At 40.4% G+C, this 144179-nt stretch overlaps 3 protein-coding genes and 1 long non-coding RNA gene across 10 annotated transcripts; all 4 read right to left on the bottom strand.

The window, feature by feature from the left end:
* Nucleotides 1-29053: 29053 nt before the first annotated feature.
* LOC309503323 (NACHT, LRR and PYD domains-containing protein 1 homolog) lies at nt 29054-136044 on the bottom strand. 7 transcript variants are annotated; one of them, XM_082176100.1, is made up of 11 exons: nt 135759-136044; nt 127572-127643; nt 127148-127396; nt 126312-126356; nt 124469-126158; nt 124272-124355; nt 124052-124126; nt 31077-31340; nt 30085-30171; nt 29666-29785; nt 29054-29466 (listed from the first exon to the last, which is right to left on the bottom strand). In XM_082176100.1, the coding sequence occupies exons 2-11, from the start codon at nt 127588-127590 to the stop codon at nt 29448-29450; spliced, it is 2652 nt and encodes an 883-aa protein (XP_082032226.1). In that variant the 5' UTR covers nt 127591-127643; nt 135759-136044; the 3' UTR covers nt 29054-29447. The 7 variants fall into 7 exon arrangements, 6 of the variants coding, with proteins under 6 accessions (XP_082032226.1, XP_082032224.1, XP_082032227.1 ...); XM_082176098.1 differs by lacking the exons at nt 29666-29785; nt 30085-30171; nt 31077-31340 and adding exons at nt 119318-119437; nt 119801-119887; nt 120614-120874 and having other exon boundaries at nt 29054-29522; nt 135759-136040; XM_082176099.1 differs by lacking the exons at nt 29054-29466; nt 29666-29785; nt 30085-30171; nt 31077-31340 and adding exons at nt 119056-119113; nt 119318-119437; nt 119801-119887; nt 120614-120874 and having other exon boundaries at nt 135759-136039.
* Nucleotides 32144-74371, bottom strand: LOC309502548 (NACHT, LRR and PYD domains-containing protein 1 homolog; the record flags this gene model as incomplete). The annotated part of the gene is made up of 5 exons (XM_082174952.1): nt 74180-74371; nt 63500-63566; nt 63072-63320; nt 33995-34039; nt 32144-33843 (listed from the first exon to the last, which is right to left on the bottom strand). Exons 2-5 carry the CDS (start codon nt 63516-63518, stop codon nt 32144-32146), a joined length of 2013 nt encoding a protein of 670 aa, XP_082031078.1. The 5' UTR covers nt 63519-63566; nt 74180-74371.
* LOC309502547 (uncharacterized protein) lies at nt 87246-104248 on the bottom strand (the record flags this gene model as incomplete). Its single annotated transcript, XM_082174951.1, has 11 exons — nt 87246-87586; nt 87903-88093; nt 92793-92880; nt 93336-93526; nt 93686-93924; nt 97475-97761; nt 97904-98108; nt 99077-99224; nt 99925-100118; nt 103725-103853; nt 104030-104248. 11 exons carry the CDS (start codon nt 104246-104248, stop codon nt 87408-87410), a joined length of 2070 nt encoding a protein of 689 aa, XP_082031077.1. The 3' UTR covers nt 87246-87407.
* Nucleotides 109937-112070, bottom strand: LOC309503520. The gene is made up of 3 exons (XR_014207685.1): nt 111676-112070; nt 110067-110269; nt 109937-110036 (listed from the first exon to the last, which is right to left on the bottom strand). It is a non-coding gene; the product is annotated as an uncharacterized lncRNA (long non-coding RNA).
* Nucleotides 136045-144179: the final 8135 nt, after the last annotated feature.

Here is a 144179-nt window from a genome sequence, read left to right as displayed (position 1 = left end):
AGTCTGTCTAGCTTTGCCTAGTTCCATATTGAAAGCATGCAGGCTGTCTTTGTAGATGTTATAATGGACTACAAGTTTTGTCTTCCGCCACATGCGCTCTGCTTTTCTGCATTGTCTTTTCATATGTTGCACTGCTGTTGAGTTTCTCCAAGGTGCTTTTTGTCTGCCACTCTTCTTCCTGACTTTAACAGGAGCAATATCATCAATTATATTTTTAACTTTTGAGTTAAAAGAATCAAGGAGAAAATCAACAGAGTCAGCAGATATGCTTGGTGTTAAGGATATAGCCTTCATAAATAGTACACTAGTGTTCTCATTTAAGCATCTCTTCTTGACAGACACAGATCTAGCTTCAATGGCAGGAGAGATCAATATATCAAAGAAAATACAGAAATGATCAGACAGTGCTACATCCTTAATAAAAATCGATGAAATGTTTAGACCCTTACTGATAAGTAAATCTAGAGTGTGTCCATGATTGTGTGTGGGTCCATGTACATGCTGAGTCAGATCAAAAGTTTTTAAAACAGTTTTGATTTCTTTTGCCATATTGTTTTCTGCATTATCTATGTGAATGTTAAAATCTCCAGCAATGGCAAAACAGTCAAACTCTGAGGTAATTGTTGATAACAGTTCTGTAAAGTCCTCAGCAAAGGCTGGAGAATATTTTGGAGGCCTGTAAATAATGATAAGTAAAATGCGAGGAGCACCTTTTAACACAGTACCCAGATATTCGAAAGACGGGTAATTCCCAAATGATATTTGCTTACATTGATAGATATCTTTAAAAAGAGCAGCTAGACCCCCACCTCTCTTAACAGCTCTGCAGACACTCATAAAAGTAAAGTTAGGAGGGGCTGTTTCATTGAGGATTGTTGCACTGCAGCTGTCTTCTAGCCAGGTTTCATTTAGAAACATAAAGTCCAGGTTGTTTGTGGTTATTAAGTCGTTGACTAGAAGTGATTTATTTTTAAGTGAGCGAATGTTTAAAAGTGCTAACTTAACAGTCTTACTTTTTGTCCCCACAGCAATCTTAGTTTGACATGTAATAGGCACCAGATTAGTTGGGTTTGCTGTACGGCTATTGAAGGCCTTAGACTTTCTATCTTGTAATAGAACAGCAATAGAGAAAGATACAGGCACACTGGGTTCCCGCTTGTTCTGTAAACATTTGAGAAAGTTACTGTTATCATAACAGGAACCCAAAACACATCACTGAGAGCTGGTATCAGTTGTTTTTGGTTCACCTCGAGCAGATGGAGGAGGGTGTGGGCCCTGGCGTTTTGGCCGAAGAGGCCGAAGAGCTCTCACAGGAGGAGGGGGCGGGCGAGCTCGGCGCGCAGGCTTCGGTGTTTGAGGTGCCTGACGTTTTTTGGTTGGTATCTGGGGGCTTGCAGCAAAAGAGTGGGATAGTCTGGTTCCAGCATGCACTAATTCTTCCATTTTCTGTGAGAAGCACAGGAGTGGAGTCGCTGGCGAGAGTGAGAAAGTATCTGGTGAAAGGGGCTGTTGCTCAGGTGTTATAGGAGGCTGTGATATGCTGTCCTGGCTTCCCTGGCTGTTTTCCAGGAAGTCGTCCTTGGGTGCTGAATCTTGGAGCAGTTCTAATATGTCTGTCTGTGGTGAGCTCTGTGGGCATGGCTCAGCTGAGATTGTGTCCGTGAGCAGAGGTTGTTGTGGCTCAGTGGTGTTATCATTGTCCTTGTGTGATATGTCAACCGCATGTCCATCTTGTTGCTGAAGTGAAGTCCCGTGTTCATTCATACTGTTTCCAGGTGTGTGTGTGTCGTTCAGATTGACACACACTGCAGAAGGATGATTGAGGGAGAAGTCGATATTGTCCTTTAACACTCTTGAACCAAGTTTGTTTGGGTGATGGCCATCCCGATGAAATAGTTGTCTCTGACTCCAGAAAAGATTGAAGTTGTCAATGAAGTTTACTCCTTTTATATTGCAGGTTTTTTGCAGCCATGTATTAATCCCAAGCAGCCGAGAAAACCTGTTTGTTCCTCTTGCTGGGAGTGGTCCACTGATGAATGTTTGAACTTTCAGTCTTTTAAGTGTTTCAAAAAGTTCATTGAAATCCTTCTTAAGGAGTTCTGACTGCTCTTTATGAATATCATTCTTCCCCACATGAATTATGAGTCGATTTGCAGTCTTATGTTTCATCAGAATGTTCTGAAGTTCCCTGTTTATATCAGAAGTTGTTGCTTTTGGAAGGCAGCATGTAGTTGTATCCCTGCTGCTAATGTTTCTGATTATGGAGTCCCCCACTATCAGAGTCCTGGGCTCGGCTGTTCTCTGAGCTGAGTGCCGCTGTCTGCTCGACCTTGAGCGCCAGTTAGCATCAGTGTTAGCTACTGGCTGATACAGTCTGTGTTCGATCACATTCATCACGTTTGGGGATTCCTCATTTACATTCATTAGTACTTCAAATCTGTTCTCAAGATGTATAGGTGTTGGTGGGAGACCAGTGTTTGCCATCCTTGTCAGAGCTGTATCTGGGGTAGAGGATGCTACTGCGGCAATATGTGGGGCTCGTGACAATCTGATGTCTCGAGTGCCTTTGGGTCTCGCTCCCTGTTTGTGCCATCGATTTGTAAGTCGATCGGCTTGTTTCTCTACCTGTCGAGGAGCACTAGTTTCATGGGACTCACCGGCTATATGCTGAGGGTGTCCATGACGAAGCTCTATTGTGTGTTCCGTCTGGTTTGGTGGTCCCGTAAATAACTTTGTTTCAAGAACTGCAATCCTTTGTAAAAGTCTGTGGCAGTTAGTGCAGCAAGTAGATTCCAGAAGAGGCATTTTCTCTCTTATCCTTGTAGGCAGTTGTGTTTTCCTTTCCCCGGAATGTAAGCTGGTCGGGTAGAAGAATTCTGCGTTTTTGTGGTAATCCAAACTTTGTCGTTTGAGCACTGTGCTGATTTGCTGAAGTTAAAATTAGGTGATAAAAGGAGCTAAAATATAAAAATATAGAAGATAAAATATAAAAGCGATAGAGCAAAGCGCGGAGCAGTAAGCAAGAGCGTCCGAACGGTAGCTGAGCTGAGCAGGAAGGCGCGCGAGCCGCTCTGCCTAGGTCTGCTTATGCAGCAAGTAAGGGATAATCCACGGCTAGCCATGCATTAAAGGATTTTAATGCACGACGTAGAGGCGAAGAACCACCCGACGCGAAGCGGAGGGTGGTTGCCTCTACGAAGTGCATTAAAATTCGCCAGCCATAACCTCCATCGTTGTTCTGACGCTTAACGTCACATTCATGAAGTCTAATGACGGGTATACTGTAAAATCCAAATTTAACTGAACCTCCGGCACGATTTGAACATCCATTGACCCAGCAGGAGATGACCATTTTCACTTTTTATCACGAAATTAACTCTTTTCAGCTTCTTCTTCTAATGTTCTGCCCACAGCATGCCCACAGAAATGGCGCCGGGTCGGCAAATACCCGTATGTTGTGACGTCATGTGGGAACTATGTATATATATATGTATGTATATATATATATATATATATAATATAATTTTTTTTTTTTTTTATAAGGAATGGCCAAAGCACAGGCTTGTCATGTATTTGGCTTTTTATTCTTGGATAAGAATTGTGAACACCCCCATACTGAGATATAATTAAATTTTCACATTAAATTAAATAAAGTTTTCTTATTGTGGAAAAAGCATATTCTGTCATTGACCCGATTTTAGCAACAACAAAGATAACTGATGGATCCTTTATGATATGGTACAACTACAGTGCAATGAAAATAGTAAATATAAGATAAAGTGATAAGTAGGCTAATAGTAAATAGTTTAGTCAATAAAATAAACAAACAGTATACAGCAAATAAAATAGTAATGAAAAGTATAATTATATAATATCATAAGTACTATAATATAATAATAATATATTGATAATAGCATATAGTTTATGTATAATACTATAATAATAGCAATAGAATATGAAACATCAATTACAATAGTACAATAATTTAACAGCATAACTATAATAGATTGATAATCGCAAGTGGTATATTATTATAATAACAATAATAAATAATGTAAATTTATATATTTTAAAATATTCTTACATAGGCTAAAATAAAATGACTCAACCCTGTCTCTTTTTGTTAAATTTCAGTTTTTAAAAGGTATAAGAATCTATACAAGTCAAGAAATAAAGTAAACGATTCAGTCAAACATACAGCAGGCTACAGCGTTAAAGTTAAATAGCCTAAATAAAGTTATGAAACTTCACTTTGCCCTCAGCCAAAACGATTTGCCAAGGAACAAATTATAGATTATTGAGACCAAAGATCGCCCATTAGATATACACAAGACGAATTATTCTCATGTTTAACCACTAGACTAAAGACATCAGATCCAGCGGCGAACGTCAGAAGCACTAGCCGAGGTAAGGCTGTTCTCGGCGGGGTACATGAGCGCTGAGCGCCCGGTGATCGCTGGATCTCACAACTCCGAAACCGTCAGATAACATTTTTAAATAGGCGCTATCTTTATAAATAAACCACAGATTTGAGCTTTAAACAACTACATTGTCGACTGAAAAACTCTTAAAACTACATTTCGTGACACAATAACAGTAGTATTTTTAAATTTCGCGGCCTTTCTCCTCTGAAAATAAAAATAGTAAATGAAATACAACCAGAAACACATTTTCAGTTTTGCTTGTGGAAGGTAATTCCCTGAGACCTGTTTTCAATTATGTGGCGATTTGTAAAGCCCCAAGCAGCACACGAAATAGGCATTTTTCTCAATTCGTTATGAGAGGTATGGGAAAGTTGCCCTCCGCAGTATGGCAGCGCCGTTGACGTACGATCCAGCGGCCAATAGTAGCCTATGGCATAGCAAAATCTATGTATGTATTATGTCTATGGTTCAAACGAAGAAAAAATAAGGATGATGGAGCTTGGACGGAGTTGGCTAGCTGGATGCGATGTATACGTGACTCATGCCTTTTATTGTTTTAGCTGTTTGCTGTTTCAAAGTCCTGTCACTTAAGCGTTGTGGGCAATGACACAGAAGGTAAATGAAACAATGTAATTTAACTTGAGGCGATCGTCGGTGTTCAAGCACAATGGCTTGTGTTGATGATATATAGTTATACAGGACATTCTCTTTTCAAATAAAATATGAGTTTTTAGGTGTCTCTTTATGGAAGTATTAATCCATAAGAACCCGTGGTGACGCGGGTGTCACAAACACTGGTGATTATATCTAGAAAGGTATTTTTAAAGCATTATCCCTTATTTTCAACTCAGGAAGTCCCTTAGTGACATATAAGGAACATCCAGGTTCAGTCATGTGATAATGTGTGCATTTTTGTTGCCATGGCAACATTTCCAAAATGATGGCCTGTCTGGTTAGCACATGTTGCAGTGTCAGCAATTTAAAAAAAACACTTGTTTTTGTTACTAAAGATATGTTTCAACCCATGCAACAATTCTAATGTTTTAATAACATATCCTAGATTACACTTAACCTGATTTTAATACATTTCTTGAACAAATTTATATAAAACCAGTTGTGAAAATATTGTGGTGACATAAATGTCACATCGGGCTGTTAACTTTAAAACAGTAGGTGGAATTTTGAAGAGACGTATATGTCACATTAAGAAAAATGGTAATGAGCTGCTCAATTAATTTATCTGATTCAATTATTTTAGTGTAATATATTTTCTGCTGCTCATTTCAAAGCATATTTTAACTAATGTAAACATAAAAATAATGTAAAAATGTAAAAATGTATTACATTGTTAATTAAATGTATTTTGAAACTGTTTTGCATACCTGTAACTAAAACAAGATGTTGATATCATATGTTGGTCCTATTTTAGGTTATTTTAACTTTTTTTGTAGTAGGAATAACGGCTGCAACACATTCACATTCTCACCCCAAAACGTCACATACTGACGGGTCTTGACCAAACGGCAACATACGACGAAAAGGGTACCCCTTTAACGTCCATGTGTGACGATTCGGGTTATGGGTAGGTTTAGGTATGTGTTAGGGTACCGCTAGGAGGCGCTGCTGGTGCGCTTATGTCTTCGTCTCATATTGACGTTATAGGGGTACCCTTTTCGTCGTATGTTGCCGTATGGTCAAGACCCGTCAGTATGTGACGTTTTGGGGTGAGACCGGGCTGGAATAACATGAATAGATTCAGGAAACAACTTGATGTTCAGAATATGCTGAAAATGATCCAGGGAGATAACAGTGAGTATGAGGGATATGACTCAGGAAGACTAGGATGAAGACATTGATGACCCTGATTACACCCTTAGCAAGAAAGACATGGAGGAAGATGAATCAAGTGGGTCTGATTCAGACATTAGCATCAAGTGGTTTAGATTTAGAAGCTGCACAACCAAACATAAACTCTGGGAAGCAAAATACAACCAGCCAGGGTAAAAAAAAAAAATCTTAGAGAAACAAACATTTTGAAATCCCTGAGTGCACATTCAAAGGGCCGAGTATCACACCTCCAGAAAATCTTCTAACGCCCCTGGAGTATTTCAGAAAGTCCATAACACCAGAAATGCTTGAGCTCCTAGAGAGGAACAAACTAATTTGTACAGTGTGCAAAAATCTGGACCTCAGAAGAATGTTAACACCACTGTTAAAGAAATGGAAATACTGATTGGTATCCATCTGCGCATGGGTCTTCACCTAATGCCAGGAAATCGTGCATACTGGGAAAATGACACAAGGTGTCCCATGGTGACTGACAACATGTCACGCAACCGTTTTCAGACCCTGCTAGCAAGTCTAAATTTCACTGACAACAATGATTCGTCAAATCGGCAAGAAGGGGATAAGTGTTGGAAGATCCTTCCATGGCTTGATAGGGGAGAACGGGGTAATGTGAGACATCGGGTAATGTGAGACACCCCCTATATCTAGGCAATGGAACACAATTGTGGTCATATGACCATTATGTTTTCAAGCCCCTTCCATTTCCCCTTGGCCATGAAGGAGAGGACCTCATGGTGCTGTCGTAAGCATGTTTTTTTCACAAAAATATTTTTTTTGCATGTAAAAGTAAATTTTCTTGCTGTCAACTTAATCAACTGTTGTGCCAAAGCAAATTGATTCAGGTAAAAAAAACGTATATCATACATGTTGATGAACTACCAACATATAAAACCATGTGATGATGCTAGCTGAAGATAAGCCTGAATTGCTAAGAGAGATCGTTTTTTTCTAAAATGTGGCGGTGGGGTAAAGTGAGACAAATGCTGTGGGGTAAAGTGAGACATGAGGCACAAGTTAAGTTTAGTCTTAAACATATTTTAATGTAATATTACATGACATATGTTTTATTTTTAATGTCATAAACATAATAGAAAAGCCATCATGCCAAGGCAATACACCAGGAAGAAAACCTGGGGCAAAACTGCCCTCGAGGAGATGGAGAGTGCAGCCGCTAAGGTCAAGGAAGGAAAGAAGTCTATAAGAGCAGCTGCAAGAGAGAGTAATATTGACAAGTCAAGCCTCCTAAGATTCATAAAGAAAAAAAAGAAGGGGGGAAGTAAAATCAGTAGCCTGGGGTGCAGTAGCTTAGGCAAAGAGGTGGAGCACCTTCTCCGTCTCACCTTGTCCGAATGGAGCTTTTGTCCCCTCCTCGACAAAACCCCCAAGGTCCGTTTTAGGACCGAGGTCGCTCTGACAGGAGCTTCGCACTCTCCCTGGGAGCCTGCTAGGGAGTAAAGTCAGCATGGGAATCTCGTCCATCTGCAACCTCACGGACACTGTCCATTTTGTTTTCGGAGGAGGACCTTCCTCCACCGCTTTTTCTCCAGGGGTGTCTCAACCCCCTGGAGTCGCTTCGCCGTTTACCCAGACCGACTGTTCGACATGCATATGTTTTACCTTTGGGATCAACCGAGAAGCCCCGGACAGTGAACCGCGATGCGCAGGCTCCCTACACACGGGTCTCGCTCCACTCGGGCCTAGGCTCGAGACAACACGGCCACTCATAGGGCGCATGAGGAACCATCCACCGGGGGCAGGGGCAGGAGGCATCTGGATCGAGGCCGTAACCGGGAAGGGTGCTTTCAAAGCGGGGGGAGGCGCAGAGCAAAGTTTGGCTCTTAAGACATGCCAGGGGGGCCCCAACTAATCCAAGCCTCCCGACGCGCCCGCTGCCATCTTTGCGGACATCCGTTTCAGATGGGCCATCTTAGTCTCCCGAGGTCAACGCGCAAATCGGGGAGGAGCAAGCTGCTCCATCCCCGGGTGCGTCCGAAGCCCCAACCGACCGGGCACCCCGACTTGACGGCCCGAAGGAGAGGGTGTGCTCCCCTGGGCCCCAGGCAACCCGGAGGCGCCTGTTTTCCATTACCTAGTCCGATAAGAGTGTCGTCTCCCTCCTCTACAACACCCCGAGCGTCCGTGGTTGCCAGCAGGTGTACGGATCTGACTTTGACCGGAGATGACCCACCCTCCCTGGGGCTGGCCCGGGAGGTCTGCGAGCATGGAGCTCTTCTTCAAATACAAGATATTTTTGGACATTTTTACAAGGAGGAATATCCTCCAGTGTGTCTTTCACCCCTAGCTCACCCAGGACGGTGCACATTCACCGGTGTGCACGCCCTGGCACCGAGGGACTGGGTGTCCAAACCAGACCCTATTTACTGGAAGTTTCGCCCGCACAAAGTGCACTTTCCCTGGGCTGGGTCAGGCTGTTTCCCCATCCGGTCTGACCACCACGTCTAGTCCATGTTCCTTGTCTGAGCGGAGCATTGTCCCTCCTCCACAAAGACCCAAAGGTCCGTTTTAGGACCGACTTTGCTCAAGACGGAGCTCCAGTGGTGGCGGACAAATCCGAATCTGGCTCAGGACGGGCCACCCTTCCTGGGCTGGCCAGGGGAGGTCTGACTGCATTGAGTTTTCCAAATGTATCTCAATAATTTGGACATTTTTTAGGAGGAATTTCCTCCAGTGTGCCTTTCACCCTTAGCACGCCAAGGGCGTTGCACCTTCACTTGGATGCGCACCGGTGGGTCATGATTCTGTTACTAGTCCGACATTAGTTCTGGAATGTGTGGTTGTCAAGCTAGCTGTCAAGATTCTTACTGTTACAACATGTGTTGTTATGGAAGTTTCAGAGTGGAAAAAGTAAGTGGATCAGTTTACCCCCAGCTGGTTCACTTTACCCCCTTGATTTCTCTGGTCTGTCTCAGTTTACCCCTAAGCTGGGGTAAAGTGAGACACAAGACCACTTTTTTAAAAACAATCATATTTTCACTGCCCTTCGTCCTGAATACATTCTAATAATTTCCATTGCTAGGAAACATCCTGAATTAATGGGAAATGTGTAAATTTGACTGATATATCATTTTAGCTCGCTTAGAGGGGAACAAATGTAAAAAATGTCTCACTTTACCCCACTCTCCCCTATGTTTCGCAAACAATGCCTGGCTATCACCCGGCTATCTTCCCAGAAAAGTAATCACTGTGATATATGTTGAGAAAAAAAACAAAACAAAAACTTGTATTAAGCAAATAAAATGAACAAAAATATTTTTTCCAACAGAGAAATAAACGCCCAATGTGACATATATGTAACATTACAGATCTTTCACAAGGAGGGGTTGTATTTCAAAAACAACTGCAGAAATATGTTATAAGTGGTCCATTTGTTCTGTTTTATATGCCCCATAATTTTCCTATAAGGAGAAATTGGTCCGGGTTCTTATGGGTTAATATATGTACTATATAAAAGTAGACAATTAATACAGTGCCTCTTCTTCAATTGGACATTCGTTCTGTCATGTCTGCAGCTTGACAAATATGTTGTCAATATCATTAAAATTAAAGAAAAATCATGGTCTGTAAGTTTTTGCAAACTCATTATTGGGCTTTATTCAACTTTATGAAAGTATAATGAATTTATATGCTATTTTGACTACAAGTTATTGAACAATTTTCATAGTTCCCTTTCAAGGGAACTCCCGTTGCGTCGAGAAATGACGCTGTGGGAACGCTTTGCGTGATGACGTCTTGAAGCACATGTAAAATCAGTCCAATGGTGTGGCGGAACGTCAGAGGCGGGTGACGTCACGTACCAGGAAGCTATAAAAGCCGGCCCGAAACAGAAAACGAAAGCTTTCTGAGTCTTCAGTTGCGCTCTGTGTTGAAATCTGTCCTTGTTATTTGGTGTTGTCTGTCTCTATATATATATATTGATTCAGTTATGGCGAGCAAGCAGCAGTATCGAGTGTGTGTCCATCCCTGCCCGCGTTATTTAACGGGAGGTGACACACACACTCTTTGTGTTGTTTGTTTGGGAGAGGAGCATGCCCAGTCAGCACTCGAGGGTGGTGACTGTGAGCATTGCTGTGCGCTTCCATTGCGTACGCTCCGATCCCGTTTGGCTCGGTTCAATCCCGACCACGTTCCCCAGGGCTCGGGTCCCGCCGCGGCTGAGGCTCGGCGGCGATCTCAGACCTGGGGTTCGCAAATGGATCTGTCAGTGGATGTTGAGACGGGCTCTGCCTTATCTCAGCATCAATCTGACAGATCCAGTGCCTCTCATCAGGGTGCGGAAGCACGCGCTGCGGTTTCTTCCCCCCTGATAGAGGCACCAATGCTGCAATTGTCCAGCTCTGAGGAGTTGGATGTTGTGAGTGTTGAAGCTGAGTCTGAGGATTCGCCACCTCAGTCTCACGCGTTTGAGGAACTGCTCGATGTTATTACTAGAGCAGTTGACAGACTTTCCATTGAGTGGCCAGAGGATAGGCAGGACGTTCGCTCAAAAAGCAAGCTTGACGAACGCTTCCTGCCATCTCGTGCGCAGCCCCAGCGCAGGAGTCTTCCGTTTTTCCCCGATCTCCACACCGAGGTGTCGAGATCGTGGGAAAAACCAGTGTCGTACAGAGTATTTTCACCACACACATCCCACTACTCTTCCATTTATAAATATAAAGAGCATGGTTATGGGGAGATGCCGAAGGTGGAAGAGACGCTTGCGAGCTATCTCTCTCCAGCAACGGCATCTTCCCTGAAGACTCCTACACTTCCATCTAAGCCAGTAAAAAAGCAATTGGGCGGTCTATGGCAGCCCTGGTGGCCACTGAGAGGCATCTGTGGCTCAATCTGAGCGACATTAAAGATAAAGAAAAAAATGTTCTCTTAGATGCTCCGGTCTCCACGGTTGGTCTATTTGGCGATGCAGTTAATAGTGCAGTAGCAAAATCACAGGAAGCTGCCAAACAAGCAGCTGCTCTCCAAAGACTTCTCCCCCGCCGTTCTTTCTATGAGGCTGCTGAGCGGGAGCAGCCTCACTCCTCTAAAAAGAGCGCTGAGCACCGTGCCACTCAGAAACAGAGCGTTTCCTCCCGTGCTCCCCCACAAAAACCTCGGGGACACGGAGGGCGCGCTCAAACCCAGCAGTCTTCGAGGGGTAGAACGGATCTGCGGACCGTTCTTACCGCCAAGAAGGCTGCTGGGAAAAAGTCCTGACGTCCGAGGACCCAGGACAAATGAGGGTAGTCCCCCCCGAAGCAGAGCGGTTAACACCTCATTTTACGGTGCCCGTCTCTCTTCGGTACCCTCAGGGGACCGTTCTGCCAACCCTGCCGCCTCCGGTGTTACAGGGCGCAGCGGTCTCCGGCGAGCACATATCTCAAGGTCCACCCGGAAACGTAGTGGCCTCGGGATGCCCGCCCCCTCTGAGGAGGGTGCTAGAGCAGTCTGTTCGGTCGTTCCCTGCCGGTTCGCCGTTACAGGGCGTCGAACAGGCTACTCAACAGCAACAAAATCCAGAAACCAGTCTCGAGAGGCTGGTACCTCTAGTAGAATCTTTGACAGCGTGGAAGCTACTGTCAAATGTTTCTCGTTGGGTCCTGCAGACCGTGGAAAAAGGGTATCAGATACAATTCAAGAAACGCCCACCTCGGTTTATGGGGGTCCTGCCCACAGTGGTGGGCCCCGAGCAGGTTCTGGTTATGGAACAGGAAGTAAACACTCTGTTAGAGAAAGGGGCCATAGAATATGTACCTCCCTCCAGCAGGGAAACCGGGTTTTACAGCCGGTACTTCATAGTTCCAAAAAAGGACGGGGGATTGCGTCCCATTTTAGATCTTCGAGTTCTGAACGAGTCAGTCATGCAGCTCAAGTTCAAAATGTTAACATTGAGGCAGATCGTGCCACAGATCAGGTCCGAGGACTGGTTTGTCACGATAGACCTCAAGGACGCATATTTCCATATATCCATCCGTCCGTGTCATTGGAAGTTCCTGAGGTTTGCTTTCGGGGGCAAAGCATACCAATATCGAGTTCTTCCATTCGGCCTAGCTTTATCACCCCGCACTTTCACCAAATGCATGGATGCAGCTCTGGCGCCACTGCGCCTCCAGGGTATTCGCATTATGAACTACATCGACGATTGGTTGATTTTAGCTCATTCGCATCAGATGGCGGTTCAACATCGAGATGTTGTTCTCGCCCACATGAAAGAGTTGGGGTTACGGCTGAACGCCAAGAAGAGTGTGCTTTCTCCACTACAGAGGACCACTTTTCTAGGCGTGGTTTGGGATTCTGTGTCGATGCAGGCGCGCCTGTCACCGCCACGGATAGATTCCATCCTTGCAGCTGTGAAAAGTGTAAAGCTAGGTCAGCTACTCACTGTCAAACAGTTCCAGAGACTGTTGGGTCTCATGGCAGCAGCTTCCAACGTGATACCTTTTGGACTGCTACACATGAGGCCCCTGCAGTGGTGGCTCAGGACCAGGGGGTTTTCCCCGAGGGGCAACCCATTTCGCACAATCAAGGTCACGCGGCGATGCCTACGTGCCTTGGTTATGTGGAAGAAGCCTTGGTTCCTGTCCCAGGGCCCAGTGTTGGGAGCTCCTTGTCGTCGCAAATTGCTAACGACGGATGCTTCCCTCACGGGCTGGGGAGCGATCCTGGAGGGTCGCTCGGCTCAAGGTCTGTGGGAAGACCATCATCGTTCCTGGCATATCAATCGCCTAGAGATGTTAGCTGTCTTCCGGGCTCTGAGGAGCTTTATCACAGATCTCAGGGGGCACCATGTGCTAGTACATACGGACAACACATCGGTAGTCGCCTATATCAACCACCAAGGGGGTTTGCGCTCGCGCCCGTTATCCAACTTGGCACGCCATATCCTCTTGTGGTCCCAGGGGAAGTTACTGTCACTCAGGGCAGCTTACATCCCCGGGGTACAGAATATAGGAGCAGACACTCTGTCGAGGCAGGGGCCGAGGCCCGGGGAATGGAGGCTCCACCCCGAGGTGGTGGAGCTGATATGGAGGGAGTTTGGCCAAGCACAAGTGGATCTGTTTGCGTCTCGAGAGACGTCTCACTGTCCACTTTGGTTCTCCCTCACGCATCCAGCTCCTCTGGGACTGGATGCTATGGTACAGACGTGGCCGAGGCTACGTCTGTACGCCTTTCCCCCAGTTGCTCTGCTCCCGGGAGTTCTGGAAAGAGTTCGCAGGGACCGGGTCCATCTACTTCTTATAGCCCCGCGCTGGCCGGGCAGAGTATGGTTTCCCGATCTTGTGTCCCTCCTCGACGGGCATCCTCTGGAGTTACCCGTCAGGAGGGACCTTCTGTCCCAGGCAGAGGGCTCGATATTTCACCCTCGGCCAGAACTGTGGAACCTGTGGGCTTGGCCTCTGAGGGGGCCCAGCTCATAGAGTCAGGTCTCTCAACCGAGGTTGTTGAGACCATTCTACAGTCCAGAGCTCCCTCCACGAGGAAACTTTATGCCCTGAAGTGGAGAGTTTTCACTTCCTGGTGTAGTGACCGTCGGTTGGACCCAGTCCACTGCCCAATTGGTACAGTGCTGGAGTTCCTGCAGGACCGGTTCACTGCAGGTCTGACCCCGTCCACTTTAAAGGTTTATGTGGCGGCCATAGGTGCTTACCACATTCCTTTGGGTGGAATGTCTGTGGGGAAAGACCCTCTGGTATCTCGTTTCCTTCGTGGCACTTGGAGGCTGAGGCCTGCAGTTCGCTCTAGGGTGCCACCTTGGGATTTGTCCTTTGTGCTACAAGGCTTATCCCAGGCCCCCTTTGAGCCTATTGAGGAGGTTCCTGAGAAGTTTCTTACTCTGAAAGCTCTTTTCCTTCTGGCTATTTCTTCTCTTAAGAGAATAGGGGATCTTCAAGCATTGTCGGTGGCTCCGTCATGCTTAGAGTTTGCTCCGGGTATGGTTAAAGCGTTCCTTCATCCGAGACCGGGTTATATCCCCAAGGTCCCCACTAATGTGGCTAGACCTATTGTTCTGCAGGCCTTCTGTCCTCCTCCCTTTCAAAATGCTGACCAGGAGGCTAATAATTTGCTTTGCCCTGTGCGGGCGTTAGACGCTTACGTCCACAGAGCTGCCCTGTGGCGTAAAAGTGATCAATTATTTGTGTGCTTTGGGTCCCCTAACAAAGGGGGCCCGGTGTCTAAGCAAAGGATGAGCAAGTGGGTGGTCGAGGCTATCTCACTTGCTTATGAGGCGGCTGGGCAGCCTTCTCCTTTGGCTGTCCGGTCGCACTCGACGAGGAGTATGGCGGCCTCTAAGGCCCTTATTTCAGGAGTTTCTTTACAGGACGTCTGTGATGCGGCAGGCTGGTCCTCACCGCACACTTTCGTCAGGTTTTACTCTCTGGATCTAGACTCTGCTCCAGGGTCTCATGTTTTGTCTTCCTAGTGCTGCTCTACGGATTTCACACAGGACAGACATTTGTAGCTATGGAGGCGTTGGTATAGACGTTCCCACAGCGTCATTTCTCGACGCAACGGGAGTTCCCTTGAAAGGGAACGCCTCGGTTACGACTGTAACCTCGGTTCCCTGAAGAGGGAACGAGCGTTGCGTCGCCCTGCCATATCTCCTTCATGCCTGTCAGCTCGACTTCAGACTTTTACGAAGCTTTCGTTTTCTGTTTCGGGCCGGCTTTTATAGCTTCCTGGTACGTGACGTCACCCGCCTCTGACGTTCCGCCACACCATTGGACTGATTTTACATGTGCTTCAAGACGTCATCACGCAAAGCGTTCCCACAGCGTCATTTCTCGACGCAACGCTCGTTCCCTCTTCAGGGAACCGAGGTTACAGTCGTAACCGAGGCGTTTTTTAACTTGCTATTCTGTGGCTCCCTCTGGTGGACAACATTAGTATTCGTCTCTGAATCGCATTGACATAATTTTTATATAAATTATATATATATATATATATATATATATATATATATATATATATATATATATATATATATTACTGATATAATAATATACCCACATCAAACTCAAATTCACCTTATTTCATGCTTTAACATATAAAACTTTTAGCTAAGCAGTTATGATACATTATTATATCACTTGTTAAATGGTTATTTAACAATAACATTCAGTCCTGCATTCCTGATTCAGTTTGTGTGCAGATTCGAATATTTTGCTGAATATTTTCTGTGCTGATCTTGCGATTTTGAAGCTGTTCGGAGGTGTTCACAGAGTAAACGCAACAACGTATCTGACTTGCAACACACACACAGCAGCAGCTGTGCTCACTCAAGGTGATTTTTATTAATTAAACAACCAATCACAAATATACACGCTCTCATTACTCATCACGTGACATTTCATTCAACTCAATCAACTCAGACATAAATATCAATCAATAAAGAGACAAAAAAAAAAAACATAGGCTACACTTTGAGAGCACACGGTTAACACCCCCACTTGCTCTCACATTGTTAACAGAGAGTTTTCCAAAAATCAATGCATCAAACTTCATCAACTTATACTTGGTTACAGGCTTTGTCAACACATCTGCTATCATCTCATTAGTGGGACAATACACTAATGTAATGTCACCATTATTTACAGAAGACCTAATAAAATGGTACTTGATGTCTACATGTTTGCATCTTTGCCTGCTCACGGGATTTTTCGCTAAGGCGATTGTACCTTGATTATCTTCATATACCTTAGGTTGCGAGTACTGACATGTATCAAGATTTTCCAACAGTTGTTTAAGATAGAGACACTCCTGTATGGTTGTGGCTAGGGCTATATACTCTGCCTCACAGGTGGACAGTGCGACAGTTGGCTGTTTCTTTGTTTTCCATGAAATCAAAGCACCACATTCAGTTAGACTTACACAATAGCCTGTTGTACTACGTCTGTCATTACTAGCCGCCCAGTCTGCATCACTGTATGCTCTTATTCCCAGTGTCTCATTACATTTTCTGTAACACAGTTCTTTGTCAAGTGTACCTTTAAGATACCTCAATACATGTTTAACTGTGGACCATTGCTCAAAAGTTGGCTCTGTGAAATATTGTGACAGTTTGCTTAAAACAAAACTTATATCAGCTCTAGTACAGATGGACAAATAAATGAGGCTTCCCACTGCCTCTCTATATTTTTTCACATCAATCATCTTTTCGGCATCATTAGTGTAGTCAAGTTTTTGTTCACAAGGAGTCGATCTAGGTTTGCAATCCTGCATGTTAAACCTTTGCAATATTTTTGTCACATATTTTGCTTGTGACATTCTCACACAGTTGTCACTCTGGTTAAAATCAACACCTAAAAAATGCCTTAATTTGCCCAAGTCTTTCATTTGGAATCTTTCAGTAAGCATGTCCTTCACACGTCTAAGAACATTTTCATCACTTGCCACAATCAACAAATCATCAACCCATATTACAATGATCACTTTTTCATTGGCTGTTTCCCATGTATACACACAATAGTCAGCTTGATTCTGCACAAAGTGGTTTTTGGTCAAGTACTCATGTAGTACCTTGTTCCAGTTTCTGCCCGATTGTTTTAACCCATACAATGACCTTTCCAATTTACAAACCAATTTTTCATTTGTACCAGATTTTACTTCATAACCCTCTGGCTGTTCCATGTAAATTCCGTGATCTATTGGTGCGTTCAGTTAGGCAGTTTTTACATCCATATGGTGCAAAATCAAATTTTCTTGTACTGCTTTATGTATTATCACACGGATACTTGTCAAGTTAGCTGTAGGGGAAAAAGTATCTTCATAATCGACACCTCTCTTCTGGCTGTATCCCTTGGCTACATAACGTGCTTTGCACTTTTCAGATCCATCTATGTTATTCTTAATCGCATAAACCCATCTACCCCCCACTGCTTTCTTACCTTCAGGCAAACTACTTTGGGTAAATGTGTGGTTTTCTCTAAGTGACTGCATCTCCTCATCCATTGCAGTAACCCACTCTTTTGATCTGTCCGAGGTTACAGCTTCTGTGAAAGTTACAGGTATATTACATGTCACTCTATAACAGTAATCTATGTTGATCTGCACCTGATCAGTTTCCTCATCAGATACCTGTTGAGAAACATAGTCATGGAGATAGTCTGGCTTCTTCCTCACTCTAGAAGGGTATCTTTGAGGCTCAGGCATAGCTTCAACTGTTTGGGTCTGAGGAATACTACTCAGTTCCTCCTCTTTGACTGAAACCTGGTCACTTGCTAGACTTGAATTTACATCCTGCCTAGTTCTATTGGCTTTCTGCTTCAGAACATCATCATCATCATCATCATCATCATCATCAGCAATGCTAGTCTGAGTCTGTTGCTCAACACGGGTCTTAGAAAGAAACTTAACTAACCTGTGCTTTCGTACTTTCCTGCTGTCAGGGAAATAGACAATGTATGCTGGACTGCTTTTATCATAACCAATAAAAACACCCTTTTCACTTCTTGGATCCAGCTTTCTTTTATCTTGTTTATAAACAAAACACTCTGAACCAAACTTTTGCATCCTGGCAAGATTGGGCCGTCTCCCTGTTAGCATCTGAACTGGTGTATGTTTGGTGCGTCTGTTAAAGCACCTGTTCCTGATTATGGCTGCGGTCTGCACTGCATAAGGCCATAAATATTTAGGTAACTCACTCTCTATTAGCATGCACCGTGCCATGTCAAAAAGTGTACGCCAATTTCGCTCTGCCGTACCATTTTGGTGGGGAGAATATGGCGCAGAAGTCTCGTGTCTAATACCATTCTTAACCAACAGGGTTTTGTATTGCTTTGCAGTAAACTCAGTGCCATTGTCTGATCGAAGACGCTGAATTTTACCATATGGGGCCATATCAGCAAGAAACCTCTCCGTTGCTTGTAGTGTGTCACTTTTACATTTAAGACTATATACAAACACGGCACTGGTAAAATCATCAGTGAATGACAAAACATATTTATACCCCTCTCTGGACTCTGGGTGAATTGGACCGGCCAAATCTGTGTGCACTAGCTCTAGAGGCCTTTTAGCTCTTACATCAGGCTTTCTGTTTCTGGTTTGTGTAAACTTGCCTCGGGTGCACACTTCACAAGTTATAGGTTTGTTTGTTGAACCTTCAATTTTCATACCATCAACAACACCTTCTAATCTCTGCACATCATCAAAATTACAGTGTCCCAGTATCTCATGCCATGTTTTTAAATCATAACATCCATTCACTTGGTCATCACATCCATCAGGTACTGTATGCAAATAATATAATCTATCATGTAAACGAATGGGAAATTTTGTACCGTCTTTGTGCACCAGAATGTCCTCATCTTTCCTGAACGTCACGCTTGCTCCACTGGAAGCCGCTGCTTGCACCGAAAATATGTCCTGTGGGTATGAGGGAATGTACAGCGCCCGTCTCAGCATTGTTTTTAGGTGGCGTCCGCGAATGTCCACCAAGCATACCTCAGCATCACCTCTGCGCTCTGCTACTCCCTTACACCTTGTGCCGTCAGCTAGCTCCATGTAATGAGTCCCTGCCTGGAACTCATTATCGAACCTCTTGAACTTGGAGATGTCGGTGACGATATGCGAGGTTGCCCCGCAGTCGACCATCAGGCCCCTCACGTCGACACCCTGGTTGCTTGGCTGGGATCCTGCCGCTCCATCGGTCACCCTGAAAACATACTCGTCGGTCGCTTCCTCGGTGACCCTGCATGTTGCGTCCTGGCGCCGTCTCCTCCTGCAGGTTACGTCGCGATGAGTATTACTCTTGCAGTGGCTGCACCACAGTTTGCGCCGGCAAGCGCGGGCAATGTGTCCCTTCAGACCGCATCTGTAGCACACCACATCCGCTGCAGCCCGTTCAGTTGAGTCAGCACTGGTGGGTCTCGCAGGCCACTGTTTTGTCCGCACAGCCATTACATTATCCTCTGCAGCTGGAGCACGCATCTTTTCGATGTCCTCGTAGCTCCGAAGTTTTGTTTTAAATTCAGCAAACGTTATCCTGTCATCCGATTGCGTTATATGGATGGCGAACTGTTTAAAAGTCTCAGGAAGCCCCTTTAGAACCATAGCCACCAGCAGTCCGTCACTCAAAGTCTCTCCAGCATTTCGTAAAGCCGTGATAGCAGTTTCAGCACGAATAACATATTCAGTCACACTCTCGCTGCTTGATTTTTGAAGCGAGGTTAGCTCAGTATACAGGCTTATTACTCGTGGCTTTCCTTTACCTGCATAGTAGTCTCTCAAAATCTTTAACGCTGCGCGCCCATCGTCGGCTGCTTCTCGCATTACAAGCGACAAACTTTTATCGTCCAAGAACTGGATTAACTCTGCATATGCCTCGGCATTTGAAGCCGCTTCTTCCGGTGTCTCCACACCCGCTGATTCCGTAGTAATTATCTCTTTCAGGCCTTGCAGCCGGAGGTGGCCCAAAAACGTAACCTCCCAAAGTTCATAATTCTTTTCATCCCCATCGAACAGTAGCCGCGACCAGCGACCGCTATGTTCCGTTTTTCTGGCATTAGGCCTACTCATGGCTCTACTTAGACAAACGCTTGACTTCTTGACTTTCTGGGCCCATAACCTGTTCACAGAGTAAACGCAACAACGTATCTGACTTGCAACACACACACAGCAGCAGCTGTGCTCACTCAAGGGGATTTTTATTAATTAAACAACCAATCACAAATATACACACTCTCATTACTCATCACGTGACATTTCATTCAACTCAATCAACTCAGACATAAATATCAATCAATAAAGAGACAAAAAAAAAAAAAACATACACATTGAGAGCACACGGTTAACAGGAGGATTTCAGAGAGAAGACTTTAATTCTAGAAGGAGATCAGAGGATATTATCATTTAAATTGTTTTATTTATAGTTTTATCATATTATTTCTGAGGACACTTCTATTTGATTGTTCTTTTCAAATTTTAGAGGGAGTTTGGAGTTTTATTTAATTATTTTGTATTTTTTTGGTAGGGTTATTTCTGAGGAGAATTGTAGTTTATTGTATTGTATTGTTTTTATTGCAGTTTGAAGGAGGATGCCAGGCCCGACCCAGGCACAGAGCCAGGAGCTTATTCCTGGATATTTAACATCTCTGTCTTGTGAGTTTGTTTCTGTGTCCACAGGTCCGGCTCACAGGGAGAGAGAGTGGCCGAGAGACAGCCAGCAGAGCCCAGATGATGGACGTCCGTCCAATTCATCCAAACGCTCTCGCAGAGGTCAGAATAGGCTTTTATTAAAGTTAATAAATTATTAGGGGTTCAAGCATGAAATGCTGAAACCCTATTGTAATTGTAAGGATTCGTAAAACGCATCGTGCAGGACAAACCGTAAGGCCTAGAGACTTGAAACCTGGCCAGATGGTAGGCCTCAATTTGGGGACAACCTATCAGAGTATGACACCGATTGGCCCATAGGTGGCGCTACAGCAACCAAAAGTTCAAAATTGCTCATAACTCTTAGACCGTTTGTCCCAGGATCAAGTGTCTTATATCGTTGGAATCCTTGGCTCAAGGCGGACAAAATGGCTATCTCCGCCCTTCAGGCGCCAATTTCGAGTAAATTGCATTTTTTTTAAAAACCTATTTTTGCAAACTTCTCCTAGGTTTTTGGCCCGATCGGAACCAAACCACTGCAAGAATATTCTCTGGAGTCTGACAATCAATAATCATCCAAAAAATTCAAAATTTCAATTAACGGTCGATAAGGGGAACCAAAATATTTGATGGTCTTTTACTAAAACGGTTATAAATTGTGATTGGAAAGAGATTTTTTTGCTAAACTTGGCATACATCTTCCTGAGCTCAATCTGAGACCACTTGAAAAAAATCGCAACAATTGGCCACTAGGTGGCACTATAAAACGGTTTTAACTTGTGAACGGAAAGAGATATTTTCACAAAACTTGGGACACATGTTCATGAGCTCATTCTGAGGTCACGTGGAAAAAAATCACGGCAATTGGCCACTTGGTGGCACTATAAAATGGTTATAACTTGTGAGCGGAAAGAGATATTTTCGCTAAACTTGGGACACATGTTCATAAGCTCAATCTGAGTTGACATGAAAAAAAATCGTGACAATTGGCCATTTGGTGGCGCTATAACAGTGAAAAAATCATGAAAATAGCTATAAGCGCACCCAACCGTTAGTCTACTGGAAATTGGCACGCAGTGTCTTTGTCCAGGGTGCCATGATAGTCTATGAGAACATTGGTGTATCTCAAAAAACTCAGTATACGTCATTGGCACAATGCCTTGAAGGAGCCTTAGAAGTTTCAAGCCCGTGTTTTATTCACAGGAGTGACCTCCTAAGACTCCTGAATCCTTGCCGAGTCCAACAATACCAAACATGCCAGGTTTCGCCTTATGGCTTTTGTAAGTGTCATTTAGAGCTTTAAAAAATTTTGGTTATCTTCAAAGCCGTTAGTCCGATCGAGACAACAACAAAACAACAAAGGAAATTTGAAGACATAGGTAAATAGCTAAACAATAACGCCAAAATGTTAAAATTATGATAGGAACTGACAAAAAAATAAATGAAATCCAATCAATTTCACCCATGGATCATTTTGATGCTCTCACATGTTTGAAACGAACAATGATGGATTGTGATGAAATTTGTTTTGAATTGGGACTGGCGAATCCCCGTCCATACTATCAATGACCGTTCGCAAAGACCCGCCCACTTTAGTTACTGTTGCTATGTCTGACAAGCGACGCCACTCTCACACCACACCAAGTTCTCACGCAGTGAAAAATACATTGCGGATCAGAGAAAAGACTGCGCGCTGACAGACAAGTACTTTTGATATGAAACAAAGTCTCACCTTTCAAATGTAGTCATTTTTTAGAGACATTTAAACAATAAATACCGTTTTGTGACTCTTTAATGTGTCTGACAGATCGCTGTAGACTCGAGGCTCAGTTAAAGCTGCGTGTGAACTGATCATCTCTTCCTTCTAGTTAATTTATAGCATTAAAATAAACATGAATGAACATAAAACGAATGTTGTTTTAAAGTGCTAAGACGTCAGTACACTTTGTTTTTCAAATTTAAATCCTCCAATGTTATTCTACTAACTCTCCTGACTGCTTTGTTGGACAAAATGGCAGATTATGATTAGTCAGATCGCCTGTCAATCAAACTCTCTGCGAAGGGTCAATTGAGAATGCCTGTGCGCACAATCTTGATCTAATCGACAACTTTGCAGTTGCACAAAGGAAAGCTCGGAAAATCCCGCTATAATGTAAGAGAGCATCTTTTTAATGTATTTGGACCTAGGCCTAACAATGTGTTATGGTGTGCTGTCACCAGTGTTTTTTTTGTTGTTTTTTTTTGTTTTGTTTTTGGTGAGCGTAGGCTACACCTGATTTTGTTAGTCATCTCATCTCTTATATGCTGTGTATGATCATATCCTGCCCTATTCATGGTAGCTTACTCGCGGACATTGCGTCATCAATGTCATCAATTGCGTCATCAAGCGTCCCGCCTTGATAATCCTACTTAAGGGCCCGGTGTTGGCTCGTTACGCCACTGAATATAATTGTCTAAACTCCTTATCAAAATTACATATTTACAACAAATCTGACACATATATATGGGTACACTTTGAGTACTACTAATATAAGTGGTGGAGATCAGGCAAGACTATAAGAAGACTCAGGCTAAAAGGTGCTATAACTGTAAAAACGCTTTAAAACCATATATTTCCTATGGTAAACTGCCTGTATTGGCTGTAAATGGACTTTTTCATCTATGATGGCAGTTGTTAAATGCTTGTTAAATAAAACTTAATGTCTTTTGATGCTTGTGTGCTTAAAGGCCTTAAAGGCCTTAACTGCTTGAACCCCGATAAATGCTGCTTGCAGCTTTAATTATCATTCTTTTTTCTTTTTTTTTTCTTTCTCTTTTTTTTTGAACAGACTTCCAAGGAAAACAAATAAGGGATTCAGATGGAGGTTTCATGTTTTGTTTGCATGTTTGACTTGTGATGTGTTCCTCCCTTTGTTCTTTTCTATTTATATGTTTTGAAAATCCCTGTAACGCCTGAAACAGCAATAAAAAAAATAAAAATAAAAAAGAGAGCTTTGGGAGTACAGTGTTGTATCCGGTCAGATCAGTTCAAGTTCCACGTGCACATAGAGCAGAAGCCTCTCACCAGGAGAGGAATCCTGTCTACGATGAGTTCAGTCTACGACCCACTGGGAATGTTGTCGCCAGTCATATTGCCTGCTAGAAACATCCTGCAAGAATTGTGTAGACTAAGAACAGGCTGGGATGACACTGTGCCAGAACATTTCACATAACAATGGTCAGAGTGGACTGAAGAACTTTAACAGCTCACTGACTTTGGAGTGGATCGGTGCTTAAAGTCACTGACTTTGGAGTGGATCGGTGCTTTAAGCCACCGGAGTTTGGGAAAACAGTGCAAGCTCGGCTGCATCACTTTTGTGACGCGTGCGAAACAGGCTACGGTACTGTTACTTACTTAGTCCAGAAGAACAGTAGCAACCAAATACTCTGCTCATTTGTCTTGGGAAAGGCAAGGGTTGCCCCTCTCAAACCACCAACTATCCCGCGGATGGAGCTGACGGCGACTGCCTTAGCTGTGAAGGTGGATGTCATGCTGAAGAAAGAACTACAGTTGCCACTGTCAGATTCCAGGTTTTGGACAGACAGTACTGCCGTACTCAAGTACTTAGCAAATGAGAACATCAGATTTAAGACATTTGTGGCAAACAGGATTGCCATATTCTTGCGAGCATCAAAAGTGCAGCAATGGAGCTACGTCAACACTCAGTTGAATCCTGCTGATTGTGCCTCCAGGGGACAAAAGGTTAGTGTCTTCATGAAGAACGAAGTTTGGATTGCAGGGCCTGTCTTCCTCAGTAAACCTGAAAGGGAATGGCCAGACAAGCACGATCACCTAGACGAGCTCACGGCTGAAGATCCTGAGGTCAAGAAAGGCATACTTGTCAATGCTACAACAGCGGAAGAAAGCACTGATGCAATGCAACAACTAATTCGATACTATTCTTCATGGATACACCTCAAGAAGGCTGTGGCGTGGCTCACACGACTCAAGGGAACCCTGGTAAACCTGTCAAGGAAGAGAAAGGAGATGAATGGATTGTACAGTGATCAACAACGGGTGAACAGGGAGATGTTGAGCTACAAAAAGAGTCTCAAACAGACTTACCTGACCATGGACAATCTGCGACAAGCTGAGATGGATATCATCAGCCATTGTCAGCAAAGTAGGTTCCAGGAAGAGATATCTGCTCTTCGGAGAAAGGACTCCATCAAGAAGAGCAGTAGAATCTTCAGACTGAATCCACAACTTGAGGAGGGAATCCTTTGTGTTGGAGGGAGGCTCAGTCGAGCATCCATGCCAGCCGAAGCCAAGCACCCGATGATCCTGCCTAAGAACCATCGTGTGGCTGATCTGATTCTCCAGGATTCACATTAGTGGCTGGGACACAGTGGACGTAATCATGTCTTGTCTCATGTACGTCAAAATTACTGGATTATCGATGCTCCCTCGTCAATCAGAAGAATGCTGTCACGGTGTACTATCTGTCGAAGACAACATGGTGCATCAGGCACACAAATGATGGCGGACTTACCAAGAAACAGAGTTGTACCAGACGAACCACCCTTCACCAGAACTGGAGTGGATCTATTTGGGCCATTCAACATTAAATGTGGAAGATCATCTGTAAAAAGATATGGGGTGATATTTACCTGCCTTGCATGTCGTGCGGTCCACATAGAAATGGCAACATCATTGGAAACAGACTCCTTTATTCAAGCTCTGTGTCGCTTCATTGCAAGAAGAGGTCAGGTGTAGGAGATGAGATCTGATAATGGGAACAACTTTGTTGGAACTGATCATGAGCTCAGAAAGGCAATAAAAGAGTGGAATACTTCACAAATCGAGAACAGTTTGCTCCATCGTGACATCAGATGGTTATTCAATCCACCATCTGGATCCCACCATGGAGGGGTGTGGGAGAGAATCATCCACTCCATCAGGAAAATCATGGGTGCTACACTGAGAGAACAAAACTTGGATGAGGAAGGTCTTCAGACGTTCTTCTGTGAATGTGAAGCCATTCTGAATAGTAGGCCTATTACCATGCCCTCCAATGATATTAATGATCTGGAAGCTCTTACCCCACAGCACTTACTCCTTCTCAAGACTAACCCCAACTTACCACCAGGACTCTTCCAAAAGGATGAAACTTATACGCGTAAAAGATGGAAGCAAATCCAGTATATGAGCGATCTATTCTGGAAGTGCTGGACCAAGGAAAATCTGCCTCAACTCCAGAAGAGACAGAAATGGAACCATCCATCATGGAACTTCATCCCGGGAGATGTAGTCTTGATTGTCGACGAATCAGCCCCCAGGGGATCATGGCTGATGGGAAGAATCGTTAAGACTATGTAGGACGAGCATGGAGTGGTCCGCAAAGTTCGAGTCAAGACAAAGACGAATGAACTTGAGAGGCCGATAACTAAACTCTGCTTACTTCAGGAAGCAGTATGAGAAGGAATGTTACTGAGTTTTACTCAAAAGAAAGACATTTAAAGCTGTAATTGCTTCAAGGATAGAAGGCAATTAGGGGCCGGGTATGTAGAGGCCAAAGTACAATTCATAGTAATGTGAATAAGAATTAAAGTTAAAAAGGTAAATAATTTCATTTAGAAGTTCATGTAATGGTTAAAATGTTAAATAATACTTAAAAGGTTAAAAGCATACTAGAATTCATGTGTTTATAGGATTTGGTACATATTGGTAAAATAGTGTACTGCCTCTTTAAGAACAGGCAACTCCGGCTACATTACATTGATTCTCATTATGTGATTCAGATCTTGAGAGCTGTGGAAGCGAACGGTTTTCTTACCAGATAACTGCTAACTTCTAGCTACTTCTATTAGGAATCTTTTATTTTATTAGCAACTAGAATAAGTGTATTAGTCAGCTCACATTCTCTTTTGTAAATCGGAAACCAAGGAATAAAACCGGAGATTTTCATCTTTTATTTCAAGTTCTTATGTTGCTGGGCTGGCAATGGACACTGCAAATGGGACTAGCTGCTTGGAATGATGTTAGATAGTTATTAGTGTAAGCCATTGCATATCTCAAGATTTTAAACCTCTATAGAGAGCTTTTGTGACACATGGTTACAGATTACACTATTGGTATGCAGTAAATTAAGTGGCATGTAGAAAAATGTATCGTACATGCACAACCCAAATTTGGTCTTTACTGAATATACAGTAGCAAAGCAAAATGGTACAGATATATGAGGGTGATTAATTTTCTCTGATCAATAAATGTATCAGTCAACTTCTGATTTTGAGCCCAGTGACGGCTTCAGCCCCTGATCAGAGCCCAGTGTCCCAGAGTTCAGCCGAGTGCCCGTTCTTGTCCAAGAGTTCAGCCCAGTACCTACTATTTTCTAACCTCAGATTATTTGCAGTCAAGACAATGGCCCATATGCTATAAAGACCATGTTTGGGAGGGCAGTTAATGGTCTAGTTAAAAAACATGAAGAGAATGCTGTTGAGGACCATCCTCGCATGACTTAATAGGACCACTGTTATAAAACTGGCTGTGATGTGGGAGCAACAGTTAAAGGGCGGACTTTCCTTAATGTGTTTAAGAGGAACAGCAAGGATTGTCAAGGGAAGATCATCATTTTATGGATTTTGTGTCACAAACTGATCAATTGGCATTATTACATTGGTCTTCCACTTAAAAAAAAAAAGGTAGTCATGCCGACGAATAGAGTGATCTTAGAACAATGTGCTCTGAATCTCCAAAGAAGGCATAGAAGAAACACTTCTTTTCATGCTGATTATACTTCCTTATGGAGAGTGTCATCGCTAAAGGTCATGCTGAAAAGGTTCCCACAGCTGAACTGGAAAGGCTTCGATGGATGCTGCTTATGGTACATCCCACACCATGGTGTATATCAAAAGAGTTGTGTTTGATTGCGGAGCATCCAACCAAGGAACATCATTGAATGAACATCTTCTGGTCCAGATTTAACAAGTCCGCTGGTGAGTGTTCTTGTGTGATTCAGAATGGTGAGGTGAACATACACCCAGCTTTGGTGCCAATCCTGAACGTCATCATTGTAGTATTGTTTTCATTATTTTCTGGTTTATTAATTTAAATGTTATTATTAGTTTTTTTGTAATTTGTCCCTGTTGTATGTTGAGATCAGTGTGATAATTTTGCTTTCTTTACAGGAGCCGAGGCTTCAAGGCAGGCCGCTAGTACGCCCTCACGTGCGGTGGTGGAGGTTTTGTCACGGAGTGCTGTGCATTCATGTTTGACCTTATTGGAGTGCGTGTGTTGATACCTGTGCACAGGGTGGTAAGAGTGATTATAGGAGCCTTGTGCTCTTGTTAAATACCTGCCATTGTTAAGCCTCGGCCTCGGCCTTTTTGGTTTCGTTAGAGTTGTGAATGTTGAATGATGAATGTTGACCCAGTCTTTTAATGTTGTCTTTTAAGATTGTTTTTGACTACTTCAATAAAGCTTTTGTATTTTTTGGTATCCACGTCACTGCCCTCCTTTCGAAAACCATGCTCTTGTGTGTCCCTCATAGGTCCCGCTACACATGGAAACGTTGTGGAAGAAGGAGCTGAAGATGCAATTTCAGGATTCTGTTTTTTGAACAGACAGCACATTAGTGCTTAAGTACATTAGAAAAGGGACTTCAAGATTCAAATGCTTTATAGCAAACAGAGTTGCTGAAATTCAGAAAGTTTCTGATGTCACACAATGGAGGTAAATTAATTCAACAATCCAGCTGAGCTAGCATCCAGAGGTTTAAAGGTGGATTTATTCTTGAAAAAACAGGTATTGCTTTCTGGTCCTCCATTTCTTGTTCTTCACAAGATAAGTGGCCAATAGAGCCTACTGATGTAATTAAAGGTGAATACTGTACAAGTTCATCAAGATTATGATTTTACACCATACTTTAATTACTACTCTTCATGGATTCGACTGAATAAAGGCGTGGCTTGGATCCTTCGATTTAGAAACCTTCTAAATGACCTCAGCAAGGAAAGGGGAAGACTGATGACTGCCTGTTCTGACATGGTCAAGTTGCAACAAGAGATATACTGCAAAATATAATGTGACATATTACATAATACATTTCCATATAGGGGTGTGCGATATCACGATTTTTTATCAATAATGAGTAGTATTACATTTTTGAGTAATGAGCCCATGATACTACTAAGAGTTTATACTCAATATGCTACTGTAGGCTGTTGTCTGAATGGGGCATTTCTAGACTCACATCTGCAAGTAAATGAGGGGTTTTAATTCATTAACAAATTTAACTGTCCTTACCACTCAGAGTTATTTTTATTTTTTTTCATATTTTATTTTTACACATGGAGGAATAATACAGACTTTTCGTCTCTCAGCCGACAAACTATATAAAACCATTACATTTATAGAAGACATAAGATTACACCAAACACATCAATGAGAAGCTTAACATTCCAGCAATCAAAAAATTTAAGGATTTAGTTTTTCATTCCTTGCCACAGTCATCTTTATCTGGCACATTGGGGGACTAAAGACTTTTAGTATTATGTATTATGTATATATTTCTTAAACTGATGTTTATTACTGCTAACACACACACACACACACACACACACACACACACACACACACACACACGTGTGTGTGTGTGTGTGTGTGTGTGTGTGTGTGTGTGTGTGTGTGTGTGTGTTAGCAGTAATCATCAATTATCAAATCGGCAGTATACACCAAAATGTTATAAATTGTACAAAACCTTACAGATTTATAATCGCAGCATAAATGAACAACCCCAACAACTATATACAATTTAATTTAATACAATCACTGTCACATGATCTATATGAAGCAAATCTCAAATGCAAATAAACCATACATTCTAAAAAATCATTCTGCTCTAAAGTATTACATTTAGACAAAGCATCAACATCGTAAAACTCTGTAAAGCTGCTTAGAAAAACAATATACAAACAAATTGACACACAGCTATTATGATTACAATGCATGTAAATGAGTTTAGAGTTGTTTGGTGTCTTTATTCACTTCCACAGCTCCAGGTAAAGATGCTGCTTTTGCAGTTTTCTCCAAGCTGTAATGCTGTATCATTAATCCCAAAACAAGGGGCTTAGAAATAGAGAGACAAGAGATAAATCATGACAGAGAAATATGAACAAGCTGACCTGTGGGATAGGATCAACATTTAGTATGCAATGTTCAAACTGAAATTGTATAAATCATAAGAAAATAATACTGGCTCGTGTCATATTACAGATCAATTTTTTTATTGGTGCATTTGTTAGTGTTAATCTCAGTCTTAACTCACTTTCTGAAAGGCTCCATGGAAAAGTCCTTATCATTCAGAAGAATCATCACCGTCTGGTTGCAGCGAGACCGAGTATCACGATTATCTGCGCATTTTTGAGATGGTTTATTGCATATGTACCTTCATAATCAGAAAGCACAAAGCACAGCATCGTTACAGAGTCTTTAACAAACCTGATATTTGCTTTTAATTATTGTTATAACAATAATTTTGTTATTGAATTGTTAATGATGTACGAGATCTAGGGTGGATGTAAAGAAAACTTAATTTATGAAACAAAATTCTTTTGGTTTGTTCCTTATAAAAAGGTATTATGTGACTTCAGAAAACATGGAATATGCCTCAAAAGTCGTTCTTTTATGGTGTTTGTGTCTCCTTTTTAAAGTTTGTAATCTATATAATGATAAACCAATACAAACCCCACAAATGTAATCATACAACTTGGTCTTGTGTTTGAGCTCTGCAAGATCTTGATTCCATCCTTCAGGAATAAGCCAGCATCTACCCTAGATGTGGAAACACATTATATAGATAAAATGATTAAGATTGATAATGCCATTATTCACATTTGCACATTTGACAACATTCAAAAGACAACTGAAAACTCATCTCTTCCGTGAGCACTTAACCTCATAAAAAGAACCTCACAAAAGAAAAAAGCTACTTTGTATTTTGATTACTTCTTGCGTTATTTTTGCCTCTTCACGATGACTCGCTTACTTTAGTCCTAAATTGTAAGTTGCTTTGGACAAAATAATCTGCTAAATGACTAAATGTAAATGCTTTTTGCACATTCATTTAAACAATTCCATAACAGTTTAAATTGATGAAGGCCATGAACTACAGATGGGAGGTTTCATTTGCTTTGTAAGAGCATTGCAAAATTGCTAAACTGCCTAAATAAATAAATAAATAAATAAATACATATAAATAATAAAATAAAATAAATGAATAAAATAATAATAATAATAATAATATGTTAATATAATAATAAGAAAAAAGGTTTTCAATTCCTCAAAGGTGTGTGTGTGTGTGTGTGTGTGATCAGTGTCATTAATTCATAGCCTTTTAATGTTTTAAAAGGGTAGTTCACTAAAAATTGTTTACTTTGTCTTTCTTTCTTCTGCAGAACACAGAAGAAGATATTTTAAATAATGCTGGTAATAAAACAGTTTAGATTCATTGCATTTCTTGTCCAAACAATGGAAGTCCATGGGATCTGAAACTGTGTGTTACACAAGCATTCTTTAAAATAACTTTATTTTGTGTTCCTCAGAGGAAAACAGGTTTGGAACAACATGAGGGCGAGTAAATGATGACAGGATTTCCCTTTGAATATTAGATATTCAGTTCTTATCAACAGACAAATTCACATAGAAACAGGACAGAGGTGATTCCAGATGTTTCTCACGTGAGTTTGGTTAGACTGGGGCAGTTCTGGGTCATCTGGAGGGTCTGAACAGACCACATCTCAGTTAGACACCTCACGCTCATATCCATCTTTTTCAGGTTAGAGAAGGAAGAGAGAAATGGCAGTAATGCTTCTGAATCCCTTCCGTGAATTATCTGAAAAAGTCTGGTCCAGTCGATGTTGATTATCGATGTTGAGTGTGGAAAGGTGAGACTGAATGATCGCAAATCCGGATGGTGACGCAGTTGAATCATTATGCAGATACTATTAAAAAAAAGAATTAAAAAAAATATTCAAGTTGTTGTTTTGTCTATGAGTCAATAATTTCTTGCTTAGAATATCTTTTTGTGATAAAAAAAAAAAAAAAAGTATTATTAATTGGTGGTTTGTTGGGCACCAGACAATATTTGCATCATTAGCAATAGTAAAAAAAAATATTTTTATTTTTGAGAAATACTTATTTTTTTAACAGTTTTGGGTGACCAATTTAGTTGCATTATTACTATTAGAATTATAATCTATTTGATTGCGGAGACCAAGTATGCCAGATAAACGGGAGAAAAAGATGATGATATAATTGGTTATACAAAACATATTAATCATAGAATTATTTCTGTTTAGCATGAGAAAAAACGATTTGATGAAAATATAAAAATCACTTGTTCTTCACCTGGACGGCTCTTTGATGAATGACAGCTCAAGTGACAGGGCAGTATAATCCCTATACTTCATGTCTACATAAACACTGCAAATCAAAGCACAGAAAAAATATACATGAACTTAAAGTTCATGTGAAAGCACATTAAAGGATGATAGCACATGTGCATAAAACACATCAAATGTATAAAATATATATTAAAACATTACTGCTGTGAGCTCAGGGTCTGTCCTCTCGCGAGAGCGTAGATCAGTTCACCGAGATCAGAGTCTGATGGATCCATTATAGTCAAGCTTCAAAATCAAATACAGAACATTACTGTACAGATTAATTAAGTTTAACTTGCAATAGCAAATTAGAGATTAGATATTAATTACAACCACCAAATATCTGTTTTAGACCAACGTATTTACCTTGCTCTTTTAAACTTGTGAAGTTCAGGCAAAATAATAGACAAATCTTCCGATGCTAAACTTAATTCAGAAATTTCTTCAAAGCTCTGACAGCACTGAGAGCAGTACAGCAGGGCACAGACGTCTGTTCTACTGAGGAATGTAGTATGTCGATTAATATATGTCCAGGATTCCATTTCTTCTTTCACAAAGTCTTCTTCATGAAGTTCATAGAGACAGTGAAGAAAAAAACATTCTGCTTCCGAATAATTTTCTCCGTAAAAATCACCTTTAACCTCTTTCAAAATCCATTTCAGATGAGCCTGTGTTTTTGGACGAATGAACAGACCATATTTTTTAAGTGTGAGTCTCACATCCTTATTCAACAAACCAAATACAAATTGCACCACAGCTGGTAAACGTTGTTTTGAGAAACTATCCATTAAAAGTGACCTTGTAAGTTTCCTCTGGGACTCTTCTTCATCCAGAAGGACATAGTACAGAGCAGTGAAGAACTCCTGAAAGCTGAGATGCATGAAACTGAACATTGTCTCCTGGTGGATTCTTCTCTTAAACAGGAACTTGCACAAGAATGGATTTCCAGCAGGGTCTGAAATGGTTACATTCACACTTTTCTCATCCAGCAGGACTTGCTGTTCCTGCATCACTCTCTCTGCCAGCTGACCCAGACTCCTCAGCAGGGTCGGGACGGACTGACTCAAACCCTGGCAGTGATGCTCCAGAAGAGTGCACACAAAGTCCACGTAGATGGAGGTGGTGGTTTCCAGTCCGCTTGTCGCACCTGCACCAGATGTGAATCTCTCCTGGATAGTTGTGCAGATGATCCAGCAGACGACAGGGATTGAGCAGGCAGTGATGAGGGTTTCATTTGCCTTCACATATGCATAAGCCTCCCTGGAAAGTTCCTCATTTTGAAAAAACTTCTGGAAGTACTCCTCCATCCCCTTTTCTGAAAATCCCACAATCTCAGAGAAACGCTGAGGTCCTTTGAGCATTTTACTGAGTGTGTCCGTAGCTGTAGATCTGGAGGAGACCAGCAGGAGAGACTCTGGCAGGATTCGACCCCTCAGCAGGGCACAAAGAGTGTCCACAGGTGGGGCTTTCTGAAGCAGATCAGTGTGTGCTGACGTGTCATTAATGTCCTGTGTGAGTTTCAGCTCATCAAATCCATCAAGGACGAAAAGCACCTTCTCTGGCGACTGCTGTAAAATCTGTGAGATCTCATGTGATGTTAAACTACAACAACAGCTCAAGATCTCCACCAAACTCTTCTCGCCAGGAATGCGATTTATTTCTTTACACTTTAAATGGAACACAATATCAAACCTCCCTTTGTAGAAGTCACCAGATGCCCAGTCCAGCATGATCTTCTGCACAGTGAAAGATTTCCCGTTTCCAGAATTTCCCTGCAGTATCACAGAACTAGGGCTGACCCCGTGGTCATCTGGGTTGAACAGAGAGCTGAGATGGACAGAGTCTCCACTGCTCCTGGAGCTGAGGACCTGCTGGAAGCTCTCTCCACTGGAGCAGATCTCTTTTTCTCGCTCTATTCGATCTCTATGTTTCTGAAGGATCAGAGGTTGTGTGAAGCGCTCAGACAGCAGCATATGTTCACCAGGCAGTGAGTTATACTCAGTCACATACTGATACTCGCTGCAGATCAGCTTCATATATTTGTGAATCACTGGGCTGATTTCTGTAGAAAAGGTCAGTTCAAAGAGTAAGTTTTTTTTTTTTTTTCTGATTCTAATACAGTAAGAAATTCCAGAGCAGGCAAATACCAACTAAATTACGAGATCAATGGAGTGCAATATTTAAAACATATTATTATAAAACTCATCAGTCACCTGAGGAATGTGTTTTTTCAGAGTGTGTGTGATGTCCTCTGGAGCCTGAAGAACATTAGACACACTTGATACATTAATTGATTTATTAATTGATATATTGATTACGGCATTTCACATACAGTCGGTATTGAAAGTATTCAGACCCCCTTAAATTTTTCACTCTTTGTTATATTACAGCTGTAACTATCGCAACTTAAGGCACCAATGAGAATATCACAATAACCTATATTAATGATATTCAAGCATTAGAAATCAGAATTAGGTTCGGCTCTTGAAATAAATTGGCTACGACCACTGTTTGAATAACAAACGCAAAATCAAAACATTTATTTTACATTCCACATGGATTGTGAAATCAATTAGAAAAAAAACAATAACAAATTCTCCCCCAAAAAATAGTCAGTCAGTGAAAGAAAAAAAATCAGTCCGGTCAATTAGTTCAATGTTCAACTCAGTTGAGTTTCAATTCAGTTCCTGTGTGGTTTGTTGAATATAAGGCCTTATTTCAAATCACTACCCGGGCAGTGTGTGATAACGTTGGAGATCTCATAAATCTTATCTGTATGATGTATCCAAAAATGTCTGATCCGCTGAATCACTGGCTCGCCGTAGAATCACTCTCTCAACAGTGGCAAAATATGCACAACAAAAAAAACAATCGGAGATTCTTAAACTCATCCAAAGAAAAAAACTAAAGTGTAAACGGCAGTTTACAATAACTAAGGCTTCTTGCCACTCTTACAAGATTATAAAACATAAAAATGTTTTCTCCTGTGTATTAAGTGGTCTGCTTCACTATATTTATCTCACTGTCTTCATCTCACGATGCACTTGACGAGAGGGTAAAAAAAATAAAAAAATAAAAAGATTGCTCATCTTCTTTAGCTACACAACCGAGTGGCTCAGCCAATAAACATGAAGCAGCGCCATCTAGGGGAATGGAGAAAAACAGCAATAAGGATATGTTCACACTTGGCGTCTTTTTTCAAACTGCCAGCGTCTGTTCTACATTATAACCCTATGGAGTAAACAGTTTTTTCAAAAAAGTCCTGAGCGCTTTTTTAGACGCCACCGGCGGCGTCTTTTTCTGCAGCTCAGAGCGTCTTTTTAAGTTGAAAAAAGTTCAACTTTTCTGAAAAGAACGCCCTACGTCAAGCGCCTTTTTGACAGCTGACCAATGCGAGTAGCGAGACCTGTCGTTTCCATAACAACAAGAACAACTGTCTGTCGTGCACCCACAAACGTCTTTGTGAACCGACATTCTCCTCACCGGTAACTTCAAAAGCCAACGCAAGAGCCAACTTTCTCTTTCTCGACATTTTTTGCATCACACAGCACTAGGCTACTGTTGCAGCTGTTGTTATAGCAACAAAAGACGCGCTCGGCTGCTATTTGTAACCGAACGCTGCCAGCGTTTTTTTTTTTTTGCTAAAAAAACGCCGTTGTCAACTTTTTCTTGTCAAAAAAGACGCTAAGTATGAACATAGCCTTACTTTGGCCCTGTGCAGTTTATGTGGGCTACACAGCCATTTGCTAAAATCATTTAAGTTCATTTTTTTTCCTCATTATTGTACACACAGCACCCCGTATTGACAGAAAAACACAGAATTGTTGACATTTTTGCACATTTATTAAAAAAAGAAAAACTGAAATATCACATGGTCCTAAGTATTCAGACCCTTTGCTGTGACACTCATATATTTAACTCAGGTGCTGTCCATTTCTTCTGATCATCCTTGAGATGGTTCTACACCTTCATTTGAGTCCAGCTGTGTTTGATTATACTGATTGGACTTGATTAGGAAAGCCACACACCTGACTATATAAGACCTTACAGCTCACAGTGCATGTGTAACGATGAGGCAGGAATAAAGCGGAGAGAGAATCCATATGCAAGCACTTAATTTAATGAAACAAAACAGGAAATCCAGGGCAAACAACGGACCACGGAACTCAGGACAGGAACATGGAAACAGCTACAGCAAACAACGACCGACACCCAACAACTGAAGAACAGAGGTTTAAATACACAGGCAAACAAGCTAAACAAGATAACAAGGGGGTGTGGTTAATCAGAAACACCTGGGAGACTAATAAACAAGAAAACCTACAAAGGACTACAAAACATGGCACAGGACAGGAATTAACAAAAGTCCACACAAGACAAGGGGAACACAAGACAGGAATCATGACGTATCCCCCCACTTAATGAGCGGATTCCAGACGATCCTCAGCAAAAGTCCAGGAGGGTGGTGAAGTGGAGGCGGACCCGGGGGCGGGATGGAGGGCCAGGCCCGTGGACGCTCCTCAGCAAAAGTCCAGGAGGGTGGTGAAGCGGAGGCGAACCCGGGGGCGGGATGGAGGGCCAGGCCCGTGGAGCGGAAGAGGGCCTGGATTCTGCAGCAGGACAGTAGGCCAGGGCGGAGCAGGCAGTGCAGACGACCGAGGCGGAGACGACCCTTCATGTGGCCAGGGAGGAGACAACCCATCGGGCGGCCAGGGCGGAGACGACCCTTCGGGTGGCCAGGGCGGTGAAGACCCTTCGGGCGGCCACGGCGGAGACGACCCTTTGGGCGGCCAGGGCGGCGAAGACCCTTCGGGCGGCCACGGCGGAGACGAACCTTCGGGCGGCCATGGCACAGGAACAGACACCAGCCCAGGAACTGGAACAGACACCGGCTCAGGAACAGGAACAGACACCGGCTCGGGAACTGGAACAGACATCAGCTCAGGAACTGGAACAGACACCGGATCAGGCTTAGGAGCAGACAACACCGGCTCAGACACCACCGGCTCAAGTGTGTGCGCAGCCCACACACACCACATGGCTGTGGCCATAATGGCCAGTGTCGCAGTCACTGATGGACAGTCTCTGGCTGGGCAGACGTGGCGTGAACAGTCTCTGGCTCTGGCTCGGCAGGACTGACGTGAAGCTCTGGCTCTGGCTCTGGCTCGGCAGGACTGACGTGAAGCTCTGGCTCTGGCTCGGCAGGACTGACGTGAAGCTCTGGCTCTGGCTCGGCAGGACTGACGTGAAGCTCTGGATCAGCAGAAGTGACGTGAACAGTGTCTGGATCAGCAGAAGCGACGTGAACAGTCTCTGGATCAGCAGAAGCGACGTGAACAGTCTCTGGATCAGCAGAAGCGACGTGAACAGTCTCTGGATCAGCAGAAGCGACGTGAACAGTCTCTGGATCAGCAGAAGTGACGTGAACAGTCTCTGGATCAGCAGAAGTGACGTGAACAGTCTCTGGATCAGCAGAAGCGACGTGAACAGTCTCTGGATCAGCAGAAGTGACGTGTGCAGGTTCGGCTGGACTGGCGTGAAGTGCAGGACTGGCGTGAAGTGCAGACTCGGCTGGACTGGCGTGAAGTGCAGACTCGGCTGGACTGGCGTGAAGTGCAGACTCGGCTGGACCGACGATATGCGCTGGCTCGACTGGGCAGAACGTATGTGCTGGCTCGGCTGGGCAGATGATAGACGCTGGCTCGGCTAGGCAGACATGCTAAATGGGTTTGGCAGAAGCAGCATACTTGAGAGCCCCTCTGACAGACATAAGGGAAGGATCAAACATCTTGGATGACAGATCGGCGCTGTTCGAAACCCACTTACGTGCTCTGGGCCAGAAGATCCCAGCGCCAGGTCCGGGGCGGTTACGGAGCTCCTGTTCAGTGGGCTTGACTGGGCTGACGGAATGAGTGGGTTTAGCTGGGCTGACGAGGTGAGCGACCCCGACCTCGCTCACAGTGAGAGGAGAGCCGCACAGTAGCAAGGCGAAGTTAATGAACTGTGCCAGATTCCAGCCGGGACCTCCTTCCGGCATCAATTCGGCGATGTAGTCGTCCAGCCCGCCCCAGAAACATTCAATCATGCGTGTATCGCTCCATGGAACCAGATGGCTAAGAGCCAAAAACTCCTCCACATAGACCTCTATGCAGAGCCGCCTTAACCTAATGTTAGGCCCCGGGGCTGAGAGGTTTTGTAGGCCCCCCATCCACTCGATTTATAGAGTCTCATTTTAAAAAAAGTGTAATATCTAGGTAATCTACATCACAAAATGCATTAGTTTCTTTCGAGACCTACAACAGTGAGTTTTCCTTCTTTGAGCCAGAAAACACCATAATATTGTGATTAACATATCACTGAGCCCACTTGAGCATAAACACAAGACACTTTATTTAACAATCACACACAGCAACTAAATTTCAACTTTATGCAAATGAGAAGCGATTTTTGCGAGCGACAACCAATAGGAAAGAAGCCTTTCAGTGGCGCTCAGCTCCCGTCACCGTCTCGAGTGCGCACTGCAAGATAGAAGAGTTCAAGGGCGATTTCACTGTTTTATATGATTTGACTGTAACTTACCACAAACATGGATATAATAAAATGATGCATGGAAAAGAAACTGTCGACAGTCTCAGTGAGTTTCATTCATACATTTATAGATCGAGTGTTGTAGTTTTACGATGCAAGTTTAGCACTGCTGCAGTTCATTTTACAGTTTCCCCTGCATTATGTTGACTATTAGGGACAAGAAAATGTATTATTTGTCAAATTCGGATGACGTTTTAGTAATTTATGACTTTAATTTATAGATTGATCGATCGTTAATCTAGTAAATTATTTAATCCACTGAACACTGCTGTGTGGTAATATAAAAACACTCTCCCGAACAGCATACTGTTTCTTTCGAGCCTAATTCCTAGTCAAATTAAAATAATATAGTTAAAATATGTTTTGTATAGATGTGGCCAGACGAGCAGTCTACCAATAACATTAGAGCGACAGCACTACCAACGCCCACAAGCGACTTCACAGTATAGAGACTAGCGACATACAGCGACAAAATCGGACAAGTTACAAAACAATATGACCTTTTCAGCTCATCATGAACCTGAACATGGGAGGCCCCTGAACTTGGGAGGCCCCTGGGCTTCAGCCCAGGTAAGCCCGTGCATTAAGGCGGCCTTGCCTCTATGGATCGGCCATTCTGGAAGATGGAGCAGAGAGCAGCAATAGTTTCCTGATCCTGTAGTGGTTGCAGTGTTATGGTGGGGAACAAGGAAACCTCTAGAGCCGTTGGAGCTTGCATAGTGTGGGTGCCCGGGTATTCTCTTACATAATCCGTGCTGCTGGATTCATGTTGTTGGTCGGTCGTTCTGTAACGATGAGGCAGGAATGAAGCGGAGAGAGAATCCATATGCAAGCACTTCATTTAATGAAACAAAACAGGAAATCCAGGGCAAATCCAGGAAAAACAAGATAACAAGGGGGTGTGGTTAATCAGAAACACCTGGGAGACTAATAAACAAGAAAACCTACAAAGGACTACAAAACATGGCACAGGACAGGAATTAACAAAAGTCCACACAAGACAAGGGGAACACAAGACAGGAATCATGACAGCATGTCAGAGCAAATGAGAATCATGAGGTCAAAGGAACTGCCTGAAAAGCTCAGAGACAGAATTGTGGCAAGGCACAGATCTGGCCAAGGTTACAAAAAAAATTCTGCTGCAATTAAGGTTCTTAAGAGCACAGTGGCCTCCATAATCCTTAAATGGAAGACGCTTGGGACGACCAGAACCCTTCCTAGAGCTGGCGGTCCGGCCAAACTGAGCTATCGGGGAGAAGAGCCTTGGTGAGAGAGGTAAAGAAGAACCCAAAGATCACTGTGGCTGAGCTCCAGAGATGCAGTCGGTTAATGAAACCAAATCGTTTATCAGAGAATGATAAAGAGGAGGAATTGTTATAGAAAAAAAATGTTTCTTTTCTCTATATTTTATTTTTCAATGATTTAACAAATGAATGCCATACATTCATTTGTCTGTATTTTGAGTTTCTTTTATGATGTTAGTCAGGGACGTGCACAGAAATTTTGAGGGGCAGGGGCTCAAGTGAAATAAAGGGCACTTCTCATAATTACGTTTTTTTTTTTTTTTTTTTTACAAAAAAGTATATATATTAACGCAACTCTGACTTCCTTTAAAAAAAATAAATTTTAAAGTTAATCAGTTCACACAGAAACCATGGTCTACTTAGTATTCACTAGGTTTATAGAGCAGCAAAGGAAACCATTCCGCAATGTGCATGTTTTGAAAACATTTTCTATGCTACTAGTTTCAAGTATATATTTAGAATAACCTAAATAACTGCATCAAACAGAGGGGCGTGTTTTACTAATAATTTGTTTATTTTTGCACAAGGCACTACATCATTTTAATTATTTTGGTGTTATCGGAATACATAACACTTTAAAATCAACACAAATATTCACTCCAAACTGAAGAGGACTGTTGCTGCTATTTTGTTACAGAGAGCAAAATCTGCTAATTTATTAATTACTCATAAATAAAAAAGTTAATTTATAAATATTGTTATTTTTAATGTTTAATGTTAACTTATTTCTACTCAGTTTTATTTATTAATGTACCAGATGCAGTTACTCAGATTTACTACATTTTTTAGAGTGTATACTCCATCTGTTTGCATCTGTAGATTTCTTCTAAATTCACCTATTTAGATTTCTAAATTTCAGGGGGAAAGACTTTTGATGTAAGTCATTACTGGGGACATTCTGTGTGCAAATTAGGGATCAACTAGTTGAAATGCGCACATTTGCATCTAATTGACAGGGCAATGCAGGTAAATAGGATAAACAAAATAACTAAAGCATGTCACCTGGTGGTGATATATGCTTATTTTATTACTTGGCTTGGTTGAATTCCAATGTAGAATGCGGTCTGTTATTTCCATAGACTGTAAAGGTTATTTCTTGATAACAGAACGCTGTGCGGAGTATAACAGACCGTTGCCATGAAAAACAGAGCGTTGCTATGGACTCACAGGATTCTAACCTAGAGACGGAGCGTACTATTTTCTTTAGTGGAAGCAATACAATCGGGTTTAAATCAATAAACTCCCTTTTAAATTATTTTTTTGTGTCAAATTAATTATTTATTTGGTAGATTTATTTGGGATATATATTATTAACAGGAATATATATTATTTTTCAAAAATAAAAAAAAAGCACCCCAGAAAAAAGGGCACATTCTCTCCAGGAATAAAAAGGGCAGGTGCTCAAGCCCCCTTTGATGTCTATTGCCTCGTTTCCACTGAGCAGTACGGTACGGTTCGGGTCTGTTAACCATGATCTGGCTAGCGTTTCCACTGCCAACAGTACCCTTACTTGATAGGCGTGGTGTTTCGATCGACGTCATTTTTGCGCGAAGAAGAACATAGTAAACTACAATGGATGACATACAGCAGATCTTGTTCTTGCTCCTCGACATGTTTGTCAAAAGAAGACAAGCGCCGACATTAGGCTTTTCTCAATATCAAGTACGCAAAGTTTGTACTTGCCATGCGACTCCTACATGGTACAGCGCGTTCTTAAAAGCATCACTCAGCTCGCTCTGCTACTCCGGTTATCTCAGTTACTCTGTACATTTTAAGCAACAATAAAACGAAATATGTTATAAAACACCACTCTGCCTCTTTTCGTTTTCATTTAAATAAATTAAACATTATAGGGACACAAATATGGCAAGCCGTTTTAACTTTTATTCATTTCCAGGATATGAATCCTTGATATCAACAATTCAATTTTCACTAGTTAAAATGATAATTCTTGATGTCAGGAATTAGATTTCTACTAGTAAAAATAAAAAATTTTGATATCAGGAATTACATTTCAACTAGTAAAAATGTTCATTCTTGATATCAACAATTGAATTTTAACTAGTAAAAACTATCTTTCTTGATATTAACAAATGAATTTCAACTAGTAAAAACTATAATTCTTGATATTAACAATTTATATCCTGGGAATGGCAATAGGCATATGGCAAGCCGTTTTGACTTTTAATCATTCGCAGGATATGAATCCTTGATATCAACAACTAAATTTTCACTAGTTAAAATGATAGTTATTGATACCAGGAATTAGATTTCTACTAGTAACAATGGCTATTTTTGATATCAGAAATTACATTTCCACTAGTAACAATGCTAATTCTTGATATCAGCATTTACATTTTCACTAGTTAAAATGATAATTCTTGATATCAACAACTGAATTTCTACTAGTAAAAACTATAATTCTTGATATCTGTAATTGTATTTTCACTAGTGAAATGTCACCATAGGCTGCCATTCAAAATCAATTGTTGATATCAAGAATTGATTTCTTACTAGTTGAAATTCCAGTTTCACATATCAGAAATACAATTCTTACTAGTAAAAACCTTTATTTTTGATATCAAGAATTCAGTTGTCACTAGTTGAAATGTCTATTCTTGATATCAACAATTGAATTGCTACTAGTAACAATGTTCATTTTTGATATCAATAATTCCATTTTCACTAGTGACAATGTTCATTTCTGATATCATGAATGTGATTGTTACTAGTAAGAAAGCCATTTTAGATATCTGAAATAATATTGATATCAGAAATACATTTTCAGATATCAAAAATAATTTTTTTTACTAGAAGCAATTTAATTGTTACTATCTAAAATATACATTTTTACTAGTAACAACATAATTCTTGATATCAGGAATTCACATTTTTACTAGTAACAATGTAATTATTGATATCAACAAAGCAAGTTGATATCTGAAATTGCCCTTGCAACTAGTAAAAATAGAATTACAGATATCTTAAATACTATTTTAACTAGTAAAAATAGTATTACAGATATCTAGAAATGTCATTTTTACAGGTAAGAATAGCTATGGTAATGAATTTATGAATATTAATGAGTAGGGGTGTGACGAGATGTCATGCCACAAGGCAAATATACAAGCCGTTTTAACTTTTATTCATTTCCAGGATATGAATTCTTGATATCAACAATTCAATTGTCGATATCTGTAATTGTATTTTCACTAGTGAAATGTCACCATAGGCTGCCATTCGCCATTCAAAATCAGTTGTTGATATCAAGAATTAATTTCTTTCTAGTAGAAATATAATTTTTGATATGAATAATTACATTGTTACTAGTAAAAAATTTCATTTTTGATATCTAAAGATATCTAAAATGGCTTTCTTACTAGTAACAATCACATTCATGATATCAGAAATTAGCATTGTCACTAGTGACAATTGAATTATTGATATCAGTAATTCACATTTTTACTAGTAACAATGTAATTATTGATATCAAAAATTATATTTCTACTAGTAAGAAATCAATTCTTGATATCAACAATTGATTTTGAATGGCAGCCTATGGTGACATTTCACTAGTGAAAATATAATTACAGATATCAAGAATTCAATTGTTGATATCAAGAATTACATTTTTGATATCAAGAATTCAATTGTTGATATCAAAAATGTAATTCTTGATATCAAGAATTACATTTTTGATATCAAAAAATTTAATTGTTGATATCAAAAATGTAATTCTTGATATCAAGAATTCATATCCTGGAAATTAATAAAAGTTAAAACGGCTTGCCATACACAAATGTGGTTAATGCGCAACGCATATTGATTATTCACTGCACGTTATACGTTATTCTATTTATAACAAAACGAAATTTAAAACACAACCCTAACGTTACCTCTTTTCGTTTAAAAAAATAAATAAAATAAACATATTCCAGGCAATATATGCATTTGTACAAATGTTGCAATAAACATCAGTGATAATCTTGTAATAAAAAATGACAAGAAACCATATTTCTTTTTTGTAAAATTTCAGTTTTATCAATAATAGCCTATATAAAAGTTTAAGTAAAGTACAAGAAGCTATACAATAAGAAATAAAGACAATTCAGTCAAATATCCAAATGCAGCGCTCTAGTCTAACATTAAAGTAAAGTTAAACACAAATAACGTTAATATGAAACTAAACTTAGCCCTCAGCCAAAACGATTGACAGGGAAATCATTATATATTCACGAGACCAAAGATCGCCCGTTAGGTCTACACAAAACGAATTATATCTTATGTTTAACCACTACCGTCGGAGTCACCGACGAACGCCGAGGACTAGCCGAGGAAAGGCACATCCAGCCGGGAAACATGAGCGCCCGCTGAACGCATGGATCTCACAACCGGGGAAAAAAATAATCATCTTTATAAATAAACCACAGATTTGAGCTTTAAACAACTACATTCTCGCCTGAAAAACTCTTAAAATTACATTTCGTGATACAATAACAGTAGTATTATATTAAACTGTATATTAAAAAATGGCGCTTCTTATGTTGTCATTCCTCTTGTAGCACGCGCAAGTGACGATTCTCTGTCAACCAATCAACGTCCTGCAGTGAGTCTAGCTCCACCTTTTAGTACCGTTCCACTGTGCTAGGTACCCCAATGGAAGGGTACCTAAAAAGTGGTACGGTACGGTTCGGCATTTTGGTACCATTCACAACTTTTGATAGTGGAAACGCAAATAAATGCGTACCGTTCCGTACCGTACCGTACCGCTCAGTGGAAACGAGGCATATGTGTGCACGTGCCTGATGTTAGTACAGCTGCAGGGTGTGTGTGACTTCAGAGGTGAGAGAATTCCCGTGCTGGAGAGGGGAGTCAAGGGGGCCCCTTTTGTTCCTTGTGTTGTGGTGGGTGACAAGAGATAACACTATATAAATGCTGGCCAACCTCTGCTCTGAGTCTCACTCTGCCTGCAGCTGGACTGTGGGTAGACTGGGAACATTTATTGCAAGAAATAAATATCTTTTAAGGACAATTTGAATCCTGAAGTCTCTTATGCTTGATGCTGTTTTGTTAGTTATTGTTTTGCTACAACAAGGGACAGGACGACTGGTTGCAATCGAGGGAAAGATGAATGCGGCCAAGTACAGGGATATCCTGGACGAAAACCTTCTCCAGAGTGCTCTGGACCTCAGACTGGGCCGAAGGTTCACCTTCCAACAAGACAATGACCCTAAGCACACAGCTAAAATAACGAAGGAGTGGCTTCACAACAACTCTGTGACTGTTCTTGAATGGCCCAGCCAGAGCCCTGACTTAAACCCAATTGAGCATCTCTGGAGAGACCTGAAAACGGCTGTCCACCAACATTTACCATCCAACCTGACAGAACTGGAGAGGATCTGCAAGGAGGAATGGCAGAGGATACCCAAATACAGGTGTGAAAAACTTGTTGCATCTTTCCCTAAAAGACTCATGGCTGTATTAGATCAAAAGGGTGCTTCTACTAAGCAAAAGGTCTGAATACTTAGGACCATGTGATATTTCAGTTTTTCTTTTTTAATAAATGTGCAAAAACGTCAACAATTCTGTGTTTTTCTGTCAATATGGGGTGCTGTGTGTACAATAATGAGGAAAAAAAAAGAACTTAAATGATTTTAGCAAATGGCTGCAATATAACAAAGAGTGAAAAATTTAAGGGGGTCTGAATACTTTCCGTACCCACTGTATTTCAAACATTTTACATCTTTATCTATCTATCTATCTATCTATCTATCTATCTATCTATCTATCTATCTATCTATCTATCTATTAGGGGTGGAACGGTAGGCTACATGTACTCGTACCGAACCGAATCGGTACGGGGGTCACGGTTCGGTGCATGCATTTAAACGGAGAATACACGGTACGAAAAAAAAAAAACGTGCCTGCAAAATAAATAGCCCGTCTACATTCTCTGGCACTCTGGCGTTTTTTGTGAGTCAGAGATAGCAGCGACAGCGAGTATGGCAAGTGGCGGTGTTCCACAAGAGGGGGTCTCCAACATGTCGCTCGCGAGCTATCAGTAGCTCGTGGCCTAATTTGAGGTAGCTCGCCAAGGGGCCGTTCACATATCGCGTCTTTTGCACGCTCAAGTACATTCAAATATAGGCGCGCGTCTAGCGCGCTCATTTTTTCCAAGCGCAACTTTTCAGAATGCCACAAACCATATGACAAGAACCAACCAATCATTACAGGTGATTTTCTCTTATCTGTTAATAAATCTTGTAGCAAAGCTACAGCAAGCATTTTTCGGTGGTGGAAATCTTTGTCGTTGTGGAGAGCAGGGGCGTCACTAGGCCCTTTTTAGGGGGGCTTCAGCCCCCCTAAACTTCTGCCCAGCCCCCCTAAAAAATATTTGATTCATATATTTTTTATCGCTTCAGTCCCCTTTAAAAAAACTCATTTGAAACGGCGGCAAGCTGCGTCAAGTTTCGGCTCCTCCCCTTATCTGAGTCTGCTTGGATTTAGCGCATTTTTCAATCTGCAGGGGCGCCGAGCAGAGCGAGGTGTGTCGTGAGTGCATTTATTGATAGATTGCTATGATATTACATCTGCATCGGTGCAGTTCTTTGTCATTTATGCATTGCAGTTTACATAATGTAATGTTACTGGAGCATTGGGAGCAACACGGGACGGTTCGGTTTCTCTTCCAATACCAATACGTTTCGCTGCGTTCACCTTCAGCCCTTATCAGTGTGATAGTTGTTTTTTTCTACAAAACAAAAATGAAGCGATTAACACCCATGAAAACATACTTTAGAAAACGATCATGATTTATTTTAATTTACTTTTTAAACTTTAAAACATATTATTTTGTATTTCGTTATTACATTATGCTGCCATGCACAGAAATGATTAAAGACACACATCATTGTCTGAAAGCACTAGATGGCCTTGAGAGAGAAACATCATGTGGAGTTATTTGGTTTTGTATTAATAAATATAGTTTTGTATTAAGTAATAATGAATCAGTAGAAGTGTATAGCCTACATATATTAGAGTAAGAGTAGAGTAAAGGGATTTGTGCTTTTCTTTTAAGCACTTGATTTATAGAAGTGGCAAATTGATAATTCATGTTGTTATTTTTAATAAATAGAAATAAATATAGAACAGATTAATCATATTGCCAATAGACAGTTACATTAATACACGTTTAGCTGGTTAGTTAAATGATTTGAAATTAAATAGATTTTCACGGGGTGACTTGATGAATAACCAACCGTATTGTTGATTACAAAGGCTAAAAAGCTTAAAAAATAAAATAAATAATTTATATTTCATTGTAGATGGACTTAGTTACCTAGCTTTCCTGGTAGCTTTGTCTGAGAAAATGATTCATAAATCAACCTATCAGTTGACCCTATGTTTACTTTCTTCACTGACAGACAAAAATTAAAAGCCTGTATCAGTCAAAGCTCAGCTTTAGGAGGGGAAAAGACAGAGCAAGACAAAAACAAAGAGAAAAAGAGTGTGATGCTGATGAGGTGAGAAAAAAACAGCTGCCCGCACATGGTTTTAAAGCTATTGTCATCCAATTTTTTTGGCCTTCAAAACATCTTAAAATGCACATATGTAGATCAGAGAAATCAAAATTTTCTCGGGGGAGCATGCCCCCAAACCCCCCTAACTACCTCACATTCGGTACCTCAGTGATTATAAAACCGTGCCATATGCATGTTACTGGATGAATGAATGAAACTACTTAATAATGAGCATTAGACCATAAACTAACCTTTTTTTTTTTTTTTTTTTTTTTACATCATACCCTCATTGGGGGCTGAGCCCCCCTAAAATGAAAATCCTAGAATCGCCCCTGGTGGAGAGCAGTGCATGGTTGCATAGTAACGACAGACGCCACAGGCAAATCGGACCGAATCTTACTATTAATGATAAAAGATAAGCTAATCATGTGCATTGTAAATGTCAGTAATTTATCTTTTTTGACTCATTCTTTTTATAAAAAATTATTTAAAGGCTGAAATATGTGAGGTTTATCTTTATAAAACCTTATTTGTCGCAAATTGATTTTAACTTGATGCATGTTAGTAGATAACGTTGCAAGACACTCTTTTAAAATCTGGCTATCATTTTTAATGTTATTATTTTAATGTTTATGTTAGCAAAAAGTGCATATTGATGCTAATTTTATTTGTTATTTGCTGGTTTTCGACATAAAACTTGGTGAATTGATTTCATTGTGTAGTATTTATACTTTTTGAACAGGATTCTGTGATAACCGTGATCATTTTTGTCACTATAACCATGAAATGAAATGTTCATGCCGTGTCATCTCTAGTTATGATCAACTAAAAAATAATCTCTGATTCTGTTCTTTTCTCTGGCATTTAAGGGTAACATATTTAGGCGTAAAAACTCTTTTAGGTCTAAAACAGTTTTGATAGTTAATAATATGAGAGTTATGAGGCATTATTTAAGAGATTTAAGTATTGTATTATAAGTAGCTCTCGGCCACTTTCCTTTTCAAAAAGTAGCTCTCAGATGAAAAAAGGTTGGAGACCCCTGTTAGAGGATTCGTCGGCTTCTTTAAGATAGCAAGTTTGGGAAAACTTCGGTTTTCCAGTCAGTTACAGTAGTACAGTGGTGGAAAAGACGAGGACTGTGTGTCGGCGTTGGGTTGTTGGGTAATAAATGTATTTAACTATAATGTGGTCATATTTTAATTTTTTTGACTCCTTAATCTTTATTCTGAAGTTACCAAATTTGCCAGTTGGCACTTGGCACAGGTATGCCTGTCACACTTAGCATATTTTTTCTTGTTATTATTCTATGTAATTCACACTTTCAGAAATAAGAGATGCTGTATTTTCTGTTTTATAGCTGATTGTCCTAGTTTGTTTACAAGTTAAGGCCATTGCACACTGAGTCCGAAATTTTCGTATGCGTTTTTTCGTGTTCGTCAGCCTTAAAATTCGTCACGCACAGAAACCTTGCACACTGAGTCCGATGCGTATTTATTAAACCTTTGCGGAAAAAAACGCAAAAAATACCAAATGGATTCGGATGATTTTGTTGCCCTCTTTCTTCTTAAAAAGAGAAAAAGAAAGAGGAAATATTGGGTCCATCCAATCCTGAGATTGCGCCGAGAGGAAGGAGAGTTTCACCTCCTTATCAAGGAATTGCGAAATTATCCCGAGCGATTCAAAATTTACCTCAGAATGTCAGTGGAACAGTTTGATGCTTTGCTAGCGATACTGGAGCCACATATTAAAAAGACCATCACCAATTTCCGTGAACTAATCGATCCTGAACAGAGACTGGCAGTTTGTCAAAGGTATGGACAGACACACACACACACACGTTTTTGTTTTTCATACAGTACTTTGTGCTGGTGTATCAACTTGTCAGACGCCATTCTGGATTTTGTCGACTTGTCGGTCGCTTGTACGGTGGCTCTGAATTGTCAAAAAACCGCTCAAAATACTGGCTGTGGATGCGTAAAACGCAGAAAATCGAACCCGATCCGAATTTTTTTATTACGGACGAAAGTTTCGTAGACAGTGTGCAAGCGTGATTGACATAAAGTGAGGTCGGATTTTTTTTTTTACGTGCGAAAATTTCGGATGCGAATTTCGGACTCGGTGTGCAATGGCCTTTACTCTATCTATCTATCTATCTATCTATCTATCTATCTATCTATCTATCTATCTAGCTGTCTGTCTGTCTGTCTGTCTGTCATCTATCTATCTATCTATTGCTGAACAAATTTATTAGACCACCACCACGTAAGCTTCTTGCCACAACTGCCCTAAACTAACAGTATTGGTGTGTTGTGGAAAAATTCATCTTTTCTTTATATTTTATTACATATAGGGATTGTCAAAGTTTTTTTTTTTTTTTTTTTTTGTCACCCTACTGAATTTTTCGTCAACGATACCAGGGACACCGAAGCACCGGGGAACATGAAATTTGGTGGGCATGTAGCCCCACTAGACTTCTAAGGAAAAATTTCGTTTGGTCCCCGGGGGCCACTCCCCCCCCGCGCTGGGCCCCCCCAAACCCCAAAAAATGCAGTTTTTCCTAAATAACTACCTGAACCGTGGCACAGAGGATGAAGACATTTTTATGGTATGTTGGTCTACTAGACTTTTACGGAAAAATTTCGTTTGGTCCCCGGGGGCCACTTCCCCCCCCGCGCTGGGGCCCCCTTAAATTTTTCGTCAACGATACCAGGGACACCGAAACACCGGGGAACATGAAATTTGGTGGGCATGTAGCCCCACTAGACTTCTAAGGAAAAATTTCGTTTGGTCCCTGGGGGCCACTCCCCCCCCGCGCTGGGCCCCCCCAAACCCCCAAAAATGCAGTTTTTCCTAAATAACTACCTGAACCGTGGCACCGAGGATGAAGACATTTTTATGGTATGTTGGTATTCTAGACTTTTACGAAAAAATTTCGTTTGGTCCCCGGAGGCCACTTCCCCCCCCGCGCTGGGGCCCCCGTAAATTTTTCGTCAACGATACCAGGGACACCGAAGCACCGGGGAACATGAAATTTGGTGGGCATGTAGCCCCACTAGACTTCTACGGAAAAATTTCGTTTGGTCCCCGGGGGCCACTCCCCCCCCGCGCTGGGCCCCCCCAAAACCAAAAAAATGCAGTTTTTCCTAAATAACTACCTGAACCGTGGCACCGAGGATGAAGAAATTTTTATGGTATGTTGGTCTACTAGACTTTTACGGAAAAATTTCGTTTGGTCCCCGGGGGCCACTTCCCCCCCCGCGCTGGGGCCCCCGTAAATTTTTCGTCAACGATACCAGGGACACCGAAGCACCGGGGAGCATGAAATTTGGTGGGCATGTAGCCCCACTACACTTCTACGGAAAAATTTCGTTTGGTCCCCGGGGGCCACTCCCCCCCCCCGCGCTGGGCCCCCCCAAACCCAAAAAAATGCAGTTTTTCCTAAATAACTACCTGAACCGTGGCACCGAGGATGAAGAAATTTTTATGGTATGTTGGTCTACTAGACTTTTACGGAAAAATTTCGTTTGGTCCCCAGGGGCCACTTCCCCCCCCTGCGCTGGGGCCCCCGTAAATTTTTCGTCAACGATACCAGGGACACCGAAACACCGGGGAACATGAAATTTGGTGGGCATGTAGCCCCACTAGACTTCTACGGAAAAATTTCGTTTGGTCCCCGGGGGCCACTCCCCCCCCGCGCTGGGCCCCCCCAAAACCCAAAAAATGCAGTTTTTCCTAAATAACTACCTGAACCGTGGCACCGAGGATGAAGACATTTTTATGGTATGTTGGTCTACTAGACTTTTACGGAAAAATTTCGTTTGGTCCCCGGGGGCCACTTCCCCCCCCGCGCTGGGGCCCCCGTAAATTTTTCGTCAACGATACCAGGGACACCGAAGCACCGGGGAGCATGAAATTTGGTGGGCATGTAGCCCCACTACACTTCTACGGAAAAATTTCGTTTGGTCCCCGGGGGCCACTCCCCCCCCCCGCGCTGGGCCCCCCCAAACCCCAAAAAATTCAGTTTTTCCTAAATAACTACCTGAACCGTGGCACCGAGGATGAAGAAATTTTTATGGTATGTTGGTCTACTAGACTTTTACGGAAAAATTTCGTTTGGTCCCCGGGGGCCACTTCCCCCCCCTGCGCTGGGGCCCCCGTAAATTTTTCGTCAACGATACCAGGGACACCGAAATACCGGGGAACATGAAATTTGGTGGGCATGTAGCCCCACTAGACTTCTACGGAAAAATTTCGTTTGGTCCCCGGGGGGCTGTTGAGCGAAGGGTTGCTGGTTTAGGATGATACTGTCACACACACACATGCAGGAATACAAACAAACGCAAGCATGCACACACACTGACATACACACACATACAAATCCACATGCACAGACACACACACACAAACACACACGCGCACACATGTACGCACACATACATACACGCACAGACACACACACACACACACACACACACACACACACACACACACACACACACACACACACACACAGACACACACATACACAAACACACACACATACACACACACACACACACACACAGACAGACATGCACATACTATTACTTTTTTTAGGTATATACATAAACACGCAATACAGCCAAATTACTCCACGTCATTTATTTTTGTGGAAAGCCAGTGCAGGCCTGAGCGGCGGTCATATTTTGTACCGCGATGCGGTACATCTAGTTTTCAATGATTTAACAAACGAATGCCATGCGTTCTTTGGCTGTATTTTGAGTTTCTTTTATGATATTGATACAGCTGCAGGGTGTGTGTGTGTGTGTGTGTGTGAGATTTCAGAGGTAAGGAGATTCCCGTGCTGGGGAGGGGTCAAGGGGGGTCCCTTTTGTTCTTTGGGCTGTGGTGGGTGACAAGAGATAACACTATAAAAATGCTGGCCAACCTCTGCTCTGGGTCTCACTCCGCCTGCAGCTGGACTGTGGATGGACTGGGAACATTCTTGCAAGAATAAATATATTTTAAGGACAATTTGAATCATTGAGGTCTCTTATGCCTGATGCTGTTTTGTTAGTTATTTGTTTTTGCCTCAACAAGTTGGTGTCAGAAGTGGGATCCATGAGGTTTCTTCTGGCCCTGAGAAAGCGGATTGACGGACTGATCACCCTAAAGCACAAAAGGCTTTAGTCTTACCTCGCTGAATTGAGAGAGAAGAGCCAAAACTGCTATCAGGGCCAGGAGGAACCCACTGGATTCAGAAAGAACTCGGAGGCAGTAAAAGCATCTCGGGTAAGAGACAGTTAAATTATTTTATTTTTTGTTGGGTGTAAATTGATATAACTGTGAATGAACCATAGTGGCTGGAACTATCTCTTTGGTACGGGCAGAGAAGGTTTTCGAGGGGGAGATTGTAACAAGCAGGGCTCTACAGTGAGAGTATTTCACTCGCATTTAGGCCTACGTTTCATTTAGGAGTACATGTACTCCTTGGAAAAAGTTAGCGTAGGGCCCTGTCAAGTCAATTTTATGCTGAAAAATAGCTCGTAGGTGGACGGAAGAGCCACAGCTGATTAGGTAAGTGGATAGAAGAACCACACCTGATTAATTAGGTTTACTCAAAATCTCTGTAACCTGAGAAAGTCTCGTAAAAGTGGACGGAAGAGCCACACCAGATTAATTAGGTGAACCAGAATTAATCGAGCGCTAGAAAGTGCTCACGGAAAGATTTTGAGTAAACCGTAATTACAGTTGCATATTTGCTAAAACCTGGCCGATTTTGGGTGAAAAAGTCGGATCTGTTTAAAGACGTTTAACAGATTAGTAAGACGCGTGTCGAAGGAAAATCCAGGAGAGATAGAAATCAGCCAATATGGGGTCATCTCAAAGCAAGCTTGAACCAAATTTTATAGGCTACACCAGTTTTTCTGTAAAATGGAGAAAAAATTACAGCCAGAAATGCATGCAAGAAATTGGGAAACGGAAAATTGTTAAACAAAGGGTTGTTGTAGTTTTGTTCATGAATGTAAAACTGAACAGACAGTAGTTTGTTGAACTGAAGAAGATAGAAGAAAACGAAAATAAATGCAGAAAGAATTAGCATTTAGGGAAAGATTGTAGGAAAATAGAATATTTTTATTGATAGAATGTTTTTCCTGATGGAAATTACAAACAGTGAATTGTTGGATGGAAAAGAAGCAGATAAAAGAGAACAGAGTTGATACAGAAGGAACTGGCATGTAGGAGAAGGAACTGGCATGTAGGGGAAGATCAAATTCATATTTATGAACGCCTAATTAAGTCAAATTAAGTTGAAATGGTATGAAAAGTGAGTTTTAGATTAAAAAAAAAATAAGGCATTGAGTATGATTAACAGGGATTAACATTATATAAAGATAAGGAATGTTTCATTAAGCAGAACGGGAAAAATTCTATATTTTAGAGATAAAATAATTATTGAAATGATGTTTATTTTGACAACCATTGTCTTTTGAACCTAAAGGGTCCAGCTATGCTGGGAGTATAGCAACAGCGCTTGCTTGTTCAACCCAGCTTCTGGATGTTAATATGTACCTGATTTGTAATCAGTGTTGTTGATGATAAAAACAATTAGATAGATGTAAAGACAGCTATGTCCGAAGATTTGGGAAATCAATAATGTACAAAGTCAGATATTTTTTTGAAATTAAGTCATTGAAAGACAAGGACGGTGTCTGTTTTATAAAGGAAATTATGGGTTGGAGATAATTTCCCTAGACACGTGTGACTAAAGTTAATCAGAAACTTTGTGAAACCCGCTTAGAATATTTAGATTTTCCATGTCGCTTATGAAAATTAATGTTCTGCCAATAATAATGATGTGAATGTGCTTTATTGTATTAATGTTATGAAAACAAGGTTATTTAAGAATAGATTGCCATATTTTTATAACAAGAGTTGAAGGTGCAAGCGGCTAGGATAGCTGGCTGTGTAATTTAGAGACTGAGAACAAGATTTGAGGAATTTTGGGGTTTCTGTGAAACAGTAGAGATAAGTGGGACTGAGGAATAATGATAATTTTAAGTTGAATCTGCAAACTAACCATTTGATAGAAGAATAAGCTATCAAACCAGTGTTAATGAAATTGATGACATGCTGAATTTCTTTATACTGTATGAAGAGTAACTGAATAGTCCTGATACAAAAGAGAGCAAATGCTGTAAGCAGCTCTGCTCTGAAGCTCTCAGTTTAAAGAGATTTGCAGATTATGTTTTTGTAAAAGTTTGATTCTGATTGGAAAGATAAACAGTAACTTGACTGGCCCCAAACAAAGAAAGTGCCAAAATAACACAAATTTAAAGAAAAGTCTGTGTTAATATGGGTTAGAAAGTAAATCAATGTTAATATGATGAAGATTATGATTCAGCTATTGTAATTGAATTTGCAGCTGGGACAGTGGGGGAAAATGCAGAGAAATGAAAGCGTAAGTGAAAGTTCTACCAGAAAGACTTCACTGCCACGTCATTAATTCATAATTCCACGCTACCAATCACAGCTTGACATCAAATATAAAAGACTGATCTTACCGTCCCATTTTGTTGCCCGCAGGTGTCATTGCAAAGTTTTCCCCCATCCTCCCCACCACCACCAGAATGGCTCCCGTCCACTTGTCAGGGGGTAGGCTCCGCCCCTGCCTCTATCATCAGGCAGGACCTACAAGCTAACTTTCAGACCCGGACGGAGGACGGGGCCTACGCCAAAGAACTCTGAGATGGAGCTTGTCGAGCATCTGCTTTTAGTTTCGTCTGTAAAATCCTTTCACAAAATAAATTCTATTTCATTCGAGAATCCTTCTGAGTCTTTTTGGTAGAACTTATCAGTGGCTCTGTTTGCATTTTCCTGAATAAGAACACACTGTTTCAGGGGTGTAAAGTAGGGTGGAGATGTTAGAAAGATCAGAGTGATAAGACTGTAGGCAGAATAACAGAGAGTGTTTTATTGCGGTCAGCGGGGTCATTCAGTGACTGTAAATGCCCACTGTATGACTGTAAAAGTAAATGAGGGAGAAAAGAAAGTTGATAGATAAACTTTTGAAAGTTGTAAAGAAGATTGAAAGATATTAAGTGTAAGGAATTCCTTTTGAAAGGAAAGAACCATAAAAAGTACCGGTTGACGTAAAATTACAGATGAGCTAAATGAGTTGCAAAATATTTTAAAAGTACCGATCACTAAAAGGATGATTGTGTTTTGAATGGAACGCTTTGATAAGGTTTTAGATGATAGAGAGAGACAAATCTAATGAATGATTTATAGTGATAATCAAAAAATGTATCACAAGCAGAGAGCGCAGCCTCAAAAGTTAGTATGAATCATAGAAGCAGATTGATAAACTCCTAGAGAAAACATTGAAGTCAGGTATTAAATTATGGCAATTGAAAACCTGACAACTAAAATTGAAATGAAATTTTAAATGTTATTAAGAAACGGAATAGGGTCTGGAGACTGCGGCAATACGGGAGACCAGGCCAGAGCAGGCAAAGCAGGCGACCAGGGTAGAGCAGGCAATACAGGAGACCAGGACGGAGCAGGCGACCAGGGCAGAGCAGACCCCTCAGGCGACCAGGGCGGAGCAGACGACCAAGGCGGAGCATGCGCTGCAGGCGACCAGGGCGGAGCAGACGACCAAGGCGGAGCGGACCCCTCAGGTGACCAGGGCGGAGCAGGCGACCAAGGCGGAGCGGGCGACCAAGGCGGAGCGGACCCCTCAGGCGACCAGGGCGGAGCAGACAACCAAGGCGGAGCGGACCCCTCAGGTGACCAAGGCGGAGCGGACCCCTAAGGCGGCCAGGGAGGAGACGACCCCTCAGACGGCCAGGGAGGAGACGACCCCTCAGACGGCCAGGGCGGTAAAGACCCTTCGGGCGGCCAGGGCGGTGAAGACCCTTCGGGCGGCCAGGGCGGTGAAGACCCTTCGGGCGGCCAGGGCGGTGAAGACCCTTCGGGCGGCCAGGGCGGTGAAGACCCTTCGGGCGGCCAGGGCGGTGAAGACCCTTCGGGCGGCCATGTCGGAGAGGACTTATTGCCCCCCCCCCCCAAAATTTTCTTGGGGAGGTTAACGGGCTTAGGCTCCAGGTAGGAGAAGTCCAGCGGCGAAGGCGTATCAGGACTGGACAAAACCAGCGGCGAGGGCAGGTCAGGACTGGACAGGACCAGCGGCGAAGACGGGTCCGGACTGGACAGGACCAGCGGCGAAGACGGGTCCGGACTGGACGGGACCAGCGGCGAAGACGGGTCCGTACTGGACTGGACCAGCGGCAAAAGCGGCTCAGGGCTAGACAGGACCAGCGGCGAAGGCGGCTCAGGGCTGGGCAGGACCAGCGGCGAAGGCGGCTCAGGGCTGGGCAGGACCAGCGGCGAAGAGGGCTCTGAGCTGGACGGAACCAGCGGCGAAGGCTCTGGCTCGGGGGGCATGACGCTCACAGACTCTGGCTCGGCGGGCATGACGCTCTCAGTCTCAGGCTCGGCGGGCATGACGCTCTCAGTCTCAGGCTCGGCGGGCATGATGCTCTCAGTCTCAGGCTCGGCGGGCATGACGCTCTCAGTCTCAGGCTCAGGCTCGGCTGGACTGGACTGGCGTGAAGTGCAGGCTCGGCTGGACTGACTGGACTGGCGTGAACAGTCTCAGGCCCGGCTGGACTGGCGTGAACAGTCTCTGGATCGGCAGACGTAACGTGAACAGTCTCTGGATCGGCAGACGTGACGTGAACAGTCTCTGGATCGGCAGACGTGACGTGAACAGTCTCTGGATCGGCAGACGTGCCGTGATGCGTAAGCTCGGCAGGACGAAACCCAGCAACGACGGCCCTCCTGGCAGCACGCGCAGACATAAGCGGGGGATCGGCCACGCTGGAAACCGGTCCTGTACGTCCATAGACCGATCCAGTGGCTGGCTCGATGGTTGGCAAGACGTGACAATTCCCAGGCCGGGCGGGCGAGACGTGAACTGACTCTGGCTGGGCAGACAGGACATGGAGCTGTGAAGACTCTGGACTGGACGCGACCAGCAGTGAGGGCTCAGGGGGTACTGTGAGCTTGTGGGGTTCTTCAACTACCAAGCCCACAGTAAATGATGAACCGCCCAGGAGAAGAGCTAGGTTGATATACCCCTCTAGGGTCCATCTGGTATTATCATCCGGCATCATCAGAGCGATCTCCTCATCTAGCCCACTCCAAAATATGTCTATGAGCTCAGAGTCCTCTAATGATGCTAAATGACAGCATGTCAAATAGTCCTTAGCATACCTCTCAATGGGCTGGCCATCCTGGAACAGAGAGGATAGCCAACTTCTTAGAGCACCATTGCTTACAGCTACTGGATCCATTTTGTGTTGAGTTCTTCTGTGATGCTGTGGCAGAGACAAGGAGAAAGCGGGATCCAAATGCAGTGTAATTTATTAAATAGACTCTAGACTTTACAAACATAGATTCCATGAACATGACTCAGGACAGGACCACCAGGAACAGCTCTCAACAATGAAACAAGAACTCACAAAGACTGAACTCAAACACAAGGCTTAAATACAAGGACAAACAAGCTAAACAAGATAACAAGGGGGCGTGGTCAATCTGAAACACCTGGGGAGACTAATCAACATAATGGGGAACAGATGAACACGGGACATGACAGAGAAACACAGACCTGAATCATTACACATTCTCTCATTCAATGTCAGCTGAAAGCTGTTGTCTGAGCCTGTGTAAAGCACAGTGTTTCAGTTGAAAATCATAGACACAGAGATGTTAAAGGAAATCATTGCCATTCAAAGGGCAATTTGTACTTAAAATGTTTTAAAAGTAAAACTGAATGACTTTAAAGAAGTCTTTAAAATAATACTGTTTTGAACTTGTTTATTTTAGGACCAGAGACTTTTAGCTCTCATTTTAGCCTCCACCATGAAACAGGGCCGATGGCTCCGGCTACAGAAGTAACAGTACACTGAATGTACGATTGTGATCTAAATTCACTGACTATAATCTAAGCAGCTAGGTTGCTACCTTTAAGATGATTAATGAATTTTAAGTGATTAAATACTGTTGTTATTAATCTGTCTCCCTATGTTTAACACTAGTAGGCAGTCCGAATGGCTCTGATGACTCTTGAATGCGCCTTTTCCTAAGCTCCAGAAAACAACAGATTATGTTGAAGAAAACGGTCACAGATTCTGTAATGGGGAAAAGCGGTTACCAGTGTGTACGAGTGATTACTTCAATGACGGGTACGATCTTTTAGGCCAAAAGGACAACCTAAGACAGAGGGGTCACGCAAAAACACTGGGCATTTCCTGATGGAGGTGTTTTTATGTGAGATGGATATGAGAGTGGCGCTGATTGACTGAGTGGCCACCAGCATCAGCAGATCATTGAGAGGCCAGATGAGCTGTGAGAAATTACGGCGGTCTGACCCAGAAAATGTGAGTTCCTCTATATACCACTCACCACAAACCGCGTTGATTGTATGGCTTGTCTTCCATTGTGACAACACCCTGTAGAAAAGAAAATTATTGCTTAAGAGCTAATGGAAATGGGCTTTCAAGATCCAACTGAGACCGTGAGGTGATTGTCATTATTTGTTGTGGAGACCGTAACAAGACGTATTAATTTATATAAGGAACATGATGTTGGTTGCCTTATGGGCAAGGACATTTTTTTTTATATTGAACTAGTTTTAACTTCTGAAGGCCGTTAGACATGGTGGTGGCTAAAGATGAGAACAGCTTGTGATGAGTCAAGAGAAATTTCTGAAAAACGAAGGTTAGGTAAATTGAGTATTTAAACTAAAGATAACCTTAGAAAAGATCTAATGAATCTAATGTATCTAATGTATTTTAGATTGTTGTAATGGTTCTAATTTGAGTCAAACATTTGTATTTTGACATTTGTGAACCATTAAGGGTTGACTATGACTATGATTATTTTAGTTACAGTCCTAGGAGGCTGTTGAAAAGATTATTTGCTTATAGTGAGAGAGAAAGAGACTCTGCTTGAGTGGAGGAAGGGATGGTACTCTGTCTGTCTTTCTGTTATCAGTCAGCCAAAGAAAGCTGAAGCAAAGTAAGATAATGAACCAAAACAATCCAGCTGACTTTTCTAAAATCAAATGAATGAATAATGAACACATAATAAAACATTAGATAAAAGATACAGGAAAATGTAAGGTTAAAATGTCATTTAAAATTTTAATATTTTTAGAGAAAATATTTAAATAAGAAATATGAGCGGTTCATAGTCAGGGATGAGTGTGAGTGTTAATTCATGTTTTGTACAGTATGTGTTAGTTAAGGACAACTATCGTGTCTGAATAGTGTGTATAAATTTGTCATTAACCTCTGGAAAGAGTGTTTTAGCATTATAGATGGGTTAAGGCAAATGACAAATTTGAAAGTAAGCTGAGGATTGTGAGTCAATCTGATGAGAAGGCAACACAGAACATAGGACGAGCCTTAAGTTGATTGATCATCAAGCTCTGTCTGTTAATTGTTATTGGTCATTTATGATGTGCAGTAAATTTGAATTACTTTCTGGACAGGTTTAAGTATTGATGTGTAAATTAGAATTGTGAAGTCGTAGATAGCAGTCAGTCATGTGTTGAGAAAATGTTATAGATTGGACAGCAACAAACACGTAGGCCAAGTAAATATCAGACTATCCAGAGAGCCCTTAACAGTTAGGCTATGTATTGTAAAAAGGGGGAGATTGTTATTCGACTGACGTTGACGAAAGTGTGCACACCACAACCTGACCTGACCAATTGATGACCTGGAGAATGTTTGTAGATGACTGAATTGCGAGACCAACGACAGGCCTGAAAAGAAGGATACGCTGTGAGACTCGGGGCCGTTGCCTTAAAACAATTTGATAAGAAGATGAAATTGTGGCTTTAAGTAATATTTTTGTTTAAGAGGCAAAGAAAGATATCTAAAGGAAATTTGGCTGAAGGACAACGTTTGGGTTAGCAAACTTTATCCAAACAAATGTTACCAAATAAATATTAACAAATATTGCAGTTTTCCTGTAGCTCAAACATTAGAGTTTGACACCTGTAACGCCAAGGTCATGGGTTTGATTTCTGAGGGAAAGCAAGAACTGATAAGAATGTAAATGTGTATCTTGAAATGTAAGTCGCTTTGGATAAAAGTGTCTGATAAATGTAAGAGAATCTTATTATGTTAAATTGATGCACAAGATGAGATCTCGTGCATCAAGAGGAGGATGATAACAGCTGCCAAATATGGTTTACTAAGGGGTTCACATTTGCTGAAAGCAATCGCACAGGTGGGAAGATAAATGTTGGAAGGACACTGGGTTTAATTGGGTAAAAGCCCTGCAAGAAGCCATTCTTCCCCCGAACAAAATTGCTGTGTGCATTGTTTGTATTTTTAAGTGTGCTAATAACAAGAATTGTTTCAACAGGAAACGCCAGGGCAGATGCGGCAGCACAGCAGACAAAAGAAAACTATGTGACAATAACCTCAACATTTGTTTTTCTTTATAGAAGATGCAGACCCTGAGTGCTATTCAGTGAGAAAGAAATTATCCAGTGATATGTTTCAGGTTGAAAATTCCACAGGTCACACCAAAAGGGACGACAAGACAAGCGGTCACTAACAAAATCACTTAAGGTCTCCATTCGCAGGTGACAGCAGACAGTAAATGACTCATTCCAGTGGGGGTGCGATCGTGATCTAAGGGAAAATCTTGTAAGGATTTGAAAGTGATTGAAGGGTGTTAGACCTGGGTCCAAGCATCTGACCTTAACCACACCAACCAACGTCAGCAACCCAAAACGCCAACGCAAAGAATAAAGTGGGGGATCAATGATATGTGCTAGAAACTATCTCCCCTGCCAACGTTGGAAAAATCCTCTCTACGGCATGCAAAGTGTCATATTGGTGAAGATGGAACGTCCATGAGGCAACGAGATGATCAACATATCTGGAGAAAATGTTGACCAATTAATGGTTGAAGAAAAGTTTTGTGATTTTTATTTGATTGAATCAAATTAGGGCTTAGTATTGATATAAATCTAATAATTTGACTTGTGCAAAGAAAAATGTGTTTTCAGGTAGAAGATCTATTAATTAATGTGAAGTATGGTGATAAGAAAAAAAACAGTATGTAATGGAAAAGTCAGGGATAATTTCGAACAACGAATGATCAAATTATAAAACTTTTCAGGTTGGATTTTATTAAATAGATTTTAATTAAATATAGCTTTAGAAGTAAAACCATTTCCTGACAAAATATTGTGATTAATTGAAAAAAGCTACATATACAAATACATAGTGTTATGATTGTATGTGTTATTCTGATAATTTTGTTATTAATGGGTACAGTCTATCCTAGGGATGAACAAAATATGCAGATGGTACGAGTGACGGAAGTTGCAATTATAATCATTTACGTTTTTCTTACTATATGCTTTGAGCTATGTCTGGGATGACTGAGGGTCTGGTTCTCAACCAGGAAAATGCGATAACAATGTTTGTTCATTTTTTGCCCGGTTTCAGACAAAATGCTTATTTATTTGTTACAAGCTTTTTACTTTTAAAAAATCGTATTTCTTTCAAAGTTCAAGTAGAGTGATCAGGTATACGAAAAAAATCAGACATGAAGGGTATAACTGTTCTTGAATTAAGACTTGAATTAATTCTATTCTTAAAGATTTAATAGTATAATGGGTTTGATTAGAAAACAAGAGTGAATTTTTCTATGTTGTTTATCAGAGAATGATAAAGAGGAGGAATTTGTTGTGGAAAAATTCATCTTTTCTTTGTATTTTATTTTCAATGATTTAACAAACGAATGCCATGCGTTCTTTGGCTGTATTTTGAGTTTCTTTTATGATATTGATACAGCTGCAGGGTGTGTGTGTGAGATTTCAGAGGTAAGGAGATTCCCGTGCTGGGGAGGGGTCAAGGGGGGTCCCTTTTGTTCTTTGGGCTGTGGTGGGTGACAAGAGATAACACTATAAAAATGCTGGCCAACCTCTGCTCTGGGTCTCACTCCGCCTGCAGCTGGACTGTGGATGGACTGGGAACATTCTTGCAAGAATAAATATATTTTAAGGACAATTTGAATCATTGATGTCTCTTATGCCTGATGCTGTTTTGTTAGTTATTTGTTTTTGCCTCAACAGGTGATACACATTTTTTGAGAAGGGAAAAAATACGTTCAGACTGCACATCATTGAACACACTAAAAGTACTCATAGAGTCTATCCATAATTGGAAAATAGTTATTTTTGCATTTTTTAGAGCAATTTTCTACTTCAGGATTGAAAAGCAAAGACTCTCAGACTCACAGTTGATACACGTCTACCTATAGGAATACGACGCCTATCACTGTATTCATAGTGCTTATATATAAGCTCCTCCAGTATTATCAGCAGCTATCGCGTTTCTCAGGACCGAATTACCCTCCTCCATCCCCAGCTCCTCTTCTCGTCAGTCAGGATTTGGCCTTCTGATTCCCCTTTGAATCAGACTAAATTCTCGAATTATGTTGTACATTAGAATATTGACATTAATGATATCTGAAATACATTCATGTTGGTTCTGTTCTGTTTAACCTAAAGGGGGTTATACTGCTCTCCCTGCTCTTATCCATGCTAGGCTGCCCAGAACAGAACCATACCGCCAATCCAAAATATATGCTAATTGTCAATCGTATCTGACGATAGTGGTCCTGACAGTAATAAGTTAACAAGATGCAAAGTTAAGACAAAATATTTAAGGTTTCTTCAAGAGCTTCTGCAATTTGTGCAATGCCTGTAAAATTACATATTTTAACAGTACATATCTCAGTATATACTGTAGGTCTAAACACATGTGGTATAATAGCCAAAATTAGTGTGCTCTTACCTAAGTCTCTAAACAGAGATGGCTCATGCTTTTCCAGGCTAGAATAAAAGGCAGATTTAACCTTGTCTCCTCCAGAGTGCAACACTTTATAAAACTCTCTCATTTTCTCCTGGTTAGTATCTGCTGCTCTGATCTTACAGTACGGCTCCCATTCCAGCATGCCACCGGACCGCAGCTCATCCGCTATTGGCATCACCATCTGTACTCTCTGGACAAGTTTCGCCCAGTGGGCATCCACAAACCGAGCACCTGGTAGAGAGATTATAACATGATAACTGCTCACAAGGGAGAACATGATTTTATAAGATTCAAGAACGGCATATTCTATAGTGTAGCAAGTACTTATTTGGGCAACTTCACTTTTAATCAGTGTAATGCAGAATTTTTTTCATTTGACTTTCTCTGCTTTTACTGTGGTAACTACTTACACTCTGAGTCTTGGTCCATGGTGTCTCATAAGTGTCTATGTTGTAGAGAGCTGTCTTAAGTTGTCCTCTGGGAAATGAAACAATGCACCTAGTGTGAGATAGTGGAAGAGAGCTTTTGTGACACATGGTTACAGATTACACTATTGGTATGCAGTAGATCAAGTGGCATGTAGAAAAAATTATCTTATATGCACAAGCCAAATTTGGTCTTTACTGAATATACAGTAATAAAACAAAATGGTACAGACATATGAGGGTGATTAATTTTCTCTGATCAATAAATGTATCAGTCAACTTCTGCTTTTGAATCAGTTTTGTCAAATTTCATATTGTATAGTTCTGTCATGACAACTCTCGGAGAGATTGGCATGGTAATGCATATGTCACCAGAGTCCAGTGACAGCTTCAGTCCCTGACCAGAGCCCAGTGCAGGTTCCAGTCCCTGACCAAAGCCCAGTGCAGGCTCCAGTCCCTGACCAGAGCCCAGTGCAGGTTCCAGTCCCTAACCAGAGCCCAGTGCAGGCTCCAGTCCCTGACCAGAGCCCAGTGCAGGTTCCAGTCCCTAACCAGAGCCCAGTGCAGGCTCCAGTCCCTGACCAGAGCCCAGTGCAGGTTCCAGTCCCTATCCAGAGCCCAGTGCAGGCTCCAGTCCCTGACCAGAGCCCAGTGCAGGTTCCAGTCCCTAACCAGAGCCCAGTGCAGGCTCCAGTCCCCGACTAGAACCTAGTGAAGGATCCAGCGCCTGAACAGAGTCCAGTGATGGCTCCAGCCCCCTGATCAGAGTCCAGTGCAGGTTCGACTTCATTGCTAAAGGTCATGCTGAAAAGGTTCCTACAGCTGAACTGGAAAGACTTGATGCGCTGCTTATGGTACATCCCTCACCATGGTGTATATCAAAAGAGTTGTGTTGGATTGCAGACCATCCTACCAAGGAACATCATTGAATGCACATCTTCTGGTCCAGATTTAACAAGTCCGCTGGTGAGTGTTCTTGTGCGATTCAGAATGGTGGTTGTTGTTATCTTGACTGACATAGAATTGACGTTTCATCAAGTCAAAGCGCATCCTAATTATTATGATCTTTTGAGGTTTCTTTGGTATCTAGATGGAAATATTGATGGCAGTCTGGAAGAATACCGAATGGTAGTTCATTTGTTTGGAGCAAAATTGTGCTCTAGCAATGCAGCACTGAGAAAGTGTGCAGAGGACCTTAAGGATCTGTATGATGCCAAAACTGTAGACGTCGTCTTCAATAACTTCTATCTGGACGATTGTCTTGTATCTGTGCCTACAGATTCAGATGCGGTGCAGTTTTTCCAAAAGCTCACTGAAATGTGTGCCAGAGATGGCTTTCGCCCAACAAAAAAAAAGGATAACAACCGCACTGTTTTGAATGCCATACTGGAGGATGACTGAGACAAGAAAGACTTGGAAAATGACACCTTTGGAGCATTAGTTGTGCTGAGTCTGATGTCTTCAAGTTCAAGGTGATCATCAAGGACCGACCTCTTACAAAAAGAGGAATTCTTTCTGTCATTTGTTCTATATATAACCCTCTTGGTTTTCTGTCTCCTGAGATTCTGTGTGCTAAAATGATACTTCAAGATCTGTGTAGAGAAAAAAATCCACTATTCCAACAGTGTACATTAAGAGATGGACAAGTTGGTTTAAGGAACTTCAAGAATTGGAGAAATTTGAGGTCCGCTGGTGTTTAAAGCCTGAAAAATTTGGAGAAGCAACATCTGTCCAATTGCATCACTTCTCGGATGCCTCGTCCGGTGTCCAGAGATGACTCCAGTCTCAGCCCTCGTCCGGTGTCCAGAGATGACTCCAGTATCAGCCCTCGTCCGGTGTCCAGAGATGACTCCAGTCTCAGCCCTCGGCCAGTGTCCAGAGATGACTCCAGTCTCAGCCCTAGTCCGGTGTACAGAGACGACTCCATTCTCAGCCCTCGTCCGGTGTCCAGAAACGACACCAGTCTCAGCCCTTGTCCAGTGTTCAGAGACAATTCCATTCTCAGCCCTCGTCTGGTGTCCAGAAACGACACCAGTCTCAGCCCTTGTCCAGTGTTCAGAGACAATTCCATTCTCAGCCCTCGTCTGGTGTCCAGAAACGACACCAGTCTCATCCCTCTTCTGGTGTCCCGAGACGACTCCAGTCTCAGCCCTCATCCGTTGTCCAGAGACGACTCCATTCTCAGCCCTCGTCCAGTGTCCAGAAACGACACCAGTCTCAGTCCTTGTCCGTTGTCCAGAGATGACTCCAGTCTCAGCCCTCGTCCAGTGTCCAGAAATGACTCCAGTCTCAGTCCTCGTCCAGTGTCCAGAAAAGACTCCAGTCTCATCCCTCGTCTGGTGTCCAGAGATGACTCCACTCTCAGTCCTCATCCGGTGTCCAGAGACTACTCTTGTCCCCGACCAGCATCCGTAATGGAGAACTGTCACGCCCGTAACATTGTTGTTTTTTGTTGTTTTTTTCACATAAATGCGACCACGAAAAATAAAATAAAAATTATATTTTATGTTCTGTGGAGGCCGATCTTTATTCATCCGGTGGGTATATATCTTTTGGTTTGCACAGTGTAATTTATAGAATTACTAAAAAATATTTTGCCACCTAAAAGTTAAAGATTTTTTGTGTCACGTCACGTGTATTTCCCTCATATTAAATATAAAACGCATGTGTAGACTGATATTTTTCTAATGTCTTGACTCCTTTCAGACGTTTCAAAATATTGGTATTAAATGCATTTTCTGAGAATTTATATTTCAAGTATTGACTGCAAATGTCACGTCCATAACACTGGAATCGCCCAAGTTTAACGAATTTATCCTCAACTAGTTTTTGTGGTGTAGGTCTACGTATTTATGTTAACTTAAATAAATCTTAGCCCTACATCTTACACATCGTGGAAACAAAATAACAACTAAAATATGGTAGTATGCGCCTCAGTCCCAATACTGTAAAACTCGACGTAGGCCTACGTTCACAACATGTTAATGCAGCGGTAGAGTTACACTCACAGGACACTGTGCACTTATTCGCAATCCCAAAAGTTAATTATTTGCTCGTGCTTTAAAGCTTTGCCAGGTAAACATTTCATTGGCATTCTGTTCTGACATGATGCACTTTTTCTAAGCGCGAACTGAAGTGCGCGCGCACTGTCAAACAGCGCCAAACTGGATTTTTGTTGGGTCAGACCCATCTGATATCGAAGGGGGGCTGATAACGCGAGATCAACATCGACCTAAATGGAAAAAAATAGCACCAAACAAGCCACTTTGAAATGTTGCTGTTTTCATGAATATAAAAGTTGGGTGACCCTCCCCCTAGACTAAAAAAAATTGGATGACCCTCCCCTCAACAAAGAATAAAAAGACATGACCCTCCCCTATTTTCCTCCGGTGGCCCCTTCCATAAATACCGAACGGTCCCTAACAGAGATCGCTGTAACATGCAGTTAAAAACGTTTTGAAGACAATAAACATGATTGCAATTGATTTACCTGTGTTTTTGAGCCATGTCAGGTATTTTCATAATAATAGATTATATTTATAATGCAATGCTAATCGATATAGACTTTATCCTTGTGCAGAATACTATAAAATAATATATTTCTGTCTGCATTCTGTCCGATGATCTGAAGCCAAATCAGATCACAGAAGGTTATTTAAAACACTCGACTTGCGTTATAAAGTAAGTTTGGAACACAAACATGGTTTTAATCTCATAAATTGTCGTGTATTGATGGTGTGCTAAGCTAACATGCTAGCTAGCTCTAGGTGCACCTGCCACCTAGCAGTTATTCTTTTATGATTTTTTTAAATAGGAATGCTTACTGAAATGATTATTTTTTCAAGAAGGGCATTTGATACAGTTTCAAATGTGAAGTGAGAACTTTGATAAATTAAATGATTGTTTGAAACAGTGTGAATAGCCAGTCGTTAGTAATTATAATGCAGACAAAGGAAAAGCATATTTAGAGGCCATAACCAGACCGGAGAGGTGTGAATGTGTGCAGGAGAGACTGACACTGAATGGGGCTCGTTTACACCACAAAACAATACACTCTTAAAAGAAATGGTTCTATTTAGAACCAGAAATGGTTCTATCACCCGCTTCATATATGGAACTCCAAAATGGTTCTATATAGAACCACTTTAATGGGTTCCATAAAAAGAACCCCAAATGGTTCTTTGAAACCAAGTTAGATGGTTCTATATAGAACCATTTAAGGGTTCTTTATTATTAAACGAGTTAATTATTATTGAATAAGAAAATAAACAATCCAGAAAATTCATTTTTTTTAAATGTATTCAATTGATTATACAAAAATATTAGTGTCATATTTAAAATTGCACTTCTGTATACTCTGTATTAGACAGCAAATTTCACATTTACATTTAAGATGTTTAATTACATTTTGGATTATTTCATTTAAGCATTTTCACTTTGCAATAAACATAGGCTACATAAGCTTGTTATATGCAGTACTTCATTTTTACATGTATCTCTGAAATGAGGAAAAACAAATCATTTTTGATATTTGACAATGCAGATAAAAATCAAAACATGAACAATTAAAACATCTATTGAATAGCACTACAATTTACACAAGTTGACTGTACATTTTCAGTACAGGTATTGGTGTTCTAGTGTCGTGCTCTTGTCTAAGTTTAAGCATATATTTTTGAATAAAAGTCATGCTTAATGTCAACCGGGTATTGCACATTGAAAAGAATATAGACTGCAAACAGGCATTCCACAGCCTGTGTCATGTCAATGTCTGCCTCTCTTATGATGTTCACATTGTCCATTATAATGCTGACGCTTTCAGCCTTGAGGGGATCAGGAGAGCTGTTAAACACAATGGTTGGTGTAGGACCTTTGGGTTGGTGTAGGACCTTTGGGTTCCTGTAAAACAAACATTTCACCTTTTGAGTGCTTTTCACCAACTAACAGAAGTCATCAAATAGACTTAAAATTACCCCATAATTTACTCACCAACAAGCCAACCAATGTGTATGACTTTGTTTCATCAGTTTAACACAATCTGAGATATATTTAATAATAAAAAGCTTTGTAATGTGTTTGAATGTCAACATTACTGATGACTGAAGAACATTCAATATGCTACCACATCAGCTCCACTTTGAATCTCATTGGTTCTTTCGTTCTTGTAACTGAATCGTTCATGACACAACACAGATATGACAGCTAAGCACGTGACACGTAAGAACCAACAAGACTCATAATTATTGATGTGGAGCTGATGTGCCACCCCATTGGATGTTATTCCCTTATCTAATACATAGACTAATTATAGCAACCTATCTTGGCAAATTTAATCTTTTTATCTCACTAACGTACGTACCATTTTGCTTTAGAAGACAAGTATGAACCCCTGGAGTTGTACAGATTTATTTTATGACTTAAATTGGGGTGCTATTCAATGACATTACAAAGCAGTGTAAACAAGTCAAGTCAAGTCAAGTTTATTTGTATAGCGCTTTTCACAATACAGATTGTATCAAAGCAGCTTCACAGTATTAAATTAAACAGTACAAAGCTTATGACTAAAGAAGAGAGTGAGATTTTTTTTTTTTTTTTTTTTTTACAAATTTGGCATAAGGGTGAGTAAACTGACTAATATTCTTATATTTGCATGAACAGTTCCTTTAATTCAAGTCAAGTGCATCAAATGTTAATGAAACTACAGAAGACTATACTTACACTATCTACACAGTAGAGGAAGCTGGCATTTTCTTTAAATAGGGCTGGCAGTAAAATGAGTGCAGCATTCCTAACGAGACCTACAAACAGATACAAATGATTGTATATTAGGTACAGAAATCAATTAAAGGGATAGTTTACCCGAAAATGAAAATTCTGTCATCATTAACTCACTCTTGTCATTTTAAACCTATATGGCTTTCCTTCTTCAGCATAACACAAAAAAATATTTTGAAGAATGTTGGCAACCGAACAATGCTGCTGGTACCCATTCACTTCTATTATATGGACACCAAACCAATGCAGGTCAATGGGCACCATCGTTGTTCGGTTACCATCCTTCTTCAAAATATCTTCTTCTGTGTTCTGAAGAAGAAAGTCATAAAGATTTGAAATGACAAGAGGTGAGTAAATGATGACAATTTTTATTTTGGGGTAAACTATTCCTTTAATATTTGCATTATTTTAATACATGTTTTCACTCATACATTTTATAGGACCTACAACCTTTACATTGACAATGCAACTTTACACTGGAACAGATAGGTTGGATGGGGAAAAATGTATGGTGTTGTTACCTTCTGTGGTTTCCTCTGCTGGTCCAATGAGATTGGCGTTGAGTTTTTTTTTTACTTCCTTCTTTTGCACTCCTGATGATGTTTGGGGCCATTTCATTCAGAGATGTTTCCATGTTCTTCACCAAGTCTGTTCCAAACCTCATTGTCATTTCATGCAGCATCTTAAATACAAAACACTACAATTACTTCAGGTGCTTATATCCAAATTACACACTTTCAGCCAAACAAGTTCCTTAAAGTCAACATGAACTGGAGGTTGCAACTGACTACCATATAGTGATGTTTTTAACGATTAATTTAACGATTAATTTCGACACCCCTACATGATATTAGAGTCTTCCCGGTAGAATTTGCGCTAGAGCTCCCATTTCTAAATGACCTCAATTTTAAACCGCAGTATATTTCTAAAATTAAAATAATAAAATTAGAATAAGAATAAAACTAAATAACTTTATATCAAATAAAATACTTTATATTTGGCAGACGCTTTTATCTACATAACCAGAGGAGCTGCCATCCTTCAAAAATGGAAAGCGGGTGATCAAACTCCCCAGAACATCTCCATACATTTTATGATTTGGGTACCTAAGAAATATAATCAAATCTATTATTTCAGTACCCCACAACCAACAAGTTTAACATAAAATACATTTAACTGTTATAAAATACAATGAAATACAATACTGTACCAGGTGTGCTTAGTGATGCTGTCAAACAATACTTGAATCAGTAATGCACGGATGTGAGACTTGTCCTTCTTCTTAAAGCCGGGATCCTTCCTCTGCAAAGCTGCTTGCAATTCAGGGGGAAAGACAGGCAGGTTCAGGTTGTATACTGCTGGCCAAGGTTGGGCAACAAATGAGCCCTCATTCTCACAGGGTTCTTGTCTGTAAACATGAATACAATGTTGAAGTCTTTTATACAGGATTTCATTTTACTTGCCACAATACAGTTTGTTTAAACATCACAAAATGAACATTTATAAGTTTTCATTTGTACCTCTGAAACTTTCTTTTGCATCAATGAGGTTTATAGTTTGAAGCCAGTGGCACGTGTCATCTACTGACCATTTATCAACCATGGTTATCTGGGGATAAAAGAAAACAGAGCATAAATAACATTTCACAAACCAGCTATGCATTAAACACACCTAAAATGTTTTGGCTTTAGAACATTTGAATGCTAAATTTAACCATGTGCTATCATCGCTTTAATCCAGCGCATGCGCACAGTAAACATAGACGAACACTTGCGCAGTAACTGCACAGTTTTAATGCAGACCGGCCGGAAGTTTTGAACTGTAACGTTAGCAGTGTCCACTTTCCTGCTGAGTTTAGCTCCAACCCTGATAAAACACACCTGAACAAGCTAATCAAGATCTTCGTCTGTTCTGGGTTGGAGCTAAAAACTGCACGAAAGTAGATCTCGCGGGCCAAAGTTAAGAACTTCTAACGTTATACCTGTTAACATAGGCCTGGGAAAAATACTCACCGCAAACTGAGAACGTTATGTGTGAAACTGCGACACACATTCACATATCATTCGCCTCCGTCTTCCACCCGGTTCACTTTTATTTGAATCGGCGCCGTTTATTTGAACAACGAGCGCACGCTTCATTGAAATTAAAATTCACGCTTCTAACTCGAAGCTCGTCTCCTTATAACACAGCTATCTTATTGTAGTTGACAATTTCATTAAAATTAACAAGTAAATAAAGGGAGCCTGTATCTTAATTAATTTAAAAACCGGAGCAAAATCAATTTAACAGGGCTTTCTGAACCGATGGCTGACGAAGCCCATCAGTAGGCCTACTAACGTTACACAATAGCAGTGTTTTTAACTGAGGTAAATTTTGCTTCTAGTATCAGTATTTAACACAAGGGCTACTCTAACCAATATAAATATTAACTGTAATACTAAATATTTCGGTAAAATCATTTCAAAAATGTAAAAACTTAACTTACCTTAAGGTATGAACGGGGAGAAATGGCGGACTCGTCAGTTTGAAAAATTAACTGTCACTTGTCTCGAGGTTCATCTTCGCCAATCCACCAATAGGAATTCAAGGATGACGCAACCCATATATGCCACCATTTGTTTTTAATGTTCCCATCACAATATGGTATACAAAATAAAGAAAACTCCTGGTTAGTTTTTTTTTCTTCACAAAATGATTCGTCTAAAAGGTAAACTATAATGTATTAGGAAATATAAGTTTCATGCTAATGTACAGCTCAAATCATACATTAACTAGATATTAATATTTTTGACTACAGCAGTCATTCTCATGGGTCTTTACTCAAAAAGCTTTGTGAATGTGTTGTGTAGGTCTATAATTATTGTGTAATCTTTAGTTTATTAGATTCAGTCATAAAACATGAATTTTAGAACCATTTTTTTAAAAAAGGTTCTTTGCTATGCAAGGGTTCTACATGGAACCATTTTTTTGATAAAAGGTTCTATTGGCCAAGTACGGAACCCCAGGGTTCTATATAGAACCTCGAGGAACCCTTTTTTTAAGAGTGTAGAGACAATAGACTGAATAGATGCTTAGAAGATGACAATAAACATCAGTTTGCATGTTAGAGTCTAATCAAAATAAAGTCATATGACATGATCTTGAAAAACATTAAACTAAATACAGAGTTTTATACGTATCTTCAGATTTTAAATATAACATGGTCAGACATTTGGCTTTAGCTGCAGTGCATTTCTAGATTGATACAATGCCAACTTCAATTTTATTTTCATGAAGAGGTTTTATAAAAATACATTTCTAATAACTATACAAAACTTTGAAGCTATTTATAACTTTTTTTTTTTTTCATTATGACAATAATTAATTCTACATTTACAATAAACTGCCAGGTGTCAGCTTTCAAATGAGATCATACTTGTGCTTTTAGTACAAAGGGTTCATGAACTGTATGTGTTTCAGTTTGTGTATGCTATTTCTGGGGATTTTTCAAACAGGTTATTAGACGCCTAGCTCCCCCCAAGAATGATTTTTTTGGGGGGGGCATGTACCCGTGACCATGGTGGTCGAGCCTAACTACATCGGCAATGCCAGGAAGGCCGTTCCGCCATGGTCTCCCGAACTGCCGGCTTCGCCCTGGTCCCCTGAACTGCCGCCGGAAGCTAGTTATTTTAGTCGATAAAGTGTTAAATATGGATATTTTTCTTACACAAACTCATCGATTCACTTCAGAAGGCCTTTATTAACCCCTGCATAGCTGTGTGGAGCACTTTTATGATGGATAGATGCACTTTTATGGACTTTAAAACTTTCACAGCAATTAAAAAATAAAATTAATTACTCCGATTGTATTTGTCTGAAAGAAGAACGTCATATACACCTTGACTTGAGGGTGAGTAAATCATGGGGTAATTTTCCTTTTTGGATGAACTAACCCTTTAAAGGGGGTTAGTTCATCCAACTAACCCCCTTCTGAGTTCTGTGCTGTCTAGTTGTCTGTTGATGTTGACCTGTTTCTGTCCTGTTTCCTAATCTCCTGAGCATTTCTGTAAGTTTAAGTTTATGATTAATAAAGACTGCTGTATATATCCTGTTTCCTCGTTGCTGCAACCAGACACCTAACACCTAGTGTGTCTTATGGCAATTGTTGAAATGGTACTGATACAGGAGGTGCTTGAAGTTTATCCATTTGCAATGTACATAAAACAATGACTAATGTGACATGTTTTACATACTCTAATTTTAGGACAGTTTTACTTCCAAACATTCCAAAGTGTAATGGGTAACTTTAAAAACCACTCATAGACCTGATAGTGGAAACGTTTTTTTTTTTTTTTTAGACAGCTCATTTCAAAGACCCGGTTGAACCAGTTCACAAAGATAACATACTTGCAATTTGATTTACACCTTTACATTTTTTTTTTTTTGGGGGGGTGTCATTTAATTATAATTAATAATAATTTTATAATAAAAAATTTTTTTTACACAGTCTATATTCCTCTCACCTAAACTTCATCTGAACCTTTTTAAAAGTGTACAACTGATTTACAGCAAATACTTTTTTGCTAACCAGAAAAAAAAAAACTCTGACATTTGATCTATTCAAACAATCTCCACATTTATATACTACAACAGAGAATGTAGAACATATAGTAATTTAAAAAATGCAAAACTTTTAGTAGGTGGGAAGCATTCATGGAAATAAAAACAAAAAATATCTTTAATATCTCTCGTAAGTGGTTTGAAGTATTGAAACATCAATACATTAGTACAATTCCGGAGACGTTTGTAATTATACTAACAAAAAAATAATTTAGATGACTTCTGGTATGCTCATTGTTGAGACATCTATGCGATGGTAGCGATAATAAGAAAAATGGTTGAAAATGTTACCTGATCCTCCCCAAAATGTGGATGTTAGTTCTGCAGGTCGAGGTAATGTGGTTTATATATGATCTATCTTTTTTAAATATAACAACTAACATCAGTGTTGAAGGTTTTTCCTCTACTTCTGCTTTTCTTCAGGCAGACAGTGCTATAACTTCGCTTCACTGGAAGGAGCTCAATGTAGAGTTGAAAATGCAGGAACTGCACACTCCAAGTTATGGAAACATGAGAAACAGGTTGAACCTGAATTTGAAGGCAGTCCAAATATGTGACATGTAGAAGCCTGTGGTGAGGGTTGCGTAACTCAGCGAGATGAGTGGTGCGTATCAAGTCAACACGTGAGATCATACGATGATCACAGTGACAATAGTAGGCTAATATGTGAGGTCATTGTGAATTCGAAATGTTGAGCAGGTTGAGAGGAGGCGATTCAAATATTAGTCACCGGGGGGCACAAGGTCTTGCTTTCTCCCTGCCGTCACAGCCCTCTCTGCATCTACCATGTTCAGTGAATGGCTGAGAGGAGGAGCAGCTCATTCTGCGCACGGCATCTGACAGACGTGAATTGTAAGCAGTGTTGTTGCCACCACTAGAGGTGGGCAGATCGATCCTTGAGTATCGATATATCGATACGTGGTATCGAAAAGGATCGATCCTCACATAAAAATATCGATCCAAATGTGTGTTTTTTTTACCAGTAATTTTTATTAATATAGCACGCAATTCAGTGCGTAAAATAAGCTTCTAAGTGGAAAAATAAGCGAATGTTAGCGGATAATTGTGTAGGATAGAACTTTTTCTCCTAGTCGTCTGGATATAAGACGAAACCAATCAATCACAGAGCGTTCGGTGCTGGTACTTCGCTGAGCTCACAGGACCAGTGCGTTTGGGAAACGAAGCCTTGCTTAGATGACAGAGAAACAATCGGGAGTTATTTTCCAATAAACAAAGCAAAAGTGTATATAACGGTTCAAAATGTTGACGTCAGTAAGATTTTTTTAATGAAATTAATATTTTTATTCAACAAGGATCAATGCATTCAATTGATCAAAAGTGACAGTCAAGGGTTTTTCACTGTTAAAAAAACTACTTTATATAAATGCTGTTCTTTCAACTGTGTTCATTAAATAATTCTGCATCATGGTTTCCACAAAAAATATGAAACTGTTTTCAACATTGATAATAACAAGAAATGTTTCCTGAGCTGTAAATCAGCATATTAAAATGAATTATCATCATGACTGGAGTAATGATGCCGAAAATTCAGCTTTGATCACTTGAATAAATTACAGTTTAGTATGACATAGAAAACAGATAGCCTATGTTAAATTGTAATTTTACAGTTTTTACTGTATTTTTGATCAAATAAATGCAGAAGAGAATAAAAAATCTTACTGTAACGGTCACCAGCTGGAGTGCCCTTGAGAGCCACCAGAGGGCACTTCACATAAGACTATTATCACTCACAATCTACATTTCCCATAACTCACTGCCCGGACTCATCATCACTTATCACTGATCACATTCACCTGTACCTCATTCACTGATTGCATTCACCTGTGTCTCATCATCCTGTTAGTCTCAGTCTATTTATACCATGTTCATTCATTCACCGCACTGTAGGGATGGGGAAATGAAACCTCATGAATCACTGAGGCTTTCTCCTGACTGTTCCGGGAAAAGATTCAAAGCTTTGAGAGTGTCGAGAACTGGTCGAGAACAGCGCCATCTGGTGGTTATTTAAAATAAAGCAGCCAGAAGCCTGTGTTAGAAGCTCTGGCAGATGAAGCAACCACAACACACTCCATAGTTTCAATGTTATGTGTACAAATAAAAGCCTTACATGTTTGTGTTTGATTTGTTCATTAAATAAATTAATTTTCCCATTAAAGTGTGACAATAAAATATAATATAAGCTTATATGATTCAACAAGATTTAATGTAGGCCTTCTCTCTCTCTCTCTCTCTCTCTCTCTCTCTCTCTCCACACACACACACACACACACACACAAAATGAATAAGGACATTGTCTGATATAATCTGTTATTAAATGCGCTTATGACACTTGTTACTGATAGTGCTTAACTGTAGGAATGACAGAAAGGTGATAAAGTTTTTAATTATATTTATTATTTTTGGCTGTTGCCATTGCTCTAAATACAAACCCTTCACCAAACACCAACACCCTATCCCTTCCCCCCTAATCCCACCTTAAACCCAAATACCAACACCAAATGACCTAAAATCACCCAAAAATGCAAAAATAAATGTTGGTTATTTAAATGTAATATATTGATTAACTTTCAAAGTACAGCACTCTCCTCACAAACACATCAACCAGACTAAGGCAACAATGACTCGTTAAATAAGATCTGGAGTTCGAGCCTTCTGACACCCAAAGTGAAACGCGCACGTGATTTGACAGAAAGTGAGGCTTCGTTTGTCATCGATCACGTGACTCTAGTAAACCAATACACGCCCCGATACGGGGCTTCACTAGAAATTGTGTCGCTTGTGTGATACGCGCATCGAAGCTTCAGTGTCATACGTAGCATCACTACCGCACTGCGAAGTTTTGTATGTTGTTGCACTGCAGTTCCGAGCGTTTTCCTGGTTTCTTGTTTCTTGGTTTTTGGATTTCTTGCCCTGTTCCCTGGATTACTCTTTTGCCTCTGGCTAGTGATGGCAAAATGAGGCTTCATGAACCACTGAGACCTCGCAGGCCATTGCTTCAGCTAAAGGTTCATTACTCGAAGCTTCATTCAGCATTGCTCACTAGTGACACCTAGCTACTGTGCAAAGAAATAGCAGACAAATTCATTCATTCTGAACCAGTGTTGCGCCCTCCCTCCCTCCCTAATTTTATAAAAAATATTTTTTTTTATAAAAAAATTATATTTTATAAAAATACTTTTATAAATAAAAATATTTATTTGTAATGTAAATATACAAATAAATATTTATATTTATTTGTATATTTATATTTAAATGTATATTTTATAAAAATATTTTTATAAATAAATTTTATTTATTTATTTATTTTGTACTCACTGTTGATGTCTGTAACCTTTCATTTGCAATAATAAAAATATATGATCAGACATTTGTCCATTACTGTGTATAATATAAAATATGTATCTTTCTCTGTCTGAATTTACTTGTCCAGAGTCACACACACTTAATTAAGTTAATTAATTATTCATAAATTGTTTGGATAGGGACAGTATGAACAACAACAGTGACACTGTGTTGAGTGTAGTGCTTATGTTTGAGGGAGTGTAATAAAGTACATTTATTCATTTAGCAGATTATAGATAACAGATTAAAGTAAACTGCAACAGAGAAGTCCGGAAGTAAGAATTACAATAGATTTTTTATTGAGAAACAGAATTATTTCAAGTGTGTTGGGGTTTAGACGATTCCTCTTCTTGGACAAAATCTCTCCAGCCTTGGAAAAGATCCTTTCACAAGGACCAGAGGATGCAGGGGCACATATAAATGCCAGTTCCAGCTGGTATAAATGAGGACACTGATGCTTCTGTTGAGCCCAGACAGGGGAGGATTCCCTCTTTCTTGCTGGCTCCATTACCAGGAAAAAGGAAGAGTCACAAAAAGCAAACAAATCCAAAAGGGCAATCCAAATAAAAAATCAATCCAGTCCAGATGCAAAAATCCAGAGCAATCCAAATAATCTTATCTAATTAATATAACAAGACTGTAATATAGCTAGACCAACTATAATAATAATAATATAGGCTACTATAAGGTCCGTGTACCTTCGGATAATTAGTTTTTTCGTTTTTGTTTAAAAAACGGAAAAACAAAGAAACCGTTAGTTTATCGCATATTCAAACCTTCTTGAAAAATCTTGTGAGTATTCACTCTAATTGCTAGTTCAGGTTTGCTGAAGGCTACAGGTTGTCCGGTCAGAACAATGATGTCTCACTCAGGTTATATTCCAAATCGTTGTTTTATTAAAGGTGCATAGATGTGTGGTTCTGTGAATACAAAATACAGAAATGAATATGAATATAAACATAAAACACAAGAACAATATGAATAAAGCTTATTTGGTAAATTACTGATGAATAAAGGGTAAAATATAACACAATACAATCTCTATGATGAAATACTTGACTAAGTAGGAATGGATGTGTGTGCGCTAACGCTGTACACGAGCTGTGCACGAGCTGTGCATGCGAGCATGGCTACTGCTGCATGTGCGGTCAAACCGAGATGTAATGTAAACAACTATGAGTGCATGCGCGCGACCTGAGGTACAACATGCATTGGTGTTTATAAGGAATAAATATAACTAATACTGACAACGAATGACATAAATATACATGGGATGGCAGTAATGTCACAGCAGCCGAATATAATTAAGTAAACAACATTAAATGTAAACACTGATACAGGCGGATTAGCGTTCGTTGAAACTGTTCAGTAATTATGTGATTACTTACAGTGTGATGCACGCACACGCACAATCTATAAAACTCCTCCGATTTGGGCTAATATACTATACTCCACTCTACAAACTAGGTTATATACAATATTCAGCCGATCTCCTTTTCCCGTTATCATCCGTCAACTTTCTTCTCCGTCACTTCGCGAACTCCGGTGGAAAGTTTTGGAATAGTCCATTTCTCACTGAATGACAGGGGTGACTGGGAGAGTCCATGTGTCAAAGGGGAACACTTTCTACAGCCGCCCCCAAATTCACAGTGTGAATTTGCCGACTTTAAGTGTATTTGCTACATTAAATTTAAAGCTAGTCGGGAAGAGAGGGCAGACAAATAATCTTGGCTACAGGTCGGGTGTAGGTTTTGCCGTTAACTTGTATTTCCGCAGATCTGACTCTCTTGTCCAACCCAGGAAAGACCTGAACAATTCTCCCAACAGGCCAAAGAGCGCGGGGCAGTTGTTGGTCCACGATCATGACTGTGTCCCCGACCTGCAGGTCAGCTTCTTCAGTCTTCCATTTCTGTCTGATCTGGAGGTTGGGTAGGTAGTGCCGAATAAAGTGCTTCCAAAAGTGGTCAGCCAAGAGCTGGCTATGTCTCCATCTCTTTCGGCTTAGGAGTTCAGAGTCTTGGTATACCACTTGCGGTAATGAGGCATCTCGCCGCCCCATCAACAAGATGTTAGGAGTTACTGGATCTGGATCCGCGATGTCCGAAGAGGTGTAGCCAATGGGTTTGGAGTTGAGAATTCCTTCTATTTCTATGAAGACAGTCCTCAGCACTTCTTCTGTAACTGTCTGGCTGCCAATGGTGACGTGAAGTGCAGCCTTTAAAGAACGGATTTCTCTCTCCCAACATCCACCGAAATGGGGTGAACTGGGTGGATTAAAGATGAATCTTATTTGTTCGCTGGCGAGTTGGGCTTGAAGCTCAGGATGAAGGGCGATGAATGACTCTTTCAATTCCCTTTCTCCTCCCTTAAAGTTGGTGCCTTGGTCTGACAGAAGCTCAAAGGGTTTACCACGTCTGGAGATGAATCGGCGTAAAGCCATCAAGAAGGAATCTGTGTTGATACTGGTGAGTATGTCAATGTGGACTGCACGAGAAGTCATGCATTTGAAGATGATTCCCCATCTTTTTTCATTCCTGCATCCCACCTTTATAGTGTAAGGTCCAAAGCAATCTACACCTGTTGAGTAGAAGACAGGTTGATGGATCCTCAATCTGGCAGGTGGGAGGTCCGCCATTCTTGGTGGATGTGGTTGTCCCCGCCATCTCTGACACTCTGCACATTGTCGTTGGTGGTTTCTGACCGCAGCCCGTCCCCGTATCACCCAGTATTTCCTGCGAAGTTCAGCAAACACCCTATCTGGTCCTGGGTGATGTAGTCGATCATCATAGTCCTTGATTACCAGTTTGGTAGTCGGATGAGAGGAGTCAAGGACAATAGGATGTATCATATCTTCCTCTAGCTGGCTGATTTGACGGAGACGACCGCCAACGCGTATGAGTTGGGTGTCCTCATCAAATTCTGGAGCTAAGCAGAGCAAACGACTATTTTTTGGTAAGGATTTACCTGCTCTTAGGAAGAACAGTTCATCTGGAAATGAGTCAGCTTGGCTCTGACGAAGTACTGCAAGTTCTGCCTCTTTGTGGTCATCTGCTGTTGGGATATCAGTGGCCGCCCCGTTAACATACTGGATGTAAGCCTTCAGTAGCTCTGAAAGCGTATGGTATTTCTGTGGATCGGGAGGAGGTGAAGTGGAGATTGACAGACCAATGAAAATAGGCTTTCTCAGTTCACTGTCCTGATCAATGGTCGTAGGTGGTGGCATCTCTGGCCAATGATCAATTGTCTGTCTGAGGAATTTTGGTCCCTTATTCCATCTGCTTTCCTGGCCTATGTCACAGAGCAGTTTTCCCTTTGTGATGTCATCTGCGGGGTTCTCCTTTGATGGCACGTATCTCCAGTTATCAGACTCTGTGAGTTCTTGGATTTCTGCCACTCTAGTGCCTACGAAAACTTCAAAACGACATGATTGTGACAGCAGCCAGGTAAGGACAGTTGTGGAGTCAGACCACAGAGTAACACTATGGATGGGCAAAGTTAGCTCTGTCTTCAGAACTTTTGTGAGTTGTGCACCTGTGAGTGCTGCACATAACTCCAGCCGTGGAATGGTTTGCTGCTTTTTCGGGGCTACCCGAGATCTACCTGTTACAAAGGTAACTTCCACTCTACCTTCAGGATTTTCAGTTCGTATGTAGGCCACAGAACCATAGGCTCGCTCTGAAGCGTCACAGAAAATGTGGATCTGCCTCATGCTGGAAGGCTGATCCAGTTCTTTACTGCAGTAAGACCTCGGCAAAACAATGTGCTGTAAACCATCCAGTTCACTCTCCCATGCTTTCCACAAATTCAACAGGTTCTCAGGCAGACGGGGATCGTCCCACTCTCTTTTCTTGTCCCATAACTGCTGTACGATCACCTTGGCTCGTGTTGTGAATGGCACAATATAACCTATGGGGTCATACTGTCTAGCGAGGATATGGTATATGCTCCGCATATTTGGAAGTGGGTGGTCTGTCCGCCACTGCTTATCGGAGAGAGTGTCTGATGAGCAATTCCAGTGTAACCCAAGAGTTGACTCTTGTGCATCTTGTTGACCTTCGCTGAGCCACTGGATGCTGCTTTGAGATCGAGCATCAGCTGGCAGTTGGCTGATGACTGATGGATCATTGCTCGCCCACTGTCTTAGGTCAAAGCCTCCGGAACTTAAAAGGCTGCGGAGTCTGTCTACAAGACCTTTCGCTCTCTCACTTGAGGTGAAGCTCTGAAGGCAGTTGTCAACATAAAATGATTTCTCTACTGAGAACTGTGTGTCTTCAGACTCACTGTGATCCAGAACGTGCTTCTGTAACGCGTACGTTGCGCAGCAAGGACTGCACGTTGTTCCGAATGGAAGTACTTGCCATTCATACACGTCTGGTGCCTTGTCTTTCTGAAGGTTTCTCCAAATGAATCTCAGTAGTGGTTTGTCCTCCGGCAAAAGGCGTACCTGGTGGAACATCCCACGAATGTCACTACTAATGGCGATGGAATGTTCTCGGAATCTCAGAAGAACTGACAGAAGAGAAAGACTGAGTGGTGGACCAGGGAGTAAGTACTCGTTCAGGTTGTGGCCTTGGTAAGCAAACGAACAGTTGAAGACAACCCTTTTCTTCCCATTATGCTCCACCAAATGATGAGGAATGTACCAGCTCTCTTTGGAACAGTCCACCTCCTTAGGAGTGAGTTTCGTGATGTAGCCAGCTTGCTGTAACCTGACTATCTCCTCTTGGTAGGCCGCTGCTTGTTCCGGATTCTTGTTCAGACGATTCTCTATTCCCCTTAATTGTGGCAGGACAGCTTCTTTGGGTGCATGTAGACATGGCATACCTTTGGCACGTAGAAGAGGGGTTGCATAGCGCTGGATTCTGTTAACATCCACTCTCACGGTTTTGTCCTGGAGAAGTTGGATGAACTCTTTTTCTTGTCTAGACCTTGTCAGTACCTTTTCATTTCGATATGGAAGAATGTCCATTTTCCACAGTTTCTCCACATTCGCATACAGGTCGTTACTGGGCTGTAAGCTGGTGAAAAGACATTGCTGTGGGGAAAGTCTGCTGGTTAGTTCTTGTGCTGGGCCCTGTAGTGTCCACCCTAGGCGTGTTCTCACAGCAGCAGGGCCACCAGGTGGACCCAGTCTGACTGGTTCTATGGGTGTGATGAGATGAGGGCAGTCAGAACCAATAAGAACTACTGGTTTCACTTTGTGAAGGTGCTGTAGTGGCAGGCCTGCAAGGTGCTTGTACTTCTTCTGAAGTACCTTGACGGGATGCGTGTGCTCTGCTAAACCCAGGCTGCTGGCTGTAAATGCGCTCCGTATCCTGAAAGCCTTACGAGGGTTAGCCACTGAAGACACAGTGAAGGTCACAGCCGCCCCATGAATGGTCTGTGTATCTTGCCTGACTGTACGGAGAACCAAGTCCTCTGGCTGTCCCTTCAGATTCAACTTCTGCACAGCTTCATGTAAGATGATGGTCCGCTCTGACCCATCATCGAGAATTGCATATGCCTCCATGGATTTGTTGCCATTTCGGAGCAGAACTTTAGCCACCTTCAGCAGAATTTTATTGTCACAGGTTGGACGATCCACATACAATACTGCACTGGCTGGAACCGATTCTTCTGTGGCTCTGCTCTGGTCATTTACATCATGTAAGGCCAGCAAGTGCTTTCTGTTACAAGATGGACAGAGGGCTTTCAGTGTGCAATTGGCAGCATGATGACCACGCCCACAGCGCCAACATCTATTTTGACCTTTAATCCAATTCACCTTCTGCTCTTTGTTGAGTAACTCAAAGTTCTCGCAGCCATTCAGGAAATGTCTGTTGTTGTCGCAGTATGGACAGTAAACATTCACCCCTTCTCTCTTAGCAGCAGTTGGTTTGGGTGTATAAACTGGTGATGCTGAGCTGGCCTTTGGTTTCTCTGTACCAAGGAGGATGGTAGTGGGTTTGCGGGGCTGCCTAGAGTCTCTCCTCAGCTCCCTCCTCGGCACTGTCGAAACTCTAGACTGACTGGTATAGTCAGTGTGGTCATCCTGAACTTGTAGCTCGTACTCAAGCCAGTCCGCAAAGTCCAATAATGTGGGGATAGTGACATGAAGAGGATGTGTGTACCTCTTGAAACTGGACCTGAGATCATGTGGCAGTTTGCTCATCAGTCTGGACACATGTGATCCGCACTCCAACTCGACGTTGCCTTTCTGACCCAGCTGTTCCAACATACTGACCAAGGAACGCACTTGGAGACCGAACATGCGAAAAGTTTTCACATCTCCACTGCGAATGTTTGGTCCATCCATTAGTTCTGCAATGCGTTGTAAGGCTAGCTGATGGGGCTGGCCATACATTTTATTGAGGGCTCTCATGGTGTTTGTGAAAGGAAAGCTTGAGTTACTGTATGAGTCTGCCACAAGTAGGGCTTCTTCCAACTTAAGATGGTCAGTGAGGATCTGATATTTGAATCGCTCTGTTGCATCTTCAGGCAAAATGTTCTCCAATGCTATTCTCAGTCTGGAAAACTCTCTAGGATCAGGGGATGTTAGGAAGGGAATGGTTGGAGAAGGGCCTCTGTACATTTTCTCCTGCATTGATGGAGGCTGATAATACGCTTGTCTGTAGCCTGGTTGCGGAGGTGGCATACGCTCATATGCTGGGGTCTCAAACTCTGACTGATAAGCTGGAATGTGTTGGGAGGAACGAGAGTACCTGGGTTGAGGTGGGTCACTGTAACGCACTTGTGGTGGTACTTTATCATGTATTGAGGAGGAAATGTCCATGTTACTGAAATCCTCAGCTAATCCAGGATGTTCATCCATTGTAGCTGGGCACAGTTCTCTCATGGTCGTAGGTGGAGTTGGTGGGTTTGTCCGTGGGGCTGGAGTAGGACGGAACCGTTGTGGAGTCTCAGGGCTCACCACTGGAGAAAAGGGACCTGGAGATAGCACTGGTACAGTCAATGGCCTGAAGGGGGCTCCCCTTTCTGCCTTAAGACTTTGAAGTTCCTGATGTAACATGGCATTCTGTTGTCGCATCTCCTGTAATGCTGAAATAATCTCTGGAAGCTGGCTGGTTTGTTGCCGCAAGTCGGCGTTCTCGCGTTTCATCACCTGCAGCATGGCTTTAAGCTCTACTTCTTCTCCTCGCCCATCGGATCTTTCACTTTGCCATTCATCTCTCAGTGTCCACTTATCATGATCTAACTCTTGACTGATAGGAGAAGTCGATTGGGTCCGTCCTACCATACTTGGTGACTGTACTCTGCTATGGCTGAAGTCTGGGAGTGGCTGTCGATGTGGCAATGGCTCACCAAGCTCGTAGTCCGCTAAATGAGTCGGTGGGTTGATCTGTCTTCGTGGATGCACGACAGGCGCTTCTCTCTCGGGTTGAGACATCTCTGTAGCAATTCACCTATCCGGCTCGAAGGACCATGAAAAATCTTGTGAGTATTCACTCTAATTGCTAGTTCAGGTTTGCTGAAGGCTACAGGTTGTCCGGTCAGAACAATGATGTCTCACTCAGGTTATATTCCAAATCGTTGTTTTATTAAAGGTGCATAGATGTGTGGTTCTGTGAATACAAAATACAGAAATGAATATGAATATAAACATAAAACACAAGAACAATATGAATAAAGCTTATTTGGTAAATTACTGATGAATAAAGGGTAAAATATAACACAATACAATCTCTATGATGAAATACTTGACTAAGTAGGAATGGATGTGTGTGCGCTAACGCTGTACACGAGCTGTGCACGAGCTGTGCATGCGAGCATGGCTACTGCTGCATGTGCGGTCAAACCGAGATATAATGTAAACAACTATGAGTGCATGCGCGCGACCTGAGGTACAACATGCATTGGTGTTTATAAGGAATAAATATAACTAATACTGACAACGAATGACATAAATATACATGGGATGGCAGTAATGTCACAGCAGCCGAATATAATTAAGTAAACAACATTAAATGTAAACACTGATACAGGCGGATTAGCGTTCGTTGAAACTGTTCAGTAATTATGTGATTACTTACAGTGTGATGCACGCACACGCACAATCTATAAAACTCCTCCGATTTGGGCTAATATACTATACTCCACTCTACAAACTAGGCTATACAATATTCAGCCGATCTCCTTTTCCCGTTATCATCCGTCAACTTTCTTCTCCGTCACTTCGCGAACTCCGGTGGAAAGTTTTGGAATAGTCCATTTCTCACTGAATGACAGGGGTGACTGGGAGAGTCCATGTGTCAAAGGGGAACACTTTCTACACTTCTCGTGGACATACAAAACAAGTTTCAGTATGGGTCCAGTTTTTGGTCATTTCATTTCCTGTTTGGAATGGAATAACGAGAAATGAAAATCAGCTCGTTTATTCGTTTTTTAGTTTAGTTTAAAAAACGAAAAATTAGATTTTGGCTCGATTTTTCATTTTTCGTTTGTGGTTTACAAATCGGTTTATGGGTTCGATATTTCATTTGCACACGTGGGCGGCGCTGAAACGCCCCTTTCATCTGATTGGTCAAACCGCTCCGCCCTCAGTATGAGCTTTTCTTTCTGTCAGGCAGAATAAGTGTCAGTATGAGTGCGGCACTGACAAACGCACTGTAATAAAATAATGTCTGAAACCACCACCCACTGTTACCTACACACAATATTTGAAGCAGAAATATGTCGCTGATCACGTAATTCATGCTGCTGCAACTTGCAAGCGACCCCAAAAATGTGAGCCACAGACAGTAGGCCTATATGACAGATTATTTTAGCATGATGTATTTCCCATTGATAAATACAGTGCAAATAGTTCCGTCTCTTTGGATAAAAGGGAAGAGGAAATACAATTCAATAATAGGCTGAACTGTAGGCTACCATCATAATATGTCCGTAACATTTACCACTCTCGTCTTTTAATTGCATCAAAAGGCAAAAATTTAATAGAAATAATATTATATTTATGAATGTAAGCATGTGTAGCCTACTCAGTTCACATGAAAAGAAAGAGACAGAAAAGAGAGAAGCAAGAAGCAAGAATCAGTGAACGTAATAGGCTAGGCTACTGACAAAATTACCAGGTTTGGGATTAATTAAAACCATGTCGGTTGAAGACGGCATACCTATAAAATGGTATTAGTTTTATTATAAAACAAATACAATTTTATTACATTCTGAATTGGTCGATGTTTCTCTGAGTTTTCTGTATTATGTTGGCTTGAGAAAGCCATATTTAAACATTATTATTGTTATTAGAAATTGACGCCACCTAGAATTTTAATGCTCCACCAAACTCAGCTCAGACCTTCAGACTGGTCTGACTTGCTTATATCTTTTCGGACTGGTCAGACTTTCCTTCCGAAAAAACAAAAAAAACCAAAAAAAAAAAAACATTGACTTGCGTTATCTGAGCAAAGAAGGCCGTAATACTTAATGTTGTCCACTAGAGGGGGCGACAGGATAGTAAGTCTTTTCTACTCTCTTTCACTGTTTGCATCAGTTTAAATGACAAATAAAAGCATACATTTCACTCATAACCAGGCCATATCTGTGTATGAGAATAAGGTTTATACTTAAAGCTGTAGGCTACAACTAATTAAAACTTGAACCCTACTTCGAAGTTTGCCACTCTCTAGTTTCTTTTAAGATATTGTTATTCACACTGGTTTTTGCATTTATTGTTTGTCCATCTGGAACTATTATTTGTCATAAGCTCTATATTTTAAGATGTACTAGCTGTTGATAAATCACATTCAATTAATGTAATGAGCTAATGTCAGGGCAAATGTCCTGCAAAGTTTTGCTAGGCTAGATAAACACACCTGAACCAGCTAAGAAAGGTCTTCAGAATATCTAGAAATGTTCAGGAAAGTGTGTTGGAACTGGTTGGAGCTGAACTCTGCAGAACATGATGCTCCAGGGTCAGGACTGGGTGTTAAATCTATAAATTAATGTGCAAAGTTGGGTGTCTGCATGCAGATTTGTCAGTCAATACAATGGAAAATGGAATCTGCAAAAACTTTATTCTGTTCTCACAACACATGCAAACAAAACTGCAATGTTTTTAAACTTTTGAAGATGTCTTTGTCACATACCCTGCTTGAACCTTACTAACTGAACAAATATTCATGCAGGAAGTGCATGGAGAAAAAAAATGAATACTGTTTTACACAAAACTCTTAGTGACTTCAAGCACATTGGATAGGCCTGCAACTTCTGTGATGACAGCATCCTCAGATCTGCATTTAGGACACTGCCTTGAGTTCTCCATCCACTGGCCAATGCAGACCTTGCACCCCACCACACTTCTGCAGCACGAGGTGAACACGGGTTCTTCAATGATAGCTTGATAAAGAAAATATAAAAAGTCAACATTAACTGCAGCTGGTGCCAAATAAACATGATTATGTTTTGGAAAACAGTAAGTCAAATCACTTCAATTATAGCTGATATCATGGCTAAAAATGATACGACCTTTGGCAGTTACTGCAAAAACCCAGCCTATAGGGGCCACACACTTGCAACTGATATCAGTGAATAGACTGAACATGATTTCAGCCGAGCGATATCCATGCTACTGTTTTAGCACCATATTTGTTCCTTCTAGTTTACTGTGTTTTGGTAAGGACATTTCAAGATGCAGTTTTGTGTGTGTGTGTACCTCTGCAGATTAAACACATGAATGTCTCCTTTAAAATTGTTGCTAGGTTTGCCCTTTGTGCTGCTCCCTGTGTAATGGAAACAACCTCCTGAATCTGTCTGGATACATGTTCCAAACCATGAGAGGCCTCCAACAGCTCCTCGATTTGCGATTTAAGGTTCTCAAGGACAGATTTTTCAGCATCTCTGCGACTATTAAAAAAAGGTTAACACATAAATAATTTTCACTTATCCCTCTTTACTTATAAATAGGTTGTTTTTTTTTGAAAAAAGCAGTGGTGGACAGTAACGAAGTAAATGTAATTCGTTACTGTACTTAAAGGGATAGTTCACTTTGAAATTAAATTTTGGTATGTTTGAGCTTACCTGAAGGGCATCCAAGATGTAGGTGTCTTTTTTTCCGCAGTAGTTTCAATTTTGATATTTTTAGGTCAAACCGTTCTTGTCTGTCAGTCATATAATGCAGGTCTATGGTCACTGTCTCTAGAGCATGCACAGAGTCCAAATTAAAACAATTCCCCATCGTCCAAATTAAACAATTCCCCATCGTAAGTACACATTGATGGCCTAAGACACGAAACGAGCGGTTTGTGTGAGAAAACGAACAGTATTTATATCGTTGTTACCTCTTGAACAAAGCCGCGTCCAAATGATCTGAGGGCGCAGGCGGGTATAGATATATACACTGATGTCGCCTTGGCTACGGTTTCGTTCCAATGACCTGCAGTAGCGAAGGCGACATCTAGTGTATACATCTATACACGCCCGCGGGCAGGTATAGATATATACACTAGATGTCGCTTGGCTACGGTTTCGTTCCAATGAACTGCAGTAGCCAAGGCGACATCTAGTTTATCTATACCCGCCCGCGCCCTCAGATCATTTGGACGCGGCTTTGTTCAAGAGGTAACAACGATATAAATACTGTTCGTTTTTTCACACAAACCGCTCGTTTCGTGTCTTAGGCCATCAATGTGTACTTACGATGGGGAATTGTTTAATTTGGACGATGGGGAATTGTTTTAATTTGGACTTTGTGCATGCTCTTTGAGACAGTGACCATAGACCTGCATTATATGACTGACAGACAAGAACGGTTTGACCTAAAAATATCAAAATTGAAACTACTGCGGAAAAAAAGACACCTACATCTTGGATGCCCTTGAGGTAAGCTAAAACATACCAAAATTTAATTTCAAAGTGAACTATCCCTTTAAGTAGCTTTTTTGCGTATCTGTACTTTACTGAAGTATTTAAATTTGGGAAGACTTTTACTTTAACTCCACTACATTTCAAAGTCAAATATCCTACTTTTTACTCTACTACATTTTCAAAATCAGTCGTTCCTTTTTATTTATGAGTGGATAAAAACTTAACTGGTCAAATGAGCCACCAATCACAGTACAGCGCGCACGCTTTGTTTTGAACTTGCCTTGGCGGTATCAGAGCCATAGAGAGAGAGAGTTGCGACACTCCCATAGACCTCCGTTGTAAATAATGGCGGCGCTTTTAACCGCCTACTTCCGGGATATGAAGATCGGAATAGTTCCAAACACTGTCATTTGGGCGTTGGACACCATTCACTTACATTGCTGTGCGTCGAGTTGTTCCAGAGTTAAGTTGCCGAAATATCGACCTCTTTTGAATTGTCAACTGTCTATATTGTATCAGAGGCCCTTTGCGATGCTTATACTGGTCTTCATTTGTACATGCACAGCGTAATTATTTATATTTTATGTTGGTTGTTTCAACCAATTTTCAAGCACTGCCTGCTAGCTAACGCTAGTTAGCTAGCGCGACTTCGTCAGCTAAGAGTTCAGTAATGAATCGCTACCACCTTTATAGCAACTTTTATTTAATTAAATTTTTTGGGATATACTAACTTTTCATTATGTTATTATTGTCTTGAGTGAAGCGGCTTGTGAGAACAATGCTGGACCTTTAGGATTGTTATGGCCATCACCAGTCCTGTCTGTTTCATGGATCACCTGCCCCTGGTTTTTGTTTTTCTTGTTCACACACACAAGCACACATTTTTGTTGTCTGTCATTGTTTAATAAAAAATATTTTATTTGAAAACCTTCATTTGTATCAGCCATGCTTAAATTCGTTTTTAATCTGTTATAGTTTTGATAATGTGTATGGCCGCCGCCTTAATCTTAAAATAATATTCTTAGTCTTAACATGATGATGTTTCACGTTGTGGTCCTGGGGGTGGCCACTTTCATCAGATGAAGTGAGCTAGCTTCTAAGCGAATTCTGAACGGACCGCCACGGCAGACCTCTTTGCGTGATCACGAAGGTACAGTGTAGGCTAATGGCTGAATCGGAATTTATAAGCAAAATCACGGGAATCAATAGCCTAATACAGCCCAGTTGTGCTAAAATAAATATCATGAGACGTCCATCATCAGATGAATGATATGGAAAAGTTAAGTTAGAGCCGCTAAAGCCAGTGCTACTACCCATTCGAACATGAACACTAAGCTTTTCCCTCCAAAAATATAGCCTAAAACTTATCTCCAAATGCAAAACTGACATTAACTAAATGCAATAATGCAATAACAGCTGAAAAAGTACTTGGGTGTGTGTTTTATTTTATATTTACCGTTCAATAATGCAATCGCTGCTGTCTGTCCCATAGAAGAACATGACAGCCAGCGTACGTTTTGGAACTATTGGGGCTTACATGAACCACGTGACAGCCATAGCGGCGACATCAAAGAGTGTCGCAACTCTCTCTCTCTATGGCTCTGGGCGGTATCTACTAAGCGCGAACCAGAGCCGTTAAATATTAGAGTTGCGACCATAGACAGTATATAAGAAGTTGCGACACACTAGGCTTGTTTGACTTGAACCGGCGCTGCACAGACCGATCAGTTTATGACATCAAAGTATAGAGCGAAATCGCGAGAGCGATTGAAAAGCATACAGAGCCGTCTACTCTCTAATCTCTAATCACTCTCTCGCGGTATTTTAATGTCATTCACCGATTGGTCTGTGCAGTGTGCAGCGCCGGTTCAAGTTGAACAAGCCTACTGTGATCTCGCCGCCGCGCGGTCACATGATTCGTGTAGCTCTCAATAGTTCCAAACAAATCGCGTTGCCAATGATTTTAAGCGGGGCAGAGAGCTGCAGCTATTATTGCAGCAATTATCAGTAAATATTGATGCATAATGAACTTTTTTTTTTGCTTATTTGCTTATTACGTTGACACTAAAATGACTTGCTAGCATTTTTTTTCTGGGGAGCAGCAGAAACACTGCATTAATACGTTTTGGTGTTTAATTTTGGAGGGAAATTGGCTGCTCCCATAACGTAGAATATATATATATGTGTGTGTGTGTATATATCAATGGCATTGTGCAGGTTTATGTGAATGTATCATAACATTATGATGTTTATAATTATGACCATAGACGCTCGTGAAAAATATATACAGTAAATACTGTAAATGTATTATACCTTATGGGAACAGTCCCCTTCCCTCCAAAATTAATCACACAAAAAATGTATTCAATTGAATTGAATTCAATTAGAAATATATATATATAATAAAATATATATATATATATATATATATATATATATATATATATATATATATATATATATATATATATATATATATATATATACACACAGTGCAATGCATAAGTTAATACACCCATGCTAAAGTTGACTAAAAAGAGGATTAAAAAATCATCTTTTGGAATCTGAACTTAATGCCTTAATTAAAAAAATTAGGAAAATTCCAACCTTTAAGGACACCAATTTTCTTTGTGAATGAATAATGTATCGTAAATAAATAAATGTTCTTCCTTAAAATACATGGTGCATAAGTGAGTACACCCCTATGTTAAATTCCCATAGAGGCAGGCAGATTTTTATTTTTAAGTATTTTTAAAAAAAATTTTTTAGGATACTATGCATCCTGATAAAGTTCCCTTGGCCTTTGGAATTAAAATAGCCCCACATCATCACATAGCCTTCACCATACCTAGAGATTGGCATGGTTTTATTTCAGTTAGCCTAATAGCTAGTTTGATTTGCATTGAGAGATGATCTTATGGAAAGTACCCCATGCCAATCTCTAGGTATGGTGAAGGCTATGTGATGATGTGGGGCTATTTTAATTCCAAAGGCCAAGGGAACTTTATCAGGATGCATAGTATCCTAAAAAAAATAAAAAAAAATACTTAAAAATAAAAATCTGCCTGCCTCTATGGGAATTTAACATAGGGGTGTACTCACTTATGCACCATGTATTTTAAGGAAGAACATTTATTTATTTACGATACATTATTCATTCACAAAGAAAATTGGTGTCCTTAAAGGTTGGAATTTTCCTAATTTTTTTAATTAAGGCATTAAGTTCAATTTCCAAAATAAGATTTTTTATTCCTCTTTTTAGTCAACTTTAGCATGGGTGTATTCACTTATGCATTGCACTGTATATATATAAATATATATATATATATATATATATATATATATATATATATATATATATATATATATATATATATATATATATATATATATAGACTAATTAATGTCATTTTATTATTAGATTGATGTGCCAAGAGTGACATTAGAGTCTTCATGTAGACTGAGTTAAGCAAGAGTATTGTGAAAAAAATTATAATAGGACATTTTAGCCATAAAAAAAATCATAGTACTTGGATACTTAAGTACATTTGAAAGCAAATACTTTTGTACTTTTACTCAAGTGAATGTTTAAAGGCAGCACTTCTACTTTTACTTGAGTAATATTTTACCTTGAGTATCTTTACTTTAACTCAAGTACATGGTATGTGTACTTCGTCCACCACTGGAAAAAAGGGTAATTTGTCATTTGCAAGAAATGTATTATATTACACTGCAATACCTCAGACTCCTACTGTGCTGCCACTGTCTAAACGCAGCCCTTTCCACCGCATGGACTTTTCTGGAGTTTGGCCTCCAATAAGATGATCCTAAAACAACAACACAGGCAGATACCCAGTAAACAGTACAGCAACAAGTCTTTGCCAATAATACCTATTGTGGCCTTTCCAGACAGAAAAATAAAATAAAATAAAAAAGTCTGAAAAAAAAGAAAAGAACAAAAATCAAAGGCTAAAAACTTGATCTTTATAAACATGGCATTCGCTACTGAAAATATCTGTCTGCATTTGTTTCTCAAATGAGCTGCTAAAGTTTTAAATCATGCTTTTTCCTTTTTCCCTCAGTGTTTTTGTCTCATGATAGAAAGGATAACAAAGATGGGTTCTCATTGACTAGTACATTTTGAGACACATAAGTGTAAATATTGTCCCTTTATTATTTCTTCAAGTTTCAGATTTTATCTTCAATTCATTTGTTTTTTGAAAATAAGGAAAAATATTCTTTGTGCAAAACTCCATATTAACAAACATAGGATTTTATTTACCAGTTGTGCCCTCTGAGTGCAAGATTTCATTTCCTTGGGTGTTGGTAAGGACGTAAGATTCATCATTGCCCAGAGCCAACTTCACTTTCTCCAGAAAGCTGGGCACATTTGCCTCAGATTCTGTAAAACGCACCACCACTACTCGACTAGAGACCAAGCGTCCATCTTGTATTTCAGAGATGTGTATGGATCTATAAAAGAAACACATTTCTGTATTGTACAAAAAGTGCAACTTAAATCCAGAAGAATTAATGGTTTGAGTAGGAATATGGAATAATAAGCTTAAAATGTATATATGTTTATGACTTCACATATTGACATTATAAAGGAGTAGGATTTTAAGGGGTTACCTTTGAAATGATCTTGGAGTACTAGCTCTAGGTGGCTGTGTGAAGTTTGGTGAACTTGAAGGCCTTTGAGAAAATGAGAAACTACGCTGACTCAAAGCTGTTACTTGCCCTTGAAGTTCACCGCCATGAACCTCATAATGCCCTCTCTCAGTTAGGTCCAAGCTGCAAAAATCTCCATTTTCCATAGGAAAAAAAGCGACATTTGAAGAGTCTGTTAAATACAGACTGTCTGTACCAACCTGAAACACACCAAAAAAGTGATAACTGAAATACACCTTTTACGTCTAGTGATTCTTTCCTAGACTGTTTTTCTAAATTATTTATGTTGAATAACTACAATTCTAATTAACTTTTGATTTTCAATAATATGCAAAAATGCCCACTGAAGTACAGACAATGTATCTATAAAACTATCTTTAATCAAATAAAATAACAAAAATAAATACAGAGCCCCACACATGTCATGCACAAAAAAGTAGCTCAGCACTTTTCTTAACAACCACTTTTGATGATGCACATGGGAATTTGGCCTTTGAGTTAATATTTAATGTTTTAAAAATTTTCTTCATGATTCATGGTCTTTAATGATTTTCACTTTTGTTCAAGGTAATAAAGCAACATTTTTTTGATAAAGGAAGAATATCTAAAAATATGGTATTTGGGGTAAAAGGCACCCCTGCTATCAGGGCGAAAGGCACAATAATGAACATGATAATAAACAGCCATCCGTCTTTTCCATTTGTTGACATGACATGGTTAGATTAAAATACATCGATTTGGAATTTGTTTTTTTAATTTTGAATTCACCATATTTATAATGAAGCCATCATATTTAAAAATAGGATATTAATCATATATAATAAAATATATTTATTTGTTACTACTGTGAATCTATAGCCTATTAAATTATTATGGGATCTTCTTCAATGCTTTCAGAATCTTTACTTTTAAAAATTACTTTACTTTACTTTAATTTTATTTATCAAACTAAACCGAAAATAGTACAAACTTTGCTGAAGTGATTGTTTTGATCAAGTAGTAACTTAGACATTATTAAAAACATTATTCTAGCTGAAGTATTTGTGTCAATACTATGTGTCTTTTGCCCCATGTTGGTTTTGCCCCGTGTGTCTTACTATTTCACCCCTATTTCCTTTAATAGTAGCTTTTTACTTTTATCTGGGCTTTCAACAAAAGGAAATTCTACAGGTGCTAATCTACCAACATGCATTATGGTGTTGCCTATAGACGGCACACAGACTACGCCGGAGTAGGTAGCCTACCACAATCCTGGTCCAAACTCTATGTGGCACGTTGACTCAAAGTCTAGGGGCTACGTGTTTTCGTGCTCGTCTATAGGCAAAGCCATCTGGTCCAAGAACACTAACCGTAGGCTACTGTCTCTCTCTTCACATAAAAAACGTAAAAAAAAATTATGAGAATAAAGTCGAAACATTTCGACTTTAATCTCGAAATATTTCGACTTTATTCTCGTAATTTTAGAATTTATTTTATTTATTTTTTACGGATTTTTTTTTTTTTATGTTGCGGTTCAGGGCTTCCGTACAGAGCCAATTGGATAAATTATGCAACAATAATTGTGTGGGTGTGTTGGTATGGATGTCGAAGTGTAGTTGTTAAAAATGTCTGTGTGTGTGTGTGTGTGCTTGTAATACTTGAGAGAGAAAAACTCAACTGCTAATAACCAGTGGAGTTTTGCTAGCATAATGGGGGAAATGTGTTAGGCCTACTGCGCCCAAACAAAATCTTACGGAAAGCTAATTTTTTGAGATATCAACCTCTAATTTGGAACACAGCTTGTTTAGATGTATGGGTTTGATTTTCTAGCCGTTTTAGAGTTCGACATGTTTCATAAAATATATTTTATATAAAATAATGTTCATAAATCAATTTAATAAACTTAAACCTAGGCCTATATAACTTTTTGGGGGGTTTTACTTTTTAATTTTATTTTAATTTTTTTACTTAAGCAACAATCTTCCAATGGTCTTCTTTAAAATGAGATCAAACTTAAGTTTGTGCTCCCAAGCTTCAAATTTTTATGAGTTTTTTTACATTGACATTTTTGACCACTATGGACCTACGTGTAACTTTTTTTAATCGATGCAAAAGGGTTAACTGTTGACAGCATTGACTACGTTTACATGCAGCCAATATCCGGGTTATGGTCGGGTTAGAGTCACTATTTGGGTTTCTGAAACATTCGGAATAACGCGTTTACATGCGTGAGCAGAGAGAGTTACTCCTGTATACATGGAATTTGCAATATCCCGATGTAAACGGCGACGCACGGTTAGCGTCTGGACGTACGGACTTCCTTAAGACGCAATATGCGTCATTTCCGATTCTTTTTCCTGTATCCAAAGACAACAACAACAGCAGCAGCACGCGGATAATGAATAGTTCGGGGCAGATAGCGATCGCCTTTGTTTGCGCTTTCCTCCTCGCTCCAAAAGTGTGGTGCTGTGCTGCGTCTCGCCATGTTTACCTCTACTTCTTGTTTACTTCCGGTATACTGCACGCGGGTTTCTGTATGCGCCGTCCCTACTCAAAATACCAAGATTCCTTGCGAATAGAACATGCGCAGAACACAAATCAATGTCCCTTTTGATGGGGATATGCCGATACGCGTTTACATGACCAAATATTCGGGTTAGAAAGGGGGTACCCCAGGTATAATATCCGGGTTTTTAAAAACCGGGATATGAGCATATCCGGGTTTTTGCCGGTGTTTACATGGCCGTGCGCGACCGGGTTATTGCTAATATCCCGGTTTTGAACGGGTTATTGGCTGCATGTAAACGTAGTCATTGACGACTTAATGCCACTTCAATTAAACTAACTTAATTATCTAATTAGACACACCTGGAAAATCCTTCCAATCCGTTCGGCGCGCATATCTTCCAGCCTCAAAGAAACTCTTTTGTTGTCTTTAAACAAAACGTATGCCATTGTCACAGATTTTAGTGTTAGAAGAAGAGTTTACACTTAGAAGATGTTATTAATGTTGCTGTCGACGATAAGTGAAACACTGGCCACCAGTCGAAGTTGGGGGTGGATGGGGGATGGGTTCTTTAAAGGAACATGACTCCCTCGTATCAGTTGCAACTAATAGGGGTAGATTGTTAAATGTTAACACTTTTTGCCAAAATATTGAACAATTAAAACCAGTTCACCTGTACAGCTGTAAAAAATAATAATAATAACATTCACTTAGTAAGTGTGCAACATACACATTTACTCTTCTTCAGTTATTAATTGTGGTGTCATTTGCAGTTATAACCTCCATCAGTGCATTGACGTGTGTAATTTGACAGTATCTGATACATTAATCTACTGTGGGTTCAGTCGATGTGTTTCAACTGTCCCTCTGATAAAAGGTCGCAAGCAATTCAATAATGAATGGAGGTGGTGAAATGAAATTATTACCTCAAAAAAAAAATCTTTATTTGATATCTTCAGATTAGAGAACCACATCCTTTAAAATGTCTACAATCGAAGAGCATGTTACTGTTTCAAATGTCCCTCTGTTCCGAATATACATTGTCTACCCAAAAGGAATATCACTCTCTATATATAAAATGTGAATGTATAAACCATCTTCACACTTTTTAGGTCCCCAAAAAAAGGCAATTTCCAAAAAAAAAGGTAATTTAAGAAGTCAACAAAATGCTTAACATATCGAATTAATCACTGGAGGTGCAACAATGCACTTAAGCAGATGGGCCAAATAGGTAATAGTTACAATTAGGAACTTAGACTTCTTACAATGTCAATTAGCTTTCTAATGGCATGTTTGAAATGGTCAGGCTGGAAATTAACAGCACTTTCAAATAACAAACAAATGTTTGGATAGTGCAGGGAAAATTCCCTCTGAGCTGCTTCCTGGTCTTCGAGATGTAAAAAAGGATTCCTTCCAAAGGATGACTCCCGTGTCAATGAAGAACCAACTTCTTGGTCATAACAGTTTGCTGCATCCACTGCATCAGGCAAAACATCAGGAGAGACTTTCTTCGGGCATCCACCATGGGCCAGATGATCAGGAACTCCATTCCCTACAAGGAAATTGAGATTTAAGGGCTTCAGGTGGACCCTACATTTCCTGTTATGAAGTAGCACAGCAGACAAAAATCCTGTCAACAACTAATCAAGGTCAAGAGGCTTGGTTTAACGAAAAACCACCTGCTTCAGATTTACCTGGAATACTGTGTGCATTCCAGGAATGCACAACTCGTTCAAGTCCAATTTGAGCCACTTGACACGTCAGAGAAGACACACAGTATTGTGTGAGGTTATCCTGCATATCAATCTCCTCCTGGTCCACTAACTGGATGAGAGCTCCTTTCAGCGGATAGTTTACTCTGTTGTTGACTTCTGGCCACATTCTTTCAATAATGTGATTCTGTTTTATAAATGAAAAGAAAAACAAGACAGCTAAATTTGTTGATACAAACTATGAAAGTTTTATAGCAAAGACAGACAGTCATTAAGAGAGACAGACATCAAAAGTTTCTAGGGGGTTCAGTATGGTATGGAGCATGGCGAGTCAGTTTCTACGGAGATGTAAGCTGGTTAGTTAGTGCATACGTTTGCAGAATTGTATAGTTTCAAAGACTAAAAAAGATAAAAATAAAAATATTCATACACCTCTTGGGGAGTCCAATACTGTTCCTGGCAGGTCGCTTCCCTCTTAATGTCCCACTCACCCTCTAACAAACCTCCCTGGAAACTTATATTTGTGAAGGAGAACCAATTATTCATGTTTCTCATAATTTATGCATTATAATGATTTCCTGATTTCAAATTGTAAAAATGTATGCGTGTTAAGAGAACTTAGCCACTGATCATATAGCATTCTATATAAATAACTTGAATAAAGTTTAGTTAATTTTGCTTAACCTACAGGGTCAGTAAGGTACTCTAATCTTCCTATCAGCTTCCAGTGATTCTGAAGTATCACTATATTTGATGGTACCATGATGGTAGTTAAACAAAGGGTTTTGGGATTAGTTTCGAGTTGACAAAACCAAACAATCCAACCTTTGTTGGTGCCATTACACTGTTCATCAACTTTCTCTGTCAACACAGGCTTTGATCCTGAGTTTAGGAGTGACATCAGCGCAAGTTACTATGGCGATGAACACTGCTAAAAGCCAAACCACTTTCATGATGCCTAAAACCCAGGGTTGGCACAAAGTAAAGTGAAACATATATGGCTAGCCACCTAAACCGGCTTCATGGTATAGGCCCCTGTATTGGACACAACAATACTAAGTGCAGTTAACAAAACAAAACATCTTAATAGATCATGTTAAAAGGACACTATAGTTTCTCTTGCCCTACAATGTTTATGAATATATTACGACTCACATTTGTTGACGGTGTTTGGCAATATGGCTGCTTCTCTCTGTTGTGTCTAAGGTGTGCAAGTTTCTCTTGAATAAAAAGTGTTAAATAAAACTCCTTCCCATGATCCACCCTGATCTGGTCCCACATTCCATATTCGATCACTGCACTTCTGCAAGAAACAAGAAGTACAGCTTATAGCTAAAAGCACTGAAGGTAAAAAATGCTGTTTAGCCAGTCAAGTTATTGTCTCTTAGCTCTACAGTATAATGTCTTGCTTAACACAAATGTATTAATAGCAGTGTTCTGAAATGAGGCAAAGTCCTCAGTATTTAAGAAAAAGGTAAATTCATGTTCCAGTTACACGCAATGTTGACATTTTCCAGGTTACATAAACATTACATAAACTATTAAGAACACCACCAATACAATTTTATTTTTACATTAAAATGTATGCAATTACTGTTATATTAATCAAAACCATGTATAAATCTCAAAGCTTTTCATTTATTCCAAAGATGCAGTAACAAAATTCAGATTTCATGTATAGTCCTATTTTATTTGTGAATTGATGCTCGAAAATTAAAGGTGGAATTTATCGAATGGATTATTTTCTTATACAATTTTTTTTCTTTGCCTCCTCTGAGAAAACACACACATGGTGAATAGGTAATGCTTGTTGAAACAACCAATTAATTTTTGGACTATTTCTCCTCAAGTTCAAGCCAAGTTCACTCTTGCACCCAAAAACATGTAGCCTAATTGTTAATACTCCTGGCGGTTAGTGTTATGATTAGTATTATTCACACATTTCTCATAAATGTATGGAATTAATTTGGAACTACACAACTAAAGTAAAAATTTGAAGTTACCTGTAAACATTTTGATATATTGTCAGGTTGTTTTTCACTGGCATAGTGGAATGTGCGACAATTTTTCTGGAGTATCCATCCACAGCTGCTACGTGGGTCACCCCAAACATTACCATCTTCTCATTTTGGTCGATATGTAATTTGTGACCCATGTATTCTGCAGTGTATGGTATCGGATTAAAGTTCCGAGATCCCTGTATAAAAAAAAGGGGAGTAGTAAATGTTTAGATTATTTTGATTTTTTTAACCTAATAGCAAAACACTGGGAAAAACAACACTACCTACTAAATAGATTTTTTACTAATTATTAATTCATTTCTATTACAGAAATCTACATGAAATCGCATCGTTGCTGTAGCCTGGAGACCTCCAAGTGTGCAGAGTTTATAACTCCAGTGGGTGGAGACTTTCAAGTTAGTGGGGTTAGGAATGTACTTTCTATTTAAGGAGCAGTAGTCCCACACATTTAAAGCTGACCCTCTATAACTAGCTGGCTCGGCCAGGGGAGCGCTTCCCATACAATGATGCAACTCGCTTCTTAACTACCATAGTACAATTCATCATTGAAGAAATCAACTACTAGATAGTCACGATTATTTCCCGAAATCGTATTGTCGCAAATTTGTTTGAGATCAAATTAGTCCCCAGATGCCATGTTTGTAATTTATAGCAATAATTCTCATTTTCTCAGTTATTTTGATTCATTTCCAGATTCAACAGCTTGTTCTTACGTACTAGAACACATGCTTCAAATTTTTTTGACAAACTAACCCCCAGTTTCACAGACAAGCAAGGCTTAAGCTAGTCCAAGACTAAAATGCATTGATATATCTTCAAATATGTCAGTGCCATTTTTGTCTCAAGAGGCACACCAGTAATGTTTTTTTGGGGCAGGTTTATAAAAGCTACTTAAATGTCCTAATTGAACTACAGCCTAATCCTGGCTTAAACGAAGCCATGTCTGTGAATCCAGTCCTTAAAAGAAATAACATTTGTATATTTTTGATAAAATAAAAGATATAGATTGTACTGAATGTCAGCTTACTTATTTGGCTCCAGATAAGGATTTGAGTCCATGTCATGCAAACAAGAAACTCTGCTTCTAGCCACAGGTTGGGAGCCGTCGTTCCAACCACAAAACTTTGTAATGCTGTTTGCGAATGTCCGTTGGTCTCGGCAAACACAGCCTCTTTAAACTTTGCTGATAAAGATGAAACTTGACACCATAGTTGGCTAACGGTGCTTTCCAGGTTTATACCCATCTCACAAAGCCTGATTTTACTCAACTTAGCTGACCACAACAACCCAGCCATTTTTGAATGCATGCAAGCATGTAATAGCAGTTTCTACCATTTTATGGCACTTATGCCAATCTTTCAGGAATGATTTTAATTGTATTAATTAAATTATTGTCCTAATCAAACCCTAATTCTAAACATATCTGTTGGTAATCCTCTTGAAATATTTAACCTAATTTGTTTCAGTATATGAGCAACTATATTCTGGTTTTAAATTAAATTTCCTTGAAAAGAGACTATTTTCTGTATTCTGTAAATGCAACATGCGTACCACATGCGTACACTGATGTGTGATACACTTAACCCTTAATCACTGTTAAAAAAGGACAACACTTAAGGTGTTTGGGGTCATTTTGACCCCAAACTTTTAAAGAGCAATTGCATAAGGAAATATAATTTTTTATATGGAAAACTATATATCTTTTTTTTTATTTACTTCTAAACTATCCATTTATGCTGTGTTTTTGTGGAAATGTTGAAGTTTTTTACCTATTTACTGCACAAATACATAACTAGGCCATAAATTGGCTCATGAAAAATGATTTTTAAAAGAAAAAATCACTTAAATGATGATCATAATTAAATATAAATAGTTTCTGGACATTGCTCTATGTGTTAGGGATAGAACACTGCCATCTAAAGGTTAGTTGAAAAACTTTATTTCTTATAGGAAAGGAATTAAAGTGCAATGGCCAAAGATATCCCATAGAGGGCCATAGAGAATCATTCATTCAACAAGCTTGTTCCATGTTGCATATGTGACATGTGTGTGTTTGTGTGTGTTTGTGTGTGTGTGTGTATGAGATAGAAAGTTCGTTCCACTTTGGGTTTATGCTCTAGGACAAGGACCTTGATTTAAATGTAATTTTTTTTTTGATTTATGCCAGTTTTGTTTATTTTATTTGCCAATTTCTAAAAAAATACTCTCTGTTGCAGTGACATATATGTGTGTGTTTGTGTGTGTTTGTGTGTGTTTGTGTGTGTGTGTGTATGAGATAGAAAGTTCGTTCCACTTTGGGTTTATGCTCTAGGACCAGACCTTGATTTAAATGTAAATTTTTTTAGATTTATGCCAGTTTTGTTTATTTTATTTGCCAATTTCTATAAAAATACTCTCTGTTGCAGTGACATACATGTGTGTGTTTGTGTGTGTTTGTGTGTGTGTGTGTATGAGATAGAAAGTTCGTTCCACTTTGGGTTTATGCTCTAGGACCAGACCTTGATTTAAATGTAAATTTTTTTTACATTTATGCCAGTTTTGTTTATTTTATTTGCCAATTTCTATAAAAATACTCTCTGTTGCAGTGACATACATGTGTGTGTTTGTGTGTGTTTGTGTGTGTGTGTGTATGAGATAGAAAGTTCGTTCCACTTTGGGTTTATGCTCTAGGACCAGACCTTGATTTAGATGTAAATTTTTTTAGATTTATGCCAGTTTTGTTTATTTTATTTGCCAATTTCTATAAAAATACTCTCTGTTGCAGTGACATACATGTGTGTGTTTGTGTGTGTTTGTGTGTGTTTGTGTGTGTTTGTGTGTGTGTGTGTATGAGATAGAAAGTTCGTTCCACTTTGGGTTTATGCTCTAGGACCAGACCTTGATTTAAATGTAATTTCTTTTAGATTTATGCCAGTTTTGTTTATTTTATTTGCCAATTTCTGTAAAAATGCTCTCTGTTGCAAACACATAACATTTGTGTGTTTGTTTATGTGTTTGTGTGTGTGTGTGTGTGTGTGTGTATGAGATAGAAAGTTCGCTCTACTTTTTATTTATGCTCTAGGACCAGACCTTGGTTTCTATGTAGAAATTTTCAGATTTATAATGGATTTACTTTTATTTTTTTGACAAATAAAATAAAAAAAAGTCATTTTTTTCATTTTCCCATTCATTTTCAATGTGGGGTCATTTTGACCCCAAACACCTTAAAAGGTCAATTTTTTTTTACACACCTTTAGAACAACCAAATCAAGCCCAGTTTTTTTGTGCATGTTTAGATAGATTATTTAGGAAAAGTTCCAGAGTTTCATGCCCCTGAGATGAAGTTAACACTTTTAAAAAATGAAGGAAAAATCCATTGGGGTCTGTGTGACCCCAAACACTGATTAAAGGTTAAAGTGCAGTAAACTGTAAAACTAGTGTGTTTCAGAATGTCAATAAATCAAACAAATGCCCGTTTACAACAGCCAGAAGCACAATTAACTGTTTTTGCAGCTAAATAATAACTGGAGACTGCTGACTCCAGTGAAAGATAATAAAAAGTGAATAATTTCCATGGGTCTCATCTTTGCATCAAGTTTGAATCAGGTCTCTTCTGAATTGGCTAGTGGCGTGGTCACAAAACTAGGGTCCTTGAAATGTGCACCTGAAACTGCAGCCTGGTATTGCAGTAATATAGTATTAAAGTGAACAACTTTTTAACCTTTATAACACTAACATGGTTTAATTAAAGACAAACACTTCCAAAAATGTAACAACATAATCCATAATTTATTTACCAATACCTGATATCGAGCCATGTGATAGGGAGGATTGATTGTTCGCAGCATACATCCCACGCGGCCTTCGGATGCTTTGATACCTTTTGAAGCCAGGTATCCCTTCATCATTTTTCTGCCATATGTTGGCCCAGTCTGTTGAGGGGAAAAACATACATACAACACTTCCAGTTCCAGTAACTATTCCTATCACAACCCGGGGGGAGTTTTGTTTAGGGCCAAATTCCGAGCTCGGGGCCCTCCTCCCGGACAGCACGTCAAATACACATACACCTTCACATTTAATTATATGTAAATGTGAACTGACCTACCTCGGTAACTGCTTTTGCAACTTCCACCTCGAGCTGGGAATCTTGCAGACGCTCTCTCCGTATGCCATGTTCAGCACAAAATCGACGTATGCTCTCCTTTGAGGCACCCTTTGACAATCCACATTCACATTTTAAAAAATTTGATATGTACTCATCCGAGCACCCACTTATTATCATGCTTTCTATCGTTTTTTTATAGGGAAATAATGTAGACTCCATGCAGGCTTGAGAGAAGATTGATTTGATGTAGGCCTAACTGATTTGCTGCTTTTTCCCATAGACAGTATAAGGAGCTTTTTCCAAGTGCACGGTGCGTGTACGTAGTGCGCCTCCCCCCGACAACGCCAAAAATTGCGCTAGGAGTCATATTATTTTTTCCACTCAATTATGTCGTAATAACGAGATCTTATGTCGTTAAAACGACATATATTTTTCGTAATAACGAGATCTTATGTCGTTAAAACGACATCTTTTTCTCGTAATAACGAGATGCTATTACGTTACAACGACATATTCTCTTGGCCTTATATGTCGGGGATCTCTGATCCAAGATGGCGGCGCGCATGGACGCAGCGGCTAACAGCTCTCGCTTTTGGTGCATTTTTGTTTGTTTTCTCGTGTGTTTTTTGTCTGTTGCTTCTGTGAAGCATAACTACAGCCGTCAGAACTTATTAGACATCGGATTTCAATACAAGATTACAGTCACACCTGACTTTTGTCGCACACACAATATCCCGAAGGATATCACCAGACCACCGGGATCTCCGTGGGTTGTTGTCGGTCCTGGCAGACGACGCAGACGGCGTCGGGAAAGAAAACAAAAGCGGGGCTGCCGGGCTGGCCTTCTTGTAAGACTCAGGAAAAAAACACATAAGCCTCCTCTACCAAGTATGTTTCTTACCAATGCAAGATCCATGGCTCACAAAATGGACGAACTGGAGCTTTACATCGCCGGGAACCACTACATCCGCGACTGTTGCATCATGATAGTATCGGAGACCTGGCTTCACCCAAGGATCCCCGACGCTGCAGTGCAGTTAGCGGGTCGCACTTTACATCGCTGGGACAGAAACAACGACTCTGGTAAGAGCAAAGGGGGTGGTGTGTGTATTTTTGTGCACAATGACTGGTCAAACAATAGTATAATCCTAGATAGCCACTGTTCTCCGGACCTGGAATTTATGACTGTAAAATGCCGACCGTTCTTTTTACCGCAAGAGCTAACGGTAGTGATTGTCACCGCTGTTTACATACCACCCGACGCCAATGTTAGCACAGCTCTCGCTCTCTTGCTAGATGCCATAAATAAACAGCTATGTGCTCATTCCAACGGAGTACACATTATAGCTGGAGATTTTAACCAGGCAGATTTGAAAACAGTACTTCCACATTTCTTCCAACATGTTAAATGTCCGACCAGAGGGGATAACACACTGGACCGTGTGTACACCAACATTAAACATGCATATAGAGCTATTCCTCTCCCTCACTTAGGTCACTCAGATCACCTCTCTCTGCTTCTTACTCCAGCATACATCTCCCTCAGAAGATGGAAAACACCACTCACAAAGACTGTTTCTATATGGCCCGAAAATGCACTCTCTCAGCTCCAGGACTGCTTTACACACACTGACTGGGAAGTCTTTAAACATCATGACCTGTCTGTTCACACTGAGGCAGTACTGGCTTACATCAAGTATTGCATGGACAACGTCACAGTGAATAAAATCATCCGGATTTTTCCCAACCAGAAGCCTTGGATGACCAGCCAAGTCTACAAACTCCTCAAAGATCGGAAAGCTGCTTTCAGGTCAGGTGATAGAGCTCTTTACAGTGCTGCTAGAGCCAACCTGAAGAGAGGAATTAAGGATGCTAAGAGGGACTATAAAAATAGGGTAGAAGATCATTTCACAGACGGCAAACCACGACAGGTATGGCAGGGATTCCAGCACCTAACAAACTTCAGAGGCAGCAGCTGTGCAGCTGGAAACAGCTCGGCTCCACTTGCAGAGGAACTGAATTGCTTCTTTGCTCGTTTTGACAAACCACAGCTGCAAAATACCACACCACCCCAGCCTACAACAGACTCTGGTACTCACCCACTCATTGTCCAGGAGCATGAAGTGAGGCGGGTGCTTAGAACAGTGAACACACGGAAAGCTGCTGGTCCTGATGGCATCCCAGGCAAGGTGCTCAAGGGATGTGCTAACCAGCTCTCAGGAGTTTTCGCAAACCTCTTCAACCTTTCTCTGACACAAGCTTCAATTCCATCCTGCTTGAAATCCTCCACAATTATCCCCATACCAAAGAAATCAGTCACGGATAGCCTAAATGACTATCGCCCTATCGCCCTTACACCGATCATCACAAAGTGCCTTGAGAGGCTGGTGTTGCACCACCTGAAAACCTGCCTCCCCTCCACTTTCGATGAACATCAATTTGCTTATAGAGCTAACAGATCAACTGAGGATGCAATAGCCATAGCTCTCCACAATGCGCTGTGCCATCTGGAACATCAGGAGAGCTATGTGAGGATGCTTTTTATTGATTATAGCTCAGCTTTTAATACTATCATACCGGACATCCTCTTCAGCAAACTCACAGATCTGGGCTTTCCTTTACTCACAATTAATTGGATCAGGAACTTCCTGACGGACCGCCCTCAGACTGTTAAACTCGGCCCCCATTTCTCTTCCACCCGCACGCTCAGCACTGGCTCCCCTCAAGGGGGCGTGCTGAGCCCAATTCTGTACTCTCTCTATACATATGACTGCCGCCCAGTCCATCATCAGAACAACATCATCAAATTCGCAGATGATACTACAGTGGTGGGTCTAATCTCAAAGGGGGATGAGGCTGCCTATAGAAATGAGATCCTGAGATTGTCAGAGTGGTGTTCAGTCAAAGACCTGACATTAAATACCACCAAAACAAAGGAAATCATCCTCGACTTTAGAAGGCATAGGGCAGCCCCCGCTCCCCTCTACATCAATGGAGACTGTGTAGAGAGGGTTCAAACATTCAAATTCCTTGGCACAACCATCTCAGGAGACCTCAAATGGTCAGCCAACATAGCAACCATCAAGAAGGCACAGCAGCGCCTTCACTTCTTGAGAGTGTTAAAAAAGACCAACTTAAAGGAGAAGCTGCTGGAGACCTTCTATCGCTCTGCAGTGGAGAGCCTGCTGACATACTGTATCTCTGTATGGTACTGTAGCTGTACTGAGGCAGAGAGAAAGGGAATACAGCGGATCATTAACACCGCGCAGAGGATCATTGGCTGCCCTCTTCCGTCCCTGAAGGACCTTTATAACTCCCGCTGCCTCAAGAGAGCCCAGAACATTGGAAGAGATCACTCTCACCCTGGTTCCCACCTGTTTAAACTGCTGCCCTCTGGTAGGCGCTACAGATGCCTTAAGTCAAGGACAAATAGACTCAAAGACAGTTTTTTCCCCAGAGCTATAATTACATTGAATACACATATGCACTGAACACTCGATGCACTGACTACCTCATATTAGGGCATTAATCATGTTGACAAATCGTGGTTTATTATTATTATTATTACTCTTATATATATATATATATATATATATATACTAGCAATTCTGTCTATGTTCTTTCTTTATTTTTTGTCTTAAGCTTAATTATCTTAATTGTACATTACTTTATATTATGTATATTTTTTTATCTATTTATTTTATGTACCATGCACCTTATGCAGAAGCTATGCAATTTCGTTGTATCTTGTGTACAATGACAATAAAGAAATTCTAATTCTAATTCTAATGTGTAGTCATGTAGCCTACAAAATATACCTTTATCCACATAAAATTGATAGCCAATCATGTCTTTATCATACATCTACGTTCAAAAAGCTGAAGAATACAAATACGAACATTAATACGTTTAATTGCACATTAGGCTAAGCGTTTTCCTCCCTCAGAAAACCCTTATAATAAAGAAAAAGCTTAATGTGGCTTAATAGGCTACTTCAGTGATAAAGATCAAATGCTGTACACACCTTAATAATAAACGGCTACTATCCTACAGAAAAGCAGATGAGCCCATAATATGAACGCAATGCATTTAATTACACGTTAAGCGTTTTCCTCCCATAGAAAATCTTTATTATAAAGAAAATAAAGGTGGCTCTTAACGTGTCTTTTTATGGGAGGATGGCATTGCGGTGTACAGCAAATCCTTAAATGGTAGCCTATTCAATGCAAAACAAAAATGAAAAATATAAGTAGCCAATAAATTAAATAAATTATTGTGCCATTAATTAGTCCACAAACAATATTTATTTTAAAGCCTAAACGAATTTATGTAAAGAAAAACACCAGCGTTGGGCGTTTATCTGTAGCCTAAGTGTTTCAGTCGTCCTTTTCAAACTGACGCAATAAAATGCAACAGAATTAGATTTGTTAAACATGAAGAGGACTTATCAGTCTGGAATGGCCGCTCGCTCTAACGTTAACCTAGATAAATGTTCGCTATTACTAAGCGCATATCCGAGTGTTTGTGCGGAGTGTGGAGCGCGGAGTGTGGAGCGCGCACTGCATGACATGGAGGCGCCGGTGCCATCACTCGCATTTTCCTATCAACAGTGGAAACAACTTAAAATACTCCATCATTTCTGCTCATACAGAAAAGAATAATACATCAGTCGCAACTACTTTTATTTGTGTAAACTCACAACAACAAGAAAACGTTGTGCTTTCGTAAAATAAAAGAAAACGAATATGGCGCGCTCATGATCTCTGTGAATTGGAGCGCGTCTTAAAATGAACTGAAAAACAGTGTATAGACAATTAAGCCTCACAGACATGAGAAATATAACTATCTTTATAGGCCTAAAGCTTATAAAAAATGTCCACCAACGAATAAAATCCAATCGAAAGCAAATACGTACGGTTGGCTACCATCTGATTATGTAGGCTAATCCTGTCCGTATGAAAGGCGCATCTAGGCTTCCCCATACAGAAATGTAATATATGTCAATATATGTCAATTACATATATAATGTTAGTGCCCATGTATGTCTGCTGCATATATGAGAATATATGCAAAATTCATATATGTAAAACACATACACATATATGAAATATATATTTCAAAATATAGCAAAAATGGCCGTTTTCATGTAAGTGCCATATATTTTCCCGTATATGTACATAAATGTGAAATATATGTAAGGCGCATATATGTATACATGCATATATGACGCATATATGTATAGCCTACATGCATATATGTACTTATTTGTATAGTACATACTTTCACATATATTAGGGATACAAATCTTATATCTGAATGCCTTGAAATTAAATGCCTATAGTTGGAGATTTTGTCTATTGTGTGAATACCAAATATAGTATTTTAATACAATAATGCAGTGTTTTCTTTGTCATTTTTGACAAATACATCCACAAAGTACCATAACCATATGCCACAGCTTTAAAAATGCATCAGTATCACATGCATGTACACTGTAAAACTTTTCACTGTAAATTTACAGTAAAATACTGGCAGCTGGGTTGCCATCCACATACTGTATTTTTACAACACTACTACAGTAAACAGCATTTACAGTACTCCACTGTAATTACCAATTATACCACATTTTACATTATTAAACTTGTCGACAGCAATAAATTGTATTTTTACAGGGAATACTGCTTTTATTATTACATAATTAAAATATTATACTTTAAGGTTTCATAAGAGTAGTCACACTAGGAAAAAGAAAACAAAATTTTCTGGGTTTTAAAACATTTATTTAGTTCAAATGCCATCTGTGAACATGTTGGCTGAATTACTTTTTAAACATAAAATGCAATTTTAACACTTAACAACAAACAGGTAACAGTTAGCACTTAATTAAAAGAATAGTTCACCCAAAAATTTAAATTAGCACATGATTTACTCACCCTTCAAGTCATCCTAGGTCTATATGACATTCTGCTTTCAGACGAATACAATCAGAGTTCTATTAAAAAATGTCCTGGCTCTTCCAAGCTTTATGCTTTATAACGACAGTGAAATGCTGTTTCTTTTTTGAAGTCCATAAAAGTGCAAACGAAATCCCATTCAAAGTCTGCAAGGTTTTGCAGAAGTGAGGACACCTGTAGGCTTACAGTGGTGTTCTTGTTTTGCACAATTTGGCCAGTTTTCTTTGAAGTTACTTGTCCTTTCTTTGTGTTTGATCCACGTCCAGGATTGATGTCAAGAATGCATCTAAAAGGCAGAAAAAAACAACAATTAAATATTATTAACTGAGTGTATATATTTTGACAAAGAGAGAAAGCACAAAAGCTGTCTAAAACTGAACATGAAAAAAAAAAATGCAATGTTGGATGTTGTGATCAATAACTGATATTTTTTCTGCCCTGGTAAAATACATCAACTCAATGGGCCCTATTTTAACGATCTGAAACGCAAGTGTCAAAGCGCAAAGCGCAAGTAACTTTGTGGGCGGGTCTCGGCGCTGTTGCTATTTTCCCGGCGGGATAAATGACTATTGCGCCAGGCGCTAATCTAAAATGGGTTGGTCTGAAGTAGCTTCATTATTCATAGGTGTGGTTTGGGCGTAACGTGAAATAAACCAATCAGAGCGTCATCTCACATTCCCTTTAAGAGCAAACGCGCTTTTTCCATAGCGGATTGCTATTGAAACGGCGGATTTGCCAGGCGCGCGCCAGGAGCGGTTCACAGCCAAGGAGAGCAACGCTCTCGTCACGGCCGTAAAAGAGAGAAGTTACATTGAAATGGAGAAACCCACCCAAATTAACTTCGGTTAAACAGGCGTATGATAATTTGGGTAAATGTGTAAGCTAGATGTATGCTTTTATAATAAATAGTCTATCTATCTATCTATCTATCTATCTATCTATCTATCGTAATAATGTATTCAAAAATGAAAACTGCTGCTTCTGTGTAACGTTAGATGAGAGAATCAAAGTGTAGGCTATGTGCGTTGTGCACACGCTACATTGATTATGGCCAAGCATGCGCCCTTAAAATAGCATATGAATAACATGCGCAACGCGCCACTGACTTTAAACAATTTTTTCCTGGTTAGTGGCGCAATTGTTTTCTAAACCTGCAAATTAGCATGAATGAACGTTTGCGCCGGAACACGCCTCCTCTTTGCGCTGAACCGCCCCCGGGAGCGCAAGTGTATTTCCTAACTTACCGACGTGCTTCTGTGGAGGGAAAAGTCCGCTTTGCGCGGGTGCAAAATAGGAATGATACATGCGTCGGTGTACAAAGTCACTTGCGCTGGGTGCAAGATAGGGCCCAATGTGTCTGTTTACATGCAACACTGTCAACTAACTACATTTTTGGAAGTGGGGTTGCCAGATTTAAAGTTTTATTCTACAACTTTTGTCTACTCATCACCCAGCTCATTAACAATATCATCCCCTCATCCGGTGCCATCAGAGTATCAGTGGAAAGGCAGTCTTTAGACTCTCCGTTTATATAGAGCACACACTGCCAGAATCCAGCCCAAACATTTGTGACAGAAATAATTTAACTTAATTGCAAGCCTTGCAATGTTTATTGCATATATGACAACATGATTTACCAGACTAAAATGCATGTTTGCACCCAAAAATTTAAATTCTGTCATTATTACTCACCCTCAAGACTTTTGTTCATCTTCGGGACACAAATGAAGATATTTTTGATGAAATCCGATAGTTTTGTCCTTCCATTGATAACAATATCATTGCAACTGTCAAAGCCCAGAAAAGTGGTAAAAACATTGGTAAATATATAGCTACAGTGGTTCAACCTAAATATTATGAAGCAGGGTTTCTGCACATTTTTTAAAGTCAAATTTAAGGCTTTTTAAGACCTTTTTAAGACCCGAAGAAATCAAAATTAATACCATGCATTAGGGGTGTGCAATATTGACAAAATATGTCTCGATCGATATTTTCAAAGTTTTCTTGATAATAATTAGATAACATTTTACTGATTGTGTTTCTGTGCTTGGTGCCATGGCTTGTTTAGGCCTGTTGACAGCTGACTGACAAAGATATTCACCGATTTTTGTCGTTGTTCTCTGTATTGACAGCACTCCAAATTTACAAAAAAAATGAGCTCAATGTTAAAATTGACCGGAGTTCTCCTTTAAGGTTGCACTAGTTACATGGATTATTTAAACAATGTTTTTACTAGCTTTCTGGGCCTTAAAAGTTGCAAAGACGTTGCTGTCTATGGGTGGTTCAGAAACCTCTCAGATTTCATCAAAAATATCTTAATTTGTGTTCTGAAGATGAACGAAGGTCTTACAGGTTTGGAACGACATGAGGGTGAGTAATTAATGACAGAATTTTCACTAATCCTTCAACTGAAAACAACTTGCACTGGCATATCTTAAAATATATGACTGCCACTGTTTTATCTCAAGATGCACACCAGTAATGTTTTTTTTTTTATGATACATTATTATAAAAGCTGCTTAAATACCCTAATTTTATTAAGGCCTAGACCTGGCTTAAGCTCTGTATGGAAACCAGGGCCATATTGTTCATACCAGTAGTCAACATAATAAATACTGTCAAGTCAAGGTTAGTGACAATTCAGTCTAATATATATATATTATATATATATATATATATATGAATGGCAAATATGCCAATGACTAACCTCTGAACAAACTCAAGGTGCTGCCTCTTCCTGGTACTGCCAGCTGAACTCATAGGAGGAGGCAAACAGCGCTGCCAGGCCAGTGATGAAGTCAGGCTGTGATCCTTCACACACACCTTGACCTTCCAAACTTAATATCCAGCACTGGTTGCTTAGAGATTGACCTGTAATGGAATACAATTTTTTTTTAAAAAGAATATTAATAATTAAAATAACTACTGTGGGTTCCACTGTGGTTCGATGTAGTTGTCTATTCATAGTTCTATGAATAAAATTTTTCAACTAAAAATTAAAATTGGTTAGAATGCTAGAATGCACTGGCATATTTATGTTTCTTTTAAGCATAAACTCAGTTAATTTTGACTTATTCTTTCAGAAAACAAGACAATTTTTACGTGTCTATTAAATGCTTCTTCATGTAAGAATTGTAGATATCTGGACTGGAAACAAAATAAAAACACTAATTAAGAAAAACATATTTTGCAGTGGGGTGAGTAAATGATGGCTTTTCATTTTAGGTTTCATCTACCCCTTTAATGTTTACATACCAGGAAATAAGTCGGACTTTCCGGCAAATGTAGATTGCTGGACATCAGCAATGCAAATTCCTGAAACAATTTTTAAAAAGGACAGCACAACCTTGATCAACAGAACCAAAACATAAAACATATTACAGATGAATGAGATTTGCTTAATAATCTCTACTTATCTGCTTGAAGGATAACACCGTCTAACTTCTTTGAATTAGGGAGTAGTTGTAGGACCATGGGATGGCAATCAGGAATAGGACCACTACATTTGAAAACAGCATTAGGAACATGGATTTTCATGTGCTAGCAAAATTCTGACAACGATTCAAAAGCACGATCACAGAACTGACAGAATTTGACAGCATTTTTTTTTACCACATAGCAGAGGTGGGACAAAGTCATTGTTATGCAAGTCACAAGTAAGTCTCAAGTCTTTGCCCTCGAGTCCCGAGTCAAGTCGAGTCAAAGATGAGGCAAGTCCCGAGTCGAGTCAAAAGTCAAAGCCAACAAGTCTCAAGTCGAGTCCAAAGTCCTACCATTTTAGTTTCGAGTCATTTCAAGTCCTCTTACCACAGAAATAAAATGTATACAAATCATGTATGTCTGTGAGATTTGTACTTATTTAAACCTCTTTTTATACAATGACATTAATCAAATACAGTAAAAAACTGACAATTAAATTTTCACCAAAAATGCTTGTATTTCAACAGCATATTGCACTAGAACAATGCACAGCATGCAGCTTCAGTCCTGTATTGTATTGACCTCATATTGCAAAACAGTTTAACTTTCATATAGACATGGGTCGTTTTAGCCTAAACCTTTTTAAACATGTCATCAATAAAATCCTCACTCCTCAAAATCATCACTTCTGAAAAACTGGACCAACCTGATAATATAATTGGAATGCCTCCATAGAGACTGGTGTGTATGTGAGAGAGAGAGAGAGAGAGAGAGAGAGAGAGAGAGAGAGAGAGAGAGAGAGAGAGAGAGAGAGAGAGAGATTGAGATTGAGATTAAAAGATTGAGATTAAAAGAGACAGGCGTCTATTGGGGACTCGGCTATTATTTGAAGTTTTACGGTACATCCGATAAGGTGCTTAGCATTCGTTCAAAACTTACCTTTTTTGTCGACTACCTCGTAATTTTTATAGCCAAATACCCTCGGTATCATTTTGCCAACTGGCGCGTTGTTGCTTGTTGCGCTTCATTGGTTGTCTTGCAATGTGCCTGCTTACGCCGTTTCACACATACTCCGTGTGCAGTGCGTATGCGGTGCGTGTTGCAGTGCGTATGCGGTGCAAGACCAGCATGCGCAATAGTGCTTTCACATATGCTGTGTTTGCAGTGCGTGATCCGCGGCTGTACCACAAATACATACTCACTATTTGTATTTCAAATCCAGAAGTTATTAGCAACTTTTATTTTAAAAAAGTTTTTTTGTCAGCATTGCAATTCTCTTTGTACACACGTATACACTCTTTAATAGACGTATTCACGTTTAAATACAATTTAAACAACGTATTATTTAATGCATTACTCTTATATAATTATATATTAAGTTGCTCAAGCAAGTGGTAAAATATTTAACCATGTACAAAATATTAAAATCGCATAGCCTACATTTTAAATTAAAACTTAAAATTGACAAAAACAGCAGACTCATACCCTTTCTTTTGCATAATTTAAATCTTTATACAATAAATCTTGCATGTCACAAAGAACTTGTTTTTCCACCTCCACGAATGAGACGAGTGTTCATTATGTTGCCTTGTTGAAATATGTATTTTCCCTTGATTTACCCCGGTCTTAACGTCTCAGCATTGCGATTCTCTTTGTACACCTATACACTCTTTAATAGACGTATTCACGTTTAAACACAATTTAAACAACGTAGGCCTATTATTCAATGCATTACTTCTACTTATATTAAGTTCCTAAAGCAAGTGGTCAAATATTTAACCATGGCTACTTATATAAAAAAACAGCCGACTCTCATGCCTTTTCTTTTATATTTAAATTAATACAATAAATCTCGCATGTCACAAGGAACATGTTTTTCCACCTCCACGAATGAGACGAGTGTCGTTCAACTTCATTATGTCGCCTTGTTGAGGTAAATTGTAGTTTTCCTTGCTTTACCCTGGTCTTAAAGTGAAAATAGTATTTAATTAAATACATTTATGGTGAGATTACTACATTTAATTAAATTAATCGCATTTATGGTGAAATTACTACATTTTTAGGTCAATCTGTCTGTGTTCATTTTGACCATGAAACATGCGCTGTCACTTTAATTCCGCGTTTGCAGCACAGCAGAAATAGACTCGGTGCGGAAACGATCTCTGCACTGCTGTATACGCACCGCAACTGGAACGGATCGACGGACTGCAACCGCGTGCAGTGTGAAAGCTCTGACCTGTTAACATGGGTACGGAAAAAAATACGCACCGCTGGCGCATACGCACTGCAAACGGAGTATGCATGAAACGGGCGTTAGATGCTGTCGAATCAAAACAACGTGGGACTACAGTGATTGGATGTAGACATGTAGACATCGTGTGGACATTTTTTTCCCCAGTTTTCATGGGAAGTAGCAAGTCTTCTCGAGTCAAAAGGCGCAAGTCCAAGTGAAGTCACGAGTCATTGATGTTAAAGTCCAAGTCGAGTTGCAAGTCTTTGTACATTTTGTCGAGTCGAGTCTGAAGTCATCAAATTCATGACTCGAGTCTGACTCGAGTCCAAGTCACATGACTCGAGTCCACACCTCTGCCACATAGACTATAACTGTAACACTACTTAAACACACTTACATTAACAATGGCCATCAGATTACAAAGCCTAAAACGAAAAAAATATATATCAAATGCACGTCATGCAAATAGCATGGTAAAGGTTGCCTATTATATGAAATGTCTAAGTTAACGTTTCTTGGTAAACAGGTGAACAGAGTCAGTGAATTGCTTGCGCGGCCACGGTAGTAAACCGCGTTCGCAAAATCAAACCAAATAATGTTACGTGAAAACAATGTAGAAATGCGAACGCAAAAAAAGATAAATAATAACTTATATATTGGCTTACCGTATCACTCAGTTGAACAATTCTCCATCTTCTCAAACTCTAAATCCCACTTATCGTCCCGCGCAGATTATTCAATGACAAATTCTTCCATCCGTCCTCAGGTAGCTGCTACCTTTAACGTCGTCCAGCTGCGTCACAGGCAACTAATGTTTGAAACACGAACCGAACCTCAAAAAAGCTTTAAAATTGCTCACAGATTCGCAGACATTGTTTATCTTGATAACAGGAATGATTATTTGTTCAGTTGAATCCCGCTGACGAAACAAGTTTGCCTGTTGTAGCTACCTAACGTTACTGTCTGCTCGCATGACGCGTCACATTTGAACTGAATTGAGCGCGAAAGAAATCAATCCCACAATGCAATGCCTTTTCAGTCAGTATGATGGTATGATCCTATGTAACGAATTTATCAGGACGAAAACAGAAATGTGCTGTATATTTACAGCTGTTCTGTAAAAGATACAGCTTAATACTGTATTATGGAAATACAGTACAATTCTGTAAGAAATTCGTTGTAAATTTACAGTAAAGGGTTACAGTGTATGTTTACATACATTTATTAAATATGAGGAAAACAAATATGTATGTCACATATTTATAATTAATGTTGTCTATATATGCGAGAAACCAATACTATACTGTAATATATGCAGATATATGGTATCATATATGGATGAACTCAAATATTTTCTTCACATGTTTGGACACATAAATGTTCATATATGTTGCAGGCATATATTGTGTTCTCAGATAAGTCAAATATATGTATAGATATATGTTGCAGGCATATATTGTGTTCTCAGATAAGTCAAATATATATATAGATATGTTGCAGTCATATATTGTGTTCTCAGATAAGTCAAATATATATATAGATATATGTTGCAGTCATATATTGTGTTCTCAGATAAGTCAAATATATGTATAGATATATGTTGCAGTCATATATTGTGTTCTCAGATAAGTCATATATGTCATGCTATTTAAAATATAAGTACATATATGGCCATATATTACATTTTTGTATGGGATTTTCACATCATTTTGAAGCAAAAACTCTAGGCGACAACATAGTCAAAAGTCTTGTGGACACATATTTAGTATGTGTTTTGTGGCCTTATTTCAGAAACTTAAATTTTTTTTTTTTTCAATAACCATGCATAAACATTATTCTCTCAAAAATACAAACATGTGCATACATGTTGCTCACATATTATGCTAGCCCTGTTTGTGCTAAATAGAGTGTAATTACACCTTTGCCATTAATATGTTCATAAGCAACTGAAAAAAAGCACAAATGTCAGGGCATGTCAGAACATCTCAAGGACCCCAAAAACACCTCAGACCCCAGAGGGTTAACGAGCCAAAGAGAGCACATGTCACTCCTCTCCTCACAAAATGGCACTGGTTGCCAGTTTCCGCTCGCATCAAATTCAAGTCACTGACGTTTGCCTACAGAACAACCCCTGGTTCTGCTCCCTTTTACTTAAACTCATTACTTCAGACTTCTGTGCCATCTAGAACTTGCGCTCTGCAAGCGAATGACGTCTTGTGGTGCCATCTCAAAGAGGCACAAAATCTCTTTCTCTGACCTTTACCATGACTGTTCCCTTCTGGTGGAATGATCTGCCTAATTCAACCAGAGCCTTGACAAGTCCATAGCCATTTTCAAGAAACGGCTGAAGACGCTTCTTTTTCGACAGTACTTGATTCAGTAATACTTAAAAAAAAAAGAAGATATATATGTATAATAATAATTGTCATGTACTGTGTTAGATTAAACTGAGAAGGGTCATAGCACTTGCATATTGTTGTCCTACTGTTAGTTTAACTGCTTCTATTGTTCTCATTTGTAAGTCGCTTTGGATAAAAGCGTCTGCTAAATGAATACATGTAAATGTAAAGAAAGACCTGCCGAGCGACACTGCGCACTACCACTTCAGCGGCTGTTCAGTAGGAGAGCCAGAACTCTAATGCCCATGCATGACAACCTGCTACAACCAGAGGTAATTCACTCACGACAAGGGTAGATTGAAAACAGAAACCGTCAGGCTGTATACTATAACAGACATGTTCAGGACCTAGATCCTCTAAAAGAAGGAGACAGAGTCCATGTCCAGCCAGGAGAGCCTAACAAAACATGTAGAAAAGCGACAGTTGTGAAACCTGTGGACTACAGATCTTATGACGTCCAGCTTGACTCAGGGAACATTCTGAGGAGGAACCACCGACACCTCAGGAAGGAAAAGGCCACAGTAATGGAACAAACCGAGACCAGACAGCCTGCAGAAGCACACAGAGACAGGGTGACAGGCTTAAACTCAAGCAAGGACACTTCTGTTGTTTCTACTACCAATATAGGAGTTTATTAACTGAAGGGAATATGTATTAGAATGAATTATGGAGACATTACAAATTCAGTTAAAGGGATGGTTCGGAGTAAAATCAACCTAGGGTCCTTTGCACCATGACCTCGAGCCAAACACCCCTCCAGAAGCCTTTTTTCCCTTGGTTGAACATTATTAAAGTTAAAGCTAATTTAGAGAAATCAGCCGAATGGCTTAGTACAGGCGCTAACGGATCCAAGGATGTATCTCGTAAATTACCCCACTAATAATGCCCAGAATGGTACCAAACTTCTACAGTAGTACAAATAGGTTCTGTACTATACAAACAAATTGACACACAACTATTATGATTACAATGCATGTAAATGACTTTAGAGTTGTTTGGTGTCTTTATTTCCATCCACTGCTCCAGGTAAAGATGCTACTTTTGCAGTTTTCTCCTCATTAGTTCCCAAAACGAGGGCCTAATAAATGGAGAGACAAGAGATAAATCATGACAGAGACATATGAACAAGCTGACCTGTAGGATAGGATCAACATTTAGTATGTAATGTTCAAATGAAATTGTATAAATCATAAGAACTTTTTGTGTTACTGGCTCGTGTCATATAACAGTAAAAAAAAAAAAAATTGGTGCTTTCTTAGTGTTAATCTCAGTCTTAACTTACTTTCTCAAAGTCTTCATGGAAAAGCCCTGGTCATTCAGAAGAATATTCACCTCCTGGTTGCAGCGAGACCGAAGGTCATAATAAGCTGTGCATTTTTTAGACTGTTTATTGCAAATGAACCTTCATAATCAAGAAAGCACAAAGCACAGCATCAGTACAGAGTCTTTAACAAACCTGATATTTGCTTTTAATTATTGTTATAACAATCATTTGTGTGAGAAACAGACCAACATTTAAGTTGTTATTGAATTGTTAATGAACAACGAGATCTAGGGTGGATGTAAAGAAAACTTAATTTATGAATAACAATTCTCAAGCTTTTGATTTGTTCCTTACAAAAAGGTATTATGTGACTTCAGAAAACATGGAATATGCCTCAAAAGTCGTTCTTTTATGGTGCTTTTGACTCCTTTTTAAAGCTTGTAAGCTGTACTCTCCATGAAATTGTATGGAAAATCTATATAATGATAAACCAATACAAACCCGATAAATGTCATCATACAACTTGGTCTTGTGTTTGAGCTCTGCAAGATCTTGATTCCATCCTCCAGTAATAAGCCAGCATTTACCCTAGATGTGGAAACACATTATACAGATAAAATTATTAAGATTGATAATGCCATTCTTCACATCTGCTTATTACACATTAATTTAAACAATTCCATAACAGTTTAAATGGATGAAGGCCATGAACCTCAGATGGGCGGTTTCATTTGCTTTATAAGGTTATCTGATATAGCAAGAACATTGCAAAATTGCTAAACTGCCAAGATAAATAAATAAATAGAAATAATAAAATAAATGAATATAATAATAATAAATTAATATAATAATAATACAAAAAATACAATAGTTCCTTTGTTTACTAAACCATTTTGTGTTTCTAAGGTTTTCAGTTCCTCAAAGGTGAGTGACTGTGTGATCAGTGTCATTAATTCATAGCCTTTTAATGTTTTAAAAGGGTAGTTAACTAAGAGAAATTAAACTCTGCCATGTCATTCATAACCTGTGTGTCTTTATTTCTTCTGCAGAACACAGAAAAATATATTTTGAATAATGTTGGTAATAAAACAGTTTTGGTTCATTGCATTTCTTGTCCAAACAATGGAAGTCCATGGGATCTGAAACTGTGTTACACAAGCATTCTTTAAAATAACTTATGTTGTGTTTCTCAGAGGAAAACATGAGGGCGAGTAAATGATGACAGAATTTCCCTTTGAATATTAGATACACAGTTCTCATCAACAGACAAATTCACATAGAAACAGGACAGAGGAGATTTCAGATGTTTCTCACGTGAGTTCGGTTAGACTGGGGCAGTTCTGGGTCATCTGGAGGGTCCAGACAGACAACCTCTCAGTTAGACACTTCACTTTAATTTCCATTTTGTTCAGGTTAGACAAGGAATAGAGAAATGACAGTAATGCTTCTGAATCCCTTTGTTCAATTATCTGAAAAAGTGTGGTCCAGTCGATGTTGAATATCTCTGAGTGTGGAAAAGTGAGACAGAATGATCGCAAATCCGGATGGTGAAGATGGCGAATCTCTATGTAGATACTATAAAAAAAATAAAAAAAATAAATTCAAGTTGTCGTTGTGTCTATGGGCCCTATCTTGCACCCAGCGCAATTGACTTTGTACACCGACGCATGTATCATTCCTATTTTGCACCCGCGCACAGTGGACTTTTCCCTCCACAGACGCACGTCGGTTAATTAAGAAACACACTTGCTCTCATGGGGGCGGTTCAGCGCAAAGAGGAGGCGTGTTCCGGCGCAAACGTTCCCTCATGCTATTTTGCAGGTTTAGAAAACAATTCCGCCATTAACCGAAAAAACTAGTTTAAAGTCAGTGGCGCGTTGCGCGTTGTTCATTATGCTATTTTAAGGGTGCATGCTTGGCCATAATCAATGTAGCGTGTGCACAACGCGCATACACTTTGATTCTCTCACACAGAAGCAGCCGTTTTCATTTTTTTCAAATCATACATTATTACGATAGATAGATAGATAGATAGATAGATAGATAGATAGATAGATAGATAGATAGATAGATAGATAGATAGTTTATTATAAAAGCATACATCTAGCTTACACATTTACCCAAATGATCATACGCCTGTTTAACCGAAGCTAATTTGGGTGGGTTTCTCCCATCCCCAACATCATTTCTCTGTCTTTTACGGCCCTGACGAGAACGTCTGGCGCGCGCCTGGCAAATCCGCCGTTATAATAGGAATCCGCTATAGAACAAGAGCGCCTGCTCTTAAAGGGAATGTGAGATGTCGCTCTGATTGGTTTATTTCACGTTACGCCCAAACCACACCTATGAATAATGAAGAGTACTGAGTCATTTATCCCGCCGGCGCAAGAGTCATTTATCCCGCCGGTATAATAGCAACAGCGCCCAAGACCCGCCCACAAAGTTACTTGCGTTTTGCGCTTGATACTTGCGTTTCAGATCGTTAAAATAGGGCCCTATAAGTGTAACGGTCACCAGCTGGAGTGCCCTTGAGAGCCACCAGAGGGCACTCCACACTAGACTATTATCACTCCCTCACAAACTACATTTCCCATAACTCACTGCCCGGACTGATCATCACTGATTGCATTCATCTGTGTATCATTACCCTGTTAGTCTCAGCCTATTTATACCATGTTCACTCATTCACTCACTGCAAAGTTTTGTATGTTGTTGCACTGCATTTCCGAGCATTTTCCCTGGTTTCATGTCTCTTGGTTTTTGGATTTCTCTTTTGCCTCTGACCCCTGTTTGTTTGTTTGTTTGTTTGTTTGTATGGACGGACGGACGGCCTACCTGTGTTTTGACCTATTGTCTGTATATTGGATTACGTGTCTAAATTGCCCCTTAATTAAAGCTGCATTTGGATCTCAACCTTCGTGTCTCGGAGCAGTTCGTAACAGAAAACTTCGCCACACCAAAATCCAGCAGCGACGACCGACCAAAGATGAATCCAGCAGCACAAATGATGTGTCTCCGTCAGGGAGAGAGGCCCATAGAGGAATACATCATGGACTTTTTGGAGCTGGCTCATTTGACCTGTATGGACGAGTTATGTTTAATTATCTTTTTCCGTGGAGGACTATCTGAGCCGTTCAGCTCCCTTATGCCACTTCATCACCCTAGCTGGAATCTTCAACATTATATTGTCCATGCTCTTTTGCTGGCCGGATCAACTCTTACTGTGGGTTTTGCAGAGGAGTCCTGCAAACTGACAGTATCCGCCGAACCTGCTTCACGTCAGCCCTGCCGATCCAGAGACGCTTCACGTCACGTCCGCTGATCCAGAGACTGTTCACGTCACGTCCACCGATCCAGAGACTGTTCACGTCACGTCCGCCGATCCAGAGACTGTTCACGTCACGTCTGCCGAACCAGTGTGTCTGGACAGGATGGCCGCCGCCGAGCCAGTGTCTCCGGACAAGATGGCCAACGCCACGTCACCTGAACCCTCAGCAAAGATGGCCGCCGCCACGTCGCCTGAGCCCTCAGTAGAGATGGCCGCCACCACGCCTGTTCCTGAGCCGGTGTCTGTTCCTGAGCCGGTGTCTGTTCCTGCCAATAACCCCATAGCCGCCCCCAAGGAAATGTTTTGGGGGGGCAGGAAGTCCCTTGATAGAACCATGGAGGCCGCGCGGCCATGGTCTCCTGAACTGTCTGGTCCGCCCTGTAGCCCTGAACTGCCAGGTCCGCCTGGTCCCCCTGAACCATCTGCTCCGCCCTGGCCGCCTGAAGGGTCGTCTCCTCCCTGGTTGTTGTTGTTGCACTGCATTTCCGAGCGTTTTCCCTGGTTTCATGACCCTTGGTTTTTGGATTTTTTTGCCTGTTCCGTGGATTACTCTTTTGCCTCTGACCCCTGCCTGTTTTGTTAGTTTGTTTGTTTTTGTTTGGACGGCCTACCTGTGTTTTGACCTATTGCCTGTATATTGGATTACGTGTCTGAATTGCCCCTTAATTAAAGCTAGGGCTGGACGATATATTGCATGACATTGTTAGTCGCATCTCGTCAGTAAAGCCGGTTCCTTGATTAGTAGTAAATCGCCATCACCTGCTTTCAGATGGAGCGGCATTTTCTACACAGAGCCGTAGTTAACTGACAAGCTGAGCCATATCGCATTAATTATCGCAGGCGATACGTCCGCGATAATTAATGCGATATGGCTCAGCTTGTCAGTTAACTACGGCTCTGTGTAGAAAATGCTGCTCCATCTGAAAAGCAGGTGATGGCGATTTACTACTAATCAAGGAACTGGCTTTAGGCTACTGACGATATGCGCCTAACAATGGCATGCGATTATATCGCCCAGCCCTAATTAAAGCTGCATTTGGATCTCAACCTTCGTGTCTCGGAGCAGTTCATAACAATAAGTCTCTAATTTCTTGCTTAGAATATCTTTTTGTGATTAAAAAAAAAAGAAAAAAAAAAAAAGATTAATTGGTGGTTTGTTGGGCACCAGCCAATATTTGCATCATTAGCAAAGATAAAAGTGTGTACCTTATTTTTTTTTTCAACTGTTTTGGGTGACCAATTTAGTTGCATTATTACTGTTAGAATTATAATCTATTAGATTGCGGAGACCAAGTATGCCAGATAAACGGGAAAACAAGATGATGATATAATTGGTTATACAAAACATATTAGTCATAGAATTATTTCTGGTTATCATAAGAAAAAACAATTTGATGAAAAGAAAAATATTACTTGTTCTTCACCTGGACAGCTCTTCATTGATTGACAGATTAAGTGAGTAGACAGGATAATTCATTTGGTAGATGCCTACACAAACGCTGCAAATCAAAGCACAAAAAAAATATATACACGAACCTTAATACATGAACCTAATACATGAAAGTTAAACAAAAGCACATTGAAGGATAATAGCATGTGTGCATAAAACACATAAAATGTATAAAATATATTTGAAAACATTACCACTGTGAGCTCAGGGTCTGTCCTCTCGTGAGAGCGTAGATCAGTTCACTGAGATCAGAGACTGATGGATCCATCATAATCAAGCTTCAAAATCAAATCCAGAACATCACTGTACAGACTTATTAAGTTTAACTTGCAACAGCAAATTAGATATTAATTACATCCACCAAATATCTGTTTTAGACCAACGCATTTACCTTGCTTCTTTAAACTTGTGAAGTTCAGGCAAAATCATAGAAAAATCTTCTGATGTTAAACGTAATTCAGAAATTTCCTCAATCCTCTGACAGCACTGAGAGCAGTACAGCAGGGCACAGAAGTCTGTTCTTCTGAGGAATTCACCATCTGGATTAATCCTTTTCCAGGATTCCATTGCTTCTTTCACAAAGACTTCTTCATGAAGTTCATAGAGACAGTGAAGAACTAAAAATACTGCTTCCGAAGACAAGAAACAACCTTTAACCTTTTCCAAAATCCATTCTTTCAGATGAGCCTGTGTTTTTGGACAAATGAACAGACCATATTTTTTAAGTGTGAGTCTCACATCCTTATTCAACAAACCAAATGCAAATTGCACCACAGCTGCAAATTGTGGTTTTGAGAAACTATCCATTAAAAGTGACCTTGTAAGTTTCCTCTGGGACTCTTCTTCATCCAGAAGGACATAGTACAGAGCAGTGAAGAACTCCTGAAAGCTGAGATGCATGAAACTGAACATCGTCTCCTGGCGGATTCTTCTCTTAAACAGGAACTTGCACAAGAATGGATTTCCAGCAGGGTCTGAAATGGTTTCATTCACACTTTTCTCATCCAGCAGGACTTGCTGTTCCTGCATCCCTCTCTCTGCCAGCTGACCCAGACTCCTCAGCAGGGTCGGGACGGACTGACTCAAACCCTGGCAGTGATGCTCCAGAAGAGTGCACACAAAGTCCACGTAGATGGAGGTGGTGGTTTCCAGTCCGCTTGTCGCACCTGCACCAGATGTGAATCTCTCCTGGATAGTTGTGCAGATGATCCAGCAGACGACAGGGATTGAGCAGGCAGTGATGAGGGTTTCATTTGCCTTCACATATGTATAAGCCTCCCTGAAAAGTTTCTCATTTTGAAAAAACTTCTGGAAGTACTCCTCCACCCCCTTTTCTGAAAATCCCACAATCTCAGAGAAACGCTGAGGTCCTTTGAGCAGATTACTGAGTGTGTCCGTAGCTGTAGATCTGGAGGAGACCAGCAGGAAAGACTCTGGCAGGATTCGACCCCTCAGCAGGGCACAAAGAGTGTCCACAGGTGGGGCTTTCTGAAGCAGATCAGTGTGTGCTGACGTGTCATTAATGTCCTGTGTGAGTTTCAGCTCATCAAATCCATCAATGACCAAAAGCACCTTCTCTGGCGACTGCTGTAAAATCTGTGAGATCTCATGTGATGATAAACTACAACTGCAGCTCAAGATCTCCACCAAACTCTTCTCGCAATGAATGCGATTTATTTCTTTACACTTTAAGTGGAACACAATGTCAAACCGCCCTTTGTAGAAGTCACCAGATGCCCAGTCCATCATGATCTTCTGCACAGTGAAAGATTTCCCGTTTCCAGAATTTCCCTGCAGTATCACAGAACTAGGACTGATCCCTTTGACATCTGGGTCGAACAGAGAGTTGAGATGGACAGAGTCTCCACTGCTCCTGGAGCTGAGGACCTGCTGAAAGCGCTTTCCACTGGAGCGGATCTCTTCTTCTCGCTCTATTCGATCTCTATGTTTCTGAAGGATCAGAGGTTGTGTGAAGCGCTCAGACAGCAGCACATGTTCACCAGGCAGTGAGTTATACTCAGTCACATACTGATTCTCGCTGCAGATCTGCTTCATATATTTGTGAATCACTGGGCTGATTTCTGTAGAAAAGGTCAATGTTCAAAGAGTTATTTTTTTATTTTTTATTTTATTCTAATACAGTAAGAAATTCCAGAGCAGAGAAATACCAACTAAATTACGAGGTCGATGAAGTGCAATATTTAAAACATATTATTATAAAATACATCAGTCACCTGAGGAATGTGTTTTTTCAGAGTGTGTGTGATGTCCTGTGGAGCCTGTAGAACATTAGACACACTTGATACATTAATTGATTTATTCATTGATATATTGATTAAGGCATTTCACATATATTTTCAAACATTTTACATCAATCTATCTCGCTATTTATCTCGTTGTCTGTCTGTCTGTCTGTGTGTCTGTCTATCTATCTATCTATCTATCTATCTATCTATCTATCTATCTATCTATCTATCTATCTATCTATCGGTTTGAAAAGCAAAGACTGTCAGACTCTCAGCTGATCCACGTCTACCTATAGGGATACGACGCCTATCACTGTATTCATATATCAGCTCCTCCAGTATTATCAACAGCTATCGCGTTTCTCAGGAGCGAATTACCCTCCTCCATCCCCAGCTCCTCCTCTCGTCAGTCAGGATTTGGCCTTCTGATTCCACTTTGAATCAGACTAAATTCTCGAATTATGTTGTACATTAGAATATTGACATCAATGATATCTGCAATGCATTCATGTTGGTTCTGTTCTGTTTACCCTAAAGGGGGTTATTGCTGCTCTCCCTGCTCTTATCCATGCTAGGCTGCCCAGAACATAACCATACCGCCAATCCAAAATATAAGCTAATTGTCAGTCTTATTTGATGATAGTGGTCCTGACAGAAATAAGTTAACAAGATGGAAAGTTAAGACAAAATATTTAAGGTTTCTACAAGAGCTTCTGCAATTTGTGCAATGCCTGTAAAAGTACATATTTTAACAGTACATATCTCAGTATATACTGTAGGTCTAGACACATGTGGTATAATAGCCAAAATTAGTGTGCTCTTACCTAAGGCTCTAAACAGAGATGGCTCATGCTTTTCCAGGCTACAATAAAAGGCAGATTTAACCTTGTCTCCTCCAGAGTGCAACACTTCATATAACTTTCTCATTTTCTCCTGGTTAGTATCTGCTGCTCTGATCTTACAGTACGGTTCATATTTCAGCATGCCACCGGACCGCAGCTCATCCGCTATCGGCATCACCATCTGTACTCTCTGGACAAGTTTCGCCCAGTGGTCGTCCACAAACCGAGCACCTGGTAGAGAGATAATAACATGATAACTGCTCACAAGGAAGAACGTGATTTCACAAGATTCAAGAACGGCATATTCTATAGTGTAGCAAGTATTTGGCCACTTCACTTTTAATAAGTGTAATGCAGACTTTTTTTTCATATGACTATCTCTGCTTTTACTGTGGTAACTACTTACGCTCTGAGTCTTGGTCCATGGTGTCTCATAAGTGTCTATGATGTGTTGTAGAGAGCTGTCTGAAGTTGTCCTCTAGGAAATGAAACATAATGCACGTAGTGTGAGATGGTTGAAGAGAGCTTTTGAGACCCATGGTTAAACATTACACTATTGGTATGCAGTAAATTAAGTGGCATGTATCTAACATGCACAACCCAAATTTGGCCTTAGCTGATTTCAGTTTCTGCCTGTAGGTCGGTATTAGATGAACCAAACAGTGATCAAAGAGCCCCAAAGCTGCCCGTGGAACGGAGAGATATGCATTCTTTATTGTGGTGTAACAGTGGTCCAGTATATTACTGTCTCTGGTGCATGGGCGTGGTAGTGGGGGGAAAAGTGGACCTGACTACCCAGGGCCCCGTCTAGGGAGAGGGCCCTTTGAAATCCCATTCATTTTTTTTTTTTTTTTTTTTTACTTTTTGTTTGTTTGTTTTTTTGCCTAATTCGAATTAATTGGCCCCTCCAATTGATGTCATTATTAATTTCAAAATATATTGATAACACCAACTGAGAGAATGAACTCAGTGCCAGACACTCTGGACCCCCCCCTGCCATCTATGGTTTAGTCCGCCCATAGACGGCAGCCGGCGGCAAAAAAGTAACGCAGTGAGTCTAGACCAGGGGTGCCCAATCCTGCTCCTGCCGATCGACTGTCCTACACAGTTCATCTCCAACCCTAATCAAAACACACCTGCCTTTAATTTTCAAGTGATCCTGAAGACGTTAATTGGTTGCATCAGGTGTGTTTGATTAGGGTTGGAGATGAACTGTGCAGGACAGTCGATCGGCAGGAGCAGGATTGGGCACCCCTGGTCTAGACTCTAGAGCAGTGGTTCCCAAACCTGTCCTGAAGGCACCCCAACACTGCACATTTTCTTTGTCTCCTTAATCAAACACACCTGATTCAACTCATCAGCTCATTAACCCATGTGATAATGAGCTGATGAGTTGAATCAGGTGTGTTTGATTAGGGAGACAAAGAAAACGTGCAGTGTTGGGGTGCCTTCAGGACAGGTTTGGGAACCACTGCTCTAGAGCCTGGGAGCCTGATCATGCTGCGCAAAAAGCCCAAATCGGGCTTTCAAAAAAAGAAAGACAGGAAGGAAAAAGAAAGGAGGCAGAATGAGGGGAAGCAGCTGATGACTGCTTTCTTTCCAAAAGGTGAACTGAGTTTGCTTGTTGCACCGACCTACATCCAATTAAAGTTAACGTAGTCAACTCCAGACAGCTGCTGCTAATGTATGTATGCTAATGTTAAATCTTTAGCTTAGTTTTTCAACCAGGCTGCTTGTTGCTGTAAGTAAATTATGGGCCAGGCCAGCTAATGTCAGGTTGCCAACATTAACCAGTTTCAGAAACAACCAGTGGTTCTGACACACCAGCAGTAGCAGCACTGGCCAGTCCTGGCTGCTGTTCTGGAGATGAGGCTGAGACTGAGAGCAGAAATGAGGAAAGACAAGGTGAGATCATTGCTCAAAGGGCGAGCTCCCCCCTTGCTTCCTAATTGTGAGTTGTTTACCTTAAATAAGTAAGCCTTTTGATTCAATGTGTGTGCTATTGCCTAGTGCTATTGGAGTGGTGGAAAGAGTGGCAGCACAGTGTAAAGTTACTAGCCCTACTATTGCTTATAATGTGTGATATATTCTCAAACTCCTTAATAAATTATCTGCCTATATTTCTGCACATGTAGATGTGCCTACCAATATCACTGTGTTCTCAAGTGCACACAGGTAATATTGATTTGAGCAATAAAGCAAATTATCATTTTTGTTTGGTGAAAAGCCCTAGCATTGCAGCACAGTGCTGTGCTTAAAAGCTATAGTCAATGCTCAATAAATTCATGATGTTATCAAAGCCAATGAATAGGGTTGCAAAATTCTGGGAATTTTCAAAGTTGGAAAATTTCCATGGGAGTTGAATATAAGGGAATTAATGGGAATTTACAAAACTGAAAGGTTATTCCTTTAACAGGGAACTTAAATATAGTTGAGGAAAATATATTGTAGCATAATCTTGGCTAAAACAAGCAGATTTAATGCAGCACACTGAAATATCTCAGCTATTAAATCACATGCACACTGCATGGCTACTGAGGCCACGCCCCCTACATGCACTGTGCATTCCTCCATCACATGCACTGATGATTTCTTCAACCCTGGAGTACTGAGGACACACTTGAGCTTGCAAACTACATAAAGTGTAATGATGAGTAATATTTTACTCAACATTCATGTTTTTGTTATTCCGTGGAAGAATTAATGGTTCAGTACAAGAGTTAAAGTTTTAAAGTTCTACTCTAAAATAAATCTAATAAAAGATCATGTTGTTTACATTGTTTTACTATTTAAAAAACGAATTTTTGATATTTATGTTTGGATATGATAGTTTGTTGAAATTATCACCAAATTCCAGTTAATTTCTATTAATTTCCTTTAATTCCCATCATTTTTGTGGAAAGTTTTCAAATTTGAATATTTCCAAAATTCCCCAGCTTAACTTCACATGGAAAGTTTCTGGAAATTTACTGGAAATTTACCGGAAATGTTCCTACCCTTTGCAACCCTACCAATTAATAGTTATGTTATCTTTGTACTTGTTCGTAATGGTAGATTTCAAGCTCTGTTAAGCGCCCTATTGTGGGTACTTGGACACTTGGTTGACAGCCTAAAGCTTAGTCCAAACTGTCAACATAATACGCAATGCTTGATCACATGTTTAATTATTTTTAGCGCTTTATCTTGCACTGAAATGGCTCTTGGAATACAAAGTGAGCTTGCTTTAACAAGTAAGTTGGTTTTTTTGTACGTTAAGAGGCTAATACCTATTTTTTGTGCTTGTTGATGTAGATAGTTCTGCACTTGATGCAGAAGACAAGGCAGGGTGCGAGTCTGATGATGTGAGAGAAGGTGAGCTCATAGAGGCAACTTTAAGTTACAATGGCATGTGTAGGGGGCCCACTGACATTGAGAGTATACAGGGCCCAGAATTTGGTGCTACGCCCCTGCTCTGGTGGGACATTTTACGTGCTGTCTGTATTTTGGCAGTTCACGGGAGAGATTTGCTTTGTTAAAATCCCCAAGAATGATTAAAAGAGAGTCTGGGTTCCTTTGTTCCGTTTCAGCTATTTATTCAGCCAGCTGTTGTAGCACCGCGTTCACACACACGTCTGGAGCTATGTACACATTCACGAGAATGAAAAAGGAAAACTCCCGCGGCGAGTAGAAAGGTTTACAGTTTATGAAATGCGCCTCTAAATTAGGAGAGCACATCTTCTTCAGTGTTGTTACATCTGAACACCAACTTTCGTTTATGTAGAAACACAATCCACCACCTCTCGTTTTCCCCGTTAGCACCGCGATGCGATCCACTCGGAACTGCTGGAAATCCGGCAGATGTAGTGCGTTGTCCGATATGGCTTCACTCAGCCAGGATTCAGTGAAGCACAAAGCAGAAGAGTTTAAACAATCCTTGTTAGTGCAGGTGAGGAGAAGAAGTTTGTCCGTTTTGTTAGGAAGGGATCGGAGATTCGCAAGATGAATAATGAATTGTATCCATTGTTAATTATAATGAAAAGGATTATTATTGCCGCTTCCATAAACATCAGTGTGTATTTCACAAACTCTATAGTATCGTTTTGCTGCTGCTTATATGGGTTTAAATGACTGAAACCTAAAGTAAATATTGTCACGGTGTGACAAAAATTAGAGAAAAGACTAAAGTCCTTGTGATGCAGTGTTGTTGTGGAGACCTCCAGTGGACACCCGTCTCTATTGCACTGCGAATCTGTTGCCATGGCAGCAAGGCCAATTGCCCGATTGACAGCAGGTGTGGAGTAATTACAGAGAGTGTTGTGAGAGGGACACGTATTGAGATGGGGCTTTAAAAATAGAGAGGAAGCAGACTGCCGTGTGGTTCTCCTTCCTGCCTGGGGGTTCTCCTCCCGTGAGATACTGTGTTTTTGTCGACAGGTTGTTCTTTTATTGAGGCTGGGCTATGAAGTGGGCGAAGATCGAAGTTGAGAAGTAGAGAGAAGAGAGTGAAGTATTTGTCAGCGAAAACCCAAGGAATATCGTCAGCAGTGGGAAAGACGCAAAGTGATGAGTATTGGATCCGTTGTTTATATGCACTAACACTGAAGTGGTGTTGAGAGTTTGGAAAGTGTGCGGCACGAGTGAATTAGTACACCGAGTGAATTGTTGATCTGTCTCCAACTTTTGTCCGCTCCTTGCTGAATGTGACGATCGCTGCACCCGTCTTCTGCTGTCTCCGGAGAGAAGTTGAGCCCTTGCGAGAGACGAGAGTTGATCTGGTGGGAGAAAGACCGGTGGGTGAGTGCTGGCCCAAATACACGGTGTGCGAGTGGAATGCAGTGCCTGAAGTGACGATTCACACGGTTGGTGTTATGGAGTGAAGTTCATCGTGTGGAGAAGTAATAGTAGTCTGCTGTGCACTCTCTCCTTACAGTCTTTCACCCGCTGTCTCCAAGGAAGGTTTTGATATATCGAGTGCCCAACTTACCATTTTGAGACAGCCTGGCTCTGTTAATGCTGAATGTTTTATTTGCTGTTGAACTGTTAAACCCTGCTACATTGTTACAGTGTACAGCTGAAGCGGAGTGTCTCGCTTAAAGCATCCTCTCTGCCTGGTGGTCCCACACGCTCCTATCGAAAGCCGCTGCCCTGTTCAGAACGAAAGGAGGTATTGCAGCTAAATGTTTCATCTACTGTTGAATGGTTAAACCCTGCTACATTGTTACAGTGTACAGCTGAAGCGGAGTGTCTCGCTTAAAGCATCCTCCCCGCTTGGTGGTTTTCACACGCCCCATCGAAAGCTTCCGCCCTGTTCAGAAAGAGAGAAGGTATTTCAACTGAATGTTTCATATGCTGTTGAATAGTTAAACCCTGCTACCTGGTTACAGTGCACAGCCGAAGTGGAGTGTCTCGCTCAAAGTGTCCTCCCCGCCTGGTGGTCTCCACATGCCCTATTGAAGGCCTCTGCCCTGTTCAGAAAGAGAGAAGGTATCACTGTCGAGTGCTTGTATACCGTTGAACCCTGTTGTATTGTTGCAGTACACAGCCGAAGGGAGCGTTTCGCTCCAAGTGTTCGTCCGCCTGGTGGTCCCCACATGCCCCAGTGAAGGCCTCCGCCCTGTTCAGAAAGAGAGAAGCCCTCCATGCCTACGTTGCAAGCCGCTGCCCCTGTTGAGAAGGAAAAGGAATAGCTGCGGCACGTGCCTCGATCGAAGTGTCTTCCTGTTGTCCAAGGTTCCCTCACGTCCCGGCTAAAGGCCCCCGTTCTACTTGGTCTGGCATAAAGGACACCTACCGGGATATACTTACCTGTTTCCTCTTCTGGCCCAGTCCGCTCGCAACCTGTGTCCCTGTGCTTCGTCCGAGGCAGAGGCAACCGCTCCATGAGTACTTACCCAGTGACCTACCTAGACGGTGTGAGTTTCCCTCTCCAACGAGTTGCAGGGCCGCCACGATCGTTCTCCCCTCTACGGTCCAGGGGGCCATCGAATTCCCTCTGGTGACAAGAAGATTTGAATTAGGATCTTTCAAATTACTGCTCTTAACTTAATAAAGAAACCTGTTATTCCTTTATTCCCTTGTCTGTCTGGTCCTTGACACGTTCCTCGAGGTGGTACCCGGTTTCCAGGGGTGGGTGCAGTCTGGCTCGGCCCACCCCGACCTGTGACAATATTATGTGGTTGAAAGCACTGCATAGTTGTGACATATGACAAGCACATGTCTGTCTCAGGCTTAGCGCCAGCCAAAAGTGCTTTTGAATTTTAGCATTTGATCACGTGATGCATGAACGTTCTAATCACACTGGTGTGATCATACCAAAGGGTTCACAAGGAGATGCAAAGATTCATATCAATTCAATATCCCTTCAAATTTGTTGTTTTCTGAGGAATTGGAAAAGGCTGAATTGGAAATTATTTGTATTTGCCAGAAGAAGAGATATAGTAGTGAACTCAATAGACTTAACCCAGTTCTTTACTCAGATATCATCAGAGTTGTTGGACATCTTGAAAATGCAATGATGCCTGAAGTAGTTAAACATCCAGTAATCTGAACTACATATTTCAGATTTAATTCTGCAGCAAATTCATCATGATGCTGGACTTTGTGGATGGAATGATATGCTGGCTAATCTGCGAAAGAGATATCGGTTCCCTGGTGCTAGCACGGCTATAAGAAGACTTTTGTCCAAGTGTGTAGTCTGCAGACGTCTGCATGGAATCACGGGGTCATCAGCAGATTTGCCGCAAGACAGAGTTACACCTGACAAACCGCCATTCACACGTTGGAGTGGACTGCTTCATTCCCTTTGAAGTAAAACGATAAGCGTTGTAAAACGTTATGAAGTAATGTTCACATGTTTGACTGTAAGGGATATTCAACTTGAAGTTGCAGCTTCACTTGAAACTGACTCATTCATCCACGCATTAAGATGATTTATTGCACGTCGAGGACAAGCTGTTAAAATCCGTTCAGACAATGGTACTAACTTTGTTGGTGTCCAACGAGAACTGCAAGAGGCTATGAAAAACTGGAAGGATGATTTATATTCACAACGAAGGTGGCGACAGGTCCAATATATCGTGGATCTAGTTTGGAAGAGATTGCAAGTGAAGGATCAAGACCAAGATCACTTGCTTGACAAGACCCATTATTAAGGTTTGCCTTCTTGAAACTGGCTTTTAACTGCTCAATGACTGACTGATTTACTTGAAGCAGATCAGCAACAGCAGTAGAAGAAACACACCTGTGCACAGGCCTCACCTGTCAGATAAGAACAGCAAACTGAGGCTACAATTCACACGGACAATAGAAGGTTGGAAAAACGTTGCCTGGTCTGACGAGTCTGGATTTCTGCTGCAACATTCAGATGGTTGGGTCAGAATTTGGCGTAAACAACATGAAAGCATGAATCCATCCTGCCTTGTATCAGCGGTTCAGGCTGCTGGTGGTTTAATGGTGTGGAGTTTTGTTTTTTTTGGCACACTTTGGGCCCTTTAGTACTTATTGAGCATTGTTTAAACACCTCAGTCTACCTGAGTATTGTCGCTGACCATGTCCATCCCTTTATGACCACAGTGTACCATCTTCTGATAGCGACTCTCCACTGCTAGCAAGGTGTACCTTATAAAATACTCTGTGAGCACTGTGTCTAAGTATTTACAGTATCTGTTGTACACTGTTTAAATTTTAGTTTTACTTCCAAACATTACAATGCATTAAGAAATATATATTTTTTTTTTAGGAATTGTTGATAATTGTTGACTGATACAGGAGGTGCTTGAGGTTTAACAGGGACAATGGATGAAAATTAGCCAGTGTTGGCTATCTGGCACATTTTACATGTTGTTATGTACTATTAATGTGTACTGTCCCTGATTAAATAAATAAATAAATAAAAATAACCATTTGAAATGTACATAAAACAATTACTAATATGACATCTGTTGTACAGACTTTAATTTTAGGACAGTTTTACTTCCAAACATTTCAAAGCGTATTGGGTACCTCTGAGAATCCCTTATAGACCTGATAGTGGAAATCCTTTTTTTTTTTTTTTTTTTTTTTTTGAGCCAGCTCTTTTCAACGACCCGGTTAAACCAGTTCACAAAGTTAACATGCTTGCAATTTGATTTACACCTTTACGATTCTTTATGAGGGTGCCATTTAATTTTAACACAGTCTATATTCCTCTGACCTAAATTTCAACTGATTCTTATTAAAAGTGTACGCCTGATATACAACAAAAACTTGTATTTAGCTAACCAGAAAAAAAACAAAAAACAAAAACTCAGACATTTCATCTATTCAAACAATCTCCAGATTATATACTACTACAACAGAGAATGTAGAACATATAGTAATTTAAAAAATACAAAACTTTTAGTGTGTGGAAAGCATTCATGGAAATAAAAATACAACAAAAGATATCTTTAATATCTCTCGTAAGTGGTGGGAAGTATTGAAACATCAATCGTCAATACATGAGTACAATTTCAGAGACATTTGTAATTATAAAAAAAAAAAATAAAAAAAAGATTTTAGATGACTTCTGGTATGCTCATTGTTGAGACATCTGTGCAATGGTAGCGAAAATAAGAAAAATGGTTGAAAATGTTACCTGATCCTCCCCAAAATGTGGATTTTAGCTCTGCAGGTCGAGGTAATATATGATCTATCTTTTTTAAATAATGCAACTAACATCAATGTTGAAGGTTTCTCCTCTACTTCTGCTTTTCTTCAGGCAGACAGTGCTATAACTTCGCTTCACTGGAAGGAGCTCAATGTAGAGTTGAAACAGCAGGAACTTTAACACTCTAAGTTCTGAAAACATGACAAAACAGGTTGAAACTGAATTTGAAGGCAGTCCAAAATATGTGACATGTAGAAGCCTGTGGTGAGGTTTGCGTTACTCAGCGAGATGAGTGGTGCGTATCAAGTCAACACGTGAGATCATACGATGATCACAGTGACAAAAGTAAAAAAATAATAATAATTTTGGGGGGTGGGTTCCTGTTTCTCAACACTATCACAGTGGTGTCACATGGTGAGCTCACAGTATGAGGCACACCCAGCTAACAGATTTTCATTATAAAAACATTCTCCGAACATACAACTGACTTCCAGCAACAGGCTTAGACAAGATCAACTGAAGATAAAAGAAGACATTAAAGGTGCGGTCTGTAAGAATGACAGCTAGTGGTCGAAATAGGTACTGCAGTCCAAATTCAAAATCTCAGAGATCGTTGTTTCCCCTGCCTCCTGTTGCTCAGACCAGTGCTGCCAACTTAGCGCCTATATCGCTAGATTTAGCAACTTTTCAGACCCCTTAAGTGACTTTTTGGACAAACCTCAGTAACTTTCCATATGTTGCCAGCACTGTCCTGCAAGCACAAGGTCTTGCTTTCTCCCTGCCGTCACAGCCCTCTCTGCATCTACCCTGTTCAGTGAATGGCTGAGAGGAGGAGCAGCTCATTCTGCGCACGGCATCTGACAGACGTGAATTGTGAGCAGTGTTGTTGCCACATAATTATCACTTATCAGTTTCTCTTTTGTTTTATATTTAAAGAATTTAGTTTGACCATTTTAATTTCCATTCTTTTCTTGTGCTTATCACTTGAAATACTCACTATCACAGAGCTTTAGTTTATCCAGTTTCCAAACTTTTCAAATAATTTTACACTTATGAAAAAAGTAGTAATTTACTATATCATACTTGTTCTATTGTCTGACAAAAAATATATAGGAAATGAGAACAGCTTTATTGGACAATCGGCTATATTATAATATTAAATTAAAATACATTATGTGTGTCAGGTCCGGGTTGAGGAAGGAGACAAGCCAAGCGAAGTACCAAAATAACAACGGTTTATTAACAGGAGGTAACTAAAAACAAACAAGAAACAGTGTGCTGTGCACAAACAATAACCGACAAAAGACGAGTGAAGACCAGGAACTTAAATACACACACAGATGAACACAAGACAGGTGATGCAGATGATGATAACGATGAACAGGTGGGTAATTGAGGGAGCGAGTTCAGGTGTGGAGGCAAGGAGGATTCTGGGAACTGTAGTGAACAGGACGAAGACAGACGGTGAATGTGACAATGTGAGCATGAATTTGGAGAGAAAACAAATTAGGCAGGCAGAACGCAAGTACGACGTGATGACGTCATGAATATGCTAATTGACGTATGGCGTCATCTAGCGACATTTAGCGACTTTTAGGGCAGGCGTTAGCTACTATCCTTTGAAAATAGTTGGCAACTCTGGCTCAGACTCGACGCACACGCGAGTTGCGAGTTGCCAGTTTAAGGACACGCAACAGGAACGAGTGCAATTGACAATGAAAGCCGAGGAGACTTACAACCAGTGCTCGAAGTGGGGCGGTACTCACCAGTACGCAGTACCGGCACTTCTGCATTTTACTCCAAATCGTACCTGCACTCTTTCTTTTCGTACCACTACTTCTCGCATGTAGCCGGTACTCTACCACTGACAGAAAAAGCGTCAGTGTCACGCCCATTTCACATATACTCCGTCTGCAGTGCGTATGCGGTGCATTTTTTCCCCCGCACCCATATTAACAGAGCTTTCACACTGCATGCGGAATGGATGCGGTCCGGCAATGCTTTCCAGGAGCGGTGCGTATACAGCAGTGCAACGATCGTTTCCACACCGAGTCTATTTCTGCTGTGCTGCACGCGCTGAATTAAAGTGACAGCGCATGGTTCGTGGTCAAAATTAACACAGAATAGGACATGAAAATATAATAATCTCACTATAAATGCATTTAATTAAATAAAATGTAGTATCTCACCATAAATATATTTTTGGACTTGCAGACTTGGAGTAGTTCCGTTTTCACACACAGGCACGCACACACACGACTTGTTTGAATACATTTATGTTGTTAATAAATAACAATAAATTGTTGTTGTACCAGCAATATCTCCAAGTTTTGTTTTTCACTGTAGAAATCTCAAATGTCATGATTACTTGCCAATGCAAGAGAGTACCGGCACCTTTTCCCCCACTTCAAGCACTGCTTACAACACTGTAAGTTGATGGGTTGATTCATCTGCGTTTTGATTTGCTCTCGTTCATTGAGATTTTTAGATGGATATCGAGGCTTTTTAGGTTGTGTGGAATCTGCAATCTCTGACCCAGTTTTGTTTGCTGGCTGCAATACGTTGCGTTTCCTGCCAACTGGCATCCCAGGGTGTCGAAATACTATTGGGTGAACTGGCAGTGGGCGGAGTCACACAGACCAAAACAAAAACAGACTGACAACACGGAACGTGTAAAATAATAAGTAAAATAACTGGCTGTAGAAGTGTTTTTCAGAGAAACGAGTATGTGAACTTAGCATGTTTCCTAAATATCTGCAAACATATTATGGTATTTCATGCTTTAGTAGAGTGGAAAAGTTACACAAAGCACCTTTAAATCTCTCAAGATCCCAGCAGAGGAGGATTAAACAACTCTACAAACAGCATTACCAGCTTCACTTATTACCAACCAGATTGACTGATTGATTTATTTCTGTCATGTGGCTACTATAGAGGTTCTTATTGAGAATTAACAGAGCTTAGTTTAGATGTTTATGTTTTATTGTTTCGTTTGACTTTACCATCATGATGATCAGTCTTTGCTGTAGTTGGGCTCTTGACTCTCTCAACCTTTTTTTTTTTTTTTTTTTACCGTAGTTTACCTTTGGTTGCAGTAACGGTGTCTTTAAAATACATTTGTTATGGCAAAAAAGCCAAAAGAAACATGATCAGAGAGTGTTGACTATTTATTAATAAAGCTTCATGCCGCAATGCATGCTGGGTACCACCAATCAAAACTCATCCATAACTCCCAGCGTGCATTGTGACATGAATAAATGATGCCGCTGAATTTGTCGTTATTTTCGTTCATTTTTTTCTTTTATTTTTGCTGTTGTTTTTGTGCTGACTTTTAGTGGCAGGTTTTGTAATAAGTGAAGCTGGTAATGCAGTTTGTGGAGTTGTTTAATCCTCCTCTGCTGGGATCTTGAGAGAATTAAAGGGGCCGTGAACTGAGAATTCAAATCTTTTGACAGTTAAGGGTTAGTTTCCTTGATCTTTCTCGTTATGTTGCTGTTACACGGCACAATGAAGCTCTTACTGTATTTACAGTGGGTATGGAAAGTATTCAGACCCCCTTACATTTTTCGCTCTTTGTTATATTGCAGCCATTTGCTAAAATCATTTAAGTAAATTTTTTTTCCTCATTATTGTACACACAGCACCCCATATTGACAGAAAAACACAGAATTGTTGACATTTTTGCACATTTATTAAAAAAGAAAAACTGAAATATCACATGGTCCTAAGTATTCAGACCCTTTGCTCAGTATTTAGTAGAAGCACCCTTTTGATCTAATACAGCCATGAGTCTTTTTGGGAAAGATGCAACAAGTTTTTCACACCTGGATTTGGGTATCCTCTGCCATTCCTCCTTGCAGATCCTCTCCAGTTCTGTCAGGTTGGATGGTAAACGTTGGTGGACAGCCATTTTCAGGTCTCTCCAGAGATGCTCAATTTGGTTTAAGTCAGGGCTCTGGCTGGGCCATTCAAGAACAGTCACAGAGTTGTTGTGAAGCCACTCCTTCGTTATTTTAGCTGTGTGCTTAGGGTCATTGTCTTGTTGGAAGAAACAACTTTCGGCCGAAGAAACAACTTCGGGCCGAAGGTGAACCTTCGGCCCAGTCTGAGGTCCAGAGCACTCTGGAGAAGGTTTTCGTCCAGGATATCCCTGTACTTGGCCGCATTCATCTTTCCCTCGATTGCAACCAGTCGTCCTGTCCCTGCAGCTGAAAAACACCCCCACAGCATGATGCTGCCACCACCATGCTTCACTGTTGAGACTGTATTGGACAGGTGATGAGCAGTGCCTGGTTTTCTCCACACATACCGCTTAGAATTAAGGCCAAAAAGTTCTATCTTGGTCTCATCAGACCAGAGAATCTTATTTATCACCATCTTGGAGTCCTTCAGGTGTGCTTTCATGTGCACTGAGGAGAGGCTTCCGTCGGGCCATTCTGCTATAAAGACTGGTGGAGGGCTGCAGTGATGGTTGACTTACTACAACTTTCTCCCATCTCCCGACTGCATCTCTGGAGCTCAGCCACAGTGATCTTTGGGTTCTTCTTTACCTCTCTCAACAAGGCTCTTCTCCCCCGATAGCTCAGTTTGGCTGGACGGCCAGCTCTAGGAAGGGTTCTGGTCGTCCCAAACGTCTTCCATTTAAGGATTATGGAGGCCACTGTGCTCTTAGGAACCTTATTTTTTTATAACCTTGGCCAGATCTGTGCCTTGCCACAATTCTGTCTCTGAGCTCTTCAGGCAGTTCCTTTGACCTCATGATTTTCATTTGCTCTGACATGCTCTGTGAGCTGTAAGGTCTTGTATAGACAGGTGTGTGGCTTTCCTAATCAAGTCCAATCAGTATAATCAAACACAGCTGGACTCAAATGAAGGTGTAGAACCATCTCAAGGATGATCAGAAGAAATGGACAGCACCTGAGTTAAATATATGAGTGTCACAGCAAAGGGTCTGAATACTTAGGACCATGTGATATTTCAGTTTTTCTTTTTTAATAAATGTGCAAAAATGTCAACAATTCTGTGTTTTTCTGTCAATATGGGGTGCTGTGTGTACAATAATGAGGGAAAAAAATTAACTTAAATGATTTTAGCAAATGGCTGCAATATAACAAAGAGTGAAACATTTAAGGGGGTCTGAATACTTTCCGTACCCACTGTACATCGTGTTTGCATTGTTATTTGGTGAAAGCATTAGTGAGAGTGCAGACATATCTTGAAGTGACACCACCCAAAGAGGAGAACAGAATTATCCTAAGTTTTAAATCTTTCTCATAATACCAATGACTGCAATGAAATTAAGACCATTTTACCAATCGCACTGAGACATTTAAAATGATACCAAACATTAAAAGGAAAAACAATAGATTCACAAGATACATCATATGTGATATATAGACATTTTCAGTGAACTTTTAGTCACTTGAATCAGGGGGAAAGGAAGGGAGGAGGGAGAGAGGGATGCAGAGATAAGGAAGGAGAAAAGTTTGGACAAGACAATGTCCTGTGCTCTTTCTTTGCGATCTTCTGTCCAGGGTGCGTTTAATTGCTTTATTGTAGGGTGAGTTTTATATCAGCTTTTGTCTTGGCAGGAAAATCAATTCTTTCACGATCAACAGACTGTCTTTCATCTGCTCAATGCTCATCACTGCAACCTTTAATGTGATGAAATAGACTAAATACTTAAAAAACTTCTTAAGATTCGTTAATCTCGATAGCTGTAATAGTAAAAACGTAGTAAAAGTATTTGAGAGAGTTCCACATGTAATGCTAGCAATTTCATATGCACAGCTGTCAACCAATCACAGCAGTGGGCGTTTACACTGAAGTCTCACAGCAGCCAATCACAGCAGAGGGCGTTTACACTGAAGTATTACAACAGACACGCTTCTTCAAACAGAGCGTTCAAATCAGAGGCTAAAATCAGGCTTGGAAAAATGCCTTTTATTTCTAAATTATGACTCTAAATCATACTAACATTATAAGGGCACTGCAGGAAACATTATAAAATAATAAAATAATCCAGTTTATGACCCTTTTAATGTCTTCTTTTATCTTCAGTTGATTTCATCTGACCCTGTCTTGAAGTCAGTGGTAGTTCTTGTTGTTTCTCTTTTCTTCAGTGATTCTGCTTGTTAACATCAGTTCTACCAGAAACACTCGGGAGGCAAAATGACGTAAAAAAAAAAAGCATTAATTTATTAACAAACCAGCAAGAGCAAGCAAGTTTTATATTAAGAGGTTCTTTGGCGTAGGCCCCATCCGTAGCTCACGATCCGAGGGTAACAGAATCTGCATTTCCTGTCTGAAGACGAAGGCAGGGGCGCAGCCGACCCCCTGGGAGGTATGGACAGGACCATCCTGGTGGTGGTGGGGAGGATGGAGGTGAATGTTGGCGTAAGCATCTGCAAACTCAGACATGTGTAAGTATCTTTTATACTACAAGTATTAGAACATGATTGGTTAGATGTGAAGGTAATAAGTGACGTAACAATTGAGTCTTCCTGGCAGAACTTACGCTAGAGCAGGGATTCCCAAAGTGTGGTGCGCACCCCCAGGGGTACGCGAGCTACCACCAGGGGGTGCGCGAGAGGAAAAATGTAATGGCGGTCTGTTTTTTTAAGTGGGATTTTTCCACACAATAAAAAACATGAACAATAAACATTTCCTTTGTAAATTCCTTTTCCTTTTATTTTAAATTAAAAAAAACTATAATTTATTAGTTTTTGATAAAACAAATACATATGAAATAAGGACCGGGGGGGGGGGGGGGGGGGGGGATTCAGATCCACGGTGACATGCCCCCATGGAAGAAAATGTAGGCTATAAAGGCTATCATGATCATTTTGCCAACAATGAACCATGGATTTGTTTAGTTTATAATACGTTTTATTTTAAACTTAAACAAATACAACATATAGCCTAACATTCAAAACTCATCGGCTTAGACTGCATTTGAAGAAAAATAAACACAACAGTTTTCTGTAGCCTTGTGCGAACTTATTCAATAGAATTAGACTTCTAGAATGTTCTTTCCAGTGCAAAAAAAAATATTTTTAATTTAATTAGACAACATTTTAAGGAAGTGTAGTGCAAATATATTTATATAATTATACTTCCATTATAGTTAACTTTCTTTCCAGTGCAAAACAATAATACATAAAAAAACAGCTAATAAAGAAAATCTAAAATATTGCACTCAAATACTGCATTCAAGCAATACAACACCTGTATGCACATGGAAAATCTCACAGAAATAAATAAACCTTCAGACTAAACACATTGTGCAGCTATTTTTTCCATGTGTACTTTTTTGATTTCTTTACAATGTCAGGCTAAACCTGTACTATCTCTTTTAATATAATCACTCTCTTCACAACTATATTTGAGTTTAAAAAATCCACATGATTAACGTTACATAGCCTACCATATCAGCCTCTGGAGACGTCTGACGGACAAGGAACCTTGACATTGCTCCCTCTGTGCCCGGACAATCGGCCTTGTATTCATTGTCCCTCACGCATTCCAGCCACGGGCAGTCATTTTCCCATTCAATTCTATATGTTTGTGCTCTTTTCTTTTTCGCCGGCTGCTCGGAGGCGCTCGGAGGTAGTCATTTTTACATTTCCCGCTGTTGTCACTTGTCGTCATCGTTGCTACGATACGTGACTCACAATGACTGAAACGACCAATTAAAAGGGCATTCTCTGATGATGTTCCAAGATGTTAAATTAGAAATTAGTATCTACCGCACCGTCGGTTTTTTTCTTATCATAGCCTACAAATGTCTTCGTTCATAGTCTGACATATATTAGAAGCTATGTGTCTGTCATGGATTTGCACTGAATTGATTCTCAAAAATACGGAACAAAGTGCGTTCCGTATCAGTTCAATACGGAACAAGACTTTTATGTGTCAAATACGGAACGATTCCGTATTATACGGAACGGTTGGCAACCCTATATGAGACGCGCGCGCGCACACACAAACTCTCCACGCACATACGTATATGAAACGCGAGCACACACACACACAAACTCGAGTCGCGGCTGTCGCGCACATACACATACTCAATGTGACCCGAGCACACTCTCCGCGCACATACTCAGATGAGACGCGAGCACACACACACAATTCCCTAAAGATGTGGAAAAGTCGATCAAAAGTGTGGCTACATTTCTCCAGGCTCGATACCAACAGCGCGCGATGCAGTATGTGTGGTAAAATAATTGCTGCAAAGACGGTACCGAGACAGATATGATGAAGCCCTTGACAGTGCACGGAGTAAACATAAGAGCAGAAAGTTGCTCCGTCTTCGACTGGTAAATGAAGAGATACCTTGCTGATCACTCTGATAGTGTTTATATTGCAATAATGACCAACTAAATGTACACTGCCGTTCAAAAATGT

Source organism: Leuciscus leuciscus (assembly GCF_965113295.1).
Source record: "Leuciscus leuciscus genome assembly, chromosome: 7".
Lineage (NCBI taxonomy): Eukaryota > Metazoa > Chordata > Actinopteri > Cypriniformes > Leuciscidae > Leuciscus > Leuciscus leuciscus.
Note: the sequence above shows the minus strand (reverse complement) of the source record. Positions and strands in the feature narration are given on the sequence as shown.

Bases quoted from the DNA above. Each gene is read 5' to 3' on its own strand.
- LOC309503323 (XM_082176098.1), bottom strand. The intron at 119,888-120,613 runs GTGAGAAACATC...TTCCACATCTAG, and splicing joins CCCAGTCTAACCGAACTCAC to GGTAAATGCTGGCTTATTAC. The intron at 29,523-119,317 runs GTAAGTTAAGAC...CCTATCCCACAG, and splicing joins TCCATGAAGACTTTGAGAAA to GTCAGCTTGTTCATATTTCT.